The sequence below is a fragment of the Hemitrygon akajei genome, chromosome 6 (assembly GCF_048418815.1).
Source record: "Hemitrygon akajei chromosome 6, sHemAka1.3, whole genome shotgun sequence".
In the NCBI taxonomy this organism is placed as follows: Eukaryota; Metazoa; Chordata; class Chondrichthyes; order Myliobatiformes; family Dasyatidae; genus Hemitrygon; species Hemitrygon akajei.
In genome coordinates, this window is record NC_133129.1 from 155,124,515 (window position 1) to 155,268,693 (window position 144,179).

At 41.2% G+C, this 144,179-nt stretch overlaps 2 protein-coding genes across 2 annotated transcripts; one reads left to right on the forward strand and one right to left on the reverse strand.

Annotated features, from left to right (window-relative positions):
* The first annotated feature begins 254 nt into the window (after positions 1 to 254).
* On the forward strand, positions 255 to 64,285 carry accs (1-aminocyclopropane-1-carboxylate synthase homolog (Arabidopsis)(non-functional)). Its single transcript, XM_073049629.1, has 16 exons — positions 255 to 513; positions 3,353 to 4,027; positions 16,580 to 17,226; positions 18,785 to 18,844; positions 25,317 to 25,387; positions 27,842 to 27,911; positions 30,016 to 30,082; positions 33,492 to 33,589; positions 35,090 to 35,167; positions 36,075 to 36,175; positions 39,241 to 39,330; positions 41,518 to 41,563; positions 46,542 to 46,683; positions 53,581 to 53,723; positions 56,280 to 56,433; positions 60,589 to 64,285. The coding sequence occupies exons 2-16, from the start codon at positions 3,367 to 3,369 to the stop codon at positions 60,867 to 60,869; spliced, it is 2,709 nt and encodes a 902-aa protein (XP_072905730.1). The 5' UTR covers positions 255 to 513; positions 3,353 to 3,366; the 3' UTR covers positions 60,870 to 64,285.
* Positions 64,286 to 99,353: 35,068 nt separating this feature from the next.
* lmo2 (LIM domain only 2 (rhombotin-like 1)) lies at positions 99,354 to 131,622 on the reverse strand. The gene is made up of 3 exons (XM_073049630.1): positions 131,361 to 131,622; positions 104,670 to 104,885; positions 99,354 to 99,753 (listed from the first exon to the last, which is right to left on the reverse strand). Exons 1-3 carry the CDS (start codon positions 131,399 to 131,401, stop codon positions 99,534 to 99,536), a joined length of 477 nt encoding a protein of 158 aa, XP_072905731.1. The 5' UTR covers positions 131,402 to 131,622; the 3' UTR covers positions 99,354 to 99,533.
* Positions 131,623 to 144,179: the final 12,557 nt, after the last annotated feature.

Below are 144,179 nucleotides of genomic sequence, written 5' to 3' on the forward strand. Positions count from 1 at the left end.
AGAACAGCTCCCGCGGTGAGTGGTTTCGTGAGTCTCAGTCTGCACTGTAACTTTGACGCTGTGTGTTGTGCTGCCAGCTCCTACCATCGGCGGTGCTGTGCACCTCAGCGCCTCCTCGCCTCTGCAACTCTCTCTCTCTCTCCCCCTCACTTTCTCTCGCTCTATTTCCACTGGCTCTGACTGACTGACACGGACCAAAGTTATCCCGGAATAAGGACAGCACGCATGTGCCGTCAACCCGGATGTAAATCACTTGTGGCGAAAGAAGTGTCTGACTGTGTCAGTGGGAGCGGGCCGGTGCGGACCCTGCTAACTCTTCGCATCTCGTTCCAGCAGACAAAGGCAGCCGGCAGGGTCTTCGCAGATCATCACGTTCATGAGGTAAATTGGCCAACACAGCCGCCAAGCAAGTGGGAGAAGTCGGCGGATCCGGGCGAGACAAACCCGGGATGAAGCAAAGCCGTGGTCGGTGCATCTGGTACTTGGAGATTAACCGACTGACAACTCCCCCAGGTGATGTGCTGCCCCACTGAAGTTCTGAAACAAAATGCAGAGACGTTGGATGAAATTGGAAGTGGCAAAATAAAAACCTAGCCAAAATGCAAGGATAATTAACTGTTGCATTTTAAAGACGAAGATTTCCATTTGTTTTGTGATGGGGATTATGACAGACTTTATTTGAAGGTTTTTGCTGATTGCGGAGCTATGCGTTTCTGTTATTGTGGACCGCTATCTTGCTACCAGAAAAGATTTATTACTAAATTATTGCACTGCCTCCAAACAAGTAGTCCAACTCAGCCTGCATATGCTGACAGTTCTTACATTTACGGCAGAATCGGTCTCCACACACAATCATGTGTTCCACCAAAATGGGGAATCATGGATTTGCATTCATTTTCCATTTTAAAATCAATTTCTTTCCAAATTTTAAGGGATGAATTTTTTTTTGCAAGAAAATCTGCCAGTCTTTGTTAACTTTGGTTAGGAGGAAGATTGCATTTAAATATCAACTTCAACAACTTTTGGAACATTAGAATCCATTTGTAGTTAATGGAGTACTTTTTAAACTAGTCATTGATGTAGGAAATAAGACGGGCAAGCATCATAATTGCAGCCCTCCGTTGGTCAGGGTTGACCATGAATGTTGTGTCCCTGTTGTCTACATGATACGCAAGCCAGGGCACTAGGATATGAGAGCAGGCATTGCCCATGTAGCAGGGTCCTACACAGCTGATGAATCCAAATAAATGTCAGAGACCGACACAGTTTGGCACCAGCAGCATCATAGGAGTTGCCAGTCAGCATTGAATTCTACGTAAGACTGCCTTAGGGACTCCAGCTCCGGATTTTTTCCCAGGATGTACTCCCAAAGTCTTCCCTATGAGTGGGTATAGCAGCAAGGTAGCGGAGGTTTGAGATCAAAGTTTTCCTTCTAGGTGAGCTGCCAACCATGGCTGTCAAACCCCTTCTGCCTGAAGCGACTGGTTCTTAGGCGCTATTAACCTGTCTTTGCCCCTTCTCCGGTCAGTAGAAGGTTCTGCTGGGCTTAGCAGCTAAGCCACACGTGAAGGCCAGGAGCTGAACTAGGTTGTTAGAAGCTATATGAGACACACGTCATTGGAAACATTTAATAGACAGTGGGAGCTTATCCCCCTTCCATCTCCTTAATAACAACCTTAAGGTACCAATCATCATAATAACCAAGTGACAATGGACAGATGTTGATTGAAGGATAAATGCTGGGCCAGATTATCAGTGACAACTTGTCTGCTCCTCTTTGAGGTAATAGAATTCAGCGGGCAGACTGAGCTGCAACTTAACCAGAAGATGACACCACACACAATTCTGCACTTTCTCAGTGCTGCTTAAATTTAAGTGCTAAAAAACCTCTTGGGATGGGATTTGAATCCAAACTTTCTGATTCCATCATGTGCTAGTGATCTGTTGAACCAAAGCTGATCCCAAAAGGTTGATTATACAGCTGTGCAGGTCAGATTGTTGTCTGACCTATAAAGAGCACCTAACTTTAGCAAGTGATTGCTTCCTGTTCAACACACCCCACCCTCCAAAAGACTGCAGATGCTGGAAGTCTATGAAGTAGTAACAGAAATTATTTCAAGTTATTGGTGAAAATGCCCCCAACCATCAAGCAACAATAGTGGATTATGTCAGGGAAAATATACAAATTCTCATTTTCTCATTAAACCATCCCAGTGATTCAAAAATGATTCCAGGGTGTTGACTTGCACTACTCTTCAAATTTTATCCTGTTTTCTGAAGAAGTTGCTGATTTCTTTCCTAAAATTTTAGTTTTAGTCTCTGTTTCGAACCTACTTCTGAACTCTGATGTAGTGTTCTGGCATTACATTTTCTTTTTCTATCTGATTTACAGTACTGTACAAAAGTATTAGGCACATGTATATAGAGCTAGGGTTCAAAAGAATTTTGTACAGTACTGTAAATCATAAATGTGGAGCAGAGAGTGAGTTTGTAAATCTGGCAGGAGGAAGAGATGTTGGGAATAGCAAGGGTAGAGTGCAGCGGAAGGAGTGTGCAATAGGTGGCAGAGAAAGAATTCTGTTTATCTGTGAAGATTGGTAAGTCATTGAATATATTTAAGGTGGAATTTGACATGCATTTAAACTACAAGGGAGTTAACGTGTATGCAGAAGTAGCAGGAAATTAATGTTGAGGACAAGATTGGATCAACTATCATCTTATTGAATAGCTGAGAACACTTGATGCTCTGATTGGCCTACCCTTCCTGTTTCTTATTTTTAATAAATGAACATAAAGAAATATGTTCTTGTAAGAATGAAAGCAGTTTCTCAACAATCAGTAACATTAATAATAAATTGTTTTCATCAAAACAGTTTTGAATGCAGTATGGCTTATATGGTATCTTCTGCACAAACCAGACCAGGAATGTTCTCTGTCATCCAAGATCAGTTTTCTTCCTTGTTGGGTGTCAGTGTGAATTAGGTCCATTCCTCCTTAAGCATATCTATAACCTATGCATTGTATAATTCACATAATCGTAACACTGAACAGGTTTAGAATTTTTCAGTTAAATTGTGTTTGAAACTGCAACATCAGCTTGGTTTTATGATAACCACACATCTACTCTGATTTATTGTATATAAAAGATGTTATTTTACCAAGCTGCTCCTAGCTAATATCTTTCTTCGTAGTTGGCAGATAATTAATAGATGGATCTTGCATTGGATAGTTTAAAAGATCTGTCATGACTTGATTGTGCATGTGAACATTTCACTTAATATGTTTTGCTGGATTGAAAAATCACATTGCAGATGAACATCTAAAAAATATAATTTTGCATAATGTCTTCCAGCCTAGTGAGATGTGATGGATTTCCGAGGCAAAAAATATGAGCGAGGAAGTAACTGGTCAGATCCTGAGGTCGTGGAGTTGCTGCAGCTTTGGGCTGATGAATCTGTTCAGATGGAGTTGGAGAGTTGCCTGAGGAATCAGCATGTCTTCAACAGGATAGCTGAAGTCTTGAGGGAAAAAGGTATCCACAGAACAGGAGACCAGTGTCGGGAGAAGATTAAAAAGATGAAGCTTGAGTATAGAAGAATTAAGGACAACAACAAGATTTGCAGGGGCGGCAGAACCTGGAAGTTCTTTGAGGTGATGGACAGAGTGCTGTCCAACAGACCAAATATTTGTTATAGTACTGTGGGTAACACAGTGATAACTCAACAAATACCACCAGGTATTCTGGCAGCAGGAGATGGGTATATTCATCACCACCACCACCATCACTTGACTTCTCCTCCACTTGGTATTTCTCATTCACATCATCCTCAGGAACTAATGGATATTAAATGTGAAGAAGTGGATTCGGATGAGCACAGTGAGACTCCTGAACCACCGCCCTCCCTTGTGCTCCAGCAGAGTGGAGATGATCATGGAATGGATGGGAGTCTGTTGGAAGGAGGGCAACATGATGGATCATCAGCTATTAGGGTGGATATTCCAACAGAGAATACCATTTCTCCATCAGGTTGGTACTTAACAGTTTCCTCTGATATTTTATTGTCTTTTTCTCTTCACTTCTAATTTCCATTTCTCTTTCACCACTGCTGGCTGTTCTTATTCTCTCACCTTCTTGACTTTCTTTCCCTTCTCTTTCCTCAGCTCCTCTTCAGCTCCTATCCAGTTTCCTCAAGAAACGCCTTGGCTCCATTCCAGTGTTAATCATTTCAAGCTATTACCTTGGGACGATAACCCTGTAGACCTATAACTCTCAGTCCTCCCCCTGAATTGTCCATTGGCCCATCTCCAGCCTCTCTGGTCATATCACTTGAGCCTATGGCATCTCTTTCTGTCCTTGGCTCTTGCTTTCATTTTCCTTCAGTTTTTATCTTTTTATTTTCTGTTCTCTCAAGTTATGTTCAAGATATTAAAACACCTATTTTGATCTGTAAAGTCTGATTTAAAAAGTGTGCATTTCACAAAAAATCCAATCCTCAGTGTACATCAGACCCTTACTTTTCTTGCTGAGCCAACATTGCAGTGGAATTGTAGTCATAAAATGTGTGTTTCCATTCACTGACATTGTTTCGTCTCATGAAGCCTTTGTATGAGTCTTCACATGATGCTGGAGGATTTAACATCATTGAATTATGCCATTTCTCTCTTTAAATGGCACTTTGGTTAATTAATATCAGTTTGATCTTATTAAGGGGAATAACAGGCATTAATGCTGAATATAAGGATTTGGAAAATTAGTCAGAAAAGACCAGTTATCCATTTGTAATAGGAAGTGTGTACAACTTAGAGTTTGTTCTCTGCAGTAGCCACCAAAGACTAACTTATTCCTTTAGCTACAATTCTGTTAACCACTTACAATTATGTATTAATTCAGAACCCTGCTTTGAATCTTTTCAGGGCTTTATTAACCTTAGAATTATGTATCACACACTGGGCACAATATACTAGACGATGCTGGTAAAGATCTTGCACTCTACGAGAATAGCGCTGTAGTTTAGCTGTAAACCTGAGATGTTCACTTTTACAGTCATTCCCCCTGATAATGGCCACTGATTTACAAAGTCTTATGAATTTAGACCTTCAGTCTTTCCATTCTGAACACTGGGAAGGCAAACTCTGTTACATATACTTGTCTGAAGTTGATATAACTCAGATGGATTTTTCTATATTGAAAAACATCTGCACCATCGGGGTGATTTACCATTCAATCTTTGTGTGCTTGCAGACTGTTTTATCCAAAGTGCTTTTGCCTTTCTTTTTAATATACCCTTCAGTATGATACATTCATTTTAAGTTGGAAAAATTATTATCCTACATTTATGCTGTTTCTTTCAAAAATTATCCATCTTTTGTAATTTTCTTCAGTCTGCATTTTGTAAAAGGAGGTATTTATTTACCATTCTGCGTCTTCATTGAAATTCTGGAATGTTTCCTTGATGCAAGATTGTTAACAACAATGCTAACGTTAGTTTCTGCATTGTTGACTGTTGTTCAGTAGTAACCCCATGCTCCAAACTGCAACTCCAGTGTCCCAGTCAGGAAGATTTAAGCAAGTTTTCCATGTTAACATTCCAGCACAGAAGCAGGTTGCTGTATTAATGAATGTGACAATTGAGAAGTTAGGAATTTTTGTTTGGTTGTGAAGTTTAAATAAATTTCATGAAACCCACAAAGCTAAAAAGCTTACTAGCAATCCTTGGAATTACTAAAGAGCACCTGCAATCATGGGGAATTTGACCAATCATAAAAATTGTTAGCTAAGTCTTAAAAAAGCAACAATAACATGAGGCATGATGGACTTCTCTGAAGGATAGTAGACAAATTTATAAGAACACAATGAGTTAGGGGATAAACAAAACATGCTGGAAGCACTCAGCAGGTCAGGCAGCAGTGAAATGAAGTACACTTCCCTGGTTGAAAAGGGGTTTGATGCAGTGTCTTCACTCTGAGGAGTTTACTCTTTCCACTGATGTTATCTTGCTAAATGTTTCTCACATTTTGAAATTTTCAACAGTTTTGATTTTTAGGCGATTTGGGATGATTGACTTAGCCCTTAGAAATCTTAACGATAGCTCTAAACAAGATTAATTATGACCCAAAATTAAGCAAATCTAAGGGAGTTGTTTTTCTGTTTCTGTGCAGTGTGATTCTGCGGATCAATGACTCTGTGATCTTACATGTATCCCCCAGGACAATAGTTAACATGATTTCATCCCATGAGACAATACATTAAGTAAAATATATTAGTTTAATCCACCAAAAAGGTAGTATTGTTCATATATTGAGCACTGGAAAAAGATTAATGCATTGCACTTAGGATTTACAGACTCACTCAAAGGGACTGAATTATTTCTCAGCTGTGCTCCTAACTTACAGTTCTCCATGTAATCATGTTATCAAGGAGTAATCTCATACCAAGATAATTCTAAGATCTCTGATGAGCTCTATATTCTGTATTCTCCATCATTAATATTGCTACTCTTTTATCATTTTAATGCTTTTTTAATCAAGTAAACTATTTGTCCTGGAAAATTCTAGATCTACACTACAAGTAAGGTCATAATAGAGTCATGGATTTGTAGAAACGCACCACACAGTAACTGACTCCTCAGATTACAGAACCCGCATGCAGAAATCCAAGGGTATTCTACCAATATTTCCTCCAACTCTTTCCCCTCTGCGTTTTCTTTTTAAACTTCCTTCAAAGACTGTTAAAAGTTTTGAACCTCCTTAGGATTTTATGTATTTTGCCATGCAATTTGATTGTCCAATTTCGTATTTGAATTTTTTAACTGCACTAGTTTCTAATGTTCTGATAATCACTGCCTTCACCATTTTTTATGGAAAGATACTTTGAATTTTTCACCTTCTCCTCATATCAGGGGAATGAATACGAAAGTGAATAGCTAAGATATACAGGTAATCAATTGTACAATTCTCATCATATACAAGACTTTTATCGAGTTTAAGTTAAGTTTATTGTCATTCATCTTACATCTGTATACAGCCAAATGGAACAGCGTTCCTGTGGACCAAGATGCACAACACAACTCATGCACATAACATGTAAAATATTACCACAAATAAATTTACTAATAATGTGCATGTACGATACAAGTTGGTGTTTATACGTGATGAGACTGTGTGATAAAATTCACATGTGATAAAGTCTCATGGCCTGGAGGAAGGAGCTGCTTCCCATTCTTACAATTCTTGTCTGAGTGCTACGGTATCTCCTGCCTGATGGTGGGTTGTTTAAAGAGATGTTTGACGGATGGGAGTGATCAGTGATGATGCGACAGGCCCTGCATACTGATAAATATCATGGTCCTGATGAATATCTTGGATGGGTGAAAGAGAGACTCTGATGACCTCTCAGTAGACCTTGCAATCGTTTGAAAGGATGTCATCGGATGCCTTGTAATTCATATATCAGATTCTGATGCAGCTGGTCAGAACACTCTCGATGGTTCTTCTGTGAAAATTTGTTAAAATGTGAGGTGGGAGCCTCACTCACCTCATTCCCTTCAGGAAGTGGAGACACAGCTGTGTTTTCTTGACCAAAGAGGTGGTGTTGAGGGACCAAGTGAAATAGTCCGTTATGTGCGCTCCCAGAGACTTTGTCCTCCAAACTCTCTCCATGCAGGAGCTGTGCAATGAGAAGTGGTCAGCCTGTACCTTCCTAAAGTCCACAATCATCTCTTTGATCTTTAACATGTTGAGACTCAAGTTGCTGTGCTCACACCATTCTACCAGCTGCTCTACTACCTCTCTGTGTGCTGTCTTGTTGCCATTGTTCATGAGGCCAACCACGGCTGTGTCATCAGTGAACTTGATGATTTGATTTGAATTGTTCATGCTGCTGACGCAGTGAGGACAGTATTGGGCTGAGCAAATAACCCTGGGGAGCGCTGTTGCTCATCGTGATAGAGCTAGGGATGTTTCTGCCAGCCCAGACCAACTGTGGCCTTTCTGTCAAGAAAGCCACAGTCATGAAGTGTTTTGAGAGGTTGGTGTTGAAACATATTAACTCCTGCCTGAGAAGTTAATTTGCCAACTGGAGCAGCAGGTCCATTGCGGATGCCGTCTTATTGGGTCTTCACTCAACACAGGAACATCTGGAGAACAAAAGTGCATACATCAGGATGCTCTTTATCAACCACAGCTCAGCATTCAGTACTATCATTCCGTCAAAACTAATCAATAAGCTTCAAGATCTTGGCTTCAATACCTCCTTGTCCAGTTGAATCCTGGATTTCCTCACTTGCAGACCTTAGCCAGTTTGAATTTGCAATGACATTTTCTCCCAAACTCAACACAGGAGCACCACAAGTCTGTGAGTTTAGCCCCTTGCTCTGATCACTTTACACTTATGACTGTGTGGCCAAGCACAGCTCCAATACCATATTCAAGTTTGCTGATGACACCATTGTCATAAGTTGAATTGAAGGTGGTGAAGAATCAGCACATAGGAGGGAGATTGAAAATCTGTCTGAGTGGTGCCACAACAACAACTTCTTACTCAATGTCAGCAAGACTGAGGAGTTGGTTACTGACTTCAGGAAGAGGAAACCAGGGGTCCATGAGTCAGTCCTCATCAGAGGATCAGAGATGGAGGGTCAGCAGCTTCAAAATCTTTGGTGTTATTACTTTGGAGGACCTGTCCTGGGCCCAGCACATAAGCGCAATTACAAAAAAGCATGGCAGTGCCTGTACTTCCTTAGGAGTTTGCGAAGATTTGGCATGACATCTAAAACTATGGCAAACTTCTATAGAACGTGTGGTGGAGACCACATTGACTGGTTGCATCACAGCCTGGTATGGAAACACCAATGCCCTTGAATGGAAAATTGTACAAAAACTAGTGGATATGACCCAATCCATTACTAGTAAAGCCCTCTCCACCATTGAACATGTCTCAATGAAGCATTGGCCCCGGAAAGCAGCGTTCATCGTCGGGGGCCCCCACCACCCAGACCATGCTCTCTTCTTGCTGCTGCCATCAGGAAGAAGCTACAGGAGCCTCAGGACTCACACCACCAGATTCAGAAACAGCTACTACCCCTCAACCATCAGGCTCTTAAACTAAAGGGGATAACTTTACTCAACTTCACTCCATCATCGAAATGTTCCCACAACTTATGGACTCACTTTCATGTTCTTGATATTTGTTGTTTATTTACTTATTATTAATATTTCTTTTTTACTTTTACACTTTTTGTCTTTTGCACACCAGTTGCACACCCAAGTTGGTGCTGTCTTTCATTGATTCTATTGTGGTTATTCTATTACAGATTTATTGAATATGCTCACAAGAAAATGAATCTCAGGGTTGTATATGCTGACATATATGTACTTAATTTACTTTTAACTTTGAAGAAGTCCAGGATCCAGTTACAGAGAGTGGTATTGAGACCCAATGATTAATCAGGAAAATCTACAATAGTGTACCTAATGTGAGTAAGTTACATTGAAAAGACAGAAATTTTGTAATTCAACCTGCATTGGTTGCTGTTATATGGGCAAGGGGGATGAGGATTTCAGTGAGGATTGTATGCTTCATTGGCTGAACCTGACTTCATTTGAATGTGCATTCTATATTTGGTAGGATGAAGGACCCCAACAATCTCCAGTACTCCTTTTCTCAAGGGCAATTTTCCATTGGCACCCAATTGGCATTTGAAAACAAAATTGTTTAGTACAATGGTCATTGGGCCGTCCGGTGCTTAAGTGTAGCCGTGGAGAAGATAAAGTATTTTGCAGATTGCTCAACAATTAGACTGTTATTGGCTCGGCATCGTTCTAGTAGATTAAAGAATAATTTGAGGGTGTGGAAAAAAATACAAGGAGCAATTTCATCTTTTCGACTTGACTATATTTTGATTTGTATGTTTGATTAATCAGAGCAACAATTACCCAGTGAAGTTGCAGTTTATAAGAGAAATTAAATTTAAAGTAACAAGGGAAATAAAACCAAATTTTAAAAGTTCAAAGTAAATTTTTTATTATTACATATATGTCACCATGTGCAACCCTAAGATTCATTTTCTTGTCATCTTTCACAGTAATACAGAGAAACAAAAAAAAAGAAAAGTAAGTAAATAAATAAACAATAAATATTGAGAACGTGAGATGAAGAATCCTTGAAAGTGAGTCCATAGGTTGTGGGAACAGTCTGGTGATGGGGTGAGTGAAGTTAAACGCTCTGGTTCATGATGAATCTGGTGGTGTGGGTCCTGAGGCTCCTGTACCTCCTTCCTGATGGCAGCAGCATGAAAAGAGCATGGTTTGGGTGGTGTGGGTCCTTGATGATGGATGCTGCTTTCCTGCGACAGCACTCCATGTAGATGTGCTCAGTGGTGGGGAGGGCTTTGCCCTTGATGGACTGGACTGTAACCACTATATTTTTGTAGGATTTTCTATTCAAGGGCAATGGTGTTCCCATACCAGGGTGAGACGCAACCAGTCGATATATTCTCCACCACACACCTATGCAAATTTGTCAGAGTTTTAGTTGACATGCCGAAACTTGACAAACTTCTAAGAAGCTAGAGCTGCTGCCGAAATGGCACTTGTATGTTGTTTAGGGTAACGTAATTGGAGGAAAATGTACATAATTCACAACCACCAACATTGAGTTGGGGCTTCAGTTTAAGAGACTGGTTTGATGTGATGATGTTGTTGTGTAAAGGATTTGACAGCACTTTGAGTTCAGTTTTTTGGTGATCAATAAATGAATTGCTGTGATTTTTCTGAAACATAAAATCCCTCTGCCATTTTATTTGTGAAAACCTACATTGTTGACCCTGATGCTCTAGAATGATTCCAGAGTTATTGAACTTGTCAGCCAACACAGTTGCTTTGAAACTGCCGGACATTTGGGAGCAAGATGCCGTTGCCTGGTTTGTACAAGCTGCAAGAAATCTCTGCCAGTGACACCAACTCCACAGCCGTGAGTGTGGTGAGTCTACTAGAACACTCAACATGATAAATATCAATCGATGAAAGCTCACCTTTTACAGACTGATGGATAATTGGAGTCTGAGCACGCCAAACAGTTGCTCTCCTTACCCCATCTTGATGATGCTAGGCCTTCGGGGCTAATGGACCAAAATGCTGTTTCTTCTGGGAAATTGCCATCCTTGTTTTATTTTTAAATAGTTCTTCATGCAGCAACTTTGCTAATGTACCCGTGAAGGACTATAGGGAGCTTGCTAAAATGGTTGATAGTTTACATTCAGCTGGGCAACGCTGCATCGTTCCTCCTCCTTTCTCTACCTCAATAAGTCCGGCCCTCAGCATAAGGATGCCCGTGGCTGTGAAACTTAACATGCGTGCTTTGGTATGAGCGCTAGGAAATGCTGACTGCCTTGCTGCTTCGACAGAGCCACAGCACATAGGGACAGCTCAGTGGGTTCCAGCTGCCAAGCCTGTCTGCTATTCGTTATGAAGGCCCATTCAGGACAACGCTTTCTGTGTGACACGGGTGCTCAAGTGAGTGTTCTGCCAGCATTTCCTGTTGATGAGAAGGCAAGAGCGATGAAACCTTGCTGGAAGCCACCATTGGCAGCAAGATCCAAACTCAAAGGACGTGATGGGTGATGCTCCAATTCAGTGGGTGACATTACACATGGGACTACATTCTGGCTAAAGTGGTTAGACTTTTACTTGCTGCAGATTTCCTGTGTGCCCAGCAACTGATCTTAAGAACTGCTGGTTTGTGGATGGCGAGGACTTTGGGTCGTTACCCTGCTCCTCCAGTAAGTTCCCCACAATGACTCTCTCAAGCACATGCACCACCTCATGTGAGTTTACTCAACTGCTGGGCGAATTCCCAAACCTCACCAAGCCCACATTTTCCACCACAGTCACAAAACATGGGGTCGAGCACCAAATTCCCAGTCCATGCTCACGTGTGGGTAGTGTAACGTACCCCGTAACTGGGTAACTTACCAGCAAAGATAGAGAGGTCCGTTGAAGTCTGATGGTACTATTTTTAACGGTATTTATTTATAAAAATACACAAAAATAATGTCAATGCAAACATACATATGATATACGTCGTCAATACTAAATCTAAAAGCGCGGGTATAATAATAATCAATAAGAAATGGCTCTATCGTTGTCTAGGGGATAGTGTATTGTGCGATGGAAATATAAAAGTCACTTTAGTTCATTCAAGCTGCAGCTTTTGGTTGGCGAGAAAGATGGAGGTTTAACTTGCCCATTCCTTTTATGATGTCAATCCTTCGAGAGTCGTTGGGGGCTGATTTCCCCTTTGTTGTTAGCTAAAGCTGTGCTTCCGTGGTAAAGGCCCACCAATTCCGAGGCAAATGGAAAAGGACGCACGTGGGCTTTTCCACTGGCTTTCGCTATTACGCTGTTACAGGAGTTCTAGCATTTCTTCTGGTGCGTCTGAAGGGGCTGTTCCCCAGACCCTCTTTTATCCTGACTCACAGGGTCTCAGATGTCAATCAGGTTGGGATGATGCAATCCCTCCACCAACCTCCCTTGGTTCATTGCCTGGGGGCTTCGATGAATCGTACAGTATTCAATACACAATCCCGTCTCCAAGAGACAATGTCCTGTTTCGTGGCTTTGTATCGCTGGGGCCAGGACATTTTAAACGTCTCTCTCTCTCATTTCCTGGGTCTCCTAACCTGACTTAATAACGATCTTGCGATTCTCAAAAAGGAGGGGGGGGGGGAAGCACAGGCGTAACAGTAGACTGGACCCAGAAAAGCTGGCAACCAGGAAGGCTCAGGTTGCCAACATAGAAAGATTCAGCATTGTACACTGGTTGAAGAGCCCTTGGGCTTCACCTCTCCATGTGGTCCCTAAATCCAATAGTGATCGCCACCCATGTGGCGATTACCAGCGCATTAACAAGGCCACCACCCCCGATCCCACACGTCCTAGACTTTTTGGCAAGTTTAGCTGAAAGTTAATTTTTTTCAAAGTTGATCTAGTTAGGGGCTACTGTTAGGTGCATATGTGCTTGGAGGACATTACCAAAACAGCTGTGATAACCTCATTGGGCCTTTTTGAGTTTCTGGGCATGCCATTTGGACTGAAAAATGCAGCACAGACTTTCCCAAGGCTGATGGACTCTGTATTAAAAGACGTAGATTTTCTTTTTGTTTTCCTGGATGATGAACTGTTGGCAGTGCATCTAAATCCGAACATGTATCACATCTCCGCATGCTTTTTGAGCGCTTAAGCCAACACAGGTTGATTATTAATCCTGCTAAATGCCAGTTTGGGTTGTCAACTATTGACTTTCTCAACCATTGCATGTCGTAGAAGGTGCAAAACCCCTCCCATCAAAAGTAACCAGTATTATGGATTTCCCACTGCCCTGCACCACTAAAAAATTACAGAAGTTTTTAGGTATGATAAATTTCTGTCAGCTCTTCATTCCACGAGCTGCTGAAATTGTGCTCCCCCTGTATATGCGCTTAAAGGCAATACCCCTGACCAGCAGACATAACCAGGGCATTTGATGACACTAAACGAGCTCTTTCTAACGCAGCCCTACTGGCGCACCCACTTTCCAGTACACCCATAGTGCTTCAGTCTATGCTGTGGGTGCTGTGCATGAACGGTTGGAGGCATGTAGAAGCGGTTTGATTTCTTTAGCTGGCAGCTCTGTTTCCCCCGGAAGGAAGTACAGCACATTTGGCTTTGAACTTCTTGGTCTATATCTGGCTGTCCACTATTTTTGTTTTCTTTTAGAGAGTCGCCATTTCATAGGGTTTGTTGATCATGCATGCCTGCAATGGCCAAAATATCAGACCCTTGGTCTGCACAGCTGCAACACCCCCTGGCCTACATATCTGAATTCACAACTGATATACAACATATCAAGGGGGAAAATAATGCTGTGGTTGATTGCCTCTCCCGGCCAGCCACGTACAAATAGGGGTTGACTATGCCAGCATGGCGGCTGACCATGTTACTGGTCCAGAGGTCCAAGTTCAAAGAAGAGCAGTCATGCGCCTGCAGATGGCTGACATTAAATTCTGGGTATCTGTGGTCTCTCTCCTGTGCAATGTCTTCACTGGTTGCCCTTACCCCATTGTGTCCACAAACTGGAAACATACTGTTTTCGATTCCAAACGTGGTCTCTCGCATCCAAGCTGGAAGGCCTCACAGAACAGGTTGCTTTAGAGTGCATCTGGCATGGCCTCAGAAGGGGCGTGATTGGACCACAGCTTGGGTGGAGTGCTAGCGAGCAAAAATTAACCACCGTGTCCAGGCACCATTGGCACCTTCTGAGGTCCCTGAACAATGATTTGACCATGTCAGTGTTCGTCCTCTTCCCACCTTCCCTGCCCCCACCCCCCGCGGTTTCACGCACCTTCTTAACATGTTGGATCGTACCACTAGGTGGCCAGCGTTTGTCCCTCTAGTACCGTCGACAGCCACAGACGTGGCTGTGGCATTTATCAACACCTGGTTTTATCAGTTTGACACCCCATCTGATATCTCCTCTGACCATGGTCCCCAGTTCGTTTCAGACCTCTGGGCAGTTAATCTACATCACACCATGGTGTATCACCCCCAGCCCAGTGGCCTAGGCAAGCGGTTTCACTACTCTTTAAAGGTTGCTCTGAGCACTTTCCTGGCCGATGAGTATTGGCATGATCTCCCATGGGCCTCAGAAGTGCTTCAAAAGAGGACCCGCAGTCATCCATAACAGAATTGGTATACAGCTAGCTGTTATGAGTGTGCAGTGATTTCATTCCTGATTCCATGACCGGGTGGTCGGCCTCTCAACAGCATTCCACCCTTCTCAGTAAATTCAATTCCTTTTCACCTATTCCTACCTCCCATCAAGGCACACAGCACTCCTGGGTTCCTGTTGACCTACATTCAGCCTCGTTTATTTTTGTCTCCCATGACGCACACCAACATCCCCTTAGGCCCCCTTATGATGGCCCATTCTGGGGTTTGGGACGGAGAGAATAGGCTTTTATCATAGATAAGAGAGGTAAACCTGAACGTATTTCAGTAGATCACCTTAAACCACCCCACCAAGATCTGGAGTATTCTGCTGCCTTGTCCCTGGTGTCACAACATGACCATGAGCGTGTGAATGTACCTCTAGATGAGGCAGAGGCACCTGTGCTTCCTCCACCCATGGAAAACGGGACCCGAGCTGGGTGACTCGTCCGAGCTCTAGCCAGGCTCACAGTGTGCTGGTTTTAGTGAATTCTCTGGAGGGTTGTGTAGGGTAACATAATTAGTGGAAATGTACATGATTCACAACCAGCAACATTGAGTTGGGGTTTCACTTTAAGAGGCTGGTCTGACGTGATGACGTTGCTATGTAAAGGGTTCTTAGTGCACCTTGTGTTCAGTGATCAATAAATGATTTGCTACAGCTTTTCGGAAACACAAAACACCTCTTCTGTTTTATTTGCGAAAACCTACAGTTGGAAAGGGCAGTAAACCATACTGCTTTATAATCCATTCTCAACAAAGTGTTAAAGCGCTACCATCATGTGCCCTTAAGACCTAAGGTGTTAATTAGAAAGTCGGTAGCTACTTGGATACTTACATATTGCCCTATAAGGAGAATACATTGTAGGTGAAACAAGCTTGGCTCAAACTGAAGGCATGATTTTGTTCGAGGGTTCTGGAAATCAAGCAGTTGTCTGTAGACTGTGGCGAAGAGTCTCATTGGCTGCTTGTTCAGTAATTCTTTATAGATTAGTTTTAGGCTGTCATAGATTTGATGTGTTTGTCCAGGAATAGACTGAATAAGAGTGAATTCTAAACAAATAAAGTGGAGTGTAAGTCTGTAAAGTTCTGTTTCCTTCTGATGGTTAGAGTAGTAAAATAATTAACTTTATGTTTAAATAGCTCTTTCACAGCCCGAGCTTGGCACAACATGTTTTTATAACCAATATAGTGTATTTTGTTTAAACTGTCTGCACAGTATAAGGAAACCTGGCAGACAGTTTGTGCACAACAGATTCTTATAAGCAACATTGCAATGTGATAAATATCATCTGTTTTTGATCATGTTGACTGAGGAAAAAATACTGACCAATATATTGGGAGAACTTCCCTGCTAATATGAAAACTTAAGATTGCCAAAGTCTCATCCAAAACCTAGTATAATTCCATTTGTCATGATTTCAGTACAGCTAGCCCTTAATTCTACTGCTTATTTATGCATTTTAGGGATGTGAACAGTCTGATGTTTTATTGCCCGGTTAATTGGAGGAGCAGTCATTTACTTGTAAGTTGTTGTATATGAAGTATAGGGGAATTTATGGTTGTGTTCTGATGGGCCTGCTTTGCCAGGTGGAGGGGGGGGGGGGGTATTTGAGAGAAGAGATCACCTATAATGTGTGTGAATCCTGAAACCGAACAAACTTGGGACCTTCTGATGATACCAATGAGCTCAGACTGACATACAAGTCAGTTCATTGTTCAATTTCTATCATTGTCATGTTGCTCATTAATATATCCTTATTTTCTTTGTGGTGTTGCACTTTCTTGGAAAAATAAACCAGGTGCTTTTGATCAAATCTGCATTTCTTTATTTCAGACTATGGCAATCCAAATCTAGGCGGCAGCTCCTCGGGAATGCACACCTCAGGGCCCGCGTTTTCTACCCTTCACAGGCTTCGGCGGAAAAGGAAGCCAACCCGGGTGAAGGATCCCTTGGATGACATTCTTCTCAAGTTTCTGACCGCACAGAGAGTAGTGGAGGAACGTTTCTTGCAAATGGAGGAACGCAGAATGCAGCGGGACATGGAACTGGAAGACAGGCGGATGCAGTTAGAGCAGCGTCGGATGGAATTGGAAAGGGAGCATGAGTACAGAATGTTCAGCATATTCGCTCAGATGGTGAATGCACTTCGGCATGGTGGCTCCATGCAGACCTTGGGGTTGGACCTCAGCCAAGTCTTCTCTCAGTCTCCTGATCAAGCTGCTGAAACCGCTGGTGCCCCTTGCCCGGCTTCCACCTCTAGAGGTGCTGGCAGCAGACTGCTACAACATCAGAACAAACCTTTACCTAATGGATTGATAGATACCGTGGCTCATGCAGAGCTGAATTCAACATTCCAGCACCTTCAGTCAAGTATTTATTTATCTAAAAGAGGAAATGAAATTAATAAGTTTTGTGGAACATTTCAGAAAGATTATACTGCCTATCATTCAGATAAGTATGATGAAGACAAAAACCCTAATGTGAGTCTGTTAAGCCGTGTTAGTTTTGAAACTTGAAAGTTGCGGATTTGAAATACTGTGTTTATTTGAGGGGTGCTAATTAATTACTTGTTTGGGGCAATTAGCTATCTAATTTAAATCCATACACTAGTCCATATAGCATTGTTTAATGAATAATTGTATAATTGTTTTACTAGCATTCTGTGCTGTGTTAATCCATTCCCAGAAGAATCTACTTAAGAAACTTGGGGTCTGAATGAAAAACTAATTTGCTGAACATAAATCTGTACAAATCTTTCACAATCTTAACGATTCTAATAAGTGGAGTTGGTGGTAAATTGGGCACACACACGTTTCGGTGCTTGGATTCACTCATTTTGTGGTTCGAAACATGTGAAAAGTGTTCTAGTTTTGACCACTTTAACATTGTTGTGTGCATTCTGAATATTGTCCATTAAGTTTCCGAAGTTTCCTTTTGGCACTAATTTGCACACAGTTTTATTGCCTACATGCCATTCCGGATCACTGCACTTACCCATAAAGAGTTCTTGAAGCAGCTTTCTTAGTAATTGTTAAAGTCGTTTCTATTTCTCTGTAGTGTTGTGTGTCGATCCCCTTGTTTTACAGCACCAAGCAATGTAAATGTTTATACCTCTGCAGTCAGTTTAAAAACCATGTTGAAACTTGATTCAGTATTACTCAGCAACCTGCTTGGAAACTGTATCGGATTGAAACGTTAATTATTGATGGAAACGATGAATGACTTTCAGATTGCTGCTTTTAAAATTGAAGTATTTTCAGAGATTTAAGAAGTATTTTTAGTTGTGCAAGAGCAGTTGTTGGATTGTGATTTATTGCGCCGCTCAATTGCATCATTAACTGATCATTTTAACTGGGCATGCTAATCTTACAGTTCTTAAATCTTGTTGAAAAGACTAACTTAGGTCATTTTCTGCCAGTAATAATGTCCCTATTTATTTGGCTCCTGGCTTCTTCCCCATCCTTTCCGGTCCTAATGAAGGGTCTTGGCCTGAAATGTGACTCCTCTCCATAGATCAGGGGTTCCCAACTTTCTTTATGCCATGGGCTCCTGCCATTAACAGAGGAGTCTGTGGACACCAGGTTGGGAACCCCTGCCATAGAGGCTGCCTGGCCTGCTGAGTTCCTCCAGCAGTTTGTGTGTGTTACTTAGATTTCCAGCATCTGCAGATTTTCTGATCAAAGTGTGATCAATATTTATAGCATGTCTGATACTCAAAAAGTATTTTCTCCTTTCTCTGCCTGTAGCTCAGCAGAAGACTCCTTGTTTCAGTAAGATGTTGATCTCATTTCTAGAGATATCCATGATTGTTTTAAATAAAGTTTGTTACATGTAAAATTGTAAATGCTAATATTCCATATCATAGGCAGTAAAAATCCATATGGTATTCTATATGCCTTAAGTTGTGATTGACTTGTAAACTAAAATTGGAGTCATCTAGCACTAACGTTACTGTGGAATTTTCTAAAGTATGTTTGGAACTAGATCTGTTTTGTTTAGATGAGTTTTATTATATTCATTTTGCTTTCATCTTTCCAGGGTATTATTAATCTAGGACCCAGTGAAAACAAGCTGTGCTTTGACCTTCTTTCCAAAAGGGTATGTCCATTTGTACTTTAGCCTTGTTAAAGTTATTTTGAAGTATTACATCCTTCATGATCATGACTTCAGTCTCATTTCCAGTATTAATAACATCTTGCACAAGACTCCAAATTTTATACTGCAGATAAGAATGCTTCTCACTTTTGATAAATAACAAGGTGGCACAGTTGTGTAACGGTTCGTATAACACTATTACTGCACCAGCAGTCTGGGTTCAGTTACTTCGCTGTCTAACCACTTCGTACATACTCCCCGTGACAGTGTGGGTTTCCTCCAGGTGCTCTGGTTTCCTCCCACAGACGTACAGGTTAGTAAGTTAATTGGTCAGAATAGGTGTAATTGAGTTATACGGGCTCGTTGGGCTGGAATGCCTGTTACTTTGCTGTATCTCTGGTATAAAAAATAATAAATTTTGGATTTTTTTTCCAAGTCAGTTTTGGTCACAGTCTGTGGCTTGTAGACTGCTAGGAAATTACTGGAGTATTTTACAAACCAGCAATTTCTCCATATCATTACGTGACTATAAATTTAAGAAATAAGAATCATATTCATAGTTTTACAGTAGCCCATAGCTTTAAGAAATGGGCCCCTCAGCCCACCATTCATCTTTTCCCCATCTATAATAATCCTGTTTGCCCACATTAGGACCATATTCTATCATTTCAAAATTGTACAGATTGAATTTTATAAAAGTGTCTTTGTTGAAGGAAAATAAGTTTCCAACTATTCAATCGGATGTCATTTGTGATTATAAGATGCTGATTTGTGGGAGTTTCATCACAGTGAGACAGACCCAAAACTTTACTAAGCTTTAGTAGTAATCCGTTATGAACGTTTTATTTGATTTATTCATCGGTATTTCTGAAGAACAGAAATCGGAAATAGAAATCTCATTAAAGGGAGGAAATTTGGAATTAATAGTGATGGTACAAATGTTTGGAGATACCAAGTGACTTTTTTCACAGGAACCTTTCAAATTATTTTTTGAATGTCACAGTGCAATTCATCCAACTGTGATGCACAATTCTTATTTAAAATGGAAATGCCAGTTCACAAAAGAAATACATTACAGAATGTGATCTCACTACATGGACGATACCACATTTGAATAAGACCTTCAAACATGTCATCGATGGGTAATTTGTCAATTTGCTGTTAATGGGACCTCAAGGCATGCAGATTTTCTTTTGTGTTTGCCTTGTTAAAATAGTGACAAGAACATAAAGCTTTAAAGCAATTCGGAGTACAGGTTGAGCACCCCTTATCTGAAATTCCAAAATCTGAAAATCTCCAAAATCATAAATTTGTTGGAGTGCTGGCGTGATGTCACAATTGGGAAATTCCACAAGGCACTGGGATGGTTACCAGGCGATGCACAGATCTTCTCAGACAGTCCTGAGAAGTGAGTTAATGAAAAATAGAAAAACACACATAAAGCAAAAAATAAAGATCTCGATTGTGTGTTGAAAGAGTGGATTCGTCACTGTCAAAGTGAGCATGTGCTGCTTAATGGTACACCAAAACTAGCAAATATCTATCATGGTGAAATGAAACTTGAAAGTAATCATGAAAATTCAGCAAGTCAGTTGCAGAAATTTAAGACAATGCATGGCATGAAATTTTTAAAGAGTTAAAATATTTTAAAGATAAAACATCTGCTGATCATGAAACAAAGAGAAATTCGTTGATTAGTTTGCAAAGATCATTGCTGATGAAAATCTAGCACCAGAGCAAGTCTACAATGCTGATTGTTTTTATACCTCACATAAAACCTAAAAAATAGTAAAATACAAATACAGTGTACTGTAACCTTCTAATCAAAACATGGCATCGCAGAAGGAGACTGAAAGCCTGCTGTTGTTCAACAGCTGATTCAGACATTCTCCCGATGCTGCTGAGCTGCTTTTGTTACCCTGCACACATTATATTTTCATTATCTTAATAGTATGTAATAATTTTTACTGTTAAGTACATATGTGTGATGAACAAATGTAAGAAAAGGAGTGCTTAATGGGTAGCACATAAATTCCATTGGAAATGATGACAATCCCAATCTCATTATATCTTCCAAAATCCAAAATCTGAATCACTTCTGGCCCAGGTATTTCAGATAAGGAGTGTTCAGCCTGTATTTGGACACATACATGATAGATTCTTGAATGTCTTGTATATTGTAGACGAGCTGCCTTTTTTATTTTCTGTAAACTGAAGATCAAACGTAGACTCAACAGGAGGAGTGAGCTCGTTTGCACTCTTCTCTCTGGAAATCAGAATGTCACATGATGGATGCTATGAGCTGATTGGTTTGAAAACTGCACTGGTTTGATGTAATTAGCCCCACTGCCTCTTGATGAGAGAGTGGGTAGGGGAGGAATAAAGAGGGAAAGGCGGGGTTTCCACTGCTGACACTATGTGTAATACCACTAGGGGACATTATTGGGCTCAGAGTTACTGCTTTTTGTAATCAGTAGCTGACTTGGTTTTAGCTTAAAGAATGGTTACTTGCTCAAGTCACTATTCGGTTCTTTTCCTCCCAACCAGATACACTGTTCTCAGGCAAGCAGTTGACTTGCGTTGTGTTCAGATCAGTTTTATTGCCAAAATATGCTGCCAGCATGGACAGTATTATCAGCTCGTCTTCAGAAAACTATTTGACTTGTATTTAATGCAACTGAGGAAAGGGACTGGATTTGACAAAGAAATAGAAACTGTAGTTTAATTCCATTCCCAATCTGCTGCTGTTCGGCCTCGTTGATTCAAAAACATCTTTCCCAGTGCATTTAGTTGTAGTATTCCAGATTGATTCTGTAAAGTTTTGCAGAACCGGTTATGTTGCTGGTAGTTACTTGGGTAATCAAACTCAGACTTAAAGGATGATATAATTGGATTAAAGGATGATTAATAATCCAGTCTTCAGCTTAATGTTATACATTTGATTTTATATGTATGTTAACCTTTGCTATAATTAACAGCAGTTTGGAAAGCAAACTGTGTACCGAAGTGACAGCACGGCAGTGTAGCAATTAAGGTAACTCATTATAGTGCCTGCGATTGGGGTTCAATTCCTGCTGCTACCTATAAGGAGTTTGTATGTCTTCTGATGACTGCTTGGTTTCGTCCCGGTGCTCCAGTTTCATCCCACGTTCCGAAGACATATGTGTTAGGGATAATAAGTTGTGGCGATGCTACGTTGGTGCCAAAAGCATGCCAACATTGGTGGGCTGTGCCCAGCTCATCCTCAGACTGTGTTGGTTGTTAGCGCAAATGACATATTCTACTGTAAGTTTCAATGTACTTGTGATCACATCTACTGTGATGAAGTGCTTTGAGAGGTTAGTCATGGCCAGAATCAACTCCTGCCTAAGCATTACCTGGATACATTGCAATTTGCTTACCATCCCAAATTGGTCTACAGTGGCTGCAATCTCACTGGCTCTCTGCTCGGTCTTGGATCACTCGGCCAATAACAATACCTACGTCAGGCTGCTGTTTATTGGTGACTGCTCAGCATTCAACACAACCGTACCCTCTGAACTAATCAACAAGCTCCAAACCCTGGGCCTTTGTAACTAGATCCTTGACTTCGTCTCAGGAGACCACAATCTGTGCGGAAGGGGAGTAATATCTCTTCCTTGCTGGTAATCAATGCTGCTGTACCTCAAGGACATGCTTAGCCCACTGCCCTTCTCTTTTAACACTCATGACTCTGTGGCTCAAGCACCATCTATAAATTGGTCGCTGACACAACCATTGTTGGCAGAATTTCATATGGTGATGAGCAGGCGTATCAGATAGATCAGCTGGTTGAGTGATGCCACATTCACCGTCAGTTAGACCAAAGAATTAATTGTGGACTTCAGGAAGGGGAAGTCGGGGAACACACATCAGTCCTTATTGATGGATCAGCAGTGGATAGAGTGAGCAGTTGGACCCAACGTATTTATGCAATTACAAAGAAGGCTTGACAGTGACGATATTTTATTAGGAGTTTGGGAGACTAGGTTTGTCACTAAAGACTTCCGCAAATTTCTACAGATGTACTGTGGAGAGGATTCTAACTGGTTGCATCACTGTCTGATATAGAAGAGAATTTCACAGGATCGGAAAAAGCAACAGAAAGTTGTAAACTCAGCCAGCACCATCATGGGCACTAGCATTAAGGACACCTTCAAAAGGAAATACCTCACCAAGGTGGCATCCAACGCTAAGGATCCCCATCAGCCAGAACCTGTCTTCTTCTCCTTGCTACCATCAAGAAGGAGATACAGGAACCAGAAGACAGTCAACATTTCAGAAACAGCTTCTTACCCGGAGCCATCATTTTGAATCTCTCATTGCTACAGTTGAAGTTCCCACTTGCTTCTTAAGTGTTAAAATTATACCAATGCCCAAGAAGAGCAGGGTGAGCTGCCTTAATGACTTTCATCCAATAGCACTCACATATATGGTGATGAAGTGCTTTGAGAGGTTGGTCATGGCTAGAATTAACTCCTGTTTCAGCAAAGACCTGGACCCACTGCCAATTTACCTATCGCTACAATAGATCCACAGCAGATGCAATCTGATTTGCTCTTCACGCGGCCTTGGATTACCTGGAGAGTACATATACCTTTGTCAGGATGCTGTTTATTGACTACAGCTCAGCATTTAATACAATCATCCCTACAGTTCTGATCGTAAAGCTCCAAAGTTTGGGCTCTGTACTTCCCTCTGTAACTGGATCCTTGGCTTCTTAACCAGAAGATCACAATCTGTGTGGATTGGAAGTAACATCTCCGCCTTGCTGACAATCAACACTGGTGTACGTCAGGGGTGTGTGCTTAGCTCACTGCTCTACTCTCCCTACCCCCCATGACTGTGTGGCTAGGCACAGCTCAAATGCCATCTATAAGTTTGCTGATGACACAGCTATTATTGGCAAAGTTTCAGATAGTGATGAGAGGGTGTACAAGTTTGAGATATATCAGCTAGTTGTGGTGTCGCAGCAACAACCTTACACTCAACGTCAGTAAGACCAAAGAACTGATTATGGACTTCAGAAAAAGTAAGACAAGGGAACACACACCAGTCCTCACTGAGGGATCAGAAGTGGAGAGAGTGAGCAGTTTCAGTTCCTGGGTGTCAATATCTCTGAGGCCCAGCATGTCGATGCGGCTACAAAGAAGGCACAGCAGTGGCTGCATTTCAGATTTGGTATGTCACTGAAGACACTCGCAAATTTCTACAGATATACCATGGAGAATATTCTAACTGGCTGTATCACTGCCTGGTATGGGGAGGGGTGGGTGTGGTGGCTACTGCACAGGATTGAAATAAACTGCAGAGAGTTGCAACTTAGTCAGCTCCATAATGGGCACTAGCCTCTGTAATGTCCTGGACATCTTCAAGATGTGATGCTTCAAAAAGGGGAAATCCATCATTAAGGACCCCCATCACCCAGGACATGCCTTGTTCTAATTGCTAGCATCAGGAAGGATGTACAGAAGAAGCCTGAAGGCACACACTCAGTGCTTCAGGAACAGCTTCCTCCCCTCTGCCATCTGATTTCTGAATGGACATTGAACCCATGAACACTACTTTTACACTGCTTTTTAATTTAATAAATACTACATATTTAACTATTTAATATGTAAGTATTAATTCATGCTTTTTAATTATTATGTATTGCATTATACCGAAACCACAAAGACACCAAATTTTACGACATATGCTAGTGATATTAAACCTGATTCTGATTCTGACAAATAAAGCTAATCTTTAATATAATTGTTAATATAACTGCTGTGGAATGCAAGAATTGTAGGATACAAAGCTACGGACTGATTTGGTGGTTAGTTAAATTGCAGCCACGTTTGATTAAAATGTAGAAGTTGGAATCCATTGTTAGTTGTCAAAAGAATGATGTTTTGGAAGGGTAAGCTGGGAAAGCGTAACAAAGTTCAGATTATTGGATGAAGAGGATTTGTCGTATCCTTTGGGATTGAGGACGACTTAGTGAATTCATCACTTCACCGCATGCAGCAAATTCCAGCGTTATCTGGATTTTCTTTTTTTTATTGAAATTCCCCTCTTAAGGTCTTTGCTTGACCAAATCTCCCACTTCCTTTCAAATCCATCGCTTTGACCAAAGGTTTATGTGTCCCTCCTAAATTGAATCTACTGAATTCAACATTTTCCTATGCTAATATTTAAAGCAGTTCAGCTCCAAATGCATTTCATGTTTATTACTTTCAAGGCACTTAGTAAGCTTATTGAGTATTCCAGAATGTTCCAGTATTTGATTTCTTTAGATTTATGATTGCATTTCTCTTTCATCTATAGAATCTTTCATATAAAACTGCTAAATGCACAAATAAACAGATAACAGATTTCAAACTGTTTTCATTGCTGACTTGTAGATTTATAGTTATTGAATGAGTACCTCCTGTTAAGCATGCTGAATAGAATTGCAAATTGCTCTTTTTTGCAGTTAATGCAGACTGACATAATTCAGATAGATCTGCCACTCTTGGAATATTCAGACTGGAAAGGACAAGATTTGTAAGTACTTTGTGATTTTTAATATGCTGTTTATTGGTTTTGGATTACATAGACATGAATTAGCTACCACAAACACATACTGAGTCAATACTGAGTCGGTGGATTCAAGCTGAAATGTAGGAATTGACGACATACTCTGGGTTGATATTTCAGTGCCTGTTGTTGGAGATAATTACAGTATGTTTCAGTTTAGTAATTTAGCAGAAATATTTTCAGGGACATAAAATTTGTGATGCACGGCATTTAGTCCATAGGCTCAATTCTGTCTGCAAGAGAATTCAGTATAGTTCTGCTTGTGTCAGGAAGGAGCAAGCTGCCAGTGCTCATATCTGTTCTGCCTGCTGTGTTAACAGTGACGTCCAGGTCTCCAAAGCTGGCTCCTGGCTAGAAAGGCCCTATACATTCTGCTAAAAGTAAAAGCCAGCCCACATAAGGGTCAAATACACTTTGTCCCCAGTTTTTAAAAAAACTTTTATTTGACATTACACCATTTAAAAAATGATACTTCTAAAAATGTAAAAATAAACTATTTCAAAATTAGAGCTTTTAAAACACCAAAAGCATCTAAATGGAATTAGATGCTTTAACAAAGTGAGTTTGGTGCTTTTCCTTAGAGCCATTCCTCTATTGCATTGAACTGCTCAAAAGTCTAAAACAAATGCAGCTGAGAACAACAGAAAGTTATTACATCATCACCGAGGAGATCAATGTTAGCAAGACAGTCAGAATGGCAATGAAAGGGGTCTCAAAGGAAGTTTAGGTTCTCCACATTAGTGTGAGTGGTCCTCAGAAATAGTGTGGTTTACATTACCTCGAGAACATCTTTTGCATATACTATCAATACTGTTGTGTAGTTATAACACCAGGAAGCATTTTATTTCTATTTATGCACTGATACTTTTTCTCTCTTGTCCATTCTCCACTCGTTGCTTGGCAAAAATAAAGCGAAGCTCTACCAGCTTAGGTCTTGTGTTGTCAACGTAGTGACTTGTTACGCTATAAACCACCATCCGACCAGAGATACTGCCAGATCTTCTTCTTACTGAATTACATCTGTAACAGTGATATTCCCTTGTGAGATTCCTGCATTGGATTCCTAAATGGGAAAAATGTGCTTGTATAGTAGTAAGGTCAAAAGGGGGGGAATAGAAAGAGGTTATTTGAAAGAAGAATAAAGGCAATTCAGGAAATAATTTGACCAGGGAGTAACAGCCTGCTGTAACTTCCTGCCTCTAATTTCTTAGAAGTTTGCAAAGATTCACCATGACATCTAAAACATTGACAAACTTCTATAGATGTGTGGTGGAGAGTGTATTGAGTGGTTGCATCACACCCTGGTGTGAAAACACCAATGCCCTTGTATGGAAAAACATACAAAAGGTAGTGGATATGGCCCAGCCCATCACAGGTAAAGCCCTTCTCCCACCATTGAGCGCATCTATGCAGAGCAGTGTTGCAGGAAAGCAGCATTGATCATCGTGGAACCCCACCATCCAATCCATCCTCCATTCTTGCTGCTGCCATCAGGAGGAGGTTACAGGAACAGTTACTACCCCTCAATCATCAGGCTTTTGAATCAGAGGGGATAACTTCACTTGCTCCATCACTGAACTATTTCCCACAACCTATGGACTGACCTTCAAGGACTCTTCACCTCATGTTCTCAATATTTATTGTTTTTCTTCTCCTTCTTTTTGTATTTGCAGTTTATTGGGTTTTTTTCCCACATTGGTTGTTGGGTGCAGTCTTTCATTGATTCTATTGTGTTTCTTATGTTTACTTGATTGCCCACAAAGAACTGAATCTTAGAGTTGTATATGGTGACATATGTACTTTGATAATAAATTTACTTTTCACTTTCAACTTTGAAAACATGGTGAATGCAAATTATTTGACGGCATAACCTGTAGGGTCATACACTGAAAGGTGAGAAATGAGGTAATTTGGATAAATGATTCTTGACGAGAATTGATGCACAGGGCTAATGCAATTATCTATTCACTATTAAGCCACCAGCTTGATTCTTGCACTGTCCAGCGTGGCAGTGGGATGTACCGTCTCCAGTATTTCTCTCGTGAATTGATCAGGGCTCTTTTCATAGAACGTCTCAAGTGTGCAACATCCACCGACTTCTGTATGAGAAAAGCAGGTGTAAACCTCCAGCTCATGTCCCCTCCACGTAGCACACTGCGTATCCAAGTCATTCCTTGCCACTGCATCAAAATCTTTACAGTATTGATGAAGGCTCCCAATTTTTATTTTTAGTGAAAGTTAATCTTATGATTGATATGCTCGATAAAGACAAAAATATAAAATAGTATTGGTAAAACTGTGACGCTCTATTTATAACTGCCCAGCTTTTTATTGTGTTTTGCTTTCGTGAAAATTTCAACGTCACGGAGTTTACAAAAGACAATTTATTTATTTTGTCTTTTCATGAATCTACGACCTCAGTCTCCGAGTGGACATTGCAAAGTTTTTGACGCATCACTGTAAAGCTCCTGTGTATCTCAAGCCTGACAACGTGAGTAGTGCGGTAGCCAGTTAAAAAGAAGTATCTGTGCATATTAACTTTGAATTTTGTTAAATAGTATTAGTGAGGATGGGAATGGTTCCTCTCTGTATGTTGGTGATGAAATTGGAACAGCTATTTCAGAAAGAGAAAAAAAACTATTTTGTTCATTAACAGTGTGGGGTTTAGCACGTGTCGTCTGTAAAATTATTATGCTGAGTGGTGTTTATCTTGGCAAATATTTTCGGTGTAAGCTGCAGTCTGAACCAGGTGGTGTGCAGCCTTCTTGTTGTGTCATTCCTAAGCTGAATCTATATTTCCACATCTGATACTTCATCAAAACAGCATGTTTTCATCTCATTCGCAGTATTCATTTTATGCCAATTAGCCCCCTCAGCCCATAAGAAATGGGACTAGTCCTCTATTGCAACTAAATTCCATTTTTCAGGCATCCTCCCTGCTACTTGTTTAGATTTTCCTCTTTTAACTCACATATTCTTCTGACTATATGGATTCAAATTCCTTGCCACGTTTTACAGTCTTGACTCCTATCTCTGCTGAATACCACATCCTTTCTTAAAAAAAGCTTGGACAGGTATTTGGATGGTAATGATTAGAGGAGAATGGGCCTCATGCGGACTAATAGGACTACTGTAGACAGACATCACAGTTGGCATAGATGAGATAAGACAAAAGGGCCTGTTTATTTGTTGTATATTTTTATGATGCTTTAAAATTTTGCTGTTAACAGTGCTGATAATGGTCCTGCTATGTATTCACTGAGACAATAAAAAATGTTAGGGTACTGGTTGACAAGATAAACAATAGCAAAGTGTGTTGGAGATTTTCTTTGTGGATCCATTTGCTGAGTTACTCATCAGAACTACTCTGAGATATCAGAAGTCTGCTTTCACCAAATTATCAAATGAATTGCCACGTGCAATGGTCTTGAACTTCTACCACCCAATTATCCCATTTAATTACCCCACCCTCAAAACTGGAGATACACAAGACAATTCACATGTTGCCATGCAATACACAAATTGGAATTCTTGTAGATTATGGGTATTAGCTATTCACAAGTCGTATTGTTTGTTGTATATTTTAACATGATGTAGATGAATGAATTGCTGCAATCCCCTGATTATAGAAAAGGCACCAAATGTTCAATATACCCCGTGTCATAGTATAAAAGTAGAACTTAATTTATAATTGCCTGTAACCCTGAAACGATTGGTACTGAGATTATAACCACTGCACTGATTATACTGTACTGAGTATGTCCAGCAAGAACTATAGAGGAGAAAAGATCATGAATGAAGCTCAATGAAAATATTATTGTCTTGAAACTTCAACCCTTTCTCCACAAAAGTCTTTGGCGTGTTTTGTTCTTACTTCAGTTTTCTAGTACCTGCAGTTTTTGTTTTGCTTTTTAATACTGAGGCCTGAATATAATTTTGTCTCTTCACCCTTAAACAATACTTCTCAGTAGTCCTGAAACCTTAATTCTGTGTTGCATGTCTGACAGGAGGAACATCCCAAGGCAGTCCCTGGGTAGATGTAAGCAATATGTTCTCCAGTCTAGGGTTTACAGAAAGAGTTTTAGCAGCTGCCACTTGTCCTTAATCTATTCATAAAGAACTGCAGGAGAAAAAAGTATAAAATGCTGTGGTTCTGACTGTGATGGCTGGTGTAATAATGGTTTCTCCTAGGCCAAGCTCAAGCACCCTAATTACCCATACAGTGATAATATCCCTGCAACATACAGTGAAAATGGAAGAGAAAGCAGGAGTAAATCTAAACCTAATATGAAGTTGATAAAGTGAGAATTTATGGATCAAAATGATAAAATCATGAGACACATATTAAAAAAACAAACTGCGGTAGGAACTCAGTGGGTCAGTTTAAATTTGTGAAGGCAAAGGGATAGTCAATATTTCAGGCTGAGGCCCTGCATCAGGACTGATTTGTATAGTTCAATATCAGATATTTTTGTAATGCCAACCCTTCCCTCCCCCGCATCCTTTTCCACAGTCCCCACCTCAAATGTAATACTTTTACATGAAATACTCCACATCCAAGAATGTTGCATTCAATAAATTTTTCATTATTCTAGATAGTGGTGGTTAATGGCTGTGGATCTCTCTTTTCCTCATTGTCTGCTGTGCTCTGTGATCCTGGAGGTAGGTAAAAGCTGAAACTGTGCAGTTGTTCATTTAAACAGCAAAGTATTTGGATTTGACATTGAGTTGGGCAGGGTTGTACTCTGGATATGACATTGTTCCTTAACATTTTATGTGCATATCATTATCATAAAAATAACTTTTAAACTACTGTGTAGCTTGAAATGGATGTAAATGAAATATTAAAAACTAAGTTCCTGATCCAGAAATGAAGACCATAAGACATAGGAGCAGAATTAGGCCATTCAGCCAATTGAGTCTGTTCCACCATTTCATCATAGTTAAATTATTATCCTTGTTAACCCCATTCTCCTGCCTTCTCCCCGTAACCTTTGACACCCTTACTAATTAAGAGTCTTTCAACCTCAACTTTAAATATACCCAATGACCCGGTCTCCACACCATCTGTGGGTATTCCACAGATTCGCCACCCTTTAACTAAAGAAATTCCTCCTCATCTGTGTTCCAGAGAGTCATGCTTCTATTTTGAGGCTGGTCCTAGACTTCTCCACTGTAGGAAAAATACTCCCAACATCAACTCCAGCCCTTTCAATGAGATCCCCAAGTATTCTTCTAAACTCCAGTGAGTACACTCCCAGAGCCATCAAATGTTCTTCATACAAGAACCACAGTTACTCTTGACTCCTTTTCTAGAGTTTAGCTTTAATGTTCATCCAAATGAACATAAAAATGAAACTGTAGAAAAGGAGTGAGAGTAGCTGTGTGTGCGACTATTCAGTGAATTAGCATCAAAGGACCATTGTAATCCTTGAATCACCTACCTTCCAACACCAATGAAAATGATCGTGATTGTCACTTGGCTGATCCAGGATATTACTGCTAGTATTCCTTGTGGTCTCAGGCTAGCATCCTTGGACTAAATGTCTTCAGCGGCTTCATCATTGACCTTTTGTCATGTAAAGAATAGTTTCTTCACATAGAAATTTGGAATGTTCGTTTGTATTGATTCTGTAGTGTGCTGAAGTATTCATGTTGCCCAAAGTTGGTTGACACTGCAGTTATACCTATAAAGATTGGAAAAGTTTGGAACATATCAAGGTGAAGTATGGCATCAAAGTTACAGGAGGCACAAGAGACTGCAGATACTGCACCTTGGAACAGAAAAATGAGCTGCTGGAGCAACTTGGCAGGTTAAGCAGTGTCAAGGGAAAGGGACGGTTGGTGTTTCTGTTTAGAATCATTCGTCTGGATTGAAAGTGTAGAGGGGAGGTAGCCAGTGTAATGAAGTGAGTCGGTAGGATTGGGCAAGAGCTGGCAAGTCGTAGGGGGATCCCTGTGAGGAGTGGTCGATCAGCTGGGATAATGAAGGGTGGAAATTACAACAGGGGCTGGAAGATGATAAGTGGAGACAATTAAGATTTATGAAACTCAAAGTCAAAGTAAATTTATTATCAACATACCATAAATGTACGTTACCATATACTTCCCTGAGTTTCATTTTCTTGCAAGCATTTACGGGAAAACAAAGAAATACGATAAACATTTATAAAAACAATATAGAAACAAAAACTGATACATACTAATGTGCAAAAGAAGACAAATTGAGTAAATAAAAAAATTAATGATATTGAGAACATGTGACATAGAGTCCTTGAAAGTGAGCCTGTAGTATGTGGAATCGGCTTAGCGTAGAGGTGAGTGAAGTTTTGACACTGGTTCAGGAGCCTGATGGTTGTAGGGTAACAGCTGTTCCTAAAGCTGGTAGTGTGGAATCTAAGGCTCTTGTACCTCCTTCCCAGTGGCAGCAGCGAGAAGAGAGCATGGCCTGGGTGGTATGAGTCTTGATTATGGATGCTGCTTTCTTGTGGCAGCACTCCATGTAAATGTGCTCTGTGGTGGGGAGGGCTATTTCTGTGGTGGACTGGGCTGTATCCACTACTTTTTGTAGGCTTTTTCGTTCTTGGACATTGGTGTTCCCATATCAGGCTGCAATGCAACCAGCTTGGATACTATCCACTATGCATCTATTGAAGTTTGCTGAAGTTTTAGGTTACATGCCAATTTTATGCAAACGTCTAGGCCAGTGGAGTAGGAAAGGTTAAAAAGCTCTTGCCCTACCCCTACCCTCACCTCCTCATGCTAATTATCTCCCTCCGTCTTTCATTTCAGATGAAGGGTCTTAATTCGAAATGCCAACAATCCATTTCCCAGGTTTCATATGCTGTCTGTGACCTGCTGAGTTCCTCCAGCAAGCAGTTTATCTTTCTGATCAGGGACACAGGGTTACAGAAGGAATTGCTGCGAAATAGTGTTTGTGATGGAAACAGATTCTTCCTAATACTTACATATCCATTCATCAGTATAAGAAAGGGATACATTCTGCTTCCTAGCCTGTCTACAGTGTTGATATTACATTCTCGAAGTTATTCCCATTTAGCAATGGAAAAGATAGTTCTTTCTGAGTAATGTTCAGCATTTGTGGACTTTGTTTACTTGGTAAAGCCATGCAAGAACCTTCCCCTACAGTGAGCCTAGTCCTTTACTTGCTCAGAGACCACATCCCCTAACATGCGGTTTGACAGAATTCATGTGATATTCACCAACCGGTTAAGCATACTGACATCTGATTGGTCTACATGAACTGTAGGCTAACGATCTTGCTTTTTTCATTTGAATGATGGTCCTTCCAAAGATGCTAAAGATTAAAGCAGCTCAGTCCACAGTTTTGTTTCATGAAGATAATACTTGATAACAATAAAGCTTGATGTACTGATACCTTCAAAGATTGCCAAAGGTGACTGTAGGCTTTGCTGTTCTCTCTATTAGCTGTCAAGGTTGCACTTGAGCCAAGTAAGGATTGCTGCTTCACATTATAATGTGTTTCATTGGTCACATACAGGTAAACGTTTCATACAAATGCTCACGCTGATAGCAAAATGCTTTCTGCGAGTTGACAGATGCTGCACACTGCTTTTGGCATTCATCTTACAGCAAACAAACTCTCCCTCAAGGCTGACAAAACAAATCTTCTATTTCCACCTTCTCAACTACACTGAGCAAGAATCTCCCATGATAAGTGTTACTATCCATTGTGCCTTAATTTCTTTTTGTATAGTGAGAGGACCTACAAATGACTTGGCTGCAGTTGAAGTTTGGGAAATGCTGTATTTATTACTATTGACACCAGTTTAAATCCCTTGCGTGAACCTAATCTAGAATGCTTAGTAGGAAAACATAATGTTAAGTAAGACCACAAATTTGCTTCATTCTTCAATGTTACTGCAACAGATTTGTTTCAAAATTAAAACATTGAGTCTTGGTTATTTGCAACAAATATGCCAGCATATAAAATTGGTTTGTTCAACAGGCCAAGGGGGTGGAGATTCTAAATTTCTAGTCATTTGCTCATTTTAATATATTTAAGACACTTTTCCTTCTGTTTTGACAGATAGAATTCTACTACCTACTCCATACCAAGGTGTTATTAAGGATGACCTTTTTCTCTACAGCAGAGTCAAACCACAGCTTGTGCATTTGGAGAGCACAGTAAGGGAGCAAACTCTTGAACATTTGTCTTTGTAATTCCTTGTATTTAATACTTGTACATTATAAAAGCTGCCACAAATATTGAGCATCTTTTTGGATGAGTGAAAATTATGCAGGCGAGGTTGATCTGTACTGTTGCTCGTGATCTCTCACGGGATCAACGTTGTGCTTGGAAATAAAACACATAGTGTTTTGTTTTGCTTAAGATGTTGGCTACAGTTACTAATAAACTCTTGCATGGTTTTAGAACTTGTACTCCAGCCTCTTATCATTGGTTCACTGCATAATTCGATTCCCTTTCGTTTCTGGAGTCTCCATATCTATGCCTTGTAAAGAGAATTATACCATTGTTTACAAGTCCTCAAATGTGAAAATTGTATACATATTGTTTGAGAGAGTCATAGAATGCTACAGCACAGAAACAGGCCCTTTGGCCCATCTAGTTCATGCCAAACCATTAATCTGACTAGTTCCATCGACCTGCACCCTGGCAATATCCCTGAATACCCTTCCCATTCATATACCTATCCAAATTTCTCTTAAATGTTGAAAACAAGCCTGGCATGCACCACCAGTGCTGGCAGCTCATCCCACGCTCTGAGTGAAGGTGGTTTGCCACATGTTCCCCTAAAACATTTCACATTTCTCTCTCAGCCCAAGGCCTCTGGTTCCAGTTTCGCCCAACCTCAGTGGAAAAAACACGAGGAAATCTGCAGATGCTGGAAATTCAAACGACACACACAAAATGCTGGTGGAACACAGCAGGCCAGGCAGCGTCTATAAGGAGAAGTGCTGTCGACATTTCGGGCCAAGACCCTTCGTCAGGCTCAAAACGTTGACAGTGCTTCTCCTTATAGATGCTGCCTGGCCTGCTGTGTTCCACCAGCATTTTGTCTCAGTGGAAAAAACCTGCTTGTCTTTACCCTCATAATTTTGTATACCCCTTTCAAATCTCCCCTCAATCTTCAAAGTTCTAGGAATAAAGTCCTAACCTGTTCAACCTTCCCCTATAACTCGGGTCCTCAAGTCCCAGCAACATCCTCGTAAATTTGCTCTGTACTCTTTCAATTTTATTTCAATTTTTCCTGTAGGTATATGATGTTTTTTCCTGTTAGGTGCTGCAGCTAGACACTCTTGTTATAGATGTAGTCGTCAGGGATGCTGGATGTCTCCCTGTCTTCACACATCCCGCAAGAGGAGCATTTCACTATCCTGCCTGACATCTCCTCTGCTCTAAACGTGCAATAAGAAAGAAAGAAAGAATAAATAACAAAAAGAAATCTGCCTGCGCCTCTCCTCACTGAAGCCTGAACTCCCCACTCTAACACTGGCCCACTCACATAATTGCCAGGAATGTTTTGGCAAAGGAACATTATATGACCGTTTAGTGTCGCATTCTGTTCTGATGTAACTGTCATTATATAACTAAAGGAACAGCAAGAAACTATATGTTAGAAGGCTATAGGTATAAACCTAAGTGTTCTTTTGGGCTTGTTTTAGGTGACTGATGGTGATACACGAACATTTCATCTTACAGTGGGAAAGCTTAAAAAATCAATGGAAATTGCACAGCTCCAGGTGAATGATTAAAAGTGACGAACACTTCTGATTACATAGTTGTAATTTTCTTACAGTTTAGTTATAGAATGCCATGATTAGTTAAGGTGAAACTTTGACAGTGTCCAACACAATTTGATTTGCAATGTAAAAAAACTTACAGCAGTGATTACATCAATCATCAAATGTCATTGAGCAATTTGTCCTTTGATGTCACAGAGCAAAGGACACATTATATTAACTGCTTTCTATTAGTAATTTCTACCAGATGTTTTACAGTGCAAGTAATAGTTTCAAGCAATGTGTTTGCTATTTCTGCTGATGCACAAGTGACCTCACTGTTACGGACTTTTTTGTAAAAGAAATTCACCCTTACGGAGTTCACAAATCACTACCCAGAATTTTGTGATGAGGAATAAAGTTTGCTCTCACAGCATTTGTAGAACAAAACAAATAAATAATTATTTGTTTTTCAACTCATGTTTCCTGATGCAAATGTAGGTGATGATATCACAGAAAAATGGGATACATCCCTTTTTCTAGGTGTGCAATTCCCAATCCCCTGTATTACAGTGGATCGTCTAGATTCAGTTCTTTCATTTTTAATCAACTCTATGATTTGATATTTCCCTTTACAACATATTTAAGATTTTGCATAATTTGTGAGATTGAAAACATGGGAACAATTGTAATGAAAATCAAAAATGGAAGATACACATTTCCCAGCTCCTGAAAAGGAAATAATCTGATTGATAAACTTCGCAGTTTGCAGTTACCATTAAATTACTTTTGAAGAAAAGGTATTATTTCATTAGAGGCGCTTTCAAAAAATAACTGGTGTTAACATAAAGCCTTTTCTCTAATTGGAATAAGTTTTCATTGCAGGTTTGTTTTGCATTAGAACTGATTTTTTTCTGTGAAACCACAGGGTCAGAGAGTCACAGCCATGGTTCTCACAAATCCTCACAATCCCCTGGGTGATATTTATTCAGCAACAGAAATGAAAGAATTTCTTGAATTTGCTAAAAGGTAAGATGTCAGCAGCTGCATAGTGAAAATTTTTTTTTTGGTTGATACATTCACATGAAAACGTTTAAACTATCTCCTCAACATAACTATGTAATGTTCCTGCTGTTTATCAGCTTCAGTTTTCTAGCCATCCAAAATTAGAAAATAAACATGACCTTACATGTTTTTAATATTTGATCTTATGTACATTTCATTCCTTGTAATTCCATTTGATCCTTGATGGTGGCCTCTAGTCTAAACCTTTTATCACAGCAAAAATACTTCCTAGGGATGAGATCTAATTGCTTGACACTCAGTGAAGTAAATCTGCATTAAAAATTGTCATAACTTGCTATAAAAATCATTTTTGTATTTCTACACCTCCCCTTGACCCATCACCCTCTTCACTCTGTTTTGAACATACAGTAGATCATTAGAATCAGAATCAAGTTTATTATCAGTCTTACATGATGTGAAATTTGATCATTGCGGCAGCAGTACATTGTGAAGACATAAAATTACTATAAATTACAAAATAAATAAATAGCGTAACAAAAAGAGAGTAGTGAGGTAGTGACAATTAAATTCTTATATTTAAAAAGTTGGCAAATGGCAATAAAGAGATCCAAAGCAGGCAGAAGACCAGAGCGGGGTGTCCATGAAGAGGAGAAGGGTTGAAGACGGGAGAAGGGGTCATTGGTGGGAGTAGGAGAGTCCTTGTCAAAGAAGTAAGCTCGGAGACGGAGCCAGCGGAAGAAGAGTTCAGCATCATGGCGTATGCAGAACTCACTGAGGTGTGGGCGAAGGGGGACAAAGCTGAGGCCCTTACTGAGGACAGACCGCTCTGCCTCAGGGAGTTGAAGGTCGGAGGGAATGGTAAAGACCCGGCACAGATGAGAGATGGGATCAGAGGGGAGAGGGAGGCTGGTAGTGTCGGTGGAGAGGGAAGGGTTGGGGTGAGAGGAAGGTGGAGCCTCTGAGGGCCCAGGAGCTGACGATTGGATCTGAGGGAGAGGGGCTTGCAGAGTGGTGGTGGGGGAAGGGGAGAAGGGAGTCACAATCGCAGCATGTGAAGACCCGGCCTGAAATTCAAGACTGGAGTCGCAGTCGGTGGTTGTGCAATCGCTTTGAAGCTGTCCATGGCCGTTGGAACCTGCGTTGATGGTGCTTCAGTCCAGGTTTTCAATATGCCCTGGGTTGCTGGGGCATCCGAGATCGACAGCTGGGGCCAATCCATGGTCGTTGGAACACTGGGGCAGCCGAGATCAATGGCCGCGGCCAATCCATGGTCCTGATGAAGGGTCTCAGCCCGAAACGTCAGCAGTGCTTCTCCCTGTAGATGCTGCCTGTCCTGCTGCGTTCCACCAGCATTTTGTGTTCGTAGTGAGGTATAGTTCGTGTGTTCACGGACCATTCAGAAATCTGATGGCCGAGGGGAAGAAGCTGCTTCTGAATCATTGAGGTTGGCTGTTCAGGCTCCTTTACCTCCTCCCTGATGGTAATAACATGAAGAGGGTGTGTCGCAGGTGTTGAGGGTCCTTAATGATGGTGCCAACTTCTAGAGGCACCACCTCCTGAAGGTGTTGTTGATGTCAGGGAGGTTTATGTCCATGATGGAACTGGCTGAGTGTACAACTCTCTGCAGTTTCCTGCTATCTAGTACATTGGAGCCATCATACCTTGTATGATGTAAATAGTCAGAATGCTTTCCACAGTACATCGATAGAAATTTGTGAGAGCCTTTGGTGACGTACCAAATCTCTTCAAACTCCAAACAAAGTAGAGCCACTAGTGTGCCTTCTTAATGATTGCATCATTGCGTTGGTCCCAGAATAGATCATCTAAGAAGTTGACAGCCAGGATCTTGAAGCTGCTTAACCTTTCCACCACTGACCCTTCATTGAGGACCAGTGCATGTTTGCCTAATTTCCCCTTCATGATGTCCACAATCAATTCCTTAGTCTTGCTGACATTGAGTGTGAGATTTTTGTTGTGAACACCACACAACCAACCAATCTATCTCACACCTCTATGTCTTCACTTTGTCCTCTGAGATTTTACCAACAACAGTGGTGTTGTCTGCAAATTACTAGAGGCATTTGAGCTGGAAATGTGGGTTGACAAGATTGAAATTATTTCCTTGCTTGTTTGAATACAAAAAAAATATGATCTGCTTCATTCCATAGCATGGTTCAAGTTTTTTCACTCAAATTCCTGATGTTGCATTTTGGATTAGTTTTATTAACTGAAAGATTTGATCAGTCATAAGGACACCTTACTGCGATATTTCATTCATTTTAAACCATGCGGTGTTCTGGAACAGTAGGATTTAAATTTTCCTGAGATTTTTCAAAGTGGTGTCATAGGATCAAACAAAAATGTTGTTCCCTGCTCACTGAGTATTAGATAGAAAATGTGATATGTCTCTTATGTGACAATGCCAGCATCTTGTTACTTAGATTGGTGCTGATTGAGTTCCCCAAAACCACTTAACAGTTTTCATTTGGCTGGTTTACAGTCTGTTGAATGTGAGGGGAGAACAGCAGTAAGCTGTACTTGAAGCAGAAGTAATCAAAGACTTGCAGTGAAGAAATAAAATGTAAAAGCTAGCTGATGGTCAATTTAAATTTCTGTATTTATTGTCTTAGGCCTGCGTCTTTCCAGCGATCAATGAAGATGACATATCTGGAAATGCAAAACTGCCTCTCAAATTTGCCGCTTCACGTTAATACATGAAGCCATGATTTACTGCCATATGGTTTAAGTTTATATCATTGAAGTATTTTGTTAATAATCACAAATAGAAGAATAGAAGATTCTTAAATAGAAGAATATAAATAGAAGAAATTTTCTATTTAGGATGTTCTTTAAAGAACAAAGTAGGACATCTTGAATGATCTTTTCTTCAAGTGATTCTGATTTTTTTTCCTGTTAAAGTTCCATTTTCTTGTCCAAGGATCAGTGTAAGTCTCCATGCGATTTATTAGCAAAATGGCCGGTTACTTTGGAAAAAAGATCAGAATCTAGCAACTGATTGAGATTTCTAAGTAACTTGGTTAATTACTTTTCTCTCCCTGGTGACGTAGATACAAGCTGCATGTAATTGTGGATGAAGTGTTCATGCTTTCGGTATTTGATGATGTGAATTCATTCCAAAGTATCCTCAGCTTTGATAAGTGAGTCTTATTTTTTATTTTAGTTATTAGAAGTCTGATAATATTTTACTCAGTTGACAATAATTGTTATGCTTGTTTTTTTTTATTACCATGTAACAGAAACTGTTATATATTTTTTAAAGAGGCTCTGGAGCAATGTTGAGGAATTTTGCTGCCCACTTGCTGTCTCCATGGTGTGAGGCTGACACACAACTGGCCTCTGCCATGGCATCTCCCCAACCAGTCCCAGTAAATGCTACTCACCTGTTTCCTCTGTCCCCACAATTGTTCCCAAAACACGGATTAGCTGACTTTCACCCCCCAACTGCAGGACTGACAAACAGCAAGTACCAAGGTATATTTCTGCTGCAAATTCTTGGCTTCATCTCCCTCATCTAAAGAAGCAGACAGTCTGCCAAGGACATCTGGTGTTGTAATCATAACCTTCAAAAAAAATAAGAGCCATCTGATTTTGGTAATTACTGAGGAGTCTCCCTGCCAGCCGTCACAGGGAAAGTCGTTGCAAGGACGCCTGTTGTTTTCGTCATTACAAAGGTTGTGCTGCAGGTCAGATTGAGAGGTACAAGAGATATAACCTTCATTGTGAGACAAATCCAACAAAAATATAACAGTAACTGCTACAACCTCACATCTAACTGACAGGAAGAGAATCCTTAAATATTGCTGTCAGGAAACTTCATCTTCATCTGTCATGAGACGACATGCAGGCCATGAATTCTCCCTGAGGCCACATTCAGCTCTTACATTAGAACACAGAACATAGAATAGTACAGCACATTACAGGCCCTTCGGCCCACAATGTTGTGCCGACCCTCAAACCCTGCCTCCCATATAACCCCCCACCTTAAATTCCTCCATATACCGGTCTAGTAGTCTCTTAAATTTCACTAGTATATCTGCCTCCACCACTGACTCAGGCAGTGCATTCCACGCACCAACCACTCTCTTGAGTGAAAAACCTTCCTCTAATATCCCCCTTGAACTTCCCTCCCCTTACCTTAAAGCCATGTCCTCTTGTACTGAGCAGTGGTGCCCTGGGGAAGAGGTGCTGGCTGTCCACTCTATCTGTTCCTCTTAATATGTTGTACACCTCTATCATGTCTCCTCTCATCCTCCTTCTCTCCAAAGAGTAAAGCCCTAGCTCCCTTAATCTGTGATCATAATGCATACTCTCTAAACCAGGCAGCATCCTGGTAAATCTCCTCTGTACCCTTTCCAATACTTCCACATCCTTCCTATAGTGAGGTGACCAGAACTGGACACAGTACTCCAAGTGTGGCCTAACTGGAGTTTTATAGAGCTGCATCATTACATTGCGTCTCTTAAACTCTATCCCTTGACTTATGAAAGCTAACACCCCATAAGCTTTCTTAACTATCCTATCTACCTGTGAGGCAACTTTCAGGGATCTGTGGACATGTACCCCCAGATCCCTCTGCTCCTCAACACTACCAAGTATCCTGCCATTTACTTTGTACTCTGCCTTGGAGTTTGTCCTTCCAAAGTGTTCCACCTCACACTTCTCCGGGTTGAACTCCATCTGCCACTTCTCAGCCCACTTCTGCATCCTATCAATTAGACTCCGATTGTCCACCCTTAAGGGTCTTAATTTCCACGGTGTACTTTGTGAATTTAGAGTTAAAACCATAGACCTCCTACTACCTATCTATGTAGATAATGGGCATTCGATTCACAGAAATATTAGCTTGCAGATTTACAGAGCCACTTTTCTTTTTAGGAAAAAGAGGCTGAAGTTGCACATCAAGTCCTTCACCTTTACCATCTGCCTTGTTCAAGTACTCAGTTGCCAATTTTTTTCTTCTCCAGGTTGGGTAATTGTGAAGTTTGTTTTTGTGTGTTATCCAGCCAGTGTATTTAATAGCCCCCCCTTGGCTACAATTACATCTGGCTACATTGTGCTTAACTTGCATTCTGCCAGAATAAAGCTCAAACCAGTTTTAATTCACAATATCTGATGCTGTTATTTTCGTGGAGTGAGAGTACTTGCATTTGAATTGGTCATTAATTGTTGGCCAGCATCCTTTTGAATTGTCTTTGCCTAATAGTTCAAGGTGCAGTTATGTTTTCTATTGCTTACTTTTACTTTCTGCAAATTAATACTCATTGTATGTGCTTTTTAACATATTGGAATATGCAGAATTGACAACGGTGTGCTATTTCTTTCAGGCTTCCTGATCCACAGAGAACTCATGTTATGTGGGGAATTAGTAAGGTGAGTTTATTCATCACAAAATCTGTATGAGCGCAAAACATGCACTTAATGTATCAAAGCTGCAAATCGAAGTCTGAATTGGCACTTTGACGCTTTATGGTAAAATGCTGGTTTGCATCTCCCGTTGATGAGTTAGCTGTGTTTGTGCTGAATTCATCTAGCAATTTCTTAAGAAGAGCCACCCAACGTATGTGCTGTGATGGATCCCATATACTTGATTTTTTTTGACCCTCGTAAGAAATGCAATGGACTTTATGGATTCCTGGACGACTGAGTCCAGAAGGTGGCATTCAGCCTTGTGTCTATTCCAGTTTTAAAAACCTTGAGATTAATCCCAGTTTTCATCTCTGGCCATAGTTACTCTAGGTTGGTTTATTACTGCAGTAAGGGTTTCATCATCTTGACATGCACAGTTTTAGGTCCCTACTGCTCTTAGGTTAAATAATTTTTACTCAACTCTCCTATAATGCTTCCACCTGAAATTTACACTTCCCTTTAATTCTCAGCTAAGGGAAATAGGTCCTTCCTATTCACCCTAGCCAGGCATCTCATGAATTCATTTCAAAAGCCACAAAAGAAAAAAATCCAACACAAAAGGAGGAACTCTGCAGTTTATTCCAGAAGAGAGTTCAGAAAAATCCTCCTTACTCCTAAGTAGTACAGATATTGTAAAGAACAGGCTGGGTAAGTGCACAGGAATGAAATAGAAATGTATGTTAAGGAGATTAAAGAAGATTGAATTGTAGGAGAAGGTTGTGAATCATGGACACTTGACTTGGCTGAATGACTTAATTCTGTGCTGCACGTTCACTATGTACCTACCTCAGATTAGATAGTGAGACACCCTGATCATAGTTTAAAATAAAGAACGTTAAAAAGCTTTGAAGGATAACATTCTTCATGTCTAATGTGATTGAAGTAGAATCCATTAATTCTCTTCAAGGGGAATTAATTACAAAGAGAGAGATACTAGGAAAGACAAAGGAAAGAGATTGAGTAAGTAATGGAAAAATGATGAACTGAATTGGCCTGTTGGGCTGTTTTACTGTAGTTATCCTTTTTATCATTTTCTGTGGTACAGTTTTCAGCAATCCAAAGCTAAGTTATCTTGATGATGAATGTACAGTACATTTCCTAATGACAGTAAAAAAGATTGTGAGAACCAGAGGACAGATAGCCTGCTGACAGAAGTGGTGCAAGATAATCCAAGCGAAGTAAGGATAAGAATGTAAACAGGAGTAAGAAAACAATGTCATAAAATCCATTTTGCTCTTGTTATTGTAGAGATGTTCAGGTCATAAATGGAAAATGAGTTTTATGAGAGAAATAAGGGACAATTTAATATTATGAGTGCAGAAGATTACAGCAGCAATTTGTCCTCTATAATAGCAGGATGGACAGTATCCTGATACTTAGCTGAAGCAATATAAACAAAAATAATTTTTTATTTCACAGCAAAGGTAAGGGGTGCAGATGTTGAGCAAAAGAGAGGTTTAAAATCAGCTGAGTAAGTTGCCATAGTGATGACATTTAAGGAGGGAATTGCAGAGCTGGGAGTCAAGGCAGTTCAGTTCTGAGGTAGACAAGAGGTTGCATTTGAAGGAGTGCAGCGATTTTGTAGGCTCGCAGAGATAGGAATGAGTGAGATTATGAAGGGATTTGTCAACCCTGATGACATTTTAAAATTAATATATGGTGAAACCATGAGCCAGTGCTGGTGAGAATGTTTAATGTGATGGAAGTGCAGGACTTAAAGTGATTAAGTATTGCAGGGCACAGAGTTTTATGTGAGATAAGATGCATTTAGGGTGCAAGAAGGGAGGTTGACATTAATCTAGTTTGGATATAATTCTGATTAGGTTGGGGATTAGCATAAGATGATATTAGGTCTTGTGTTACAAGGTGTCTTTTGTATGGTTTGGAAATGGGACAGAAAACTCACCTCAGTCCTATGCATCAATAAGGCTGCAAGGTGCCTGGCTTACGTTTAGCCCACTACTGGGGATAGAGGCAATGAGCAGGGATATAGTTTTGATGGTGATAATAGGCCGTGGCAAACAATGGGGCAATTTTATTTTCTTCCAATGTTGGGTGTCGGTTATGTCAAATCAGAATCAGTGGAGAGTTTGGCATAGCTGATGAGGATCTAGAATTTACTATCTGTATGTATGGAGCATGGATGGTGGGATGAAAATATGTCTCTGTCAAAGGAAGCGTGAGGCGCCTCCTTCCCTACGCTAGCCTGCAGGTCATTTTCATGTGATCGTATGATATAGCACATAATGACGATAATGATATCTGGACCCTAATTCTGCCAAAGAATTGCATGTGAATAACAGGGTTAAGGGTAGTCCAGTCAATAAGTCAGTCCATAGCTAAAAATGTAACACAACAAATTACAGCCTGGTTATTCTCTGGTTGTGATTTACTATAATAGTGTGATGTCAAACAAGTAGAGTTCCACAGAGGTAGAAAGTATTTTCACAAAAAGCAGAATAAGTATTGTAGAATAGTTAATTTTGGAAATTATAGTTAAGTTGAATGAAAGCTAAAATATACTTTATTTGACGTTTTTGATATATTCATTTTAGTAATTTCCAAATACCTGCATTTAAGGTGAGCTTTATTTAAACTATCTAAGTGATTTTTTTTTTACATCTGAACATTGATAACAAGAGCATCATTTGATGGTAATCTTCGCAATCTTAAGAAGTTGATGGTCTATCACCATCTGGATTCATCGCTGTGCTGTTGGAGATTTTGGACCCAGTGATACTGATATAACTGCGTCAGGATAGTGTGTGACGTAGGGAAAATCTGCAACTGTGATTGTTCCCATGTGTGTGAAGAGCTTGTTATCCTTGTTGGTAGAGACTGAAGGTATGGGGAGTGCGCTGTTGGAGTAATTTCAGGGCATTTTATCAGTGGTACACAGTGTGTGATCAATATGTGACAGTAAGTGGATGGAATGAATATTACAGAGCAGGCTGGTCAATTTAAGTTGATGTTGATGGTGGGGACTAGGCAGTGGTAATGCCATTGAATATCGGGTTGGTTTAACATCGTCATTATCTGGCACTTTTGAGGTGTGAATTTTACTTGTCTAGGCCTTGCTGCATGCAAGCATCGATATCTTTATTTGCTGAGGAGTTGTGGTTGGAATTGAATATTGTGCAATCATCAGCGAACATCACCTCTCTGACCTTATGGAAGGAAAGTCATTGATGAAGCAACTGAAGATATTTGGGCCCAGTACATTGCCCTTATGAGATAAGATGATTCATTTTCAACAGCTACAGCCATCTTTAGTTCAAGGTTCATTCAGCAATAGTTAATGACTTAGTATACAGTCATCAAAAACTTGTTTGGACTTTGTCAAAATTTACTGGGTATTTTACAGAGATGCTAAATATTACGTAGTTTAGTTCAGGAGATTTCCTTTGATTCTGTTATAGAAAGCTTTAAGCAACAAAATCAATAGTCAGACACATCAATAAAAATGTTCAAATTTTGCATAGAGTGGAATCCCAAGGTCAGCGTCAGCTTCACAGAATAACAAGGACTAATGTCGGTGGCTTCACAATGCAAAATGTGGGCCATTAGGTCATAAAACTCGTGCCAAAACTAGAGTGCCTGGCTTGAATGTTACCTGCCATTTATCAGCTCATGTCTGAATGTGTCTAGGCTTTGCTGCACTACTGAAAGTGTGATGCATGTCAGGGAACATATACTGATTGTTGGAGGGGGAATAACCTTGAAATGTATCTCTGTGTGACAATTGTCCTTGCAGTCTGAAATTGCAGGCTTCAGTCAACCATGAATTTGTTACAAGCCGCCAACACGTGATAGCAAATCTCTTCGCTGGTGATCATCTTGCAGGATCAATATCTACTAGAATATAGAACAGCACATTACAGGCCTTTCGGCCCACAATGTTGTACCGACCATGTAACCTACCCTACAAACTGCCTAGAATTTCCCTATCGCATAGCCCTCTGTTTCTCTAAGCTCCATGTACCTATTTAAGAGTCTCTTAAAAGACCCTATTGTATCTGCTTTCACCACCTTTGCTGGCAGTGCATTCCACACACCCACCATTCTGTATGAAAACCCTATCTCTGACATCCCCCATGCACCTACTTACAAGCACATTAAAATCTATGCCCCTTGTGTTAGCCATGTCAGCCCTGGGAAAAAGCTTCTGGTTATCTATCCACACAATCAATGCCACTCATCATCTTATTCACCTCTATCAGGTCACCTCTCAAATTCCATCACTCCAAAGAGAAAAGGCCAAGTTCACTCAACCTGTTCTCATAAGGCATGCTCTCCAATCCAGGGAACATCCTTGTAAATCTCCTCTGCACTCTGTATAGTATCCACATCCTTCCTGTAATGAGGTGACCAGAACTGAACTCAGTACTCCAACTGGGGTCTAAGGTCTTATATAGCTTTAATCTTACCTCACGGCTCTTGAACTCAATCCCACAGTTGATGAAGGCCATCACAACATACGCCTTCTTAACAACACTATCCACCTGTACAGCAGCTTTGAGTGTCCTATAGACACGGACCCCAAGATCCTGCTGATCCTCCACACTGCCAAGAGTCTTGCCTCTAATACTCTGTTTTCAAATTTGACCTACCGAAATGAACCACTTCACGCTTATCTGGGTTGAACTCTATCTGCCACTTCTCAGCCCAGATCTACATCCCATCAGTGTCTTGCTATAACCTCTGACAACCCTCCAGATGATCCACAATACCCCCAGATGGCAGAATAAATAAAATTAATACTGAATTTATCAAGTGTGCATTCTATTGAGTGAGCACATGGTGACACGTTTTTTTCTGATTTCCAGGAAATCTGTTTGGCTTGCTTGCTTTAGGATATTAAGTAAAAATGCATGACTAAACAGGCTGAGAAAAAGTGAGTAATTTCAGGAGATAAATAAATTAATGTTTTGTCATTATTTAGGAGTTTTCAGCCAGTGGACTTCACATCAGTACCCTACACACTGAGAATGCAGATGTTATCAGTGCCCTCGGTCGACTTGCATGCTTCCATAGTGTCCCAGGTCCTACGCAGCATGTGGTAGCACAGTTACTGAGAGACCAAGGTAAGATAACACAAATGCTATGTTTCAGCTTTGCATGGAATATACAGTATGTGTCAATTAAGCAGTGAGTTGGCAATGCTTCACATGAAATACATTGCCTTGCATGACGTGGAAAATGAGGGGGAAACATTCCATTCAATACAGCAGGACATCTGTTCCCATGAACTACATTTAGACCTGCCCACTACCACAGAAGCGTGCTGTAAATAGTCCCGGTCTCAGAAACACAAAGGAATCAGAATCAGTTTTAGTAACACCAGCAGGACCGGATGGATTACCTGGTAAGGCTCTGAAAACCTGTGCCAACCAACAAGCGGGGGTATTCAAAGTCTTTCACTGCTACAGTTGGAAGTTCGCACCTGGTTCAAAAGGGCAGCATTAATCCAGGGGCCCAAGAAGAGCAGCGTGAGGTGCCTCGGCTGTCTTCCCGTAGCACTCACATCTACAGTGATGAAATGCTTTGAAAGGTTGGTCGTGGCTCTTGAGTCAACAGCAGTCTTGGGAAGGATCTGGAATCACTGCAATTTGCCTATCGCCACAATAGGTCTACGGCAAACGCTGTCTAAAAGGCTCTCCACGCAGCTTTGGATCACCTGGAAAATGCAAGTACTTCTGTCAGGATAATTGGCTAGCTTACTTACTTATTCCATCTTTACCTTCTTCTTTTCTTTCTTTCTTTCTTTCTTTCTTTCTTTCTTTTTAAATCTTTTTATTAATTTTAAGAAAAACATAAGTGAAATATGAATACAAAACATTTGAGAGTACATAATTAATAGTTTAAATAGACAATCAGATATATAATAATCAATATATAAGGCCTCCCAAACTCATAGTGTTAATGTAAAAAAATCGAAAAAGAGAAAAAAAAACCCCAAAAAAAACTTTTAAAAACTTTTAAAAAAACTAACCAACATGGGCAATTGCATAATGTTAAATACATACAGTAGTGCCGATAACTCCGAACCTCCATCCAAATAATTAAGGATAATAACAGTAAGGTTTAGGATCAGACCATTTAACTCATATGAAAATGTTGAATAAATGGTCTCCAAGTTTCCTCAAATTTAACTGAAGAATCAAAAACCACGCTTCTAATTTTTTCTAAACTCAAACAAGAAATAGTTTGAGAAAACCACTGAAATACAGTTGGAGGGTTAATTTCTTTCCAATTCAGTAAAATAGATCTTCTAGCCATTAATGTAACAAATGCAATCATTCGCTGAGATGAAGCGGATAGACGATTATTATCTATCATTGGTAAACCAAAAATTGCAGTAAAAGGATGCGGTTGGAAAATTATATTTAAAACTCTTGAAATAATATTAAAAATATCTTTCCAATAATTTTGTAAACAAGGACAAGACCAGAACATATGAGTCAATGAAGCAACATCAGAATGACCATCTTTACCTTCTTAATGACTTTTTAGTTGCCTTTTATTGATTTTTGAAAACTTCCCAATCCTCTAACTTCCCACTAATTTTTGCTCTATTATATCTCCTCTCTCTGGTGTTTATGTTGGCTTTGACTTCTCATGTTAGCCACGTCTGTGTCATCTTCCCATTGATGCAACCTCTTTAGGGCACAGCCTTTGCGCTCTTTCAGACACACTCTCTCTCAAGCAAACTTATATGTGGCCACATTTTACACAATTGAAACATACAAACCATTTGCAGTTTAAACCAAGGCAGAAAATCCCTTGTTCCTGAGGGTTAAACTGTTGCCAAAGTATTCAGTATCAATCCGATGACGTTGAGGAAATGTGTTGCTCTAAATCTTTAAAACAAAAAGTGCTGTAAGTTTTTCATCCTGCACAAGTAAACACCATTCAGCAAGTTTAGAGCATGACACCCGAAATTCCCACATATTCGAACCTTTCTCTAACTCCTATCTCTTGGTCTGTGTTCGGATTCAGTTTGATTGAACTGTTTGCTGTACAGTTCCAGGCATAATGACCCACATTTCCACAGCTGAAACAGCAGATTTGAGTACTGTACCGGGATGGTTGCCCCTGACAACGGCTTCCCTGATTGAGTGGAAGTGCACTGTAGCGATGTGTTACTTCGCTCCTACAATCTCTCTGCTGTCTTTTATCCCGACCTGCATTTCCCCACACGATCTCCCCCATTTCTTCTCGAAGGGAAAACACTTTAACTGCCTCTAGAATATTCCTGACATTAAAATCTAGCCCCTGCACTTCCTTTTCAAATGCTCTAATCATTTTCCCAAGTACCCATGCCTCAATGTGGATAGGGACACTGGGATCAAATAGTTCAGACACTCTTTTCTGCTCTCCTCAGTACTGTGCAATACCAAGGTCCCCAGCCAGTTAATAGTCTGTCATTGGGTCAGATTTCACCTATCCAATGTGGGACCATAAACACGCAAGAAAACTAGCCTCAACCTCGTCGCAAAGGCAGAGGGGCCCTCCACCAGGTCACCTCGATTAGCCCCTGCAGCTTCTAATATAGCCTCCTGTAAATCCCCTATTATCCCCTGGCCTTGTGCCTGTTCCTCCAGCAGGGCTGAGTGTAACACTGAAGTTAAACACAGACGGGTTAACGCCCGTTCCTAGTTATCCTAAGCTGATGAATGCGCTGGAAAAGTTCCTGAAGAACATCTCCCATTCCACACTTTGGTATCTTCACAGCTAAGGCAGTCAAATGGGCCACGTCGAAAGGGATACACCCTGGCTGTGGTGTTTCCTGCACTCTCTCCATTTCAACAGGTGCCATTGAGGCTGCGGGCATTGAAAGTTCCACTCCCCTCTTGGAAAAATCCATGGGGAGGAGGGCCACTTCCCCAATCATCCTCACTGTTGTAATGTGTCACCTCATATGCTAGATTACACCAATCTGTATCAGCATCATCGTCAGCCCTCACACCAAATGCACAAATCACTCCTCTCTGAGCTGAGTGTTGACTTTGCAGCTTTTCGATTTGTTTTAAACACTTGGTGTGGTCGGCACTGCCTTAGTTCTCAGCTGCTGACTCCTGTACGATATTCATAGCCGTCTGTAAATCCTGACACTGACTTTTCCATTTCTCTACTTCTGTACTCGCCCTTTTACATTCCACTTCCCATTTCTCCTTTCCTCTCGTTAAGTGTTCACACTGAGTCCAGAGCTGAGTCACATGGATCAAATTTGCCTGACCCCATGCCCTTAGAATTTCATTTTCTCTTCTCTCCCTCTCTAGCTCTTCCCTACACTTACACATCTCCTCTGTCAGTTTCTGTTTCTCTCTCTCTCCACTTCAGCTAGATCTTCCCACATGCATCCCATTATAATGGCTTTTTTAATCTCTTATAATTTATTTGATTTCGGTAACAGTTTTCCACAATGCATCTCCCAGGGTCCCTGACCCTCCTCTCTCAATCTTTCCTATCCGCGCCTTATAGTCAGGCCATTTTCTTCATAAATATTTAAGAAAATTATCCTGCGAATCATCCAACCCCCTCCCCCCCTCCCCGGGTTCTTCTTGTCCTCTCCTTTTTCCATTTTAATATTCTAACCTCATGGGTGGTTCATTTCAAAACTAGGGTCCCAGACCTCCAGGTTTTTTCTGAGTGCACCCCGGGATGCCAAAATCTGATGACCGTTCGTCAGGTTAGGAAATTGACTACACGACTCATAATTAATCAAAGTTGCAATTTGTTGTCTCTGCATAAAAACAACAGCGTAACTATGTTGACCCTGGGCTAACAGCTTAGAACATGAATTCTACTGGTCCCTCTGTACCAATACTCATCAGATCACTTTTCCAATTTATAACACCGAAATAGGGGATCTCCGTTGGTCAGATGATCAACCCTTTCTTCGTCCAACCCCTGGCATGCGGGTTCTTCCTTGCAATGGTGGGGTTCTTAGGAGAGTTATTGCTGATAGCACACTCGGAAGCTCCACCTTTATGCTTTTTTTTGGTTCCTTACCAATTCAAATATTGCATGCCAGTGTCATTGGCTGTAGGTCATCTGGTTGACCTTTAACGCTTTTTTATTGGCTCTGTTCCAGCCCTCTTCCCAGCAAGTAACAATTGGTAATTTATGGCTCTTTGTTCTCTTCAGTAACCAGCTCCAGTCACTCCAGGCAGGAACCAACCCCAACATTCACAAACCTGCGTGTTATATCAAAGAACACCTCACAAATAACTTCTTATTTGAAAATGATCTCTAGTCCAGCATATTACCTGAAATACTGTGTCTACTTTAAAACACAGAAAGCAAAGCAACTCCTTTTCACAAAATGGAGGATGTAAAACAGTTTCACAAAATGGCAGCCTCCACCTCCAAGCACATGGCAGAAACAAAGACAACTGATCTGTCCGCTTCCACTATCCTTGACCCATTCAAGTTCAATGTTTTAAATCTGCCATGGCCAACAGCATGTACTTTCTATCTACTGTTGCAATTTGTAGGCCACATCCTTACTGCTGTTTGCAGACATCCTGTGGTGAACTAGATATACCTGTCTGACTGCTCCTGTGGCTCCTCCCACAGACCCCTGTATAAAGGCGACTGTGGGCTGCTGCTCTCCCTCATTTTCCCCAGGATGTAGTGCTGTTTATTCTTCCAGTCAATAAAAGCCGATATCTCACTTCCTAAGTCTCAGCGTGAGTTATTGATGGTGCATCACATCCCACCCTGCAAAAACTCATTTTAGGGAGGTAGCACCCCCGCCCCCCCCCCCCCCCGCAACCCCATATCCCCCACCCACCCCCGGTCGACCTCCAAGGGTGTATGTAATACTATGTTTAGTGATTTTTTTTTTCTAATCTGTAAACCAAGTTGGGTATATGCAGAAAATGTGACATTAAAATATGTTCTTATATTATCATGGAGTCGTTTTTTTTATTCTATTACAACTTTAAGGGAGTTTGGCCTCATCAACTTTAAGGGAGTTTGTAGGACATCAATAGAGTAGCTCCTTAGCAGCTCACCAGCTAGTTTAAATAACGTAAGCTATGCTAATGAACGAATGACACCTGTTAAACTCACCTCAACATGTCTTTTACATTTTAACCCACCATGGACAATAGGAAAGTCACTGTTGCAAACAGTGCAGCAAGCAACACTGTCATTATTTTTGAGGTCGACTGTAAAGCCCGCCCACAGCCTCCCCCTCTCAAAATCAGTTTCTGGGATATTGTATATCATTTGCAGACATCAGGGAGCCGCTATCAATATGCAGGAGAGGTGGGATGTCTGTGTTCGGGGGTCTGTATACAACTCACATCAGGGTCTTTTTACCCTTTCAGTTCCTTATCTCTATCCACAATGATTCAAGGTCTTCTCACCCTATGTCACCTCTTTCTAATGATTTGATTTCATTTTTTCCCAACAAAGCAATACTACCCCCTCTGCCTTCATGCCTGTCCTTTTGATACAACGTGTGTCCTTAAACATTAAGCTCCCAGCAATAGTCTCCTTTCAGCCATAATTCAGTGATGCTAATGATTCATTACCTGCCAATCTGCAACTGTGCTACAAGTTCATCCACCTTATTCCGTATACTGTACGTATTCAGATACAACACCTTCAGTCCTGTGTTCACACTTCTTGATTTTGTCCGTCTTTTACATTGCAACTCACCCTGTTGACTGCAGTTCTGCCCTGTCAACAGACACTCCTGTACACCAGCTACCTCATCTTCAACACTATTATCCGCCCTTCCTACAATACTTCTTGTGTTGAAATATAGACAACTCAGGACACTAGCTGCACCACGCTCAACCTTTTGATTGTTAAATTTCTGTGCAATCTCTGCACTAACTCCGGTTCGCATACCCCTGCAACTCTAGTTTAAACTCCACTGTGTAGTATTAACAAACCTTCCCACTAGGATATTCGTCTCCTCCAGTTCAGGTGCAAACCGTCCCTTCTGTATAGGTCCCACCTTCCCTGGAAGAAAGCCCAATATCCAAAAATCTTATGCTCTCCCTCCAACCGCAACCCCTTGGCCACATATTAAACTGTATAATCTCCTTGTTCTGGCCTTACTGGCTCGTGGCACAGGTAGCAATCCTGAGATCACAACCCTGGAGGCCCTACCCTTTACCTTATCACCTAACTCCTGAACTCCATATGCTGAACCTTGTCACTCATCCTACCCATATCATTGGTACCTACATGGACCACGATTTCTGGCTGTTCACCCTCCCACTTAAGAAAGCTGTGGACTTGATCTGAAATATCCCTGGCATCTGAGAGGCAACATACCATCCAGGAATCTCATTCTCACCCACAGAACCTCCTTCCGTTCCCTGATCTAATGAATCCCCTATCACCATAGAGTGCTTTTTCCTTCCTGCTGTCCCCCCTTCCCTTCTGAGTCAAAGAGGCAGGCTTAGTACCAGAGACCTGACAACTGTGACTTTGAAGATGATAGTGAATTTCATCAATGGTGTCTGCCTTTGCTGAGAATTGTGAAGGGATTGACATTTCCAGAGTTTCGCTGTGAACTTTTTTTTTTGTGGGCTGGGAGAGGCTGCCTGAGAAGAGCAGTAGCACTTTTGATTTTGGTGTTTTAGGGCCAGGTTGTTTATCTGTATCCTGACTAGTGTTTTGCACCGTTCCATCACAGCGTTTCTGCTCTCCTGTAAGCTGTCTTAAACACCTCATCAATTTTACATACTCTGTTCAAAATGCAAATTAAGCATGAGAAAATATCAGTGTGTTCTCTGAGTTTAAAGCTAAATTTTATATAAAAGAGTTTGTACAGCTTTATTTCAGCTGTAAAAGTAAGATGAAGTTTTAATCTTTAAATTCTTTGCTATAAAAGTGATTTACTAGAATTGTGGCATTTTATGTAACAGATTTTCTTTCCAAGACAATGAAAATTTTATTCATCATAAAATTCAAGTCCTCTAATGATATTTTTGTCTCTTATCTTTCTGTAGATTGGTTCAATAATGTTTTTTTGCCAATGAACCGAACAAGACTAAAAGCTGCCCACAAGTTCATGACAAATGAACTAATAGCAATGGACATTCCATTCCTAAACCGACGTGCAGGCCATTATATCTGGGCTGATTTTAGAAAGGTATTAACCACACCTTTTTTATCATAGCTTTTCTGTACCAGAAAGCATAAAGAAATTTAGATTCATTTCAGTTCTTTCAATTTATATATTTTTAATAAGAAAAGGGTTTAAGTTATGTTGAGATTTTTCATGTTATGAATCTTTACTTTTGATTTCAGACTGGGGTAATAGGATCTGTTACAAGAAATGCATATGGCAGAAACTCAATCTGTTTCAGGTAGAGAGTGTTTATCAATTGGCAGTTTCACTTTGATAGGAAATGTTGGTATGGTTAAAAATGTTTCATGATGGCACATTGAGAAGCAGGAATGAAGGCATTTTTAATATGGTGGATGGCAGTCTACTGTACTTGTGCATTTGGTCTGAACTGTGCAGCATGATGTTTGGTAAAAGTAAGTCTTTCAGCACTCCTGACTCTCCTTGCTATAGCCACCATAATCTGTCAAGAACGTAAGACAAATTTAGGCCGTTATTGATTTATCGGGTACTTTGAATTAAAAAAAATGTAAAGGATTGAAGCTCAAATTAAAGATAATTATACATGACTTGGGTCGTTCTGCTCATAGTTAAGGCTGGAGATGACAAATGCAGAGTTGGCAATTTGAAGTCCAAATAAATTGATGTGGGGATCATGTGGATGACAACTGAAGTGCAGCTGACTCTGACTCTGGATGGCACTGTTTCATTGCTTGGCAAGGACAGAGACTGGATTGGGAAGATCCAAGTCGGAAGTTCTGAGTAAAGGGAGAATAAGCTTGAGGCAACAGAAAGTTCAGGGCCTGGGATGAAATGGTCGTTCATTCTAGATGCACATTAGAGGTTTTGCTCTCCACCATGCAGTTATTTCTTTATCAATGATTGTCGAGGGCAGAGAGAAAAGGATGTTTTTTGGTGAGGGGATTGATGATCGTTAAGTATTTTGTCTTTCGTCACTGAATCGTAAACGTTCTCCAACCTGTCCCTGTCCTTCTAAAGCAGATGTATTTCCTAAATCACAAACAAGGGAAAATCTGCAGATGCTGGAAATCCGAGCAATACATACAAAATGCTGGAGGAACTCAGCAGTTCAGGCAGCATCTATGGAAAAAAATACAGTCGACGTTTTGGCCCGAAATGTCGACTGTACTTTTTTCCATAGATGCTGCCTGACCTGCTGAGTTCCTCCAGCATTTTGTGAATTTTCTAGATGTTTTATTGGATTATAGTTTTTCTTTGGTAAAATGTTCATGTTCTTGCATACCTCTTGATTTGAAACTTTTAGTACAAAAGTCAGGGTAAATGTATTATCTAAGTGTATGCTGTACATATCAGCATGAACAACCCTGAGATTCAGTTCCTTGACATCCTAAGACCATAAGACGTAGGAGCAGAATTAGGTCATTCAGCCCGTTGCTCTGCCATTCCATCATAACTGATATATCATCCCTCTCAACCTCATGCTCCTACCTTTTCTCTGTAACTTTTGACGCTAACTAATCAAGGACCAATTAACCTGCACTTTAAATATACTCACTGACTTGGACTCCACAGTTGTCCATGGCAATGAATTCAATAGGTTCACCACCCTCTGGCTAAAGAAATTCCTCTTCATCACTGTTCTAAATGGACGTCCCTTTATTATGAGGCTATGCCTTTTCGTCCTAGATGCACCTACTATAAACAATGTCCTCTCCACATCCACTCTATCTAGGCCTTTCAATATTCCGATAGGTTTCAATGAAATTCCCCCCCCCCACCCATTTTTCTATACTCCAGTGAGTACTGACCCAGTCATCAAATGCTCCTAATACATTAACCCTTCCATTCCCAGAATCATTATTGTGAGCCTTTTCTGGACCCTCTCCAGTGCCAGAACATCCTTTCTTAGCAAGGGGTCTAAATCTGTTCACAATACTCCAAGTGCAGTCTGACCAATGCCTTACAAAGCATTACATCCTTGCTTTTTTATTCTAGTCCTCTTGAAATAAATGCTGACATTGCATTTGCCTTCCTTACCAGTAACTCAACCTGCAAGTTAACCCTTAGGGAATCCTGCATGAGGACTCCCAAGTCCCTTTGCATCTCAGATTTTTGAATGTTCTGCCTGTATAGAAAATAATTTATGACTTTTTTTCTTCTATCAAAGTGCATGACCATACACTTCCCTACTCTATATTCCATCTGACACTTCTTTGCCCATTCTCCCAATCTGTCTTAAGTTCTTCTACAGACTCCCTGATTCTTTCCTTATCTGTCCACCACCTATCTTGCAAACTTGGCCATAAAGCCATCAATTCCATCATCCAATTCAGTAACACATAATTTGAAAAGCAGTGGTCCAAATACCACCCTCTATAGAACACTGCTAGTCACCGACAGCCAATCAGAATAGACCCCCTTTATTCCGACTCTTTGCCTCCTGCCAGTCAGCCTGTCTTCTATCCATTAGAGCTGTGCTTAGCCTCACATAAGTGTAAAGCAGTTGCTGGTATTGAGGCAAGGGTTGAATAATAACCTCTATTACACGATTCCACAATGAAAATCACAAAGATAATTTATGTGCATTCTCCTATTCAGTATTTAAAGAATCCAACATTTGAAGAAGAAACAAATCTGTGGAAGCAATTTCTTAACAATAAAATCCTGCTCAGCAGTGGGAAGTCATTTGGATGCAGTGAACCTGGATGGTTCAGCATTGCATTTGCTGACAAATCCAATCGGCTACAATTAGGTGAGTACAGTAACAACAGTAATTTTTATTTGTTAGCTCCAGATTGGTGTTTTTATCTTCAGTTTAGTTTTAGCCTGTCTATCTCATCTAAGTATCTATTTTTGACAAGATTTTCCTTTACTGGATGTGGGTGAGAGCTGAGTGCATTTCAGGTACAAATTTTAGTGTTTATATTCAGAAAATCAACAATACAAGGGAGTTTGGTTTCAAACGTACATTTCATAATATTCTGGTTGTTTTCGATCATCAGGCCATTGCTTTGATTCTAATTGCAAAGCAAATATTCTGTTTTGTTTTCATATTAATGGTGGGAATCAATTAGAAGCCTTCTTAATGTGACCTGGCACCAACTGAGCAAATTTACTTGAGTTTGTAGCCATTCTGTTGATTACTGAGTTGCAATTGCTTTTCAGAACATTATTGATATTTGGAAGGAAGAAATTGATTAATTTCATTTAACTAAAAATAAATATGCTGACTTCCTGGTAGAAAGCATCCAGATGTTTGATACAAATTTATGTCGTGCGGGGTCTCACATTTTCTCCCATGGTATAAAGTGTGGCATTCTTATACATAATCAGAAACATCTCAAAGCATCCTCATCCAATGTGCAAACGTTATTTTTTTCTGTCACATAGCCAATTAAGTAGAGAGGAGGATGTGATCAGTAATTTATGACATCAGTGTTCGTGTTGATTACTCTGTGCTCTGCAGCCTCCACCATCTTGATGTCCTGCACTGGGGGAAATGGAATGTCCTGTTCAGCTATAACCAAGTCAAATACCAAGAACGTCTGTCCATCTCCACCCTCCCCTTCCTCCCCGGACCATAAGTACAGAACTGGGCCACTTAGCCCATTGAATCTGTTCTCCCATTCCATCACGGGTGATATATTATCCCTCTCAACCCCATTCTTCTTTCTTCTCCCCATAACCTTTGATGCCCTGACTAACAAAGAGTCTATCAACCTCTGTTTTAAATGTACTCAATGACTTGGCCTCCATAGCCATCCATGGCAATGAATCCTTCTCACCTCTGTTCTAAATGGACATCCATCTATTCTGAGGCTGTGCCCTCTCATCCTAGACTATAGGAAACATCCTCTCCACATCCACCCTCATTCTTCTAAATTCCAGAGAGTACAGGGCCCAGAGCCACCATATGCGCCTCATATGTTAATCCTTTCATTCCCAGAATCATTCTCGTGAACCTTCTCTGGGTCATCTCCAATGCCAGCACATCTTTTCTTAGATAAGGGGCTTAAAACTGCTCTCGATACTCCATATGCAGTCTACAAAGCCTCAGCGTCACGTCCTTGCTCTTATAGTCTAGTACTCCAAAATTAACCTTGAGGGAATCCTGCACAATGACTTCCAAGTCCCTTTACACCTCTGACTTTAGATTTTTCCCCCCAGTTTGGAAATAGTCTATGCCTTTATTCCATCTACCAAATTACATGATCATACACTTCCTTTCCATATGCCACTTCTTTGCCCATTCTCCCAATCTATCCAAGTCCTTCTGCAGACTCCCTGCTTTCTCAACAATATCTGCCCCTTCACCAATCTTTGTATTGTCTGCAAACTTGGCCACAAAGCCGTCAATTCTATCATACAAATCATTGAGAAGTGAAAAAAAGTGGCCCCAATACAAACCCCCGTGGAACACCAGTTGTCACTGGCAGCCAACCAGAATAAGCCCCCTTTATTCCGACTCTTTGCCTCCTGCCAGTCAGCCAATCTTCTGTCCATGCTGGTATCTTTCCTGTAATTCCATGGGCTCTTGCCTTGTTAAGCAGCATCATGTGTGGTCAGAGGTCTCCGGCAAATCCAAGAAAATAACATCCACTGACTCTCCTTTGTCCATCTGCCTGTTAGTTTCTCAGAGAGTTCCAGCAGATTTCTCAGGCAAGATTTCCCCTTAAGGAAACCATGCTGACTTTGGCCTACTTTATCCTGCCCCTCCAAGTACTATCCAAAACCTCATCCACAATAATGGACGCCGACATCTTCCCAGCCACTGAAGTCAGGCTAACTAGCTTATAATTTCTTTTCTTCTGTTTCCCTCCCTCCTTAAAGAATTGAGTGACATTTGCAATTTTCCATTCCTCTGGAACCATTCCAGAATCTTGTGACTCTTGAAAGATCATTGTTAATGTGTCCACAATCTCTTCAGCTAGCTCTTTCAGAACCCTGGGGTGTATTCCATCTGGTCCAGGTAACTTATCTACTTTCAGACCTTTCAGCTTCCCAAATACCACTTCCTTCGTAATAGCACCTACACACACTTCTCTCCCCTGACACTCACAAATTTCTGGCCTACTGCTAGAGTCTTCCACAGTGAAGACTGATACAAAACAATTATTTATTAAGTATGTTTGCCATTTCTTTGACCTCTCTCATGCCTCTGTAGTTCCCTTTACTCCACGGTAATACTGATACATGTATCTTTATCTTCTCTTTCTCAACTGCAGGGCAAATTCTATCATAGTATGATCATAGCATGTTGGCCTTCATAACAAGGGGAGTTGAGTACAGGAGCAAAGAGGTCCTTCTGCAGTTGTACAGGGCCCTGGTGAGACTACCCCTGGAGTATTGTGTTCAGTTTTGGTCTCCAAATTTGAGGAAGGACATTCTTGCTATTGAGGGAATGCAGCATAGGTTCACGAGGCTAATTCCCGGGATGGCAGGACTGTCATATGTTGAAAGATTGGAGCGTCTGGGCTTGTATACACTGGAACTTAGAAGGATGAGAGGGGATCTGATTGAAACATATAAGATTATTAAGGGATTGGACACGCTAGAGGCAGGAAACATGTTCCTGATGTTGGGGGAGTCCAGAACCAGAGGCCACAGTTTAAGAATAAGGGGTAGGCCATATAGAACAGAGTTGAGGAAAATTTTTTTCACCCAGAGAGTTGTGGATCTATGGAATGCTCTGCCTCAGAAGGCAGTGGTGGCCAATTCCCTGGATGCTTTCAAGGAAGAGTTAGATAGAGCTCTTAAAGATAGCGGAGTCAAAGGATATGGGAAGAAGGCAGGAACGGGGTACTGATTGTGGATGATCAGCCATGATCCCATTGAATGGTGGTGCTGGCTCGAAGGGCCAAATAGCCTACTCCTGCACCTATTGTCTATTGTCACTGCTCCCTGAGGGTACCTTTACCTTAAGCTCCCTAATCAAATCTGGTTCATTACGCAGAATTGCCTTTCCCCTAGTGGGCTCAACCACAAGCTGCTCTAAAAAGCCATCTGGTAGGCATCCTAGAAATTGCTTCTCTTAGGATCCAGCATCAACCTGATTTTCCCAGTCCTCCTGTATATTGAAATCCCCCATGACTATCGTAAATTTGCCCTTATTACAGGCTTTTCTATTTCCCATTGAAATGTATATCCCACATCCTGGCTACTGTTTGGGGGTCTCTGTATAACTCCCTTCAGGGTCTTTTTACCCTTGCAGTTTCTTATCTCTACCCTCAAGGGTTCTACATCTTCTGATACAATGTCACCCCTTTTTAACGATTTGAAACCTTGGTGGTCCTTGCTACATTATCTTATATCACTCACTGTCGAAGAGGCTAACTCTAGTGGAAGGCTGCTTCTTTTTGACATTTAGCTGAAGATCGTGCTGTCCTCCAGTTTTTTAATTTATATTCTTCATTCATATGCATATCCTGCAGGTTTAACTTCATGAGTCACAGAGAGCAAAGGTACACCATTGTTGTCCTGCATGTACAGAAATTAGCCCCTTGCTGACACTTTCATACTCCTATTATTTTCCCATTCATCCTGTGTAGCAACATTACTATTGATGGACATAGTAAAGCCCATGTAGACTCCAAATTTCAAGTCACATTGGTATGGGGCAAATCAGTGCTACAGAGTCCAGTTAAACTGGATCTTTAGACAGCAAATCTATGACAATTACTATGGTCTTATTGTGCAAAATCCCAGTTTATTATGTTTTAACAGTTAATTTGTTGATTTCATTGATAAATGGGTATTCATTCATTTCATCACTATTTCTAAAGGAGTTGAGTGGAGACATAGAATAATGTTGTGCTTTGAGTTTTGTCATAAACACAAATTTGTCATAAATATTCCAGTCATTCATTGATGTATTCCCAAATAATAAGATATGAATTTTGTTCTGTAGGAATGCACAGACTTGGGAAGGTCCTGCAAGAGCAAGATTCAGTAATCCAGTCTGTTGAAAAAGAGGCTAATTCTGATCCTGAGAGCAGAACCAAAACTGCTGAAGATGTCCTAGAAGTTGGCATCCAGCCATCTCCGGCTGACCCTGCTCTCGATGGTTTGATTGGACTTCTCCGCGAACAGATTCGAACGACTGACTGGTTACAAAGAAACACAGCCGAACAGTTTGCTCAAGAGAATCCTGAAGTCCATGAAGTTTTCAGCAAGCTTGCAGAGAAATAATCTGTTTTGCAATTTACAAAAATGCATTAGTGAGAATGTACTAGTCATTAATTTCAGGGACTGATAGACTAGAAACATAAAACTGAAGTGGTACTATAGAATACTACTGGTAATTTTAACTTCTTTTTTACTTATTTCTAGTTGTATCTGTACACAAAACCACCCTTCCCATTCTAAGGGAATTTTACTACTTGATGCATTGAGAAATGCCACCTTCATAGAACTGCTACTGTCAAGACTAAATTGACTAATTGACTAAATTGGGGCAGAAGTGACCAGACAAGGCAAGGGTGACAAACTGTCTATTTCCTTCGGTCACACAATAATGTAGAATCCATTGCACTATCCCCTTAATGAAGAAATCACCTTGTTTATTGATACAGATTGCAAATAAACTAAGTACATGCATAGGAACAATATCAACGTAGTTGTGAATGGAACAATTTGATAGGTCTCATTTGGGTTTTTTAAATGATGGTTGAGATATTGTCAACTGCTTTCTTTGTAACATTATTCATAACTATCAGGAGGCACAATTGATTCTTATGGTGTCACTTTTTTGTGTAGTTTGGGAGAGGTGGAAGACCTTGCTCATTAATGCAACACATATATTTCTAAACCTCATCAAATGTAAAATGAAACCTAATGTACAGGCCATTTAAGCTAATGTGTGTTTAGGACAGTAAAATTGAGAGGCTGAGCATTGCAGAAAATAGTGTAAATATAAAAATAATCTGTAACAGACTGATGAACACTTGAAAAATAAAAACGGGTGGGTGAGGCCCCGCTACCAAGAATTCTGTTTTTGACAAAGGGCAGCACCTAACAGAAACAGGATTTTTTTTTGTTGCAGATTATCCATTTCCACTATCTTCTGATTTTGTTTAGTATTTCTGGTACTTTCAACTTCATAAGGGAATCCACATCCATTGTTCAAGAGGCTGCAAATTTGTGCAGAGCATTGATTAATTCATTTATATTTTGAACATTCACTAGTTAAATTAAATTCCTGGTTCAAGGATATAATTAATAAAGGAATTGAACATCAATGCTCTCATCTGTGAACAAACAAGAACATAAACAGTGGAATCTGCCATATAATTCACGTGAGAATGATTGTACAGAATCTATGACTGCCACAGCTTGCTGTCCTTCTGAATCAAGTAAAAAGCTGGTTCCCATTTTTGTTTAATTTTACATGTGCTTTCTATTTGTTTTTAATGAGAAGAAACTGTCAAAGGAAGATGTAAACTTAATGAAAGGGAATGAACATTAGATGACTACACACATGCCATTAAGAAGATATTCAAATCCTTCAACTAAACCACGGTAAAAGAATGAGGAGGATTTCTACAGTTAACATGTTTGCATTATGTTTTCAGTAAGTCAAGTGTAGTATTCTTGAAGCCCTTTTCAAATGATTTTTGTAGTTGAAATTCATTGAGTTCTTATGGGCATTTTGAATGTTAGGATGGTTCTTTCAGAAGATGCTTTGTACCATGATGAAATTATATTGTTTTTACATTGAAAGTATTATTCATGAAGAGTACTAGATATTACTACTGCTTGTACATCCTATTTATTGACTTTACATCACTTTTAATTACATTAAATGCCAATTAATTTAAATGCGTGCCAGTGTTTGTACATCCTGTTTCTGCTTTCTCATGGCAACTCATGTTTAGGAGCAATTTATTTCTGTTTCATTTGAATGACTACTACTCTTCTTTTGAGGTCTATGCTTTTACGTTGGGAAGGATTTCTAATTTAATGATAGCCATTGGTCCTAATTTTTGAGAGTTTCAAACTCTCTTTTGAAGATGTGAATGCTAAATGTTGTCTCAGTTGAATTAACTGTTGCAACTATTTAAAGAAAAAACTCAAAATCATCATTACTGATTAATGTTGCTTTCCTCACCCTAACTTGATTTTAAAATAAATACTGTAGTTAGAGGTTTTGACATTTTAACACTGTTCAATACATAATCAGAAATTTTTACTACAAATGTTGCCAGTCTTCTGTAGAGGAAGACACCATACTAATTCCAGTCTTTGAATGAAAATTAAAAGGGGAATAAATTACAAGAGCTATGGAAAGAGAGAAGTAGGACTAATTAGACAAACATATCAAATAGCTGGCATATGATGTGTCAAAAGCCTCTTTGCTGTATCACTCCATGGTCAATTTTTATTTCAGATTGTGGCTATTCAGTTGAGTTACTTCTATTTCTAAAAGTAATCAGTCTCAACATGGGATTTATGAAGATTCAGTGAACAAAAGTAAACTGAAAAGTCTGGTTCTACTTCCTATTACATGGTGTAACTTTCATAATTTGTCAGCTCACTCCTAAGTTTAGCTTGTGTGAAAGACAAGTATTTTTATGGAAGTACTTTCACCGTATTTGAACTGAGTTTGGTTGTATTGTTATTAGGCAATGTGACCTGTAATACTGTCTTTGTATGGTTAATTAAATTAGCAGTTTCACTTTAGGGAATGCTTAGTGTCTTGATGTCTCTAAACTGAAACGTGCAGATTCTATTTCTAATTTTGTAAATATGACTGCATTCTAGTTGTCCAAAAATCATGAGGAACTATGGTTGATCTGGAGGGGGATAAAATAAAATACAAAAGAAGAATATTTCAAAAAAATGTAATTCCTCATTGAAAATGAATGGTAATTTTTCCATTCTGAGCTCAAGTATAAGGATAATGTTTCTCTGCCTGGTTTGCACTTAAGCTTTAGCAGTTGATTAAATTACTAGAAAAGCAAAATTGCGCAGATGCTGGAAATCTGAAATAAAACAAAAAAAAAATTGTTGAGAATAGCTGGGCCAGGCAGCATCCATGAAGAGAGAACACCATTGATCTGAAATGTTAATTCTGTTTCTCTCCCCACAGAGTCTGTCTGACCTGAGTATTTCCAACATATCATGTTTTAGATCAAACTTAAAAGCTTTTCATTTTGTTCAGTACTAAAAGTACTGTGGAATTTGGTTATTTGAGTCCTTTGTGTTGATCTGCCTTTAATTTTGCCTTCCTCAACTAATGACTAATGTTTCATTCAGTAGTGTAAATGGCTATCATTATACATAAGGCACAAATGTAATATGTCATATGTTATCTTAGAACATTGTCACAAGGGATTAAGTCACAGTGTGGCCAAAATGCCTAAACCTAATATATGTAGAAGTGATATCTAATTGTGTTATGAAATCCAAATGGATAGAGAAGACAATTAAATTTAATATAAAATGTGTTTCATCTAATATTGTACAATAATGATTCAATGTGATGTAGATTTAGTGTCTACGCAGTTTAAACATGCCACTTGTTAATATGTTCATTATGTAAAATAGTTTTTTTAATTTGAAGTCTGATTTCATATGTCCAGTAAAATTATGTTATTGACACTTAAGCATTTTGACTCTGCATTTTATGTAATTGCCTTCACGTCTTCCTTTGTCAACATCCCTTAGGATGGAGAGTGTGACTTACTTTCCACTCCAGTTCATTTGGTCTTCAGATAACTTAGAGTAATGTGTAGGAAATGCACTCTACAGGTGGTGCTTCATGGGTGTGCGATTAGTGTATGCTCCTTTCCATGAATGCGAATGCAGTTCCCCTCACAAAAAGTAGTCTATCATGATACAGATACATTCCAGGAAAAAACTGTCACTAAAGAAAAAATTGATATTAAAATTAAATATTTGATTGAAAAGCCATAAAACTGCAAATGCTGGAAATCTTAAAAACAATACTGGATATACTGAGCAGGTCAGACAGCATCTGCAGAGGGAGAAATAAAGTTAACTTTCAAGTCACATACTGTTCCTCAGACTAACAGGATCATTGGAAGTTTTTGTGTTTTTTCTGCTTCCACAGAGGCAGCCTGACCTGCTGAGTATTTCTAGCACAGTAGTACAGCGGTTAGCACAATCACTTTACAGCACCAGCAGTCACTGATTGGGGTTCAATTCCCGCTGCTGCCTGTGACTGGGAGAGGCGTGGGAGGTTTCCTCCAGCTGCTCTGGGTTCCTTGCACATCTCAAATAAATATTCTTAGTAAGATGTGGGCATGCTATGTTGGGACCAGAAGCAAGGCAACACTTGTTGGTTGCTTCGACAATCCTCGCTGATCTGATTTGAGGCAAACAACAGATTTCACTGTATGTTTCAATGTGCATGTAACAAAGCTAATCTTCATCTTTAATCTTTATCTCACATTTCCATTGTCATTTTGAATGCAATATTGTAAAATTTCAAAAGAGCTGCAGTGTTTCATCAGTTTAGGATGATAAATAACTTAGGCACACAGAGGAGGAAGGTGAAGAGTCAATCCTGTATGTTGGTGATTAAAGTGGCCATGCCATTGAAGCCAGAGTGCAAATAAATGGGCCGTCACTGCACTAGGTGTTTCTGCAGGGATTGGTTCTGGGGTCCCACTATTCAACGTATTATCAAAGATGTTTATGAGGGAGTATAATGAAATGATATTCACTTGTGTGGCAGTATGGGTTATGAAGAACTTACAGAGAGACTTGAAGAAGAAAGAACAAGCTAAGTAAATTAGCAAGGATCTAGCAGATAATATCATTGAAACCTACCAAGTACTGAAAGACCCAGATAAAGTGGATGTGGAGAAGATGTTTCCAATAGAGGACCAGAGGGCACAGCCTCAGAATAGGACATTCCTTTAGAATAGAGGAATTTCTTTAGCCAGAGGCTAGTGAATCTGTGGAATACATTGTCACAGATGGCCATGGAGGTCAAGTCATTGGATATATTTTAAGCGGGGGTTGATAGTTTCTTGATTAGTAAGGGCATCAAAGGTAATGGGGAGAAGGCAGGAGAATGGGATTGAGAGGGAAAATAAACCAGTCATGATCAAATGTTGGACCAGATTTGACGGGCCAAATTGCCTAATTCGGCCCTTATGTCTTGTGGTCTAATCTGGGAAAATGTAAGTACATCAGCAGAGCAAAAATCAGAAGGCTGAGCACTTATAGTGAGAGATTGAAAGGTGTTGGTGTTCAAAAGGGCCTGGATGTCCTGTTTCCCAATTCACTCAAGACTGAAGATGTCTTACTAGAAATCTCATGTGACAGCCCAGAGTATTGTGTGACAGATCTAGTCTCCCTGCCAAATGAAATATATTGTTGCAATTTGGAGTTCACTAGATTGGTTCTTGGTCTTGGGCGACTTTGCTCTATGAGGTAACATTAAACAGCATTTGGAGGAATGATAAATAATCTCAGTGAGGAGTGCTACTGGCACACAGCTGTTGGTAATTGTCATAGTGTTGGTAAGTGAAAGGGAAATTTATGGGCAAATGAGAGCATAAATTGTGGGGAATAGGACAGATGGGATTGCTTTGAGAACTGGCATAGACTTGATGGGCTGAATGGTCATCTGCAACATAAGGAAATATGAAGAAAGGGGAATTCTTGTTGAAACATACATAATTCATATGGGGATTGAAACTCTATAAGGATTATGTTTTTTTCCTGGCTAGGGTATCAAGAAGTAGAGATCACACCTTAAAACAAAGGGTAAACTCTTTGAAATGAAAAGTAATTTCACCAGAAGTTGTGAATCTTTGTAATTCTCTGTTAAAGATTGGAAGTCCAGTGCTGGCATATATCTTTTTTAAAAAGCTATGATCTAATTGAATGGCTAAGCAGGCATGAGGGGTCAAAAGCATTATTCCTGCTTCCATTCCATATTTCTTCTTTATCAATTTTTTATTAATTAAAAAAAGTACAAAAAGAGAATTATCTCAAATATCTATATCGATAACAATTCATATAAAAGGTAAAATAAACATTATCAAAATCATACATAGTATTAATCTAATAGTATATAAAAATAAGATAATCAATTCTCCTCTTATCATTCAATGAAAAGAAGAAAAAATATACCATTTCATATTTTCTTAAAAGTAAAGGACAGTGAGAGTATATTCGCACCTTTGTTAGTCACTCCCAGCAATATATTATTTTCCCATTTGTTTCTATAGTACCCAATACATCCTACATTGACACATTGACGAATAATAAAAAACTATACTTTAATTTGTGCCTGTTACGTCATATACTGACCAACAGTGGAAAACCTTGAAATCATGGAAACCTTAAATTAATTCCAGTATTTTAAATAGAAATACAATATGTTTAATAATTTGTTCCTGCACACAGTGACAACTTTAAAGATTAACCTATGTTATTTGCTATTTTAACCATTTGACACTATGAACTTTCTTGTTAGCAATATTTTCATCAGTTTCTTTCAAAACCCCAGCCAAGTGGTCTTGAATCATTTTGTTTTTCAAAGCACCAGAGACCACATTTGAATACAACACAATAACAGACTCTTCAGCCCAAATTTCTGCCCCAACCATGATACTAATTTAAACTAATCCCATCTGCCTGCACAAGGTCTATACCCATCTATTTCCATTATTGAATCTTTACCTATAACTCTGGTTCTCAACACCCGGAAAGGTACTACTGATCTCTTTTGTGCTCTTTCAAAACAAATTAATTTCATTTCAGTTATTATGTGTACCTCAGATAGAAGTAAATATTCTATTCCTTTGTTCTCTTAAATCAGCTTCCGGTTTGCTTTATCCTGCATAGTATTCAAATGCATGCTACCTACATAAGTAGTCAGTTCATGTATCAGATGATTCTGGACAAACCAAGAATATTTCAAATTTTATCTATTGTCTGTCCAAAACAAGTTACTTCTGAACAGTAAACAGAAGGTGCTAAAATGCAACTATATTTCAGGGTAAAAAGAGAAAGGTCAATAAGGATTTGTACCTTTATTTGGTGGTTCCTATCACTTTGTGTAGGCATGAGATGAAGTTGCAGTAAGGTAAAGATCTCCCTCATACTTGATATTCACAGTGGTGGAATAACCTGCTGAAACCCCCTCAACGGTTGATAATGCATCACAGCACAATATTGTCTAAAAGCCTTGAAAAGCTAAAGGAAATGAGTTATATGGGGGCTGGGCAGAGAGAAAAATCATGTTTGCAGATCACTACAGTAAAAAAAATGTTCAGAAGGATTCTGCACTTAGAATCAGTTCCCATTAATGGGGTAAATTCTGGTGTTTCTGCTTCTATGCACATGACGTCTTTGTGGTTTTTTAGCCTTCTGCATCCTCTTGTTTCATCTCTGCTTATTGAAACACATCATTGGTTACCTTGCAGCAACCTGCACATTTTTTTTGCAATGCTGTTTGGAGAATTGGTTTGGTTTTAAAATAGAAACCAATGTCAGAAAGAACTGTGCGGTTATTAAAAGCCCACTGCTTTAATAACAATCTACCTTTTAATGAACTTTGCTTGCTTGTTTTTTTATCATTGTGGATTAAAAATTGCTTCAGAATGTACAAGGTTCTCATATTGATAAATTCTTAAGCATGATAGATGCACATTGCATTGTGTCACTGTTAAGGAACTTATTCACTTTAATTTCTTCAATCAGCTAGCTACATACAAACGTTAAATCACAGGAATGTGACATTCAAATTAATTTAAATTAATGTTTGATGTATTCTCTTTTCACTTTATTCGTTCCACTCCAATCAAGCTATTGAGAAGTTTTTAATAAAATAAAAGTTTTTGTGAAGAGAAAGCATTTCAGGATGTATATTGTATACATTTCTCCGACATTAAATTGAATATGAGCCCTGACTATGTAAGTGTCAGCAATTTTCATTATGTGAATCAAGGGAATTGTCTTTGTTGTATATTTTATTATGTCGTCCATTGCACAGTAAAAGCAGGCCTGCATTTTTGAATGGACCAAAAGAGTCAATGAAGGAAGACTGTGCACCTGTTGCCTTTGTCCTCCTTGGTGGCAGAAAGTGCTGATTTGGAAGGGATGATCAGACTAGCCCGGATGGGAAACTGCAGAACATGCTGTGCACAATACACACCGCAGCGACTGTACTGGTATTGGAGGGGCTGGATGTTTAAAGTGGCGGCTTTGTTCTGATTGTTTCTAGCTTCTTGAGAGTAGCTTTACTGAAATTAAGAATGTTCCATCACGCTCTGATTTTGACTTGCAGGTGGTGGAAAGGCCCTATGTTGTCAGGAAATGAGTCACTTGTCACAAGATGCACAGCCTCCAATCTGCTTTATTTATGTGGCTGGTTCACTTAGCCAATGGTGAGCACTGCGATATTGCAGATGGAAGATTTAGTAGAAATACTTTGAAGTGAAGTGGAAGTGACTCTGGAGGTGGAAGTGTATAATGCCTGAAGTTCGGTCACACAAATGTTCGTACTATAAATCATGGTCTTATACTCTTGTTGTGCTCCAGTATGGATTACTTCATTTACTGTGGGGTTGTGAATGGACTGCTGATGTGTAACATGATCTCATGTTCCCAATTCTGACCTCACAATGAAAACAAACTCATTGAAGAAAACAGCTGAAAATGCTGGGCTTGTCACACTGCCCTAAGGAACTCCTCCAGTGATGCCCTGGAGCTTACCTACGGTACTGTGCAAAAGTGTCAGGCATATATAAAAAATTCCATAAAGCGAAGGTGCTTTCAAATGAAAAGTTTCTAAATATCAAAAAATGTACTACAAGGAGCAGTAAATAGTAAAAAATCTAAATCAAATCAATATTTGGTGTGACCACATTTTGCCTATAAAACTGCATCAATTCTCTTAGGTACATTGTCGTGCAGTTTTATTTTAAAAAATAGCTGGTAAGCTGTCCCTGGCATCTTGGAGAACTTGCTGAAGTTCCTCTGCAGGCTTTGGCTGTCCCGCTTGCTTCTGTATCTCCAGGTATCCCAGCCAGCCTTGACAATGTTGAGGTTGGGGCTCTGTGGCCATGTAATATGAAAAATCTTGTGTGCCTAAGACTTTTGCACAGTACTGTAATTTCTTTGCACAAGATATGACTTCAGCTACTGTAATATTTTTCCTTCAATGCATATTGACTTCAGTTTTACCCCAAGATGCAGTGATAGCAAGGCTGTTACTCTCAACTTACATCAAGGATTCAGCTTGTTGGTACATGTTTTATCACTAATGCCTATTGATTTCAGTTTCACCACATACTGTGTTGTACATTGACCAGTGAAGCACTTTCTCTAAGCTTAGCGCATTGATTAAAACATACCTACATGAAACAGTCAAAGCTGAAATCATTTCTTGGTACCTTCATTTAGCAGGACTTGACTGAAAGCTATACAGTCACCAATAGGCTACTTAAACAGGCCATATGGATTTTAAAGAACTTTATATATATTTTGCTTAAAGACAATTTTATTAAGGTCTGGGTACAATGGGACTTCATCAAAAGAAATAAAATATCTAAAAATTTGTATGTCAGTCATAAAAAAGAGTAAAATTAAAACATAAATGGGGTGAAATAAAAAGATATTTAGTTGTACATTGGGAAACATTTGGGATAACTTAGCAAGAAGGACAACAGTATAAAGACATAAGGAGGGATTAATTTCTAAAGTAGGGACATGTTCAGCACAAAGTTGTGGGTCGAAGGGCCTGTATTGTGCTGTAGGTTTTCTATGTTAAAGTGGATGAATATTTCAAGATGGATGAAGAATTACAGACCTCTTATGAACCATTTTATGGTTTTGCAACTTGACTACTATAGTTTAGATAACATTAGTATTTACTACCTATCTGAGTATACTTACACATAAGCATTTTCACCTCCAGTTACTTTTTTGTATAGTTCAGCAGATGTATTCAACGCAATTGAAGTACCTTTTAAATAATGTCACTTTTCCAATACCTAAAGAAGTTCTTTCAAATTTAGTCTTCCGCATTCCCATACTAGTTCTGAAAATAATCTGTCTCCTTGGTCCACTTAGACAAGACTGCATTCAGATTCACTTGAAATCGATTTCCTGCTCATTATAGGCACTGGTTCCGGAAGTGAGCACTGTTCTTTTAAGTAGATACTTGGCAAAATAACTAACAAAGTGAAACAAGCATAAATTCCCATCCAATATGCATAGCCAAGTCTTGTGAAATCATCCTTGATCTGTTCCTTGTGACGACATGTGAATGACAACCATGGGATAAGATATACAATAGCTGAAAATAAAATAGATTGCAATTAGTCATGCAGTTATTATATTATTTAATAATTGTGAATTACGACTGCTGAAATGTACCTCATGGAAAACAGTTGCCCTGTAAAAATTAATTATTTGATTTTGATGTGATTGTGTTTTTCATGTACCCTTTAGTCTCCACGCAGATCTATCAGTTGATGGACCACTTTTTTCCAAAATAATCAAATGGTTGACAAGAGCTCAATAACTAAAATATAAAAATCCACATAGCACTGAAGAAATTCAGCTGGTCAGGCGGCATCTATGGAGTGGAATAAACAGTTGACGTTTCAGGCCAAGACCCTTCATCAGGACTGGAAAGGAATGGGGAAGGAGCTAGAATAAGATTTTGGGGGCAAGCTAGCAGGCGATTGGTGAAAACAGGTGAAGGGGAAGGTGGGTGGGTGGAGGAGGGAGTTGAGTGAGAAGCTGGGAGGTGATAGGAGGCAAAAGTAAAGGACTGAAGAAAAAGGAAGCTGATAGGAGAGGACAGTAAACTATGGGATAATGGGAAAAAGAAGGAGCACCTGAGGGAGGTGATTCGAAGAGGGGAGCCAGAAATGTTGACTGTTTATTCCTCCCCATAGATGCTGGCTGACCTGCTGAGTTCTTTCTGCATTTTGTGTGTGTTGCTCTGGATTTCCAGCATCTGCAAAATCTCTTGTGTTTAAAATATAAAGCCCTACTTTCAGAATTTAATCATGTTCCAAATGCAATCATAAATCAGCTATCCATTGTATTCAGTCACCTGTAAGTTCAATTGAATTCTTCATCAGTCAGTATAAACAGCTGAGTTTGATAACACTTTATGCTTTGTGAGGATATCATAATTAATCTGTTTTACTTCAATGTGTTAATGAGTCACGCACAACAGGAATGTAATAGGTTTGATCAAAACACCGCTGTGCAGAGAAAACAGCTTGACAGGAGAAAAACTGGCAACATCCTTAAACTTAATTGATAACTGTTGACTCATGCTTTAATTCAAGCATGGACCACCTCAAGTAATGATCCAATCTAAGTACCAATTATCTGTCCTGTGCAAATCATTGGGAGTCAAGCAGAGAATTTCATTAATTTTCTGTGTTTCAAAAAATCTTTCAAAATTTTTTTGAGGATTAATAACCTGCTGAAACTTATTTTCATGATGTGTTGTGACTTCATGGATTTTATCCATGATCTACAATATTTAAGCTGTTTCTGGAAAATTCCACCCCTGCACCAGTTTTCTCCTTTTTCAGCTCCTTCCAGCCTTGTTCCCTCTCCTAAAAGCGTTGGCATGATTGGCTCACACATTGTCACAAATATGTCAACCCAATAGCAGTTCTTTTTCACAAAAACATGGGACAGTACAGTACAGAAAAGAGGCCCTCTTGGCCCACTTCATCCATATTGATCATGATGCCTATCTATGTTAATCCCATTTGCTCACTCTCCAAGTGCCTTAAGTGCCTTTTAGATGTTTTAATTGTACCTGTCTCTGCTATCACCCCTGGCAACTTATTCCAGATATTTATCTGTGTGGAAAAACCTACCTGCCACATCTTCTTTAAATTTCTCTCCTCTCACCGCAAAATTGGGTTCTCCAGTACTAGACTCTGCTTCCCTAGGAAACAGATTCTGACCATCAATCTTACTTATCCTCCTCATAATTTTATTAATCACCATAAGATTAATCATTCAATCTCCAAAATTTCAGTAAGAGTAAACCCAGCCCATCTAAACTCTCACGGCAGGTTGCTCGACAATTAGAATGAGGTAGGAAATTGGATTAGACATTGGCTTTATGGGAGAAACCAGAGGGTGATAGTAGAGGATTGCCTCTCTGACTCGAGGCCAGTGGTGTGCTGCAGGGATCGGAGCAGGGTCCGCTGTTGTTTGTCATCTATATCAAAGATTTGGATGATAATGTGGTTAACTGGATCAGCAAATTACAGATGACACCAAGATTGGGGTGTACTGGACAGTGAGGAAGATTTTTTCATGGCTTGCAAACGGACCTGCATCAACTAGAAAAATGGGCTGAAAAATGGCAGGTGGAATTTAATGCAGACAAGTGCGAGGTTTAGCACTTTGGTAGGACCAACCAGGGTAGGTTTAACACAGCGAACAGCAGGCACTGAGGAGTGTAGTAGAACAAAGGGATCTGGGAATACAGCTCCATAATTCATTGAAAGTGGTGTCACAGGTAGAAAGGGTCATAGTGGCTATTATAAATCAATGTATTGGGTACAGAAGTTGGGACGTTATGTTGAAGTTGTATAAGACATTGGTGATGCCTAATTTGGAGTATTGTGTGCAGTTTTGGTCACCTATCAACAGGAAAGATGTAAAGAAGGTTGAAAAATTCCAGAGAAAATTTACAAGGATGTTACTGGGACTGGAGGACCTGAGTTATGAGGAAAGATTGAATAGGTTAGCACTGTAGAATGTAGGAGATAGAGAGGGGATTTGATGGAGGTATACACAATTATGAGGTGTACAGACAGGGTAAATGCAAGCGGGCTTTTTTCCACTGAGGTTGGGTGGGACTACAACCAGAGGCTAAGAGTGAAAGGTGAAAGTTTAAGGGGAACATGAGAGGAAACCTCTTCACTCAGAGGGTGGTGAGAATGTGGTATGAGCTGCCAGCACAAGTGGTGCATGCAAGCTCAATTTCAATGTTTATGAGAGGTTTGGATAGGGACATGGGTAGTAAGGATATGGAGGGCTATGGTCCCGGTGCAGGTGGATCAAAGTAAGCAGTTTAAATGATTTTGACATGGACTAGATGGGCCAAAGGGCCTATTTCTGTGCTGTACTTCTCTAGGACTCTATGACTTTAAACTCGCCTTATGACTGTAGTCCTCCATTGCAGGCAATATCCTGGTGATTCTCTTCTGCATTCTTTCTATCACATCCTTCATGTGGTGTGGTGATCAGATCCAGGCAATAATATTCTAAATGCAAAATAATGTCTCAGCTCTTATGTTCGAAGTTTCAGCCTATATAGTGAAGCATACCAAATGCCTTTTCCACTGTCCTATCCACCTGGGTCACCACCTTCAGGGAGCTATTGGCTTGCATTCCAGGATCTCCCTGAGGGCCTGTTCTCCTTATGTCCCTGGCATGCACTCCATCCACCCTTCCAAAATACGACTTACAACAATCTGCAAGACTTCTTTAGTGCTTTGACAGCTCTTCTGACCAGGGGCACTGCATCCGATGTTCACATTCACTTTAAGTAGGAAAGGTCAAATGATCATCAGGTATGTTCACTGTGGTGTGTATTTTTCCATTTTGGGGTTACAGTCAGACCCGCGTTCATTTACAATTCTTGGTTACTCACGTATCATTAAAGTGAATTATCGAACCCGGTGTTCTTACCAGTTGGCATCAGTAGTACAAGTAGCAGTTTTCCAGGGTGCAGTGTTCGTTCAGGATTCATCTTGGACTTAGCGTTAGTTTCCGGATTCCAGCAAAAGATAAACTGCAGACAGAGGCAGATGGAAGTGCCTGCCATCATACATGCTATCGCTCCTAGCACACGCTCTGTTTCCACAGCTGAAAGGGAAACCAAGGATTGCGTAAGTTTAAATCACTCACAACACTTCATTGACTGAGAGTTCGGTATTGTTTCTGTGAAATATTCTCACACTGGACCAGACAAATTCTTCAGAGCTTTATCATACTAATTAGAAGAAAGATGCCTTTAGTGTTTGTGCAGATACCCACAAAATGTGATCATTGTGACCACCCCCTCGGAGGGGCTCTGTTCTGATTCATGTTGACCAGCTTTTGCCTGAGTGATTGGTACTTTGGAAATTATCTGCCCCTCGTCAGTTGTTGACAAAGGTCAGCCAGTAAATAAAATGCAAAATCCACAAAATGCTGCAGGAATTCAGCAGGTCAGGCAGCATCTATGGAGAAGAATAAACATTTGCCATTTTGGGCTGAGACCCTTCATCAGGACTGGAAAGGGGGAAGAAGGCAGAATATGAAGGTGGGGTAGGAGATCCAGCCCACGAGAGCAGAAAAGAGATACTTATTTTAATTATTCCAATGTGAAATGTTGTACTTGCCATGTGATTTATTTAACACATTGCAATTCTAATTAATAGATTTTTATTGCAGAAACTGCTCATTAGATGTATCTATTAATAGTAGTATGGTGGAACGGAGAAGCACCAGCAGAGCAGAAACAGGAAATCAATATGATTAGACTTCAGCATGGAGAAGTACTACAACTGAATGATTGTTTCCTCTCTACCCCCATCCCTGCCTTCAGTTATTTCAACCCATCACTGTGTTTTAAATTAACCACCCTTCTAAATAATCTTTGCCGGCACACCTGCACCTTCTCCCTCTCAAGCCTGCCTACCTTATCCCACTGCATGAATGGCAGTGAAGACTATCTCTCATTATTTTCTTGTTTCACCCTCCACCCGGATCCCCATTTTCTCATTTCCAACTCGCTTTCTTCTGAGCCTGTCTATGGAAAACACCTCCCCAAGTCACTTCCAAAGGTGTGACTGAACGCGCCTGTTTCCTCTCCACTCTGTCCTGGCCTTCCACAGAGGCTTTCATTAACTGAGGCAGTTTGCAAAACTCAGGCAGCATTCATTTCTGGGTGGGCAAGGAGAAGCGAGCTTAGATAACACACAAAAAAATGTTCCGTATATTATTTTGCAGAAGTTCATTAAAATAGAAAGTTTTAGCAGGTCGGGCAGTTCTGTGGAAAAGAAACCTCTTACTTTTCGGATGGAGGATGATTTATCGGAAAAGGGAAATTGAGAACACAAGTGAGCAAATGCTTTTCAATTCTGACAAAGGGACTTCGACCTGAAATATAAACTGTCCACCCCCATGCAGCCCCTCCTACTTCGAATTTCCAATATTCTCTGTTTTATGTCAGGATACCAGGATTTGCCGGCAGAAGCTTTTTTTTTTCCAAATGGCTTGACGTCTGTCGAATGTTGAACTTAATAACTTGTTCATTTTTCACTGAACATGAAAAATTAATTGAACTATCTTGCAATTGATTTCCCCAGACCAGGAATGTGATAGGTTTGAATAGGTGAATATACCGTAGTTCCAGGAGTGGGGTTGGACTGCGCGGGCAGACGGCAAACCGTGGGGAGGCAAAAAGCAGGAGGGGTAGACTGTGGTGCTCTCCTCATTTGCTGAATTTACGATCGGAGCTGTAACACACTTCAAGCAGCGCCACGGTATCAGTACTGCTGCCATGTTGAGAGTGGAGCGGCAAAGTGACGATGGCGTTCGCCCAGGATCTCTTCAACATCATCAATTTCACCTCTCACAGTGGCGAAAGCTTTGCTCCAATGAGTAAACATTGTGGATGGTGAGCGAGAGAGACGACACTTCGGCGAGGGAGGATAAGGAAATCATTGAGATTAGCTCTTAGTAACTGGGAGAGGGATAGATAGACAGATGGGTCAGGCAGGTCGCAACGGGCCGAATAGCTGCCCGCGCTGTACATGACCCTGCGCTCCCTCCCAGACCAGAGACAAGGCGCCGCCTCTGAACGGCGTTGAAATCTCTTACCTCGGCTGAACTGTGTGACATCCGCCGTGTCCCACAGCCCTTTCCCCCCGTACCAGTCGGGGTAGCAAACCGAGAAGATTAGAGCGACAGAGCCGACGATTCCCAGGACGTTTTGCAGCCACCGATACCTCCGTTCATCCCTCCACATCTTACCCCGCGGGCAGCAGTCTCCGCGACGGAAGGAGCGGCGGTTCACCCTCACAGTTCCTCGTTTCACTTGTTGCTCTGTTCTGTCGCCGATGTCACTGGGGACTGGAAACCCCCCGATCTCCCCGCGAAGGCAGGGGATCCCCAGCGTAGCAGTCGACCCTGGGTCACAGGCTCCGGGGCAAATCTTAAAAAGGAAAGCCGAAGGTGCAAACGGGGCTATAAGTATTGGGAGTCGCGCACATGGATACAAACACCAGCGGTTTAAGATCGGATGGATTTAACGGGAATTTACAATGTTGTTTTTGGGTCAGTTGTACCTGTTAGCTGGAAATCTGAATGATACTTCCGTAGGGGGAAATAGAGTTTCTGGTAAATAGCCTGCTGGTTACTAATCAAACATTCACTACCAGGCGGCCAAGACTGTCGTCAGCCGGCATTCTTTTGACGTGTCTAAAACATAACGGTACTTGAATCCATTTCTCTTTTAAAGACAATATGGCCTGGAATTTCCTGCCCCCGACACACGCAATCAGGATGTAAAGAGGGGGCAGATTTCGCAAATTTCGGGCACGCACAAATGCGGCAAATGGCTTTGATCTTTCCGATTGTTTTTGGGGTGAGGGCGACAGTTTGCTGTGGCCCGACTTTCTTTCCATAAGAGACCATTAGAGATAGGAGCGGAATTAGGCCATTCAGCCCATCGAGTTTGCTCCACCGTTTCATTATGGCTGATCCATTTTTTTTTTCCTTTCAACCCCATTCATCTGTCTTCTCTGTCATGAGCTCAGCGGCTTGCCACAGAACGCTGTGAGTTATTAATCAATACTTTAATTAGAGTCGTTAAGCCCTTGTGTTTTCGGTTTTCTGATCAAGTTAATCGTGACTGGCACGTGTTTCCCGCATTCTATTTAAAGATTCCCACGCAGCCCCTTCGTGGGGTCATTGCGTCGGAAAGGATGAATTATCGTGGTGTGGTTTTTCTGAGCTGCTGACTAAACTTCCTGTTTCTGTCTCTTCCTGGGAATCCTGCCATCCCTCCGCACATTTGCTTCAGTCTTCACTGTGGAAGACACCAGCAGTGTGCCAGAGGTCGGTGAGTGTCAGGGAGCAGGGGTGAGAGCCATTGCTATTACAAAGGGACAAAGCGCCAGGTAAGCTCAGAGGTCTTAAGGTGAGCAAGTCACCTGGACCAGATGGACTGCGGCCCAGAGTTCTGAAAGAGTTTGTTGAAGAGATAGCAGATGCGTTGGTCATGATCTTTCAAGAATCACTTGACTCTGGCATGGTTTTGGAGAGCTGGAAAACTGCAAATATCACTCAGCTCTTTAAGAAGAGAGGAAGGCAAAAGGGAGGGAACTGCAGGCCAGTTAGCCTAAACTCAGTGGCTGGGAAAGTGTTGGAGTACATCATTAAGGATGACGTTTTGGGAGACTAATGATAAAATAAGGCAAAGTCAGCATGGTTTCTGTGAAGGGAAATAATGCCTGACAAATCTGTTAAGAGTTCTTTGGGGAAGTAATGAGCAGAGAGGGTAAAGGAGAGACAGTGAGTGTCACTCACTTGGATTTTCAGAAGGCATTTGATAAGGTGCCTCACATGAGGCTGCTTAACATGATAAAATCCCATGGCATTACAGGAAATATTCTGGTATGGATAAAGGAATGCTGATGGGTAGGAGGCTAGTGAGTTCCTCGGATCAGTATTGGGACTACTACTTTCCACACTGTCAGTGATTTAGATAATGGAATTGATGGCTTTCTGGCAAAGTTTACAGATGATTTGAAGATAGGTACAGGAGTAGGCAGTGTTGAGGAAGCAATGTGATTGCAGGACTTGGACAAATGGATGAATAGGCAAAAAAGTTGCAAATGGAATACAGTTCCTCAGCATTTTGTGTGTGTTGCTTGGATTTCCAGCATCTGTAGATTTTTCTCTTGTTTGAGATGGCATACAGTGTTGGGAAATGTATGATCATGCATTTTAGTAAAAGAAACAATAGTGCAGACTATTATCTAAATGGGGGGGAAACTTCAAACACCAGAGGCGCAAAGGGACTTGGGAATCCTTGTGCAAAATTCCTGGAAGGTTCATTTACAAGTTGTCTGTGGTAAAGAAGGCAAATGCAATGTTGGCATTCATTTCACAAGGAATGGAATATAAAAGCAAGGAGATAATGTCGAGGCTTTGTAAGACACTGGGTTAGGCTGCACTTGGAGTAGTGTCAACAGTCTAGGGCCCCAAATCTCAGAGGATGTGTTATTGGAGAGTCCAGAGGAGGTTCACAAGGTTGATTCTGGGAATGAAGGGATTGATGTATGAGGATTGTTTGGCAGCTTTGGGCCTGTACTCGATGGAATTTAGGAGAATGCTGGGGGGGTGGGGTGGAGGGAAAGGTGGTCTCACTGAAACTTACTAAATGAAAGGACTAGATAGGGTGGATGTGAAAATGTTTCATCGGGTGGGGGGGGGGGGGGGGAAGGTGTCCAGAACTAGAGGGCACAGACTCAGAATTGAGGGGGAAAACCCTTTAGAACAGAAGTAAAGGGGAATTTTTTTCAGCCAGAGAGTAGTAAATCTTTGGAATGCTCTGCCACAGACAGCTGTGGAGGCCAAAACTGTGGGTATATTTAAAGCAAAAGGTTATGGGCATCTTTCCAATATTTTATTAGTTTCTACATAGAAGAATGCAGAGTACAAGAAAGTGTATATAAAAGGTCAAAAAAGATTTTTTAATGACTACCAATTACATTACATCTGTCCATAATAACAATCTCATTACCCTGTATGCATGTAAGTTAGTCAATAGTTATATTGAAATATACTAATTTATTACAAAAAAATAATCTAACCCCTACCAAGACTTAAGCTGTTCATTAAGGAGAAAAGAAGGCAAAATACCTTTTCATATAATAAAAATTAATAATAGCCAACATCTGAGTTTAAACAATGAATTGAAGGTTTTGAAAATAATTCAGAAAAGGTCCCCACAATGTTTGAAAGTCTTGACGAAAATCAGAAATTGAACAATGAATCTTCTCTAAATCTAAACATGACATAATGTTGCATAACCGTTGAGCATGAGTAGGAGGAAAAACATCTTTCCATTTAAACAAAAGCGTCCTCCTAGCTATAAGAGAGCTAAAGGCCAAAATATGTAAATCAGATGCCTTCAGCCTAATATCTTGTCCTGCAACAATACCAAATAGGGCCGTCAGAGGGTTAGGCTTAAAATTACCTTTAAAAAATAAGGAAAAAGTTTGAAAAACTTCCTTCCAATATTTTTAAAGATTCAGACAAGTCCAAAACATATGAATTAATGAAGCTTCTCCATTATTACATCTGTCACAGTAGGGAGATGCATCCAAATAAAAACAAGATTGCTTATCCTTAGTCGTATGATCTCTATGTGCCACCTTAAATTGTATGAGGGAATGACGAGCACACAGCGATGGAGTATTGACCAGTTTAACAATTTCATTCCAAGTTTTCTCAGGTACTGATGTCTGTAAATCTTGTTCCCAGAGATTCTTTATTTTGTCTAAAGGAACATTCCTCGTCTCCAGTAGCATACCATAAATATTAGATATTGAACCATTATGAAAAGGTGTCAAACTAAAAACTGTATTTAGCTGACAATTGCTGAAATGAAAAAAGGTTTCCTCCAGCAAACAGATCCCAAAAACATTTAATGCCCAACCTGTCCCATTCTTTAAAAACTAAATCAGTCATGGAGGGCTTAAAAAATAGAATAAATGGGACTTGAAAGAGAAAACCTCAATAAATCAAAGTGTTTTCTAAATTGTATCCAGATCCACAGGGTATGTTTAACTATTAAGTTATCAGTTAGTTTACTTGCAGATAAAGGAAGTGAGGATCCAAGAAGAGAAATAATAGAAAATTTATTACAGAGTTAGCTTCTAAAGAGACCCATACCGGACAGTCTACACGATTAATATAATATAGCCAAAATGTAAGATATTGTACATTAACTGCCCAGTAATAAAACCTAAAATTAGGTAAGGCTAAACCTCCAGAATTCTTAAATTTTTGAAGATGAACTTTATTTAAATGATGTTTATTTTTCCATATATAGGAGGATAAAATAGAATCAAGAGAGTCAAAGAAAGATTTAGGAATAAAAATGGGTAAAGCCTGAAAAAGATACATAAATTTAGGTAGAATATTCTTTTTAATAGAATCAATTCATCCAGTCAATGATATTGAAAGAGGTGACCAATTTAATGGTATCCCTTTTACATGATTCAATAAAGAAAGAAAGTTTTCTTTAAACAGGTGTTTGTAAATCTTAGTGACTGTTACACACAAATAAGTAAATTGATTCCTTACAACTTTAAAAGAGAGATTAGTATTAATTGATACCAAACTATTAAAGGAAATAATTCACTCTTATGTAGGTTCAATTCATTTCCTGAAAACTGGCTGAAACAGGAGAGTAAAGAAAGTACGCAAGGTTACGAGGTCTCAACGTTAGAGATGAACAGCAATATATCATCAGCGTAAAGCGAAATTTTGTGAGTAATACCTCTCCTTAAAATACCACAGATATCATTACATTCACAAAAAGCAATGTCAAGAGGTTCTAAAGCTAGATCAAAGAACAAAGGGCTCAGCGGACAGCCTTGTCTAGTTCCGCGATGAAGTTTAAATGGTTTGGAACTTTGAAAATTAGTAAGAACCTGAGCAGAAGGAGATAGATAAAGTCATTTAATCCATTGAATAAAATCTGGTCCAAAATTAAAAATTTCTAAGTTTTTCAATAAATAATTCCATTCAACCCGATCAAAGGCCTTCTCAGCATCTAAGGATATCACACATTCTGATATCTTCTGGGAGAGAGAGTAAATAACATTTAATACACAGCGTATATTAAAATGGGAATGTCAGTTTTTAATAAATCCAGTCTGATTATCAGCAATAATAGAAGGTAAAATATTTTCAATCCTACGAGCGAGAACTTTAGAAAGGATTTTAGTATCAACATTGAGTAATGAAATTGGCCTATATGAAGAGCATTCAGTTGGGTCCTTGTTCTTCTTTAGGATAAGTGAAATAGAGGCTTCATAGAAAGATTGAGGCAAGCTACCCAACTTGAAAGAATCCAAAAAGACTAAGTGTAACTGCAGTATAATTAATGAAGAAAAAGGCTTATAAAATTCTCCAGAAAATCCATCTGGACCCAGAGCCTTCCCAAGTGTAATGAACATACAGCCTCGGCAATTTCCTCATAAGAAATGGGTTGATCCATCTGTTTACAATTATAACTATATAACAATTACAGCATGGAAACAGGCCATCTTGGCCCTTCTAGTCTGTGCCAAACACTTACTCTCACCTAATCCCACTGACCTGCACTCAGCCCATAACCCTCCATTCCTTTCCTGTCCATATACCTATCCAATTTTACTTCAAATGACTAAATCGAACCTGCCTCTACCACTTCTACTGAAAGCTCGTTCCACACAGCTACCACTCTCTGAGTAAAGAAGTTCCCCCTCGTGTTACCCCTAAACTTTTGCCCCCTAACTCTCTACTCATGTCCTCTTGTTTGAATCTCCCCTACTCTCAATGAAAAAAGCCTATCCACGTCAACTCTATCTATCCCCCTCATAATTTTAAATACCTCTATCAAGCCCCCCTCAACCTTCTGTGCTCCAAGGAATAAAGATCTAACTTGTTCAACCTTTCTCTGTAACTTAGGTGCTGAAACCCAGGTAACATTCTAGTAAATAATCTCTGTACTCTCTCTATTTTGTTGACATCTTTCCTATAATTTGGTGACCAGAACTGTACACAATACTCCAAATTTGGCCTCACCAATGCCTTGCACAATTTTAACATTACATTCCAACTCCTATACTCAATGCTCTGATTTATAAAGGCCAGCATACCAAAAGCTTTTTTCACCACCCTATCCACATGAGATTCCACCTTCAGGGAACTATGCACCATTATTCCTAGATCGCTCTGTTCTACTGCATTCCTCAATGCCCTACCATTTACCATGTATGTCCTATTTGGATTATTCCTACCAAAATGCAGCACCTCACACTTATCAGCATTAAACTCCATCTGCCATTGTTCAGCCCACTCTTCTAACTGGCCTAAATCTCTCTGCAAGCTTTGAAAACCTACTTCGTTATCCACAACGCCACCTACCTTAGTATCATCTGCATACTTACTAATCCAATTTACCACCCCATCATCCAGATCATTAATGTATATGACGAACAACATTGGACCCAGTGCAGATCCCTGAGGCAGACCACTAGTCACCGGCCTCCAACCTGACAAACAGTTATCCACCATACATCTGGCATCTCCCATACAGCCATTGTTGAATCCATTTTACTACTTCAATATTAATACCTAACAATTGAACCTTTCTAACTAACCTTCCATGTGGAACCTTGTCAAAGGCTTTACTTAAGTCCATATAGATAACATCCGCTGCTTCACCCTTGTCAACTTTCCTCATAACCTCTTCAAAAAATTCAATTAAGATTTGTCAAGCATGACCTTCCGCGCACAAATCCAGGCTGACTGTTCCTAATCAGACCCTGTCTATCCAGATAATTATATATACCATCTCTAAGAATACTTTCCAATAATTTACCCACCACTGACGTCAAACTGACAGGCTTATAATTGCTAGGTTTACTCTTAGAACCCTTTTTAAACAATGGAACCACATGAGCAATACGCCAATCCTCCGGCACCATCCCCGTTTCTAATGACATTTGAAATATTTCTGTCAGAGCCCCTGCTATTTCTACACTAACTTCCCTCTAGGTCCTAGGGAATATCCTATCAGGATCCGGAGATTTATCCACCTTTATATTCCTTAAAAGCACCAGTGCTTCCTCCTCTTTAATCGTCATAGTTTCCATAACTTCCCTACTTGTTTCCGATACCTTACACAATTCAATATCCTTCTTAGTGAATACCGAAAAGAAACTGTTCAAAATCTCCCCCATCTCTTTCCACTCCATACATAGCTGTCCACTCTGATTCTCTAAGGGACCAATTTTATCCCTCATTGTCCTTTTGCTGTTCCTCTCCATAGATGCTGCCTGACCTATTGAGTTCCTCCAGCATTTTATGTGTGTTGCTCTGGATTTCCAGCATCTCGTGTTTATAATTTGTTGTATAGTTATTGCTTGAAAACAGCTCTGATGTGAGGTCATCGAGCCGAAAGGCAGACTGTCTCTTTCTCTCCACAGACGCTGCCTTTCCTGTGTTTGTCTGGCTCCTGTGTCAAGGCTTAGCATGGAGGAGACCCTGTCCCACACCTCTTTGGCCTTCTCCTTCAGGGCCTCGAGCTGAGCGATGCTGAACGTCTTCACGGTACCAAGGAGCTCGACGCTTCGTACAAAGGTCTCCTGGGACAGGCAGTGCAGCTCTTGGACTGACCAATAGGAGTTGGCGTCGGCCAGCTTGAGGATGTGGTTGGAGGGTGAGGTTCAAACCCCAGTGCAGCCTGAGGGGAGATGGAGGGGGAAACACTTCATCAGCACAGATTGGTTAAGAGACAAAGAAAGGAGAGGGAGAGAGGGGGAGAGGGAGAATGTGGGAGAAAGGGGAAGAGGGGAGGGGGAGAGGGGGTGTAGGGAGAGTGAATAAGAGAGAGTGAGAAAGAGAGAGAAGGCAAGAGAGCAAGAGAGCATGAGAGACAGCGAGAAAGAGAGTGAGAGAGAAAGAGAGTCACAATTTACCATCTTATGATCTTACACCTTACTGATAACCTGCACTGCACTTTTTCTGTAACTGTGACACTTTACTCTGCATTCTGTTATTGTTTTACCTTGCTCTATCTCAATCCACTGTGTAATGATCTGATCTAGAAACATAGAAAACCGACAACACCATACAGGCCCTTCGGCCCACAAAGTTGTGACAAACATGTCCCTACCTTAGAAATTACTAGGCTTACCTATAGCCCTCTATTTTACTAAGCTCCAAGTACCTATCCAAAAGTCTCTTAAAAGACCCTTTCGTATCCACCTCCATCATTGTTGCCAGCAGCCCATTCCACGCACTCACCACTCTGAGTAAAAAAACTTACCCCTGACATCTCCTCTGTACCTACACCCCAGCAACTTAAACATGTGTCCTCTTGTGGCAACCATTTAGCCTGGGAAAAAGCCTCTGACTATCCACACAATCAATGCCTCTCATCATCTTATACACCTCTATCAGGTCACCTCTCATCCTCTGTCGCTCCAAGGAGAAAAGGCCGAATTCACTCAACCTATTCTCATAAGGCATTCTCCCCATATCTGTATAAACAGTGCACAAGACAAGCTTTTCACTGTATCTCGGTACGTGTGACAATAAAAAAGCAATTCCTGTCTCCATGGGCACTACCTGACCTGGGTCCAGCACTGCTCGCGATGGCCAGGCTCAGCCATTACAGTGGGACAAGCACTGGACCCAGCATAAACACGGCATCATTGCCAGATTCCAGCAGTCATTCTGAATTCCCAGACACCCAAACAATACAGCAACATGGACCGACCCACTGGAGTATGGAACCAAAGGACATAGGTACAGAATTAGGCCATTTGGCCCATCAACTCTGCTCTGCTATTCCATGATGACTAATTTATTATTGCACTCAACCCCATTTTCCTGACTTCTCTCTGTAACCTTCATTTTAAATACACCCAATGACAGTCTCTACAGCCATCTGCGACAATGAGTTGCAGATTCATCACCCTCTGGCTACAGAAATTCCTCCTTATCTCTGTTCTATCCTGAGGCTGCACCCTCTGGTCCTAGACTCCCCCACTATAGGAAACATCCTCTCCACGTCCATTCTATCTGTGCCCTCTGGTCCTAGACTCCCCCACTAAAGGAAACATACTCTCCATGTCCACTCTATCTGTGCCCTCTGGTCCTAGACTCCCCCACTATAGGAAACATACTCTCCATGTCCACTCTATCTAGGCCTTTCAGTGTTCAAAAGGTTTCAATGAGATTTCCCATCATTCTTCTGAACTTCAGCGAGTACAGCCCAGAGCCGTCAAACACTCCTGGGAATGGAACAAGTCTCTCAACACCTGTAGAAAAATACTAAAACCTCCCTTGTATTGTTTTTTGTTCTAATTCTGTTCTTTCTTGTTAAAGAACTGTGTACAATCTATGTTCATGTTTTTCTTGTGAATGCTGCTTATCTGATGCGATGTTGCTGTCTGTAAGTTTTTCACAGCGCACATGGACCTGTGCAGATGGCAATAAACTCCACTTTGACTTCAGTCCTTAAGGACGTGAAGCTGGGAGCAGGAACATTGTACAGGAAATTAAAAGGCCTTCAGAAATGTAGAGTATGGAGACTGTAAGCCAGGCCTCTGACACATCACCGTCACTGTAAGGGCCACGCCTTCTGGAAAGATTATAAATCGGTTTATCCGTTTATTGTTGTCACCTGATCAAGATACAGGGAAAAACTCTGTTGTGCATACCGTCCTTACAGATAATTCCATTGCAACAGTGCACTTGGGTAGAACAAGGGAAAACAACAACAACAAAGTTCAAAGTAAATTTATTATCGAAGTACATAAAGGTCATTGGTGTCAAAATGGCTGCTGTGATGTGTCTAGTGCGGTAGTGTAGTGGGTAGTGTTCATCGCTCTCACTTTCAGCTTCTACCGCTGGCTAGCAGTCTTGCATAAAGGAGAGCGGAATGTGTAAGTCTCTTCCTGCCAGTACACAGCCTCTCCAACAGCAAGCCTCATGCAGTGCCTCCTTACTGGTGACTCACAGAAACTGAACTCCTTTCAGACTCAGGCTGAACTACAGAGGACGGGGAGGAGGTCTGGCCCCTGCACACGTAGCACACAGGCCCACCAGGGTGGACATACCCTGGTGCTTGTGAACCTGATCCCCAGCTACGGGTAAATAGTCCCACTGCCCATGGGCAGCCTCGGGAGACGAAGGCTATGGGAGTAAACCCAGACAGCAAATCTGGAGTGGAGCCCCAAGGTGGCTGGACATCATTGAACATCCTTCCAGCAGCTCCTGCAGCCAAGCTGGTGACAAACGTGGTGCTTCATAAGCTTGACTTTGGACTACACTGGTGAGGCTGAGAGGGGGATCTTGACAACTGGGTATCGCAATCTCCGTACCTTCTGCCCAGACTTGCGATGATCATCATCACCCATTGTCTTTCGAGACAGACGGATGCCAACGACGATACAGGTCATCATATACAACCCCGAGATTCACAGTGGATACAAGAGCACAATAGGATCAATGATTCCGGACTCATCCGGGCTTGGTTGGGGCTGCCCTCCAGTGCTGGATTGGCGGAATTCCAGGCTGGGCTGCTGGGAACCATTAATTCGTGGGACTTGGACTAAAAATGTGTTTTCTTACATGACTGTTCATTTGTTCCTCTCATTATTTTGAATGCGCATGTATGTTTTTGTAGCTTGGCCCTAGAGGAAGACTGTCTTGCTCAGCTGCATCCACGTATGGCTTAAATGATAATTAAACTCGATTTGATTTGAAAGACCACTCCCAACAGGACAGAGAGTCAGTGTGAAAAAGACAACAAACTGAAAATACTAAAAGAAAAATGCAATAATAATAATAAATAAGCAATAAATATCAAGAACATGAGATGAAGAGGCCTTGAAAGTGACACACACATAAAATGCTGGAGGAACTCAGCAGGCCATAGTCAACGTTGACTTTTTCCACAGATGCTGCCTGGCCTGCCAAGTTCCTCCAGCATTTTGTGTGTGTTGCTTTGGATTTCCAGTATCTGCAGATTTTCTCTTGTTTGAAAGTGAGCCCATAGGTTGTGGGAGCAGTTCAGTGTTGAGGTGAGTGAAGTTTTCCCCTCCGGTTCAACAGCCTGGTGGTTGAGGGCTGAGAACTGTTCCTGAACCTACTGGTGTGAGCCCCGGGACTCCTGCACCTTCTTCCAGCTGGGTGGTGAGGTCCACGATGATGGATGCTGCTTTCCTGTGACAGCGGTCCGTGTAGATGTGCTCGATGGTGCAGAATAGAGTGTTACAATTACAAAGAAAGCAATCTATTTCCCACCTCCCTGGGAAAAAGACTATATCTCTGCTCCTCGTGATCTTACAGACCTCTGTAAGATCAGCCCTCAGTCTCCTACATTCTGTGGAATGAATCCCAGCCTGTCCAACCTCTCCTCTCTCCGTCTCTCAGTTACTTTCAGTCTAACACAAGTCAGTATCGTTTTCACAGATGGTGAGGTTCTCTGTGGCTACTCTTTCATTCTAGGTGTACGGTATCTATTCTGTGGATTGACTAAGTTCCCCTTATTGTGTCTGCCCTGAACGGAGAGCTTGTTGAACACAAAGATACCATATCAACAAGTACTTTCCTCACGCTTGCTCTCCAGAGGGTTCAGGGCCGGACAGGATTGGATCTCCAACCAATTCAGGCAAGCAGAGAACAGAAGGGATCGATAACAGCCAGACTCAGACAGAGGGCTCTTTCAGAAAGGAAAAGATGTCGGAGAGGGGGTTGGGCCGCCTCCCAGGGGGTCTGTGGTGAACTACGTATACCTGTCTGGACTGCTCCTGTGGCTCCTCCCACAGCCCCTGTATAAAGGCGATTGAGGCCTGAGCCCGGCCTCATTCTCCAGGATGTAGTGTTGTTCATTCTTCCAGTCAATAAAAGCCGATATCTCGCTTCTTACGTCTCAGAGTGAGTTATTGATGGTGCATCAGGGTCAGGAGAAGGGAGCAGATTCACCTGAAGACGGGTCCGAGGATTTCATGCTCCCACTTGTTCTCTCGAGAGTGTGGAACACTGCCCGGAGGAAATCCTGAGGAACAGCTGTGCCCTTGGCATCCAGCGCTGACTGCAGCAAGATGTCGGGGAACTGTAGGCGAATGGACACTGTTAAACTCACTGGGAGAAACACAGCACTGTGCAAAAGTCTTAAGCACGTATAGGGTTCCTGTGACTTTTGCACAGCACCGTATCTGTCAACGTGGAGCGGAGAGCGAGTTTGTAAATCTGGCAGAGCAAAGGATGCTGGGGATGGGGGGGGGTGGGGAGCCGCAGGAGGGGTGAGGGACAGATGGCAGAGGAGGAGTGCCAGGACAGGGGGTGGCACGGGTGCAGACACACCCAGCCCTGAGACACCAGGCAAGGTCATTTGATTTCAAACAATTGTTTTACTGATCATTACAGAATGTCTCTCTGGTGATTCTCTTTCCCTCCTCCTTCTCCCAACCATGAGTCCCCTCTCCCTGCCCCCTTCCCACTCTCAGTCCACAACAGAGACTCGTATCAGAATTAGGTTTATCATCACTCACTTATGTCATGAAATGGTTTTTTTTGTGGCAGCAGTACAGTGCAATCCATAAAATTACTACAGTAGAGTGCAATGCATAAAAATAGTACAGTACTGTGCAAAAGTCTCAGGCACAGTAGTGTATGCCTCGCTGAATGTTTCCTCAAACCTTTTCTATTCTCGGCTGCTGGTTCTGCTGATTGCCCATTTAGCACAGAAGAAAGAGAGGGAGGGAAGGAGGGAGGGAGATAAGGAGAGAGGGGACGGATAGAACACTGCTCAGACCGGGAGGGGGGGATCCCCACTGTTGGACTGGGTGGGGTTCCTCCCCCAAGACGTAAATCGGTGCTGTGTTGCTCTATGACTCAGTGTCATGGAGCATTACAGCACAAAAACAGGCCTTTCAGCACATCTAGGCCATGCTATCCCAATCTTCTGCCTTGTCACATCTACCTGCACCTGGGCCATATCCCTCCAATTCCCTCCCATCCATGTACCTACCCAAATTTCTCCTCAATGTTGCTATCGACTCTGCATCCACACTTCTGCTGGCAGCTTGTTTCACACTCTCACCACCCTCCGAGTGAAGAAGTTCCCCCTCGGTTTCCCCTTAAATATTTCACTTTTCATCCAAAACCTATAACCTCTAGTTCTACACATAACCAGAGTCCTGACAAAGGGTCTTAGTCTGAAATATCAACTGTCTATTCCCCTCCACAGATGCTGCCTGCCTTGCTGAACTCCATAAGACCATGAGACATAGGAGCAGAATTAGGCCATTCAGCCCATCGAGTCTGCTGCGCCATTTCATCATGGCTGATCCTGGATCCCACTCAACCCCATACACCTGCTTTCTCACCATATCCTTTGATGCCCTGACCAATCGGGAGTCTATCAACTTCTGCTTTGAACATACCCATGGACTCAGCCTCCACCGCAGTCTGTGACAGAGCATTCCACAGATTCACCATTCTTTGGTTAAAAAATTCCTCCTTACTTCTTTTCTAAAAGGTCGCCCCTCAATTTTGAGGCTGTGCCCTCTAGTTCTGGATACCCCCACCAGAGGAAATATCCTCTCCACATCGACCTTATCTAGTCCTTACAACATTCGGCAGGTTTAGATGAGATCCCCATACATTCGTCAAAATTCCAGTGAGTACAGGCCCAAAGCTGCCAAACGCACCCCTCATTCATGGATTCATCCTTTTGAACCTTCTCTGGACTCTCTCCAATGACAACGCATTCTTTCTGAGATATGGGGCCCAAAACTGTTGACAATACTCCAAGTGCAGCCTGACTAGTGTCTTATAAAGCCTCAGCATTATCTCCATTCATTAAAGGTTTACCAAAAGTAACAGATACAATTATTCATACAGAAAGACATTAAACATTTAATCTTATATCTTCATGAAAAAGCAGGCTAAGCAGTTAGCTTTCAAATTTAAAAAATCTTTATGCTTCAGCATTCAAACAGAACCATTCGAAGGATCCATCTTTAATGAGATTCTCAGTCAAACTGGGTAGCCAAGGGATGGGTTAAAACCCTTGTTAAAATATTTCCAACAAATCAACAATGATGGAATGGTGGAGCAGTCTTGATAGGCCAAATGGCCTAATTCTGCTATAATTTTAACATTACATCCCAATTCCTATACTCAATGCTCTGATTTATAAAGGCCAGCATACCAAAAGCTTTCTTCACCACCCTATCCACGTGAGATTCCACCTTCAGGGAACTATGCACCATTATTCCTAGATCGCTCTGTTCTACTGCATTCCTCAATGCCCTACCATTTACCATGTATGTCCTATTTGGATTATTCCTACCAAAATGCAGCACCTCACACTTATCAGCATTAAACTCCATCTGCCATCGTTCAGCCCACTCTTCTAACTGGCCTAAATCTCTCTGCAAGCTTTGAAAACCTACTTCGTTATCCACAACGCCACCTACCTTAGTATCATCTGCATACTTACTAATCCAATTTACCACCCCATCATCTAGATCATTAATGTACATGACAAACAACATTGGACCCAGTGCAGATCCCTGAGGCACACCACTAGTCACTGGCCTCCAACCTGACAAACAGTTATCCACCACTACTCTCTGGCATCTCCCATCCAGCCACTGTTGAATCCATTTTACTACTTCAATATTAATAACTAACGATTGAACCTTCCTAACTAACCTTCCATGCAGAACCTTGTCAAAGGCCTTACTGAAGTCCATATAGACAACATTTATCTGCAGAAAGTGCAGGGTTATTTAATTGAACTATGAAGTTTAGAATAGAATTCTCTAAAGGTATCATTTATTTCAGAGTGATCAGTTGTCCTATCACCATTAGTTTTGCAAATTTCTTTAATTTTTTGTTTAGCTACAGAAGTTTTTAACTGGTTGGACAATATATTGCCTGATTTATCTCTGTGAATGTAAAATTGAGTTTTATCTTTAAGAAGTTGAGCTTCATTTGGATATGTTAACAGAAGATCATATTTAGTTTTAACTTCAACATGTCTTTTATATGAAACAGGATCTGGATGCTATAGCATATTTTTGAACTAATTGTTTCAATTGATTGGCTAATTCAATTCTTTCTTTATTAGCTTTATTGTTAACACTCGTAGTGTAAGAAATAATTTGTCCTCTAATATAGGCCTTGAAAGTGTCCCATACAATAAGATTAGAAGTCTCTTCCTTTTTATTGTCTTCAAAAAACAAAATAATATGACTCTCTAGAAATTTTTAAAATTCCTTATCAGATAACAAAGTTGTATTAAAATGCCAACATCTGTTTGAGGAAGGCAAATGCAATGTTGGCATTTATTTCAAGTGCAATAGAATATAAAAGTAGGAGATAATGCATTAAACTCCATCTGCCATCTTTCAGCCCACTCTTCTAACTGGCCTAAATCTCTTTGCGAACTTTGAAAACCTACTTCATTATCCACAACACCACCTATTGTCGTATCATCTATTAATTAATAGTTTGGTCCATTTTTAATATTATTTAAAGGAAGGGTTAAAATGTAAGTTAAAACCAATCCATAAACATTGAGAAATGGTAACCAAGCAACAAGTTGGCTTAAAAAAAAATTCGAAAACAGCTTCTGAGAAAAAAGAACCATTCCCCCACCCACTTCCCAAAGAAAATAAAATGACCAATAGAAAGCCGGCATCTACAACTACGGACAACCCCCCCCCCCCCCCCGAAGAAACCTGGTGATTGCTCCAATTAGTTTCAAGGTTGTTTATATTCCAACCCAGACTAAACAATATCCAAACAAGAAATTCAATTCTCGTCTAGCAAAAATACAGTATTAAAAAAATACAAAAGGAAATTAGTTAAAGGTTTACCAAAAGTAACAGATACAATTATTCATACAGAAAGACATTAAACATTTAATCTTATATCTTCATGAAAAAGCAGGCTAAGCAGTTAGCTTTCAAATTTAAAAAATCTTTATGCTTCAGCATTCAAACAAAACCATTCGAAGGATCCATCTTTAATGAGATTCTCAGTCAAACTGGGTAGCCAAGGGACGGGTTAAAACCCTTGTTAAAATATTTCCAACAAATCAACAATGATGGAATGGTGGAGCAGTCTTGATAGGCCAAATGGCCTAATTCTGCTATATCAATATCCAGCAGAGGAGAGTGTTGCAATTTAGGCTGCTTGCAGCTAATTATCGAGAGAAGTACAGGGTGTTCAAGATGAAGTATTGAGACCAAGCAGCACCAATTTGAATAGACTGTGTAGCATGGGAATGGCTTTAGTGAGAATGAATTTCTAGGCCTTGATATTCGGCTTTTTCAGCTGTTTTCTGACTTTAATGCCTGTGGCATCTGAAGCAGCACTCAATTTTGTTGATCTGCTTTGACACAACGCTCCTGATGAAAGCAGGAATCAAGTGACTGCACAGAAACATTAGGTAAGATTACATGCTGACAGGCACACCGAAGCACAGTCTTTCGCCAACTGTCAGGACCGAGCTGAAAACATTTGCCTTCATTCACCATGCTCATTCGAAATTCCTTGGCACTGGGACTGGACGAGCTTCCTGGCCTTCCACCCACAATCAGTCACAGTTCTTGCAGTGGTTTTTTCCTGATGAGATGGGTCAGAGGTCAAGGGCTTGGAATTTGATGTTGCAGTGTACCAAGTAACTTTGTCTCTGGGGACGGTTTATTTTTGTATTGTGGGAAGAGGACATTCAAGCCTGCGCTGGAGACCAGAGCAATCCCACCAATCCCATTTACCCAGTCACTTTCCAGTAACTTGTTCTCTTTTATATGCCCATCAACTCTATCCAGATTCTCCTATCCCCAATGCCAGGGACTACTTACAGTAACAAGTGTGTGTCATTGACTAACCAGTGTATCAGGGAGCCCAGGGGAAATGCACATGGTCACACACAATGCCACACCCTATACTGACAGCACTAGAGGCCAGGATTGACACAATTCATTGCCCCTCTGAGACAACATTTCTAGCTGTTGTATGCTGCTGCTCTCTGGTGCCATTTGACTTCTCAACGATACGCACTTTATTTTCTGCTTGGAACCTCCCTGGGACATCTCCATAAATCGATTCTTTCCATGTGCTTTAGAAGATTTAAATAAAAAATAACAGGAGCAGTGATAGGTCAATTGGTTCCTGAAAGCTACTTTCTCTGTCATTATGATGTTGCAGTTAATCAGTTGCCTGCAAAGCGACCCACAGAAAATGCTGGAGGGACTCAGCAGGTCAGGTAGCATGTGTGGAATGAATAAACAGTCAACGTTTCAGCCCGGACCCTTCTTCAGGACTGAAAATGGAGAAAATGCCAGAATATAAAGGTGGAAGGAGATGCTAGAGGGTGTTAGGCGAAGCCAGTTGGGTGGGAAAGGTCAAGGGCTGGAGAAGAAGGAATCTGATAGGAGAATGGAGTGGACCATAGGAGAAAGGGAAGGGGGTGGAGACCTGGGGAGGGGCAGTGATGGGCACGCAAGAAGAGGTGAGAAGATAGAGTGGGGAATAAAAGAAGCGGGGAGAGGGAGGGAAAAGGTTTTATTTACTGAAAGGAGAAATCAGTAATCAGGTTACACAGATGAAATATGAGGTGTTCTTTTTCCACCCTGAGGGCGGCCTCCGTGACATAAGGGGAGGCCATGGACCAACATGTCAGAACGAGAATGCGAATCAGAATTAAAATGCTTGGCCACTTGCTTCTGGTGGGTGGAGTGGAGGTACTCGACAAAGCGGCCCCCCAATTTAGGGCGCGTCTCACTTATGTAGAGGAGGCCACATCAGGAGCACCGGACACAGTAAATGACCCCAGCAGATTTGCAAGTGAAGTGTTGCCTCACCTGGAAGGTCTGTTTGGGGGCCCTGAATGGAGCTGAGGGAGGAGGTGAATGGGCAGGTGTGGCACTTAGGCCACTTACATAGTTAACTGCTCGGAGGGAGGTTAGTGGGGATTGATGAATGGACAATGGAATCATGGAGGAAGTAATCCCTGTGGTTTGTGCATTTTGCTTTCAATTTCCAGCATCTGCAGGCTGTCTCGTGTTTATGATTTACCTGCACTGCACTGTTTCAGTAGCTTTTACTCTTTATTTTGCTTTATTGTTTTACCTATTTGAACACATTGCAAATCATACAGATTTGATCTGCATAAACAGTATGCAAGACAAGCCTTTCACAGTATCTTGGTACATGTGACATTAATAAACCAATACCTTATCAATACCATACGCTAAGATCCATTCATAGCTGAAATATTACTTCCCTGAGCTCTTCCCCTGTCGTTTGACTCCTTTGTAATTCTAACATCAGTCAGTCTCTGCCTAGAAGATAGTCAGCCACTTTGCCTTGGGTTTGGGAAATCCAGAGTCATGAAACTCTGAGGGAAGAAATTTCTCCTCCTAGAACACAAAGTTGTGCTGACCTTTTAACCCTCTCCAGAATCAATCTCGCCCTTCCCTCCTATTTTACCCTGTGTTTTATTTCCATCCATGGTAGGGGTTCATGGCAGAACAGAGATTCGGAACCCCTGCGATAAAACATTCCTTTAAATATCATCCAACAAGGTCACGTCAGCTTTCCAAATTTCAGTTCCTGTCTTTATTCTCCAATTTGAGCTCAACTTTGCAGATCAGCCTCACCAAAGTTGGATATTTACCTTTCCCTCGTTGCCTTGGCATTGCTTGTTTTGGCTCAGCCAGGTTAAATAATAGATATCAGTCACCTCAAATTTCACTTGGCACAAGTTCCTGTCGTGTTGTATGTACAAATTCACAGGGGTGTCTCAGGAAGATACAGCCATGTGTATTTAATGCAGCACTTGAGATTACCCAACCACATCTCTGTTACAAAGCAACTGTTATTGAATATTTAGCAAGGCACTATACAGTGCTTGGACAATTTAAATGCCGGTCCAGATAGACTGGAAGCCTGAGTGTCGGGCTGTTTGCTCACTCCACTGCGAATGGTCATTTTTTTCTCTGCGGTGCCAAGGCTGTGAACTGATCCAGCAGCTGTGATGAACAGGGACCGAGGCTTGGGCCTACTCTGGCTGCTCCACAAGCAGATCCGGGGACTCATTCCAGTTCGGAATGCTGTTGGCTTGCTTCTATTGCTTGCATGATTTGTGGTGGGGTTTTTTGGCTTTCTCTGCATGGTGGGTTTTGGTCTTTTTTTTAAATTGGGCTGTTCAGGTTTCTCGCTTTGTGGCTGCCTGTAAGCAGACAAATCTCAAGGTGTATAATTTACACATTCTTTAATAAATGTGCTTTGAACCTTTAAATATTGAGATTGCATTACTGTAGCTTTCATAAATATTTCTCTAAATGTTATCTGATCTACTGAATGACCTTGGTTCTAATTTATCTCCAGTACTCATCTCATCAGAGATCTATACTTTGACCTCCTTCTCACTCACCCAGACTTGGAGCACTTTAAAATAACTTATTTTCTATCTTTCCCAGTCCTGATGAAGGATCTTTGACCTGAAACATTAGTTCTGCTTCTTTTTCCATAATATGTTGTTGCAAATGGAATGAGGACATGCAGACAAAACTCCTCCAAAGTCTTGCTTTCAAATTGCATTTCAAGAGCTGGATTTGTCCACAAAACAATAAGATTTTCCTTCAGCTCTTCATCATCTGACATTTTCTCCTGATTGTAGGAATATGGATTCATGATCCATTCTTCTGAAATCTTCAGGTCTCCAGCAGCAGAATATCCATCAAACGATTCTGACAGCATTTCCAAATGAGCCACAATTTCTTCACGCACAGTAGGAGTTATGGATCCAGCATCATCAACCATCTCTTCTAGTGAAGGAAAATTTGAGAGACTGCCCCTTTCCATCCTTCGACGCCAAAGGCGTAACTTTTCTTTGAAGGCATTCAACTTTTCACAAGCCTTCAATATGTTTATCCCTTTTCCTTGAAAAGAAACACTCAGGTCATTCATACGAGTGAAAATGTCAGCTAAGTAAGCCAGTATTTGGGCAAATTCCTGGGATTCCATTGCCCCAACCAGATCACATTCACGCTCCTCCAGAAAAATTTTGATTTCTTCCCGCAGTTCAAAGAAGCGCGTTAAAGCTTGTCCTTGTGACAACCAATGGACAAAGAGTGGAAAAGCAAAACTGAAAGCTCATTTCTCAGATTGTCCAAAGCACGCTTCCAATCCAGTTGATGATCTTCACACAAGTATCAACGACTTTCTTCAAATTTGGAGGCAATGTTTTTGATGCCAAAGCATGCCGATGAAGAAAACAATGGGTAACTTGCAAGTCTGGAATCTCCTTTTTCATCAATGCACAAAAGCCAGATTTATTTCCAAGCATTGCAGGTGCCCCATCAGTGCACACAGAACCAATGACTTTGATAGCTAAATCATGTTTGGCAAAGACGGCTTTCACCAGCTGCATCACATACTTTGCAGATGTGTTTGTTTTCAGATCTTTACAAAACAGGAAATCTTCCTTCACAGCACCATCATTGACATACCTCACTAATGTAATGAGTTGACTACAACTGGAGACATCAGTTGACTCATCCAACTGAATAGAGATTTTAGGAGGACTAGCTCTGACATCTGAGATGACTTGGTCCAAAATATCTTCACTCAAATCACTGATTCGGTTGTGAAGGACATTATTTGATAGGGGCACCTGTTCAATTTTTTTCTTGCTTCTTTGCCCAGGATAATTGTTGCCATTTCCAGTGCATATGGCTTGATGAGATCTTCCACAATTGTATGGGGCTTCTTGGATTTGGCCACTTTATATGCCACTTGGTATGAAGCAAGAAGTAGTGGTTTTTCAACAGAAACAAAACCTAATTTTGGAAGAGTTCCTTGTGAATCAAAATAAGCTCTTTTGATTTTCGATGACCCAAAATCATGTCCTTCAACATCAACTCCGCCATGCTTGTTCTTGAAGTGCTCTTGAAGCTTGGATGGCTTCAGATTTGAGTTGGAAAACACAACGCTACAGAGAATGCACTGGGGTTTTTGCAAGCCATCATTTCCTGTTGTGCAAGTGAAACCAAAGCACACATAGTCATCATTCCATTTCCCTCTCTTTGACATGATGAAGGGTTAATGAAGGGAAAAATATGAGCTAATATGAGAAAAACTATCTGACTAAGTCAGGGATGACCGCTTTACTCAACCAGACACATCTATAGCAAAGTATCACGAGAAATACGCTTTCGAATATTACAATATTATCTGCGGTTAAGCCAAGATAAATCATCAGGTGGAAATGCTACGGGGACACAACGCGAATTATTAGGCTACTCTCTACTGAATTTACACACCTATTTCCGATGATTACCAGAGATATGAACTCTCATCACATGATTCAAAGTCCTTGGTGCTAACCATGATACCTCCTCAACTAACATAATTCAAAATTATCAACGATTGAAGAAAAAAACCTTTCAAGAGAAAAAAAACCTTTGAAATTCAAAAACTTCTTTAATGCATTGAGACAAATACGAATGAATGACTTCAGCTGCTTTTTATCAAAATGCAGCTTTTTAAAATTTTATAATTGAATAATTTACCTACTGTCTGCGGGTTTGGTTTTAATGCAAAGTCGTTACTTGATGGTTGATTGGGGATATATAAAGATTTTGGCATTATGAGATGATTTTTAACTCTGAGATGTAACCTTCTAGCTAACAATGATGAGACTCCTTGACTTTGAGGTGTAACTTCCCAGGTAACACTAATGAGAATCCTCAACGCTGACTTGGGCAGCGGGAGACTTGAGTGAGTTTCCATCTGTCTCAACTCGGGCAGTGGGAGACTGGAGTGTGCTTGGGACTAATGTTACTACCACTTCTCAAGGCACACAGGCAGCTGGCTGAGTGATGACTCATGACTCATCACTCAAGGACACAAGCCACTCTTTGTCACACCCCCAGGGGTGCGGGCACCCCAGGTTGGGAACCCCTGCTTTAGAGAGAGAAATGGTGAAGATGCTGGAGGCCAGTGAATAGTGTGAAAGATCATGGAACCAGAATGCAGATCTTGGCCCTCTCCTTACAGATTACACTTAGCCACCCCTAACATTCCCTGCTCTCATTCTAGGGTTGACCATATCTGACACAAACAGGACAGGTTGGTTAGCTGAAAGTGTCGCAGGTCGTCAGCGGGGAACTGGCTCTGGTTAAGAATTCTAGAGATCTTTAAATAGTATCACAGGATTTTCAGTGCCCTGCACTAATTGCAAAAACACTGAAATCAACAGTAAGAATCACTATTCTGAAGCTTACAGTGAAATAAGTTCATTACTGAAGCTGCTGCATACTGCTGCCCAAGAAACTTAAATGCCAGGAATTCTGTAGATGCTGGAAATCCAAACCAACTCACATTTATTGCTGGAGGAACTCAGAATGTCAGTCAGAATCAATGGAAATGAATAAATAGTCGACATCTTGGGCCGAGATTCTTCTTCGGCACTGGAAAGGACAGGGGACTATGCCAGAATAAAAAGGTGGAGGGGGGAAGCGAGGCGGGATAGCTTGAAAGTCAATTAATGGGACCAAAAAAGATGCTCGTTTGGTTCCATTAATTGACATGCAACTGTGATAACCAGCCTACTTTGATGATGGGGAGAGGGTGTTGTGGCTGATGGCAGGGGGAAGGGTTGGGTGGAGGTGTCTCCTTGACCATATTGATCTCTGTTCCACTGTGATAGCACATTGTATGCTGGCTATTAAACAGGAGGAAATACTCAATTCTCATTGAGTTTTCAAACATTGTATCCATGTTTGCTGTTGAAGATTAGTTCCAAACTGCCCACATAATTCTATCAAAACTCAAGCTAAGGAATGTTTAAATTTAATTACATAGCATATTTTTAGACAGCTCAGATTTTAATTTTCACTCTTTTTAATGAAGCTGTAAAAGTTAATTGCTCACAGTAAATCATGTGTACATTCACAGCTTGTATTAATAAAATATCTGTACAAGTTCTTAACATTTACAGTCTCTTACAAAAGCATAAATTCACATATACACAGTGCTTACAAAACTCAGCATTTCAGGATTCTAGATCATTCCATTGAGTTTAGTCCATTCATAAATATCCTGTTCACAGACGATGTCTGTGTTGATGAGCAGGTATCTGTCTCCCACACAGAAATGCTTTTGACAAGCAGCACATTTAAAACACTCCAGGTGGTAAACCTTGTCCTTTACTCGCATTGTCATTTCATAGGCTCGGATTCGCTTGTCACAGGCAGAACAAAGTCCATCTTGGCCAAATAACCTAGGGAAGGAGAGAGAGGAAGTAAGATTAAAGCAGAAAAGAATGGTAAAGAATACAATTTAATCCCTTACTCTATGAAATGTATACCAACTGATCAAAGAATAAAAGACCGAAAGGTTCACTTTGTTATCAAACTATGTATGCAGAATACGGTACATCTGAAATTTGTCTTCTCCAGATAGCCACAAAATACAGAGAAACCATGGCAGCCGTTGAAAGGAAAGACATCAACCTCCTCCCCGGTGTGTAAAGAAACAGAAGCTCGCACACCCCAATCCCTCCCTCGCACAATAACCAACAGATCGCCCACCCAAAAACGGCAGCTAGAACATCAAACTCCAAACCCCCTCCCTCCAGTACCGCAGGGTTAAAGAATCACGGTAGGTTCTCTCCTAATTCTACTCCTAATTAATGAAGAATAGACATTGGGTCTGGCTACAGTATGTATATATTTGGAAAAGTGAACAGAATATTTTACAGGAATTTTCATTTCTCTCAAACCACAGACAGCTGATTGTCTTGCTTAGGGTTTATCTATTAGAGGAGTCATGGCACTAAAGGGCTCCTTTCCAAAACTCCAGGCCACATCTCCAGCATGGTAAGATGACAAAATAGGAGGTTTTGAAGCAATACCTCATTAGATGTCTCACAATTTAGACATCATAGATTTAGATCAAAAGAAAAAAAAACCTGAGATTACTTTTTCAGAATATGTAATGTTTTCAATATGATTGCAAAATTTGAGGTCTATACACCTTAGAAGTGAAGGAAGCAATTTCTGAGATCCTAGAAGTGCTACATTAGAATTTTGGAATAACTCAGCAGGTCAGACAGCATCTTTTGGAGAAATGAACAGCTGATGTTTCAGGAAGAAGCCCTTCATCAGGTCTTGGTCGGAGGCTTTGACTGTTTATTCCTCTTCATAGATGTTGCCTGACCTGTTGAGATCCTCCAGCATTTTGTGTGTGTTATTCTGGATTTCTAGCATCTGTAAAAGCTCTTGTAGGTAAGAACTGTGTTAGCTCTGGGCTGAAGTACAGCCGGTACACTGCCTACTTTCAAAAAGAGAATTCATCCAAGGGATGGTGGTAGAGGGGCAGAAATATTAGGGGCATTTCAGAAACTCTCAGGAAGGCACATGGATGGATAGGGGGAAAAATGGAGGACTGTGTAGGAGGAAATGGTTCGGTTGATCTTGGAATAGATTAAGAGGTTGGCACAACATCATGGGCTGAAGAATCTGTACTGTGCTGTCATGTTCTATGTACGTCCAGGTAAATGTGGGTCAATTGAAATGTGGTAGATAACGTTCTGTCAACTAAAAGATAAAATGATCAATATCTTAAAGAAGATGCATTTCCCAGAAAGGAATACCTGCTTGTCAATAATTCCTTGAGGGGGTAATGGATAGTGTGGGAAACTTCCATAAATCTCAGTGAAGCTTTCATTCGAGCATTGATCAATCAACATTAAAGGTTCTGGAATTAAGGGTCATTGAATTGAAAAAGCCGGTTGGAAGGGATGCAGGAGTTACAAGTAGCATTATCAAGAGTGATTTGGATAAAATTGTTTTCTAGCGCAGCTTTCTTTTTCTTTAGTGCGTTTGAATAAGAGATTGTCTTACTCCAGTCAGAAGACCAAGGAAAGTTTGTGTAAAAACATTGTAAAGTCCAGTTCCATTCAGAATGTTCTCACAATAAAGGTAGTCTTTTCCCACAAGGAACAATGCTGAACAATATTGTTGCTTGGAGTGATAAGGGGAAAGGAATTTTAATGTCTGAGCATTGACCTGGAAAAGAAAACAACCATTTAATGGCTTTACCGCTTCCTGTTGTTCCCACCATGATCGACAGATCAGGCAGATGGAGTTCAACCCACGTAAGTGTGAGGTGGTTCATTTTGGTAGGTCAAATATGATCGCAGAATATAGTATTAATGGTAAGACACTTGGCAATGCGGAGGATCAGTGGGATCTTGGGGTCCGAGTCCACAGGACACTCAAAGCTGCTGGGCAGTTTGACTCTGTGGTTAAAAAGGCGTATGGTGTATTGGCCTTCATCAACCGTGGGACTGAGTTCAAGAGCTGAGAGGTAATGTTACAGCTGTATAGGGCCCTGGTCAGACCCACTTGGAGTACTGTGCTCCGTTCTGGTCGCCTCACTACAGGAAGGATGTGGAAAGAAAGGGTGCAGAGGAGATTTACAAGGATGTTACCAGGATGGGGGAGCATGCCTTACAAGAATAGGTTGAGTGAACTTGGCCTTTTCTCCTTAGAGCAGTGGAAGATGAGAGGTGACGTGATAGAGGTGTACAAGATGATGAGAGGCATTGATCATGTGGATAGTCAGAGGCTTTTTCCCAGGGCTGAAATGGCTAACATGAAAGGGCACAGTTTTAAGGTGCCTGGAAGTAGGTACAGAGGAGATGTCAGGGGTAAGTTTTTTATGCAGAGAGTGGTGAGTGTGTGGAATGGGCTGCTGGCAATGGTGGAGGAGGTAGATATAATAGGGTATTTTAAGAGGCTCCTGGATAGGTTCATGGAGCTAAGAAAAATAGAGGGCTATGGGTAATCCGAGATAATTTCTAAAGTAAATACATGTTCGGCAAAGCATTGTGGGCCGAAGGCCTGTATTGTGCTGTAGGTTTTCTATGCTTCTATGTAACATCATGAAGATTAGCACTAATCGGAAACTCAATTGCACCAACCCCATGGAGCAACCCAGTGCTATGAACACAAGGATTCTGAAAATGCTGAAAATCCTGGGTAACACACACAAATGTTGGAGGAACTCAGCAGGTCAAGTAACATCTATGGAGAGGTATAAGTGGTTGACATTTTGGACAGAGACACTTCATTGGTATATTTTGAGGTCTGGATCAGTGCCTGTGTCTGTAAAGCTTCTCCACTATATAGAAGGCATGTTAAGAGTGTAGTGGTAATTTTACCTGACGGGTTAGAATTACAAGGAAGCTACAAAACCACTTGGGACAAAGTAATGCATATTCTTCACATCTCATCAACTAGCTTAAATCTACCTCTATGTAACTTCCAGTGATTGTCACACCAATTCTCAGTTTCACCATCATGAGAAGTTTTAACAAGAGAACTATATTGATAATTCAATTCCGATCAGTCGATACAGTGTAAAGGAACATTGTCAGGTACTGTAAATGGCGTAGAGGCACTCAATGGTAGAATAGGTTTGATGGATGATTGATCTGTACCTGTTTAAATATTACTCTGACAATATTAAAAGGCCTGAACAGATTAGATATGGCAAAGTTGTATCCCATGGCAGTGGAGCCTAGGACAAGAGGGCACAGCTTCAGGCTGGAAGGACGTCCATTTAGAAGCAGAGAAATTGCTTCAGTCAGAGGAAGCTTCAGTCATATATCTATGGAAATTGCTTCAGTCAGAGGAAGCTTCAGTCATATATCTATGGAATTTGTTGCCACGAGCGGCTGTGGAGGCCAAGTCACTGGGTGCATTTAAGGCAGAGATAGATAGGTTCTTGATTAGCCAGGGCATCACAGGGTCTGGGGAGAAGGCAGGGGAGTGGGGATGACTGGAAGAATTAAATCAGCCCATGATTGAATGGCGGGGCAGACTCAACGGGCCTAATGGCCTACTTCTGCTCCTTTCTCTTATGGTCTTAATATCAAGTTTGGACATTTTTCTATATGGTTTTCTGGTGCGGGCATGATTGGACTGGATTGTTCATCTCCTGCTGTCTGGAGCAACAATATGTAATCAGAGAGACTGTCAGCAGAGGCGGAGACCATTCACTTCAAACCTGTCCTCAGTTGCTGAAGTGTTACTGGCCAGCTCCCCATCCACATTTCTAGTTTTTAAACTCGGTAAGGATTTGCTTTTCCATTGCTCTGTTGTGGTGTGTTCCACTCTTCCATCCTTCGGACAATTATTTTCCCCTGTCAGGTGGGCTGCTAATACTCAATATCCTTACTCACACCTGTTTAAGTATCTGAATACTATTTCATGCTTTGTGTCAACATCACTGGAAACATCTGGCTTACAATACTCTAGACTACAGTTTAAACCTTCAACCACCTTTGACAAATAGAATAACAGCATGCATAGCACTGCTTCTGCCGTTTCTGTTGATCACAAGTCTCCAGCTACAATGATTGAGCTTGTAAACTGGTGTGAGCATCGCTCTTTTATTTAATTGCTTAATTTTCTACTGAGACTTTTGGGAAGAGAGAAAAAATCGTGTGATCTCTAACAGTGTATTGGAAAGGACAGAACTAATTGAAGGGTGATTGATAGTTTAATTTAAGTTTACCAAAGGCTGTAAACCATAATTACCAGTCAGCCCAACAAGGCTTACAACAGGGAAGCATAGTGCAGGAAGACTTTGTCACTGTGGCTTGCTGCTTGTGTCAATCTTAATTTGCCTCTGTGTCTGTTATTTTTAATCAATATAATAAACAGAGGCAAAATAAGATTTGCAAAAGAAACAAAGTCAATCAGAGCCTTAATGCTTTGAGGGTATGCTTTGGTTAACCTGCAGCAGAATAAAAGACATCAATTGGAATTGTACCGTCCAATTCTGATAAGACAAGCCATAGTATTGTATAGTGTTCTCTAATTAATAACTGAAAACAGTAATGACTTTGTGTCTAGCTTCATCTTGAAATATGCTTCCTCAGTTTGCTCTTAATGAGACTGAAAAAGCTTACCGATGAAAAGCACGAAATCTAGATCAGATCACAAGCAAACACTATTATTGCACCTCTGATCGATGCACTACAATCATTCAACATTGGGAAGTACTGGCACTGTTTTTGGCCTTTGAGAACCACAAAGGTTTTGCACTTCTTTTTTTTTAAGGAGAAGTCCCTTGGCTTTTGATATTGCAGCTTATTTATATTAAGATTCAAGAAAGCTGTAATACCTGAGATAATCTCTGCGGCAGAGCTTTCTACCGAGTTTGTAGTACAGTCTCCTACCCACTTCTCCTAGTCTGCAGCCACACAGGTCACAGCTCAGACAGTCTTCGTGCCAATACTGATCAATGGCCTTCAGGAAATAACGATCGCCAATATTCTGCTGACAACCTCCACATGTTAACAACGAAGGTGGCATCTGCAGAACCTCATCCACTGGCTCTCTGTAAATAAACAATTGAATTTATGTTAGCATCTGTACAAAATAGTGTTGATAACCCCTTGAAGTCATTCAGTGAGATACTGGGAAAATTATGCCTTTGGTCCAAACATCCTTGGACCAGACTAATCAGCCGAGGTAGTGGAAGGAAAGCTAAGAGTTGAGACTCTAGGATGGGAAATGAGATAGGGCTTCTGATAGCTATCCAGTACTGAGTGTGTTTCAGAGAAAAAGTACAATTGACAGTGATGAAGTCAATAGTACTTCAAGTGGTATTCAGTAAAATTTCTCCAATGATCATCATCTTATTGTGGTGGAGAGGCTTGTGAGTCCTGACTCCCCAAGAGTGATGCCACCTGGAGTTCAGCCATCTGCTGCTCAGCTCTTGGCAAGACCACCCATGGCAGTAAGGTAAGGGGAGGGTTCCGGACCAAAAGCAGTCCAACCAAGACCTCAATGGTGGGGCTGGACAAAGATGACGACACATCACAATGGCAGAGAAGAGGAGGAAGGCGGAGGACGGCTACACCGGTGAAGGGGCCCCAGTTATCTTGCATTCCATGTTACTGGACCCTGACTCCAGTCTGTTAAAGACAGTGAGCTGGATGGCCATATTTCAACAGGCGTTCTTCATTCTAACATTACCAGATTGGCCTCTACAGCTACCTGAGGACAGGACAATAGACAGCCCTTCTGGAGAACATCATATTCAGCTCGAGTGAGTGAACTACTATAATGAGTAAGGCTCCAATAATCTGGTATCTGGCTTACTCATTAGATCACCGTCGGGGATCCTGACTGCAAGTGGGGTGAGTAGCCATTGCTGATGTCGAACACTGGGGTTAAATGGGAAACACAAGCCAAAACTCACCAAGTTCTATTTCCAGCTCCCTTTATTACTCAACCGGTATACTGGAAAATTTATTATACCACTGCATAACACAAACTATATGAAGTATGTTAGGTATTAACAGAAAATTCAGTAATCTGAAAAATCTGCCCGCCCAGCATCTCCAGAGTGCAGAAGGGGTCAGGTTTTGGAGTTTTACTTGGGTAGTTAAATGGACACATAAGAGTGGCTACAGTCATGTGTCACCGTCTGAGGTGTTAGAAGAAGTAATCCATATTCAAAAGATGGCTCCAGTGAACAATACTACCAAAGGTGATATCCTCAAGACGGTTTACAAAGCCATTCCTTTCACGTCTTCTTTTCATTTCAGTTATGGTTCTGCTATTGGAACTATTGGAACCTGTTATCTCTGGCAGTGTGATTTCGGGCCGATCTGGTGATCTAGCACTTTGCAGTCTCTGAGCATGTTTCTAAGCGTGTGCATGAAGGCCAGGAGGCCAAGAGATGGGGCGCGGGCCCAAGATCGACTCCATCTCTCTCCGACCTCAGCGATTAAAGCACCAAGGAAGATTGAAATCTTCAGGGCAGTTGCAGAGGGGCAAGTGAGTCTTCAGTGCTGTCTTCCAGCTGGAGAAGGTGTCTGTGTGTGGTGATCTCTCACTGCTCCCAAGGGAAGGTCCTTCTGTTCAAGTTATATCTCTCTCTCTCTCCTCTCTCTCTCTCACCCCATCAAAGCTGTTGATGGATGGTGAGTGACAATGGGATGTTTAATTGACATGGATTGTAGATTTGGATTCTAATTCAGGTTTGAAGCTGTGTTCTGGTTCTGGGCGAGTTTTGTTTGGGTGATTTCTGAATCTGGGCAGCCTGCAGATAATGAACACTGAGCTGAACTATGGTGAAATATACCTTTTGATTTTGTGTTTTACTTTCTCCCATTGCTTTTGGGAGTTTATTCATTTCAAGAGTATGGACTGTTAAATCTACTTGGTACAACACCTCTAATTCAGCATGTCAACTAAAACTTTAACAAGTTTCTAAAGATGTGTGGTGGAGTGTGTATTGACTAGTTGCACCACACACTGGTATGGAAACACCAAAGCCCTTGAATGGAAAATCCTACAAAAGGAACTGGATAGGGCCCAGTCCATCACAGGTAAAACCTCCCACCATCGAGCACATCTACATGGAGTGCTGTCGCAGGAAAGCAGCATCCATCATTACGGACACCCACCATCCTGGCCATGCTCTCCTCTGGCTGCTGCCATCAGGAAGGAGGTACAGGAGCCTCACGGCCCACACCACCAGGTTCAGGAACTGTTATTACCACTCAACCATCAGGCTCTTGAACTAGAGGGGGACAACTTCACTCACACCATCAATAAACTGTTTCTACAACACATGGACTCGCTTTCATAGAGCCTTCATCTCATGTTCTCAATACTTAGTGCTTATTTGTTATTATTATCTTTTTGTTTCTGTGCATGCCCGCAAACAATGAATCTCAGAGTAGTACATGATGACTTGCATGTACTTTGATAATAAATTTACTTTGAACTGTGAAATAAACCAAGATCTGTTGGCCAGTAGAGACTGTAATTCCATTACTCCCCACTAGATGGCTGCATTACAAGGTGGTTGTGAAGTCAATCAGTTGGGTAAGATCAAACACGAGGAAATCTGCAGATGCTGGAAATTCAAACAACAACACACACAAAATGCTGGTGGAACACAGCAGGCCAGGCAGCATCTATAAGGAGAAGTGCTATCGACGTTTCGGGCCGAGACCCAAGGGTCGAGACACCAGCATTTTGTGTGTGTCAGTTAGGTAAGATGTTCCCCTAAGGCAGGGGTTCCCAACCTGGGGTGCCCGCACCCCCAGGGGGTGCGACAAAGAGTGGTTTGTGTCCTTGAGTGACGAGTCACAAGTCATCACTCAGCCAGCTGCCTGTGTGCCTTGAGAAGTGGTAGTAACGTTTGTCCCAAGAACGCTCCAGTCTCCCACTGCCCGAGTCGAGAGAGATGGAAACTCACTCCAGTCTCCCGCTGCCCAAGTCAGCGTTGAGGATTCTCATTAATGTTACCTGGAAAGTTACACCTCAGAGTCGAGGAGTTTCATCATTGTTAGCTAGAAGGTTACATCTCAGAGTTAAAAATCATCACATAATGCCAAAATCTTTATATACCCTGAATCAACCATCAAGTAATGACTTTGTGTTAAAACTAAACCCGCAGACAGTAGGTAAATTATCCAATTATAAAATTTTTAAAAGCCGCATTTTGATAAAAAGCAGCTGAAGTCATTCATTCGTATTTATCTCAATGCATTAAAGAAGTTTTTGAATTTCAAAGGTTTTTTTCTCTTAAAAGGTTTTTTCTTGAATCGCTGATAATTTTGAATTACGTTAGTTGAGGAGGTATCATGGTTAGCACCGAGGATTTTGAATCGTGTGATGGGAGTTCATATCTCCAGTAATCATCGGAAATAGGTGTGTAAATTCAGTAGAGAGTAGCATTCGCATTGCGTCCCCATAGCATTTCCACCTGACGATTTATCTTGGCTTAACCGCAGATAATATTGTAATATAATATTCGAAAGCGTATTTCTCGTGATACTTTGCTATAGGTGTGTCTGGTTGAGTAAAGCGGTCATCCCTGACTTAGTCAGATAGTTTTTCTCATATTATCTTATATTTTTCCCTTCATTAACCCTTCATCATGTCAAACAGAGGGAAATGAAATGATGACTATAGAAACATAGAAAATAGGTGCAGGAGTAGGCCATTCAGCCCTTTGAGTCTGCACCGCCATTCAGTATGATCATGGTTGATCATCCAACTCAGAACCCTGTACCTGCTTTCTCTCCATACCCCTTGATCCCCTTAGCCACAAGGGCCATATCTAACTTCCTCTTAAATATAGCCAATGAACTGGCCTCAACTGTTTCCTGTGGCAGAGAATTCCACAGATTCACCACTCTCTGTGTGAAGAAGTTTTTCCTCATCTCGGTCCTAAAAGGCTTCCCCTTTATCCTTAAACTGTGACCCCTCGTTCTGGATGTGTGCTTTGGTTTCACTTGCACGACAGGAAATGATGGCTTGCAAAAACCCCAGTGCATTCTCTGTAGTGTTGTGTTTTCCAACTCAAATCTGAAGCCATCCAAACTTCAAGAGCACTTCAAGAACAAGCATGGCGGAGCTGATGTTGAAGGACATGATGTTGGGTCATTGAAAATCAAAAGAGCTCGTTTTGATTCACAAGGAACTCTTCCAAAATTAGGTTTCGTTTCTGTTGAAAAACCACTACTTCTTGCTTCATACCAAGTGGCATATAAAGTGGCCAAATCCAAGAAGCCCCATACAATTGCGGAAGATCTCATCAAGCCATGTGCACTGGAAATGGCAACAATTATCCTGGGCAAAGAAGCAAGAAAAAAATTTGAACAGGTGCCCCTATCAAATAATGTCATTCACAACCGAATCAGTGATTTGAGTGAAGATATTTTGGACCAAGACATCTCAGATGTCAGTGCTAGTCCTCCTAAAATCTCTATTCAGTTGGATGAGTCAACTGATGTCTCCAGTTGTAGTCAACTCATCACATTAGTGAGGTATGTCAATGATGGTGCTGTGAAGGAAGATTTCCTGTTAGTAAAGATCTGAAAACAAACACAACTGCAAAGTATGTGATGCAGTTGGTGAAAGACGTCTTTGCCAAACATGATTTAGATATCAAAGTCATTGGTTCTGTGCGCACTGATGGGGCACCTGCAATGCTTGGAAATAAATCTGGCTTTTCTGCATTGATGAAAAAGGAGATTCCAGACTTGCAAGTTACCCATTGTTTTCTTCATCGACATGCTTTGGCATCAAAAACATTGCCTCCAAATTTGAAGAAAGTCGTTGATACTTGTGTGAAGATCATCAACTGGATCGGAAGCGTGCTTTGGACAATCTGAGAAATGAGCTTTCAGTTTTGCTTTTCCACACTTTGTCCGTTGGTTGTCACAAGGACAAGCTTTAACGCACTTCGTTGAACTGCGGGAAGAAATCAAAGTTTTTCTGGAGGAGCGTGAATGTGATCTGGTTGAGGCAATGGAATCCCAGGAATTTGCCCAAATGCTGGCTTACTTAGCTGACATTTTCACTCGTATGAATGACCTGAGTGTTTCTTTTCAAGGAAAAGGGATAAATGTATTGAAGGCTTGTGAAAAGTTGAATGTCTTCAAAGAAAAGTTACGCCTTTGGCGTCGAAGGATGGAAAGAGGCAGTCTCTCAAATTTTCCTTCACTAGAAGAGATGGTTGATGATGCTGGATCCATAACTCCTACTGTGCGTGAAGAAATTGTGGCTCATTTGGAAATGCTGTCAGAATCGTTTGATGGATATTCTGCTGCTGGAGACCTGAAGATTTCAGAAGAATGGATCATGAATCCATATTCCTACAATCTGGAGAAAATGTCAGATGATGAAGAGCTGAAGGAAGATCTTATTGATTGGTGGACAAATCGAGCTCTTGAAATGCAATTTGAAAGCAAGACTTTGGAGGAGTTTTGGTGTGCAGCACTGGATATGTTCCCAAGACTTGGTGGAAAAGCACTCCGTGTCCTCACTCCATTTGCAACAACATACTTGTGTGAATCTGGATTCAGTTCTCTTTTGTCAATCAAGGCAAAATCTAGGAATCGCCTGAATCCACAGGCAGACCTGCGGATCGCAGTCAGCAAGAAAGTTCCACATTTTGACAAAATCATGAATGAGAAGCAGGAGCAAAGAAGTCATTGAATTTTATGTTCACAATTGGGATTGATTTTACTGTTTACAATTTTTTCTGAATAAATTAGAATCTAATTGCTCAGTTTATATTTGCATTTTATGCACTGAATTAAGCTTTTTTTTTAAAAGTTCAATTTGTTCACCCGCAGTATTGTATGTGGTTCAATTTGTGGTTCAAAAATTAGAAATTAGACTTCTTCATCTTGAAATGTGATATTACTTTTGTAGGGGGTGTGAACATTAATCAAACATTTCCTAGGGAGGTGGAGCATAGAAAAGGTTGGGAACCACTGCCCTAAGGGGTTGTGTTTTGGTGGGTCCTCCGGTGGCTGTAGAGCCCGATATTCCGTTGCAGTGTGGACACGAGTGAATCCAAGATGTTAGCGTGGAGTCCCTTAATGGAGAATACCTGTGCATGACTTTGTTTAACATGGGGAGGTTGGTGACCAGGCAGACTGGGGTCTGGGTCCAATGGCACTGTGTGCAAGGTGAATTGGGCCTTTTACTGCTGCAGCCTTCTGCTGTGTTCACTGCCACTTGTGATGAGTCATCATCTTCTGCCAGCTCCACCACGGAGGTCTTGGTTGGATCACTCTTTGTCCAGAACCTTCTCCTTGACCTTACCGCTGTGGGCTAAACTCCGGAGGTCATTTCTCTCAGGAACTCACAGACCTCTCCACCGCGACAAGGGGGCAATCCTCGGAAAAAGCAGTACAGAGAAGCCTGTCACTAACTCCTTGTGAACTGTGCATTTGGAAAGGGGTGCACGGTATTTGTTGGGCTTCATCCTGCATAGCTGTGTAGTGAACTTCTAGTGTAATAGTGGAGAATGGTATATCCTGAGGAGCAGTCTACATGCTGAGGGACACACTGACGTGAAAGCTTGATGCTGCCACTGCAAAAGAGCAGCAAGATGTGTATCTCCTGTCATCCCAACACCAAGGAGATGGGGCCTATGTAATAACCTCTCAAACTCGACCACTGATGAAGTGTATAGGAAAATAAAATTCTCTGATATTCAACTAATAAAAATTGTCGGTAAATGTTAAGTTGAGTGGATGACAAGTTATAGATACCGGTAATAGAACCATTAACAAAAGGTTTTAAATTTAAAAGATTGTCCAGTAAATTCTATTACCGGTATCTATAACTTGTTGATTGATTCTAGACAAGACTTTAGATAAAATTAAAAAAAGCTTGGGAGGATGACCTAAATTGTCAGATTTCTGATGAAAGATGGAATAAAATTCTTAAACGGGTTAATAAATCATCTTTCTGTGCCCGTCATTCTCTTCTACAATTTAAAGTGGTTCATAGAGCTTACATTTCTAAACAGAAGCTGTCCAGTTTTTATCCGAACGTTTCTCCACTTTGTAATAAATGCAACTCTGCTGATGCCCCTTTAATTGATCTGTTTTGGTTTTGCCCTAAAATTGAAACGTTTTGGCGGGAAGCATTCCATACCTTCTCACAACTTTTTAGGGTCCAATTTGACCCAAATCCCCTTTCTGCCTTGTTTGGTATTATTGCAAATGAAGATATAACTTTAAATACTCCTAATCTACAGGATTTAGTTTTTACCTCTCTTTTAGCAAGGAGAGCAATCTTGCTTAAATGGAAGGAGTCTACCCCTCCTACACATCTTCAATGGCTACGTGATATTATGTCTTATTTAAATTTAGAGAAGATCCGCTGCTCAGTCTTAAATTCGACACAATCTTTTTATGATATCTGGGGACCTTTCCTAAATTACTTTTTCAATTTAAAAAGTTTAACAGTGCACAGACTTTTATGTATATTTTTATCTTCTCTTCTTAAGCGAATATGTTTTTTTTCTAATTATCCATTATCATCCATCAGCTTTTTTCTTTGGTAGTTGGTAGGGAGTTGACTTTTTTATATACAAAAAAAATTCTTTTATGATGTATGACCTATCTTTAAATTTTTGATTACAGAGTGGTATACCTTTATGTGATATGCTACAAGTATCTGGGAGTACAGTTGGACGAGAAGCTAGACTGGGCTGCCAACACAGATGCCTTGTGCAGGAAGGCACAGAGTCGACTGTACTTCCTTAGAAGGTTGGCGTCATTCAATGTCTGCAGTGAGATGCTGAAGATGTTCTATAGGTCAGTTGTTGAGAGCGCCCTCTTCTTTGTGGTGGCGTGTTGGGGAGGAAGCATTAAGAAGAAGGACGCCTCACGTCTTAATAAGCTGATAAGGAAGGCGGGCTCTGTCGTGGGCAAAGTACTGGAGAGTTTAACATCGGTAGCTGAGCGAAGGGCGCTGAGTAGGCTACGGTCAATTATGGAAAACCCTGAACATCCTCTACATAGCACCATCCAGAGACAGAGAAGCAGTTTCAGCGACAGGTTACTGTCGATGCAATGCTCCTCAGACAGGATGAAGAGGTCAATACTCCCCAATGCCATTAGGCTTTACAATTCAACTGCCAGGACTTAAGAACTTTTTTTAAAGCTATTATTAATGCTTTTTGAGATAGTGATTTAGATGCATATCATATTTTTTACTGAGTTAAGTATTGTATGTAATTAGTTTTGCTACAACAAGTGTATGGGACATTGGAAAAAATGTTGAATTTCCCCATGGGGATGAATAAAGTATCTATCTATCTATCTATCTATCTATCTATAACATTTTGATCAATTTTATTACAATATATGAATGTACACAATTTATATTGAGATGTATCTATGTGTTGCACTCTGTAAATCTTGTTTTTTCTTCTGAATAAAAATATTGTAAAAAGAAAAAGAGTGAATGACAAAGGAAAGCTTCTATTGCAATATAACAAATACTATATTTTTGGAAAATAAATAACAGCAGCCACTGTGCTGTCTACACTTGTTATTGTGGTTTGAGAAATGTTTGACTTTCCCCTTTGTGGATTTCCCCAAACTCACCTCTTCCAACCGCTCACTATGTCAACACCCCTGTGACGGATTTGTTAAGGGAAAGTCATTCTTGCGTAACCTCACTGAGGGTCAATAAGGGCAGTGTTTTTATACTGTCATCAGATCTCAGTAAGACACGTGGCAATAGGTAAAAAAATTAAAGGTGTGTGACATCTAGGGACCGTGACAAATTAGATCAAAAATTAGTTCTGTTTTATCTCGAGTCAGCACCTGATTTTCTTTATTGTACATTTTTAAAATCAGAACTAAACATAGGGAGCAGAGCAGAGAAATTGGAAAATAACACAGACAATAGTCATGTGGACGGTAGATGGGAGTAAAGCCTGACTTTAGGACACAGGTGGAAATGAGGCGTTGTACAGGAGTGAGATGGATCAGCTAATGGAGTGGTGTTGCAACAGCAAACTTGTACTCCTTGTCAGCAACAGCTGGGGGCTCAGGAAGGAAACCAAGAGAACATGCACCAGTCGTCACTGAGGGATCAATGGTGAAATGGGTGTCAACATCTCGGAGGATCTGTCCTGGGCCCAACACACTGATGCAAACAAGAAGAAGGCACACCAGTGGCCCTACGTCATCAGGGATCAAAGACTCTTCCTAATCTCTATAGATGTACAGTGGAGAGCATTTTAACAGCTGGCATGGAAGTTTGAATACATAGGATCACAAGAGGTTGAAGAGGGAGATTCAGAGTACAAATTTCCCCACCATCAAGGATATCATGAGGTGGTTCCTTAAGGCAGTAGCATCCAGCACCAAGGACCCTCACCACCTAACAAATGCCCTCTTCTCATTACTACCATCAGGGAGGATGTACATATGTATACATTATACATATTTGATCATAAGTGTACTTTGAAGATTAACTCTACCTCCTCATATCTCCAGGATGCTGTTTATCGACTATTGCTCAGCATTTAACGGCATTATTCCTAACATCCTAATCAAAATGGTACAGAACTAGCCCTTTGCAACTGGATCCTTGACTTCCTAACCAGAAGAGCACAACATGTGCTGGCTGGAAACAACATCCCCACCTTGCTGACGATCAACACTGACGCTCCACAGGGATGTGTGCTTACCCACTGCTCTACTCTCCCTACATCCCCATGGCTGTGGCTAGGAACAACTCAAATGCCATCTATAAACTTGCTGATGATACAACCATTGTTGGCAGAATTTCAGATGGTGACAAAAGGGTGTACAGGAGCAAGATATACCAGTTAGTCGAGTGAGTGGTGTCACAGCAACAACCTTGCACTCAATGTCAGTAAGACCAAAGGACTGATGGGGGACATCAGAAAGGGTAGCACAAGGGAACACAAACCAATCCTCATAGAAGGATCAGAAGTGGAGAGAGTGAACAATTTCAAGTTCCTGGGTGTCAATATCTCTGAGGACCTAACCTGGTCCCAACGTATTGATGCAGCTATAAAGGCAAGACAGCAGCTATGTTCAACTAGAAATTTGAGGAGATTTGGTTTGTCAACTAAAACACTCAAACTTCTACAGATGTACCGTGGAGAGCATTCTGACAGGCTGCATCACTGTCTGTTATTGGGTGGGAGGGGAGGCAGGAGCTACTGCACAAGTTTGAAGTAAGAAACTTGTAAAAATAAGTCAACTCCATCATGAGTGCTACCCTCTGTAGTATCCAAGACATCTTTGAGCAGCGGTGCCTTCGGAAGGTGGAGTCCATCATTGAATACCCCCACCACCCAGGACATGCCTCCTTCACCTTGTTACCGTCGGGAAGGAGGTACAGAAGCCTAAAGGCACACACTCAGCGATTCAGGAACAGCTTCTTCCCCTCTACCATCTGATTTCTAAATGGACATTGAACTCACGAACACTACCTCACTGCTTTTTTAATTTGTTTTTTTTTTTGCACTACTTATTTAACAGACAGATATAAACTAAACATAATTCTGCTTTTTGTTCTCTATATTTATCTATTGTATATTGCAGTGTACTGCTGCCGTAAAGTTAACAAATTTCACAACATATGCTGTTGATATTAAACCTGATTTATTCAAATTTTAGCACTATTTTGTAATTGATAGTAATTTTACATCTTTGCATTGTACTGCTGCCGGAAAGCAAATGCCATATGACGATGATGACAAACCTGATTCTTATTACAAGTAGAATTGAATTGAGAGAAGTACATTTGAGGAGGTGCAAGGTCAGACACAATAAAAGTGAGGATATCGAGAAGGGTGGTAATTCAGAGAGGCCTTGGATTGCAGTGTCAAATCCTTAAGAATAGAGTAATATCTTCAAAAGACTTTTCTTTGAGGCACAATACAAGAGCATAGATCTAGAAGGATAGTATTGAACACTAGTTAAGCCACAGCTTTGGCACCATATTCACATTGCAGGAAAGATATTATTGCACAGGACATGGTATGTGGAACAAAAATGTTACTGGAAAATTAAAACCACAGGGTTATTGTCTTTGGAACAAGAGAAATAATTGAGGTCTAAAATTATAAGGGGTCTAGATAGAGTAGTCAGGAGACATCCATTTTCCCTAACTGAGGGGTTTGAAAAGGACTGAAGACACAGATTTAAAATAATTGATTAGGGAGCAAATTAAAATAAGAATCACCCAGTGGGGTGTTAATGTTCTGAAATGAATTGGAGCAGAATGTTGGGAGGCAGACCCTCATTTCATTTACAAAGTCTCTACAAGTAAACATGATTCCATTCCTGTGACTCGTTAATAACCCAGACAGTTTGCAAGTCAGAAATATGGCTGTGAACAGAGTTTCCAGGTGGCTGTTAATGCCTTCAGCCTGGCAATATCTGGTAATTTCATCCCCCAGACCCCCGAAGGCCTGTAAGCATGCCGAGCATTTGTCACCTGGAGAGGACCAGTGAATAGTTTTGAAGTGGCACAGCAGTATCCATTTCGGCCAGCAGGGGGAGCTCCCGTCCAGGTTTATAGCAGATGAGAGGCCAACATTTTTAGTCAAGTGTAAATTATTTTACAAAATATTTGCACAATACATCTCCATTTGGCTAATTTAAGATTTATTTTCTAAGGAAATTACTTCTGAATATTTTAGGGATTTTATTATGCATTTCCAATATGGTATACAGTCTGTAGTTAAATTGGTGGTGAAAGCTGTATTGTGCAAAATACAGATTCCTGCAAAATTCATGGACTCAGAATCTTGGACAATTTTTGTGTGACTGTATTATACTGATATCTTACTCGTGATTGCTACCTTATTTGTACTATATATGCCTTGTGCTGTGTGTGACCGTTGGTTCTGTATTTTGTACCTTGGCCCGAGTAACACCGTTTTGTTTCCTTGTCTTCACGGGCATTCATCTATGGTTGAATGACAATTACACACCTGAACTTGGAAATTACTTTCCAAATGTGCTCAGACTGGGAATCAAAAGCAAAATGCTATCAACATGGCTAATCTTCCCCAAATTTATGAAATGAAGGTGACTCAAAGGAAAAGTTGCACAGAGCAGCAGTGAAGGGTATCTCATTAGACTTGACTGTTTTAATATTACTGAAAAATCTCTGATTTTAAACATCTTCCTTCTGCCCAACATTAAACAGGAACGGGTAGACTGGATGGCCATGGGTTCAGTTTATTGGAAATGGACGTATTTTGGATAGCATTGTCCAGTTTAAGATGGCGCTGGTGCACCTCAGCAAATACTTGCTGGTGGCCAATGAAACAAAGAAAAACAACTAAACACCTTGTTCATCACTCTTGTTCTGGTAAATGATCATCACAAACAACCGCCTGTAACTTCCCTTTGGAGAGTGAGGAGGGCCCGTGCTTCGATCAAGTTAAGCACCAGACCAAATCGGATAGGTCTGGTCCGGGCCCCACAGCGTACCGAAGCAAACCACACCCGATGTTTGGATAACAAAATAAATGCCGGGCCAGGTTGAAAATGTCAGGGTGTCGGGGCCTGATGCGAGGGATGGGCTGGTTCAACCCTTTCCTCCGTGTCGTTTCCTCGGCTCTGCACTCCAACTGAGGGTCAGTGGATGGACTCTCTTTATGGACTTCAGTTCCGAACACCATTTACGTGCTTTTACTGTTTGCATGATTAGTTTTTTTTCTCTATCCCTGCACTTTGGGTGTTTGATGGCCTTTGTTTTTATTTAAATGGATTCTTTCGGTTTTCTTTGTTTTGTGGCTGCCTGTAAAGAAACGTATCTCAAGGTTGTATAATGTATACATACGCTGATAATAAATATACTTTGAACTTTGACATCTTAAGGCAGCTCAGCAGCAGTGGTAACTGCCCTTCTTAATGTGTCCACCATCTGGGAAAGTGAGGTGTGGTGGTGGTGGTGTGAGGGGTGGGGGGGTGGGGGGGACTGTGACAGGTGAGGCAAAGTGAAAGAAAATTGGAAAGAAATGAGTGACTGGGGAAAATATTCTACATTGTGGTGGTCAAGGAGCAGTGGGGTGGCTCCCCTTTCTCGGCAGAGGTCTCAGCAACGCTGTTGACAACTGGATAGGCCATCGACAGATCAGATTTCTCATCTGGTGTAGCCCCAGGGCACGGCGTTCTCCTTCTGTACAAGGCAGCAATCTAAAGTCAACCAAATGGCTTTTTAAAAACCGCTGTTTTTGTTATTTGCTGTTTTTGGGAACCGCACTTCAGAGCACTTCAATGGCTACACCTGCTTCAGGATGCGTGTGTGGCACCGAAATGCAAATTCTTGCTATTTCAGTGTGCGATGATAAAACAGCTGTATAAACATGGATTGCTCCTTCCAGATGCTGACTAACCTCACATTTTTGTTTCTGTGAAGTCAGCTCCAATATCCATGAAATTTAACAGCACAAAGCATTTCCTCTAATTAAATGCACCTTTTATTTGAGTGAGCGAGCACAAAAAAAGCAGGACACTTGCATGCCGTCTTCCTTTGACCTTGCACTACCAACTTCAGGGTTGTGCAAAACAGAAAAATGTAGTTATTTACAATGGAAGTTGCTTCAAATGGTATTTCACATACACAGATGCTGTTACTTAACATTCATAACTGCCTTCAGCAAGTGTGCAGTGCTACACTAACAACGTCACCACTGTTCTAAAACTGGTGATTTGCTGGGCCAAGATTAGAGCACTAATTTCTTGAATTTGGTAAGTGGAAGAATCGTGCAATACAAATAACCGTGTGTTCTAGTTTGGCAAGAGGAAACAAGGCCACAGTACAAATAAACCCTTCCTCTAGTTACTGCAAAGAGGTAGTGACACTCCAGAGGCTAGTTTTGCTATAAAGAAGAAAATTTCAGCAGTAGAGATTCTCGGTAGCTCATGCTTGGCCATTATTTGTGAGAAACTTTCTTGCGTCCTGTTGTACATTTGGTATCACTGACTTTAAACCATTCAGCCCAAATGATGTTTGCTCTCACCGCTATTCTGCCGATCTCATTTTCCTGCAGTTTCTTGTCTCTAACACCCACATGCTCTCTCGCTCTCTCTCCTCTCTCTCTCTCTCTCTCTCTCTCTCTCTCTCTCTCTCTCTCTCTCTCTCTCTCTCTCTCTCTCTCTCTCTCTCTCTCTCTCTCTCTCTCTCTCTCTCTCCTCTCTCTCTCTCACACATACCTTCCCCCTTTAATTCTTTTGCCATCTATCTACTATCAGACAACTTACACATGTCTCTGGGAATTGGGATGAAGGTGGAGCATCCAGCAGAACCTCACATCATCACCTGCAAACTAGCATCCAAGGTCCAGGTCAAACCTGTGTCACTGGGATCTTACCCCTTGCGCACATCTGGTAATTTTCTATCTGCACATTTTCCCTTGTTGGTATTTTCTTTGCTGCTATTTTCCCCCCTGCTCTCATTGCTTCGTTAATTTCTATATTATTTTAGGTTTTCTGTCCTCTTAAGCCCCGGCAATTGATAATTTTGAGCAACGCACACAGAATGCTGGATCAGGCCAGGCAGCATCTATGGAAAAAAGTACAGTGGACGTTTTGGACTGAAATCCTTCATCAGGACCCTTCTTGATAAGTTCCCCCTTTTTGACCCATCTTATCCTTGTCCACTGCCTGTCAAAGTCCAATCCTATGGCCCTGTTGTGGGACGTGGAAATGGGCTAGGCTGGCCAGCAGGGCTCTGGCGAAGCTGAACAGGCCAATCCCCTGTACAGTGGATGCAAAGGATTGCAGAACCGTTGATGAACTCCAACCAGACCATCAGCTTTGGACGTTGGAGACGGGTAGTCATCAATGGTCTATCCTCCCCCGGGGAGCTGATGCCCCAGAAGAACCCTTGTCAACCAGGGACTCCTGATTTGGATGTCTAACCCTTCTCTTTGGGACTCCTTGAAACTCTGGCATGAATTCCTCTCAGTGCTCAGATGGAATTAACATTAAGTAACTGTTTCTAGTCTGCTTCGGGCAAGACTGGTATAACCCAATTTAAAACCTTCTCTCCAGCTTTAGGGTTAATCCTGCATCTAGATGTACACCATTAAACACAATCTGACTCTTACTTGTCTTTCCCCCCACCCCTTCCAATCTTTGTCTGCTGTTTCCTCAGGACCAGAGCCGGTATCTATCTTTGTCATTGCTGCTACTCTGGATCACTGCCTCTGGGTATTTGGTCTCCCCCTGCAAAATACTCTGCATTTGCTCAGTGATATTCTGAACCACAGTGCCAGAGAGAGGCAACATAACATGCTACAATCATGTCTGCAATTACAGAAATCCAAATACAAAATGCCCAGCTCCACTTACTTACCATGACCAGCTGTAAATGAAATAGTCCCAGCTCACAATCACTCCCTGTGAAAGAAAGACATCTTAGCTGCTGCCCCCAGAAATACCGGTGCCCAGCAACATGATTTCCAGCATCAGCAGTTGTCGTTGCAGTACTGGCATATGAAAGACATGTTTGAAAGCATTAGCTTTCGTGAGGAGGAAGTGGCCAGGCCGGTTTGCAGGAGATACCACTCCACTAGTAAGAGCAAGGGTAAGGTTAGTGTCTCGTTCTGGAAAGGCAGCATCAAGGACTACTGTGAGGAAAGTACCAAGGGCCAGCAGTACTCTAGTCAGCATGGGAGTTTGGGGAAACCACAAGCCCACACCAAAAAAAAAAGTTTCTTAATTCAAAAATAGCACAAGAGTCATCCCATTACATACTGCAACAGATACTAAAACCTGATTTATAATGGTTTTAGATGGAAAGCCACTCATTATTCTGTCCCCACAGAGGACAATTAGAACACAGAGCCGTACAGGCTCTTCAGCCCAAAATGTTGTGCCAACCTTTTAAGCTCAGAGGAGATAAATTGAACCCTTCCCTCCTACAGAGCCCTCTGTCTTTCATCACCCACGTGCCTAAGGGTTTTTTAAATGCCGAATGCATCTGCCCCTACCACAAACCCTGGCAGAGTATTACATGCACCCATCCATCTGAAAAGGACTTACCTCTGACTTCCCCCCTGTACTTTCAACCAGTCACCTTAAAGTTACGTCTCCCTTGTATTAGCCACATCCCAGGCTCTCCACTCTATCGATGCCTCTCATCTTGTACACTTCAATCAAGTCACCTCTCATCTCCTTCACCCCAAGGTTTCAATTTCCTGGGTGAGAGCATCTCATTATCTATCCTGGGCCTAGTGTATCGATGTAATTACAAAGACAGTGGCTATACGTCATTAGGAGTCTGAGGAGAATTGGTATGTTAGGAAAGATGCTCACAAATATTTACCGAGTACCGTGGACAGCATTCTAACTGGTTGCATCACTATCTGGTAAGGAGGGGCCGCTGCACAGCATCGGAAAAAGCTGCAGAAAGTTGTGAACTGAGTCAGCTCCATCGTGGGTACTAGACTCCTCAGTAGCCAGGACACTTTCAAAAGGCAATGACTCATCCATCGCTAAGGACCCCCATTCCCCAGGACATGCCCTCTTCTCATTGCTACCATCAGGGAGGAGGTACAGGAGCCGGAAGACACACTCAATTTGTCAGCAACAACTCCTTCCACTCTGCCATCAGATTTCTGAATGGACAATGAACCCTTGAACACTTCTTTGGTATTCTCCATCTCCTTTTGCACTACTTAATTAATTTATTTTTATATATACTTATCATAAATTATAGTTTTTATAACAATGTATTGCAATGTACTGCTGCTGCAAAAGCAACAAATTTCATGACAAATGCCAGTGGCATTAAACCTCATTCTGACTCTACAATGATACAGCAGAAAGACCTTTCCTTTAAAGCTCTTAATAAAATGTTGAGAGTGTTTCTTGAATTGCTTCTGCTCCTGTAGAGGCATTCCCTCTACACCATGTTGCCTAATCCTCATCTATAGCTAAGTATGGACCTTGCAGTAGTGTGTTCAATTGGAGCATAGCAAATTACAAGAGCATTAGGCAGGAAGGAGGGAGAGTTAATTAGGAACCGTTGTTTTGGGGAAAGGCCACATCTGCCATGTGAAGGATGTTTGAAGACCATCTGCACAGAGCACAGGACAAGTGTGTTCCAGTCAGAGGGGAGGTGATGAATTTAGTCAAGAAGAAGGTACATAAAGCTTCGGAAGCTAGAATCAAATACAGTTCAAAGTTACTTTATTATCAAACTACATATACGTCTCTATATTCAACACTGATATTTATTTTCTTGGGGGCATACGCAATAAAACAAACAGCCAAAATAGAATCAATGAAAGACCAAACAAAATAGTGCTGACGATCGGTGTGCAAAAGACAACACTGTGCAAATTCAAAAAAGAGAGGGGAAAAAATAATAATAAAAAATAAATAAATAAGCAATAAATATCAAGAACATGAGATGGAGAGTCCTTGAAAGCAAGTCCATAGGTTGTGAGAACATTTCAATGATGGGGCATGTGAAGTTATCCCCTCTGGTTCAACAGCCTGATAGTTGAGGGGTAATAATTGTTCCAGAACCTTGTGGTGTGGGTCCTGAGGCTCCTGTACCACCTTCCTGATGGCAGCAGTGAGAAGACAGCATGCCAGGGTGGTGGGAGTCCCTGATGATGGACGCCGCTTTCCTGCAACAGCACTTTGTGTAGATGTGTTCAACTGTGGGGAGAACTTTACCCATGAAGGATTGGGCCGTATCCACTACCTCTTGTAGGATTCTCCATCCAAGGACATTGGTGTTCCCATACCAGGCTGTGATGTAGCCAGTCAATATACAAGTTTGAGCCTTTAAGGATTATGAGGAAGCCAGAACAGAACTCAAGGAAGGAAATAAGAAAGCCAGGAGAGTCCATGGAAAGTCCTATGCAAGTAGGATTAAAGAGAATCCCAAGGCATTCCATCATACATCAAGAGCAAGAAGATAACTCAGGGGAGGGTAGGACTACTCAAGGACGTGGGTGAGGTCCTAAATGAGAACTTTACACAATTGTTTACCAAGGAGAAGGATGTGGTGTATAGGAAGATCAGTGCCAAACACGTTGATATTCCAGGGCATTTTGAGGTGAAGGAGGAGGTAGTGTCGGATTTCTTAAAGAGCATTAAGTACCTAGGAGCTGATGGGATATACCCTAGGTTTTTGAGAGAGGCAAGAGATAAGATTGCTGATACCTTGACCAATATCCTTGTGTCCTCTCTAGCCACAGACGAGGTCTGGAGGACCGGCGAGTAGTTAATATTGTTCCATTATTCAAAAGGGAACCAGGGATAATCCTGGAAATATAGACCAGTGAGTCTCATGTCAATGGTAGGGAAGTTACTGGAGAGAATTCTCAGGGATAGGATTTATGAACATTTGGAAAACCATGGTTTAATAAGAGACAGCCAGGCAAGTCGTGTCTTACTAAACTGAGTTTTTTTCACGAGGTTACTCATCCAGAAGACTATGATGCATGAGATCCATATTGAATTGGACATTTGGATTCAGAACTGAGTTGACCATTGAAGACAGAGAGTAGTGGTCGAAGAGAATTATTCCAGATGGAGGTCTGTGATTAGTGGTTTTCCACTAATACTTTAATACTTTAATTTTATAAAAATAAATTTAAAACCTGGATGAAAATGTAGGTGGGTGGGTTAGTAAGTTTGCAGATGATATGGAGATTATTGGTATTGTAGATAGTGTAGGTGATCGGCAAAGAATTCAGCAGGATATCGATCATTTGCAGATATGGGCAGAGAAATGAGAAGGTGTTTAAACTGGCCAAATGTGATGGGTCAACTCTCGGTAGGTCAAATGTAAAGAGACAGTATACAGTTAAGGGTAAGACCCCTCACAGTGTTGATGAGCAGAGGGATCTTGGGGTCCAAGTTCATATCTCCCTGAGGTATGAGGTACTTAATGAATACTACGGAAAAGGATCTTGCTGATTGTAGGGATGACTTACAGTGGACTGAAAAGCTTGAGCATGTAAATATTAAGAAAGAGGATGTGCTGGAGCTTTTGGAAAGCATCAAGTTGAAGAGGTCACCGGGACCGGACGAGATATACCCCAGGCTACTGTGGGAGATGAGGGGGTAGATTGCTGAGCCTCTGGCAAAGATCTTTGCATCATCAATGGGGACGGGAGAGGTTCTGGAGTACTGGAGGGTTACCCCATGCAAGACTTATTGAGAAAGTAAGGAGGGATGGGATCCAAGGGGTCATTGCTTTGTGGATCTAGAACTGGCTTGCCCCACAGAAGGCAAAGAGTGGTTGTAGACAGTTCATATTCTGCATGGAAGTCGGTGACCAGTGGAGTGCCTCAGGGATCTGTTCTGGAACCCCCTACTCTTCGTGAATTTTACAAATGACCTGGATGAGGAAGGGAAGGGATGGGTTAGTAAATCTGCTGATGACACAAAGGTTGGGGGTGTTGTGGATAGTGTGGACTGCTGTCAGAGGTTACAGCGGGACATTGATAGGATGCAAAACTGGGCTGAGAAGTGGCAGATGGAGTTCAACCCAGATAAGTGTGAGGTGGTTCATTTTGTTGGGTCAAGTATGATGGCAGAATATAGTATTAATGGTAAGACTCTTGGCATTGTGGAGGATCAGAGGGATCTTGGGGTGCGAGTCCACAGGACACTCAAAGCAGCTGCGTAGGTTGACTCTGTGAGTAAGAAGGGATATGGTGTATTGGCCTTCATCAATCATGGGATTGAGTTTAGGAGCTGAGAGGTAATGTTGCAGCTGTATAGGACTCTGGTCAGACCCCACTTGGAGTACTGTTCTCAGTTCTGGTCGCCTCACTATAGGAAGGATGTGGAAGCCATAGAAAGGGTGCAGAGGAGATTTACACAGATGTTGCCTGGATTGGGGAGCATACCTTATGATCTTAGTTTGAGTGAATTTGGTCTTTTCTCCTTGGAATGACAGAGGATGAGAGGTGACCTGATAGAGGTGTACAAGATAATGAGAGGCATTGATCATGTGGATAGTCAGAGGCTTTTCCCCAGGGCTGAAATGGCTAGCAAAAGCGGGCAGTTTTATGGTGCTTGGAAGTAGGTACAGAGGACATGTCAGGAGAAATGTTTTTTTACGCAGAGAGTGGTGAGTGCGTGGAATGGGCTGCCGGCGACGATGGTGGAGGCAGATACGATAGGGTCTTTTATGAGACTTTTGGATAGGTACATGGGGCTTAGAAAAATAGAGGGCTATGGGTAAGCCTAGGTAATTTCTAAGATAAGGACATATTCAGCACAGCTTTGTGAGCCAAAAGGCCTGTATTGTACTGTAGGTTTTCTATGAAAGTGGCTACACAGATTGATAGGGTGGTTAAGAAGGCATGCTTGCCTTTGTTAGTCAAGGCATCGAGTTCAAAAGTCAAGAATTTATGTCGCAGCTTTAACCAACTCCAGTTAGGTTGCATCTGGAGTACAGTACTGATACAGTTCTGCTCTTCCAATATTATGAAGGGAGTTGAGGCTTTGGAGAGGATGCCAAAGAGGCCTACCATGATGCCACCTGGATTAGAGAGGATATGCTACATAATGGGAGGCTGGATAAACTTGGGAAATTTTCTCCAGTGCGGTGGAGGCTGAGGGGAGATCTGAGATAATGAGAGGGCATAGATAGACAGGCAATATCTTTTTTTCCCCAAGGTGGAAATGTCTAAAACCAGAGGGCATACATTTAAGGTGAGAGGGGGCAAGTTGAAAGGAGATGTGAGGGGTAAGAACTCAGTGATCTGTGGAGGTAAAAGGTACAAGCTGACATTTTGATCAATACCCTGCATCAAGAGTGAGGAAAGCAGGGTATAGCAGTAAGGGGGGCTGGGATAGAGTCTGGTAGGTGGAAGCTGATAGGGAGGGGATGACAAACAAACAGAACTAGGTGCGGGTGTGGATGGTGGGGAGTGGGAGTTAAAAAACAGGCTGATAAGCGAGAGATGAAACAAGACTGTGAGAGGGTGGGGAGAAAAGAAAGAAAGAAGTTATACAGTTGAGTGTTTGTGGGAGGAGAACATACACTAGTGTTGCCAGCACACACACACACACACACACACACACACACACACACACACACACACACACACACACACACACACACACACACACACACACACACTTTCGATATCTGGGTGGAATAGAAATCTTCACTTATGTTTGAAAGTACAGGAGCAATATTACATACACAAGGATATATTGCTGGTGGGGTTGGAAAAGCCAGACATGTAGTACTACGTCAGTTGTTTCCTGTACATTCTGCCTGACGTTCCACTCCATTCACTTGCATGGAACTGAATGCATGATATGTGATACGTTGATCAGGAAACAGTGCTGTCTATTAAATGTCCCTGCCCTTCTATAATTGTACCTCTAATCTGTTAGTGAAGACCAAAATCACAATGTATAATCGATGTGAATTTTTAATTTTTGAAGCCTAAATATTGTTCAGCAAATCTTAACATATAAAAATTCGAGCATTTCTTTGAAAGTATTTTTAAAGGATGGCTCACAAATTCAGCTAAAGTGCAATTTATTTTACATCCCAGTATCTAAAGAGTGATGTTTTATTTCTTTCATTTCTTTGGTAAAATATTTAAAAGTAATATAGCAAATTTCTGGTAAATCCTTAGTGCTGGTATATCTCTAGTGCTTTGAATGTATAGGTTATTATTGCCAAGTCGGAAAAGCAACAGCCAAGTTTCAGGAAGAGTATTGAGATAAGTGGCAAAATAATCTGCCTTGTTGACGTTGGCTAAGGGAAGAATATTACTAAAAACCGCCTCACTGTTTAGGCAGAATTACTTGCACGAGAAGGCTAAAGGTCTTTAATCTGAAGGACACTATTTCTGATAATGCATTGCTCTATCAATATGATACTGTGCTCAAGCGAGCAAAAGGACTCAAACAGATAGGCAAGAGGCCGCCACAGAGCCAACTTGATAAAGAAAAAAGCAAAACGGTACTTCGAGATGATATTCTTGGAAATTTGTCTGTGTGGCCACATGGGTAGAACTGAGAAACAAGAATAGGATTACTTTTTTGGAGCTGTATCATAGACCACCCCCCCCCCCCCCAACCAATAGTCAGCAGGAACTTGAAAGCAAGTGTGTAGAGAAGTTGTCAAAATCATGTAATTGTGAGAGATTATTTTCCCTGGTTTTGACAGTGCCACCTAGAGTGTAAAAGGTCTGAACGAGGTGAAATTTGAAATAATATCAGGAAAGTATAGAGGACTCTATTCAGGAGGGTGCAATACAGGACCTTCTCTTAGGGAACAAGGCAGGGAAAGTAACTATAGTGACAGTCAGGGAGCACTTTGGCTCTAGTGGCCATAATCCTGTTAGCTTTAAGATATTGGTGGAAAAGTATAGGTCAGGTACACAGGGTAGTGTCCTAATCTGGAAAAGGGCTAATTTTACAGGAAAGTAGACAGAATTGGGTGAGTCTATTTGAAAGGAAAGGAACAAAGAGCAAACGGAAGGCTGTTAAGATCATGATATCAAGTGTCCAGGAGCAGCATGTTCCTGTTAGGTTGAAAGGTAAACCTGGCAAGTTTTACCTTGATGACAGATTTTCTGGACAAGAAAAAGGAGGAAGCATACTTTGGGTTTAGGAGGTCGGGATCGAGCAAACCCCTTAATGAATATAAAAAGATTAAAAATACTCTTAAGAGGGAATTCAGGAGGGCAAAAAGAGGGTGTGAGATGGATCTGGCAGGAAAGGTTGGGGACAAGCCCAATGGCTCTATAGCTATATTAACAGTAAGAGGGTGGTTAGGGAGAGAGTCGGTCCCTTAGAGATCAGCAGGGGCACCTATGTTTTGAGTTGCATGGGATGATGGGATTTTTAAAGGATATGTCTCTTCAATTTGTGGAGGAAAAAATCATCGTTGCTCAAGTGATAAGGGGGACAACTGGAGATTTTTATTACCAGGAAGGAGAAATTTGCTGAGCATTAAGATGGAAAAAATTGTCAGTATATCCTTGGACTTTCTGGAAGATTAGAGAGGAAATTGCAGAGGCCCCTGTGAAGATACTTGCTTCAACATTAGCCACGGGTGAAATTCCTGAAGATTGGAAGGTGGCTAATGTTGTTCCATTGTTTTAAAAGGCAAGCAAAGGACGAGTCAGAGAATTACAGGCTAGACAACATGACATCAGTAGCGGAGAACTTACAGGGGGGATGTCTGACAGACAGAACTCCCCACATTTGGCCAGGCAGAGTCTGATTAAGAGGAGTCAGCATGGCTTTGTGCACGGGATGTCATGCTTAACAAAACTTGTAGGGTTTACTTGAAGACGTTACAGTACCAGGAAGTTTGATGAGGGTAGGACATTTGGGCTTTAGCAAAGCCTTTGACATGATCCCACATATTAGGCAGATCTGGAAGATTAGGACCCATGGAATCCAAGGAGAGCTTGATAGATGGATTCAAGACTGGCTCAGAGGTAGGGAGCAGAGAGTGATGGTTGAAGGCTGTTTCTCGGAATGGAGGCCAGTGACTGGTGGCGGACTACATTGCTCAGTATTGGGACTCATGTTATTCATTATTTATATAAATGATTTGAATGCAAATGCACAGGGTTTGATAAGCAACTTTGTGGGTGGCACAGGATTAGCCGGTGTAGTTGATAGTGAAGGCTATCATAGTTACAATGGGATTTTCATCAGTTAGGGAAGTGGGCAAAAGAATGGCAATAGATTTCAATGCACATGAGGGTGCGGAGATATACTCTGGAAAATCAAACTGGTGTAGGACTTTCACTAAGAAAGGTACAATGGAACAGAGGCAGCCAGGAGTGTAAGTTCATTGCTGGTTGAGAGTTGTGTCACGGGCAGACAGTGTGGTGGGAAGCACGTTTAGCACGCTGGCTGTCCATCAGTCAGGGCATTGATTATAGGAGTAGGGATATTATATTGCTATTGTACAAGTCGCTTAGTGAGGCCGCGCTTGGTGTACTAAGTACAGGTCTGGTCTGGTCACCCTGTTATAGGAAAGGTGTAGTTAAACTGGAAAGAGTGCAGAGAAGATGATTTACAAGGCTGTCATGAGTAGAAGGTTTGCTAGGCTAGGTCTTTATTCTTTTGAGTGTAGGAGAATGAGGGATGCCCTAATGGAAGTGTTTAAAATTATGAGCTGCTTAAATAAGTTTGACGGTAGCAAACAAGAGAAAATCTGCAGATGCTGGAAAGCCAAGCAACACACACAAAATGCTGGAGGAACTCAGCAGACCAGGCAGCATCTATGGAAAACGGTACAGTCGATGTTTCGGGCTGAGACCCTTCAGCAGGACCTGAGGGAACTAGGAGTATGTTGTGGCCTGAAACGTCGACTGTTCTCTTTTTCCACAGATGCTGCCTGGCCTGCTGAGTTTCTCCAGCATTTTGTGTGTGTGTTGCTTAGACAGTAACAGTCTTTTCCCCAGGGTAGGGAGACCACAATCAAAAACAAAATAGGTTTATGGTGACAGAGAAAAGATTTAAGTTCCAGGGGGATAACTTTTTTCTATGCAGTGGGTGGAGAGTACATGGAACGAGCTGCCAGAAGAAGCTGTTGAGGCAGATATGATAGTATCATTTAAAATGTAATTGGACAGGTACATGAAGGGATTATGGGGTAAAGACAGGAAATTGGGACTAGCTGGGTGGGCACTGTGGTCAGCATGGAGGGTGTGTCTCCTTGTATATTGCTCTATCTCTGTATGGCCTAGATAAGGAAATACTTGGCTTAGAAAGAACTAATGAAGCTTCACTATTGTTCACTTCTTGCATAAGCTGATTGTCCAGTGAGGAGAGGTTTAGACTCGGCCTTCATCTAGAATCTAAAAGCTCAAAAGCAATCATATAGAGACGCAGTGAGGAAAGTTCTAGAAGATTGACAGGGCCAATAGTGGAAGGAGATTTATCCTGAGCTAGGAATTTCACAGAATAAGAGTCCTCCATTTTGGACTATGAGGAGAAATTGCTTCAAAGGCTTGTGAATCTTTGAGATTTTCTACCCATGAAGAAATATTGATGCTTGGTCATTGATTATATTGGAGAGAGACAGTTGCATTTTTGGACATGGGCAAGAAAGAGGGTTATATGAATGACAGAGCTAACAAGGTAAATCAACCACGAGCTCAGACTGAATAGTCTATCTGTTTACATTTTTTGTTCTGTGATGTCTCTATTTAAGACATTTTAAAATATTTAAAGATTAGCTTGTATATTGATATATACAATGAAATAACTCAATTGCATCATCGACCAAAGCAGCTGGAGGGTGTGAGGACCACAATCGTTGCAATGCTTCTAGCCCCAGCATAGCATGCCCACTATTTACTAATCCACACGTCTGGATTGTGGGAGGAAACTGGAGCTCCTGGAGGAAACCCACACAATTACGGGAAAAACAAATACCTTGTAGAGAGTGGCAAGAATTGAACACTGAAGGCACTGGGACTGTACAGCATTAGGCAAATAACTGCCATACTGTGCCACTATATTGCTGTCATAGACCAATTTCCTTTGGATTGGTAAAAGTATTTTATAGAATTTGAATGCTGTTCTGTGCAGCATAATAACGGTAAGACAGAACACTTATCTATTTGTGAATAGAAAAGAGTTAATTAAATCAAGGTGAGACCATTCTAAAATGTATTGTTGTGGGTTGGGAATCATTGAGAGGCTCCGATCAATACCTCTTAATGTTTTTTTGTAGAAAACAAAATATGACATTAAATAGTCCAATATATGTACATATACACACACTTAAGAGAAATCGGTTACTTTACCATGCTTTCATATTAATTTCTCTAATACTTTTCACCAATTTGTTTATCACAGTCCTTCAGTAAAACGTGCAGAGTTTAGAAGTTAAAACAAAATTAAAACAAATCTAATCCATTTGGACTTTCTGAAGGGGAAGTCAGTTTAAGATATTCCGAATCCCCTTCAGTGACTTCAATTGTTAATATTTAGGTCATGGGTTGAGTTGAAAACATAAGTGTTTATCTGATAAGCATCAGATCATGCAGTGGGATCTAACTCGTGTAGAATTTCGTTCCAGCTTCCTTCCAGATTCAGCAGTAGTTTTTTATATAAGATACCTAATGTAAGAATAGGAAGAGTTCGACAAAGCCGTGCTAAACATGAAAACGATTAAAAGTTACAACAGCGTCTCAGGTCAAAATAACATTATAACAATGTCTTATAAATCAATCCTGAAATTATAAATGTGCTTCCCCTGAAAAGGATTTGCCCGTCGCAGATGAAGTATGAAGCGATAACATTAAAATAAACGCATAACGTTGCCTCCATCAGTACCCCCGAGTGTATTTTTAACGAGTCAGTAGGCCATTCTGCAGTTTTGCAGATTATGGCTGTTGACTGTAATTGACATTTTCCGACAGCGTTATTCAGACTATTGGCTCTGACTGTGTGGGGATCCTGGCGCATGAAGGGATAGTTTAACCCCTGATCGATCCGACCATCCCTCCCCCTTCATACCGGCTCGGAATTGGATTGAGATCGGGCCCGCGTCCACTTACTCCGCATTCTCCAGCGATTTCCTCTCGATTGCGGCTGACATTTGCTCGGGGAGCCGATCGGGGTGGCTGGCTGTGGGCTGGCGGGTGCCTCGGTCACACACAGCCGCTCGGCAAGGCCGCTGCCTTTTTTATATCGAGCTCAGCCCCAGATCGCACGTTTCCTTTTCCTCATCACGATTCGGACAATACACGGAAATTCGTGTTAAAGCCGCAGCTTTGAAGCGTCGCCAAGGGACCGCTTCCTACAAAACAACACTCATCACTTTTAAAGAGGCAATGCCCGTTGCTGCTAAGAACAAACCACACATTTGTGGTGACGTTATATTTTATATACTGTCATGAATCCAATTTTCCATAAAATATCCAAAACCTGATTACAAGTGTTATGTTTAAGTTAAGTGAATATTTTATGACAGGCATCAATTTTCTGGATTTTTAAAAATTGAATCCTGTTATTTAAGTAGTGAATGTGATCGACTAAGATAATTTAATACATGAAGAATAATTAGCGCACGATCTAAATGATTAAACAATCGAATTTAGTTTTGGCAGTGCTCGATTAATCCGCTAATAGTTCTTTCGGTTGCTGGAATAATTTATATTATGGTGATGGTGTCAACCATTCCCGAATAAATGAATCGGTCATATTGGAGGGTTAGTTTATCCCGAATATCGTACTGCTGTTATCAGGTCTTCATTTACAACTGAAGCTTATTTTTAGTGTTACTCTGGATGAGCGAGTAACATCGGCACCTTCTCTTCCTGTGTTTACATGCGGAATCCGCTACCACGTCCCAGCTGGAGAATCGTGAGCCCATAAAAGCCAGGGTCAACAAGTCAGCGACGGGACAGCCGAGATTAACGAGTTCGCTCCGCAACAGGCACAAACACTGCTCAAATATAAAAACACGACACCTGGTTCACTTCCTGTGGTGCCTGTTCATCAGCTTTAATTTGGACTGCGAGCAGGAAGGAAAAAGGATGGGGGTACAGAGATCACAGATTTTCTGAGCGCCATTCCTGGGATCTGCTTTCATAGTTATAATTAAACTCTTGGACTAGATAAAACTTTGTGTCTACGTGGTTTTTAAAATGAACACTTCTGCGGGGGGGGGGTTATGAAACAGGGTGATTCAAAAGCACGGACTGCTGTTCACATTTACAGAGTGGTAAGTACCTTTACGTTTCAAGTATAACTCAATATTACCTTGGTAAAGAGATTGGTCTACAAAGTGAAATTGAAGTATAAAGACCGCATATTCGTGACATTGGTTTGTGTCAGGGCTGATTTGAGGCAGCAATGCCTTCATGCTCCATCCTCCAGCTGACACAACCTCTTGTAACTACGTAGCATGAAAAAGTAGCTGGAAGAGGCCGCACCCCACCCCACCCGCCAGCCTGTTGGCCTGCGAAGCAGCTCTATTTAAAAACACTATCAATGACTTAACCATCAGTTGCTAATTTTGCTATATTTCTTTGTAGTTTAAAACGATTTCTGTATTTCATGCTTCAGATTTGCACAAGCTATTTTTTTTACACAAAAACTTCTCAGTGTTCCTACACACGGCTGCACCAGTCCGCCACGGAGACAAGCACGAGGTGGAAAATGAGCTGTTAGGTCAGCCTATTAGAAAATGAAGGAGAAGAGGAGGATTCAATGGGAGGTACTCTGACTATCTACCCTGTCTTTTCCATTCAGAATATTACGTAGTGACTCCAGCTTCTGAAGCTCTCGAAAAAAGCAATCCAAGGTTCCCCAGCTTCTTCTTACAGCTCATAGCCTCTAATCTACACAACATCCTGGAAATTCTCTTTGCATCCTCACCAAAGCCTCCATATCCTTGTAATGCAGCACCCAGAATTGCATGCAATAGTTCAAACATTGTGTAACCAAAGTTATATGCAGCTGCAACACAACGTCCTCACTTTTATATTCAGTGCCCCAACTGATGAAGAAAAGTACACCATACGATTTGTGCCATAAGTTATTTGCACACCACTTTTGCTGCAAATTATTGTTCCATAATCTGCTTGGGCGATGTGGTCATCATACTGAGTAGCTTGCGGAATGTTGGTGCTCTGATATATGGATGTGAAGCTGGTTGTCATGATAAGATTGTGAGCTGAATTGACACAAATGATTATTTGGTATGAACTTTGATAGAGGTAGTTGGCAGGTATGGATAAGGAAGGGGATAAAGAATTGAGGCTTGTGCTGTAGTTGATGGTATGTAACATGTGAAAATAAATTTTCTCTGCCCTTGAAATGATAAAACTTGTGATATTGCAGGCAAATTCTCAGTTTAAACTCTTGATAGTAAACCTGTTGACTCTTGTCTGTTCCTTTCTTAACATCCAACTGGAAGGTGACCTGCAATACTCCATATGCCCATAGACGCAGAACGCTTCTGTACTTCGCATTTCTTTCACTAAGAGCTCTACTGCAGAGCTGAAGGCTGCAGACTTGCCCAGTCTCTCCCAAGTGTAGCCTTTGTTGATTGCACAGGGCTATTTAGCATAATCCCAGCAACTCCAACACCTTCTCTTGAAGGGATGGAAGGTAGCTTTAAGTAATGTGGATATTCCTCACATAATTTTAGGAGCCTCCTACTGATATAGGAGTCAATGTGCATGTACATCAAAATGAAAAGGCAGCATAAAATTTATTTTTTATTGAACAGATGCAGACCAATTGTGCACTATGATCTCCAGATTCCAATTCAGGGGCTGCTCACTTAAAAACAATTCATCTTTTTTCTGAATTTTTTATATAGGCATCCGTTGGTCTCGAGAGACCATGGATTTGTGCCTAGGAAAACTTCCAGGGCGCAGGCCTAGGCAGGATTGTATGGGAGACCGGCAGTTGCCCAAGCTGCAAGTCTCCCCTCTCCACGCCACCGATGTCGTCCAAGGGAAGGGCAAGGGCCGATACAGCTTGGCACTGGTGTCATCGCAGAGCAATGTGTGGTTAAGTGCCTTGCTCAAGGACATAACACGCTGCCTCAGCTGAGACTCGAACTAGGAACCTTCAGATCACTAGATCAATGCCTTAACCACTTGGCCACGCATCAACATTTTCTGAAATAGTCACCTTCTAGTTACCCCCTGTGGTAACAATGTTTTACCATCTCTACAGTATATCCACATTTGTGCGGCTGGTCAAATGCCATCTATAAATTTGCTGATGACACATCTGTTGTTGCCAGAATTTTAGATGGTGAAGAGGAGGAATACAGGAGTGAGCTGGATTAGCAGGTTGAGTGGTGTCACATCAACAGACTTGCACTTAATGTCAGTAAGACCAAGGAATTGGTTTTGGATTTCAGGAAGGGGAGGATAATGGGATACACACCAGTTCTTATTGAGGGATCAGCAGTAGAAAGAGTGGGCAGTTTCATCAACATCTCTGAAGATCTATCCTAGGCCCATCATATTGATGCAATTACAAAGAAGGCAAGACAGTGGCTATATTTCATTAGCAGTCTGAGAAGACTTGGTATGTCATACAGACTCCTGTAAATTTCTATAGGTGTACTGTGGAGAGCATTCTAACTGATTGCATCACTGTCTGGTTTGAGGAGCTTCTGCACAGGATAAGAAAAATCTGCAGAAAGTTATGAACACAGCCAGGCCCATCAAGGGCCTTAGCCTCCCCAATGCCCAGGACATTTTCAAAAGGCAATACCTCAAAAAGGCAGCATCCATCATTAAGGATCTCCATTACCTAGCACGTCATCTTTTCATTGCTAATATCTAGGAGGGCAAGAGCCTGAAAACTCACACATTAACCTGATATTAAACCTGATTCTGATTCTGAATGTATGTAATTTGCCACTGCGAAATACAGTGCTAGAATCGAGGTTGGGAACCCCAGACCCTTTGCTTAATGGTATTGGTCCATGGCATAAAAAAAGTTTGAGAATCCCTGTGCTAGATATCTGAAAGCTCTTGCTCCCATTTAGTTATTGCACTGGTAAAAACATTTAACTATATTGGTGAAGAGAAGAGTTTGATTGATAGACTGAACTGGGTAAGTGTTAATAGTCATCAGAATCATAATGTTAGTATCAACAACTCATTTAATACAGACATCCATGGGAGCAAGGTATGGGTGAGATGAGTCTTATGAAGTGAAATTCTAAAATTATACGTATTGTAGTAATGGGTATGTGTTTGATGTTCCCTCTAACTTTTAATGACCAGTGTGCACAACAATCTTGTGCTGTGCAAATTTTTTGCCCAATGACAACTACATGTGTGCACTGAATAATTTCTTCAATAAAAACAGAATAGATAAGTCGGTTCTAATGTCTGCAGAACAGATCATCGCAAACTCCACATTGTCAACACTGTCCGTATCAGAAACGGGAAAAATGAAATGTGATTATGTACGATGGTGAAATATATTTAAAATGCCAATGAAGGAGAGAGTGACAACCTTTTGTGCACAGTTTAAATTCCTTTGTGTGCGAGTAACAAAAGATGTGTGTGTGTGCACACACCTTAGAGGGAACATTGTATATCTTGGCACAGCAGTAAAACCTCTGCTTCTGAATCAGAAAAAAATGGACTTAATCCCAAATATGGAGCCTGAGTCATTATTTGGACTGATTTTCAGTGGCGTACTAACACCCAACTGCATACTAAACGGTTCTGTACTGAGGTGAGTCAGAATCAGATTTATTGGCACTGATATATGTCATGGAATTTGTTGTTTTGTGCCAGCAATACAGTGCAATGCATAATAAAAGTACTATAGGTTGCAAAAATTAATAAGTAAAGAGGGCAAAAAGGGAGGTAGTGAAAAGGAATGAATCATGAGGTGGCGTTCATGGGGAAATGGACTATTCAGAAATCTGACTACAGAGAGGAAGAAATTGTTTCTCAAACTTTGAGCGTGGGACATCAAGCTCTTGTACCTCCTTCCTGATGATATTACTGAGAAGAGAGCATGGTCTGGATGGTGAGGGTTTTGAATGATGGATGCTGTCACCTGAAGCTACTGCCGTTTGAAGGAGTTCTCAGTGGTGTGGAGGGTTGTGCCCATGAAGGAACAACTGGCTGAGTATGTAACCCTCTGCAGCCTCTTTCAGTCATGCACATTGGTGTGTCCAGTCAAAATACTCCGCGCTGTATATCTGTAGATATTTTCCACAGTCTTGGTTGGCATGCCAAATCTCCTCAAATTCCTAATGAGATATAGCCGCTGGTATGCCTTCTTTGTGACTGCATCAATGTGTTGAGCCCAGGATAGATACACTGAGGTATTGACATCCAGGAGCGTGAAACCGTTCACACTTTCCACCATTGACCCCCTCAGTGAGTACTGGTGTAGCTCCTCCTAACTTCCCCTTCCCAAGTCCACGGTCAATTCCTGGTCTTGCTGACATTGAGTACAAGGTTGTTCTACTCAACCAGCCGATCTATTTCACTTCTTCTGAGATTCTGCCAACAACAGTGGTGTGTCATCGGCGCGTTTATAGATGGTGTTTGAGCTGCGCTTAGCCACACCGTCATGAGCGAAGAGAGAGTAGAGCAGCGGGTTAAGCATGCATCCCTGATGTTCAGCCGTGTTAACTGTCAGCAAGGAGGAAGTGTTATTACCAATCCACAGTGACTGTGGTCACCTGATGACCAAGTCAAGGTTCCAGTTGCAGAGGCTCATTGAGGTGAGGTGTTGATGTAATCGATAAACAGCGGCGTGGCATTTGCATTGCTGTTATCCAGGTGCTTCAAGGCCAACTGGAGAGACGGTGAGATTGCATCCACTGTAGACCTGTTGTGCTGGTAGGTAAATTATAATGGGTCCAGGTCCCTGCTCAGGCAGGAGTTAATTCTAGCCATGACCATCCTCTCAAAGCACTCCAGCATAGGAGATGTGAGCATTAATCAGATCTTCCATGTGCAATAAATTATGGTGTGGTACAATTTTAAAGAAGAATAAAGACTTATATTGGAAACCTTCCAAAATAAAATTCTCTGTTGAGTACTACTAAATTATTTGGTTTTGAATCTTATTGCTGTCTGTTCTAAGTGTAAATTGGCCATTATATTTTCCGAAAATAGTATATTGCAAAAGTAAACTTAATTACCAGTTCAACTAAGTACTTTTAATATCTCGAGGTTTTGAAATGCAGCAGATAATCACACCTCTTTCCCCTATTTTTCCTACTAGTAATAAACCAGAAGCTCTTTCCACAGAATTGGCAAGTTGTAGCAAATATGTGAGAAACTTTACACAATAAAACAAATTCCCCGAAATGCTTAGAGTCTGCAAGATTTCACTCACTATATTGCCCATCTGGGCATACTACATGAATGCATCAGGTACTGTATCACTGAGCTGTCACTGCACTATATAGGCAATTCAAGATCAAAGTATTTCTGCAGTGCCTTAAAAGGTATATTCCTATTGTCTGTAAAAGCATGGCTGTATATTGTTTTCTAAGTTCAAAGTAAATTTATGTTACCATGTCCTACCCTGAGATTCATTTTCTTGCAGGCATTTATAGGAAAAATAAATGCAATGGAATCTACAAAAATATCACCCTCTGACCCTCAACACTGGTGCCCCTCAGGGCTGTGTGCTAAGACCCCTCCTTTACTCGCTCTATTACCATGACAGTGTCACCACCCACAGCTCCAACCTGCTAATTAAATTTGCTGTCGGCACTACACTGATTGGCCTAATCTCAAATAATAATGAGGCAGCCTACAGGGAAGAAGTCATCACCCTGACACAGTGGTGTCAAGAAAACAACCTCTCCCTCAATGTCACAAAAACAGAGGAGCTGGTTGTGGACTACAGGAGGAATGGAGACAGGCTAACCCCTGTTGACATGAATGGATCTGGGGTTGAGGGGGTGAACCCCTTTAAGTACCTCGGCATCCACATCACTGAGGATCTCGTGGTCTGTACATACCGGCTGTGCGGTGGAAAAGGCACAACAGCGCCTCTTTCACCTCAGACGGTTGAGGAAGTTTGGCATGGGTCCCCCCATCCTAAAAACTTTCTACAGGGGCATAATTGAGAGCATCCTGACTGGCTGCATCACTGCCTGGTATGGGAACTGTACTTTCCTCAATCCCAGGACTCTACAGAGAGTGGTGCGGACAGCCCAGGGCTCTGTGGATACAAACTTTCCACTATTCAGGACATTTACAAAGACAGGTGTGTAAGAAGGGCCTGAACAATCATTGGGGACCCAAGTCACCCCAACCATTAACTGTTCCAACTGCTACCATCTGGGAAATGGTACCGCAGCATAAAAGCCAGGACCAACAGGCTCCAGGACAGCTTCTTCCACCAGGCCATCAGACTGATTAACTCTTGCAGACGCAACTGTATTCCTATGTTATATTGACTGTCCTGTTGTGCATGCTATTTATTATAAATTACTATGATTGCACATTGCACATTTAGATGGAGACGTAACATAGATTTTTACTCCTCATGTATATGAAGGATGTGAGTAATCCAATTCAATTCAAATACATCCAAACAAAGACTGACAAACAACCAAGGTGCAAAGGAAGACAAACTGTGCAAATAGAAAGAAATAACACTGACAACATCATCTGTAGAAGGATCTCTGAGAGTGAGTCTGTAGGTCGTAGAATCATTTTGGACTTGTGGTCAGTGAAGTTATCCACATTTTCCAAATGGACTTCATGATGTCTTTTTTCACCATTAACACAAGTGTAGTGTTTAGCACAATGCTTTAAGTACCACTGACCTAGGTTCAATTCCTGCTGCTGTCTGTAAGGGGTTTGTACGTTCTCCCTGTGACTAAATGGGTTTCCTCCGGGTGCTCTGGTTTCCTCCCACCAGACATGCCAGATGGTGGGTTAATTGTGCTGTGATTGGGCTGGAATTAAATCGGGGGATTGCTAGGCGATGCATCTTGACTTGTACACAGATGCTGTGTATGAGAAGAGCCAGATTTGCCTCTACTTCCGGAGGAGACTGAATTCCCTTGGTGTATGCAGGCCTCTCCTTCACATGTTCTACCAGTCTGTTGTTGCCAGGACAATCTTCCATGCAGTGGTGTTCTGGGGCAACGGCATCAACACTGGTGATACCAATCGGCTCAATAAACTGAATTTAGATTTAGAAAGGCTGCCTCTGTTACAGGAGTCACACTGGAGGCTGTGGTAGAACAAAGGACGATATGGAAAATCCTGGCAATTCTGGACAATGTTTCTCACCCTCTGCATGCTGCCTTGACTGAACAGAGCAGCACTTTCAGTCATAGACTGAGACAACTTATACAGAGCACTGTATAAGGTCATTTTTGTCCTCCGCCATTAGGCTTTATAATGAGTCAACTTATAGTGATGATCCCCCCCCCCTCCCGTTAGTCTGAATGAGGTAATTTATCTTTTATTCTTTCTTACTTCCCTTCTAATATTTATATGTTTGTTTAACTGTGCACTTGCAATGCTACTGTGACACTGTAATTTCCTTTGGGATCAATAAGTAGTCTATTTATCTATCTATCTATTTATCCAATCTCGCCTATACAGTCCAGGCAACACCCTGGTTAATGTCTGCATTTTCTCTACCTCAACCACATTCTTCTGTTATCATAGTGACTCGAACTGCACACTGTATCTGGTGGGTGTATCCAGGGTTCTGTAGAGTGTTGCCATGATGCCCAAATTTTAGATATTATCCTGCAAAAGTTTTTAGGATGGGGGGACCCATGCCAAACTTCTTCAACTATCTGAGGTGAAAGAGGCGCTGTTGTGCCTTTTCCACCGCACAGCTGGCATTTAGATATTATCCTGACCTGCAAAAACAAAAATGCCACATTCCTCTTTACCTGCCCATGGACCGACATAACCACTTCTAGGATATTTTATCCTTGAACCACAGGATCCATCTATTTATTGACGTTCCTTAGTGTCCTGTCATTTCCAGTATGTGTCCTGTTCCTATTTGACTTCACAAAACACATCACCTCACACTTGTCCAGATTAAACTCTACCTGCTAATCCTCCATCCAAGTTTCCAGCTGATATAAATCCTGACCTAGATGACCTTCCCAGCTATAAACAGCACCATCAGTTTTCATTGGATCAGCATTTATCATCAAGGACCCCCACCATCCAGGCCATGCTCTCTTCTCACTGGACAAGTGAGTGATCCTCGAGGAAAGCTGAAAGTGGGGGGAGGGGGGGAGGGAAAGATGTGCTTGGTGTTGGGATCCTGCTGGAGATGGCAGAAATTATAGATAATTATATGCTGAATGTGGAGGCTGGTGGGATGGTGTGTCCCTTTTCCAGTCATCCCTCATTACTGATCTTCTCCTTACAAGTGGAATAAGTGCTGCACCTGCCCCTACACCTCTTCCCTCTCTACCATTCAGGGCCCCAAACAGTCCTTCCAGTTGAGGCAACAATTCACCTGTCAGTATTTTGGGGTAATCTATTGTATCTGGTGCTCCCGGTGTGGCCTCTTGTGAGGTGAGTCTCAATGCAGATTGGGAGACTGCTTCGCCAAGCACCTATGCTCAGTCCGCCAGAAAAAGGGGGATCTTCAGGGGCCACCCATTTTAATTCCACTTCCATTCCCATCCACAGCCTCCTCTACTATCGTGATGAGGCCACCTTCAGGTTGGACCTTAAATTCCGTTAGGGTAGCCTCCAACCTCTTGGAATGAATATCGATTTCTCAAACTTCCGGTAATGCCCCACACTCCTTCTCTATTCCCATCCCCTTTTCCCTCTCTCATTTTATCTACTTGCCTGCCCATCACCTCCCTCTTGTGCTCCTCCCCCTTTTTCGTTCTTCCATGGCCTTCTGTCCTCTCCTACCAGATTCCCCCTTCTCCAGCTCTGTATCTCTTTCACCAATCAACTTCCCAGCTCTTTACTTCATCCCTCCCCTTCCCAGTTTTACCTAACACCTTGTGTTTCTTCCTCCCCTCCCTTCTATCTCTGACTCCTTATCTTTTTAACTCCAGTCCTGCTAAAGGGTCTGGGTCCGAAAATTCGACTGTACTCTTTTCCATAGATGCTGCCTGGCCTGCTGAGTTCCTCCAGCATTTTCTGTGTGTTGCTTAGATTTCCAGCATCTGCAGATTTTCTCTTGTATGTGATTGAATTACATATGTCACATTGTATGCTATTAAAGGGTTAACTATTCTTCCAAAATCTCTTTGTAGAAGTGTTCTGAGTGTTCCAAAGAGTTTTGTCTCTTTACTGAAATTAACGTCCTTTTCATGTTTAAATACTTCAATCACGATTTCAGATTCCAACAGAAAGTACAACCCCCCCCCCCCCATTACACATGGATCCTTTTGATGGGGGAGGGGAGGAAGACAGACAGTAGGATGTTGGATGCAACATAGACGATTCCTGTCTCCTGGAGAGTCAGCTTTGAGACCGGAATTTAGAAATAAGCTGCTCAGAACTAGTTGCATAAATCCATTTCAGATAGGATAAAACTTTGAAGATAACCATGTAGCTTTGTTGCGTAGAAATAAATCCCGAGTCAGTATGATATACAGTATTCCCCTTAGCCTGTCATACTTTGCCTTCAAAATTCATTCCTTTGATTCCTCAGCAGCTCATGTTTTGAAATCCACATAAACAAAGCAATTCCTTTAATCCCAGATGGGTATCCAGACTTGAATCAATTGTTGCTACTAGTCACATCATTTTATAGGAAATTAATGAAACAATTGTTATTTTAGAACAAGCTTTAGATTTGCAAACTGTAAGTTTCCCCTGATTGATATCCGTTGGAAAGTTCATGAGTCACTCCAATATTTTCTCTGACACTGACTAACAAATAATGGGTTACAGTCTCAAAAAATGGTTATGATGCATAAATAATCCATCTCCCAGATCATGGTGCCCACTCATATGGATGACTATTCATTTGTTCATAAGGGACTTACAACCTGTTGAGGCTGAGCGCCTTGGGGGGAAATTGTTACAGCATTCTGGTTTGTAACTCTGTGAACGAGCACACGCCATGGAAGATAGCTGGTGCTCACTTAAATTAATCGTACAGTTGCACACTAATATTTCCAATTTAACCCCCTTGAATTGAATGCATCAGCCATTTGCTTATCATCCTGAACTCTTCCAACTTACTTTCACTTCTACTTAAAGCTTGTGTGTGATGCCAAGTCGTCAAAAGAAACCTGCGCCAACTTTGGTGCTGGGACTTATTAGATTACACGGCCACACTATCCCTTGCAAACATTTGGTACTTTAAGGAACTCCAGAAAACACCAAGCACTTTTGTGAGGGTAACAGCACCAAACATTAATCTATACTCAACCTAAAAATGTTTAATGATCTTGAATATACAAATAGCAGGTAATATGCTGCTGAGGAATGCTTTACTGGGCCCCTAAAAATTATGATTTAAGATAAAAATCAGCACTGCACACACATTGAATACAATATGCCCTCTTCATTCCCCAGCAGGCATTAGATACATTTCTGTTACCATCCCATCTAAAGTTCTGCTGAGCCTTCCTGAATGTTAAGCCTGATTGTATCTTGTAATTTTATACATTCTTGTAATTTTTACTAATTTCTGCATCTTTTTTTGGGAATGATGGGTAACTGGGCCCCAACCGATGGTGAGACAATTGAACGTTGTCTGCAGTACTGGGTTCCTCAGTCCAAAATTATTCTGGAGTTGATTCCAGTGAAAGCCAGGGCAGATGTAGATTAATTGACGGATAACACTGGGCCACATAAGTAGACATTAAGGAAGTATTGTATCTGGAGATGATATTGTCCAGAAGATTTCAGAAGTCCAGAATGAGACTGTAACTCTTATGGTTCCAGGGTTTTATCAGATGTTCTTCATAGTACAGGTCAGACAAGGTCAGCCTGTACCAGCAAGCAGGGCAGAGAAGTAACGAAGGATCTGTAACCATAGCAAACTGTAAGTGGCTGTAGCTGTAACACAGGAACATGAGCACACAGTCTTCTTTTATACTGCAAACCGGTTTGGGCCAGTTTAGATAAGCAGCCAGTTCTGCAGGTACTGGCCAAATTATACTTCATCCTTGCGGACAAAAGAACAACAGAGGTATAGAACCAAATTACTACAAGCTCCAGTTACTTCTGGTAAGTTGGCGGCACGATCAGGTGCAGTGGCTTTTTTAGGCCAAATCAAAGATGTCTTTTGTCTTTTTTATGATCGCAAGGCACTGCTAGACATTAAGGACTTCAGGTATTGCAAACCTACCCCATCAGCGAGTTGTTCATTAGTGGAGGAGTTGGACTTTGTGCAGACCGTGTTGCCGCTTGCTACAGAAAGGTGGCAGAGGCCAGTGCGGGAAGGTGTTGCGCGGTCTGACAGCAAGAGATGGTCTTGTGATCGCAAGCCCCTGTTGGACATTAGCAATGAAGAAAGCTGCATGTCGGGTTCATTGGTGAGACTGACGATAAAGGAGCTGTGTGGCCTTGGTTGTAGGGCGGTCTGGGCCTCAGGCTGCGGTGTCGCCTATTGCAGCCGCCAGTAGGGGAGGCATCAGAAGGAATGTGGCGTGGCATCCATGTTGGATTGGGGCAAGCCCCTCCTGTCGGTGCTGATCTCCAGTGTCTGCTGGATGGAAGACAAGCTGGACAGCGTGCAGGTGAACGTGTGTGCATTTGTCTGCAGACCACTGAGGGCTTGTTTTGCCAACAACTTTCATTCTCCATCAATCAACGGGACATGCCATTTAACGACTTGGACTATATTATGTGTCTTTTTGTGTGCCTGTATGTTTACTGCTATCTTATGTGTCCTATACTAGTGGTGATTGATAAGCTTATGGCCTAAGGTAGAAGAAGTCAATTTTA

Coding starts and splice junctions, on each gene's coding strand:
- accs (XM_073049629.1), top strand. CDS start 3,367: ATGGATTTCCGAGGCAAAAAATATGAGCGAGGAAGTAACTGGTCAGAT. Junction 35,168..36,074: donor TGGAAATTGCACAGCTCCAG/GTGAATGATTAA, acceptor GTGAAACCACAG/GGTCAGAGAGTCACAGCCAT. Junction 41,564..46,541: donor TTATGTGGGGAATTAGTAAG/GTGAGTTTATTC, acceptor GTCATTATTTAG/GAGTTTTCAGCCAGTGGACT.
- lmo2 (XM_073049630.1), bottom strand. CDS start 131,401: ATGTCAGCCGCAATCGAGAGGAAATCGCTGGAGAATGCGGA. Junction 104,886..131,360: donor AAATCGCTGGAGAATGCGGA/GTAAGTGGACGC, acceptor GTTTATTTACAG/AGAGCCAGTGGATGAGGTTC. Junction 99,754..104,669: donor TGCCGCAGAGATTATCTCAG/GTATTACAGCTT, acceptor CTCCTTCCCTAG/GTTATTTGGCCAAGATGGAC.